Raw genomic sequence first — 144,179 nt, forward strand, 5'->3', positions numbered from 1 at the left:
AGAGTCTATGGGGATACCATTCCTTATGACGTGGTGTTTCTACAGTGTGATGATCGCTGGATAGTTTAGGATATTTTGATTTATTTTGATTTGAGGTCTTCTGTGTCTTCTGATTAGATATTGTATTCCACTGCTGTGCCATTGGCATATCCTTCTGTACAGAAGTAGAATTATTTGAAATTAATCTTAATTCTTTTAGCTAAATTCTTTTACAGATTTTAATCTGTAACCATGGGATTCAATAATGTTCTCTGTGCTGTAAGATAGACTTAAAACTTGTTTTACCATTTTCAGCAAAGGTCATAGATGGCATAAGCAAGCAGAGAAGATGAAAAGGTCACAGATACAGGATACTAGTCTTTAGTACCCACCAGATACAGAAGTAGTTGGTAAGTCAAAAAGCATTTTAAGACCTGAGATACTACACTCACACTGCAGCAGTTAAATTACCTAGATGACATATTATTAACTCAAACACAACATAAAGAGTGACCACAATTAATTTAAATATATTTCAAATTTGCATTTTTTTTAATAAAAGTGAATTTTAATAGAAGTCTTTTTTTTTATTTTTATTCCCAGAAACTTCAGAGACTGGACTACTGGACTATGAGGATAGTCCAGAATAGCATATGAGAATAGCAAGAGACTGCACTACATATCTTGCCTTGGAAAAAAAAAAATAGAGAGAGAGTGAGAAGGACCTTCTTAAGCATTGAATGCATCCTCTTATGGTAGTGACTTTTAGAAGAATGTATAATATCTGGTGGAAATAACAAAACTAATGCTGTATTTTGGTACAGCAGATGTCAAATTTTAGGGTTAATATAAGCAAATATGGACTCTATGTTTTCCTGTAGAATGTATTTCTTATAAATCTTTCTTATTTCTTATAAATCTTTACTTGCATTTATACATTCATGCTAGCATAGAGCGAAATACTGCTCAAGTATGAATAACAAGTTTCAGAACTACCATCAGAGGTCGTAAGGCATATTGGAGGAGGCTTGTGTGGGTTCTACCAGGTCTAGTAAAAATGGTGAAGATGACTTCTATAAGATACTTGTCATGATTATTACTCTTTTTATCACATTGTAAAGGACTCTTTTGCCATATTAAAAAATAAATAAATAAATAAAGTGGACTACATGCAAAAATATCTTGTGTTGATAATTTATTTCCATACCTCAAAGAAAAAAAAATAAAAAAAAAAAAGAAAAAAAAAAGAAAAAAAAAGAGAGAGAGAGAGAGAGAAGATAAAAAGATACAGGGTAGAAAAAGATTTTTTTTTAAAAAAAGGTAGAATTTTCAAAAATATTCCAGTTATCTAGATTCATAATTCTCATTTCTAAATGTATCATAGAAGCAGGTGTCCACTTCACTAATTCTATGTGTGTGAGAATTACTTAAGCCTAAAACAATCATACAGACTCTCTGTTAGTCTATGGAGTGAAATAGTGAAATATCCAGAGGTGAATGAGTTCCCAGTATCTTATATGCTTGCTTTACAATGAAAAGAATATATTTTTCTCTTCAAATTCTGTATAGATAGTCTAGGCAACTAGCTAAGATGTAAGCAAACAATTATCAGCTATCTAACTCTAGGTTAGGTGAGTTCTGTTTTCTGGGTTCCCCTTTCAGTTCACATTGAAATTAGTCACCTAAACATCTTTTTGTTCCTGTCTATGATGTATCTAAAATCCAAAATTTGAAAAAAAGGGGACTTGTGAAGGTAGGTGGCTGGTTGATTTCTATGGGAGAAAATGATTCTCTCCCTAGTTTAGTCTTGTCATGTTTGCAAAAAGGATAAAATCAGATCAGAAGGTTTGCTGGTTTAGAAGTGAAAAGAGATTTTACGGTCAACATGCAAGAACAGTGTAAATCATCCAATGTCAGCCCCAAGGAAATAAATTCAATACAGCACAGATAAAAACAAAGAAAACACCAATACTTTGCTCCAGCTCCAGCCAGACATACACACACAACATCCAGAACAGTGTTGTCATTTATATTTGTGAGTCTAAGCATCTAGTAGACTTTATATTGTAGTAAAAAAAGACTACTTTATGAAATTTAGGATCAAACACCTCTGTGCTTAAAGGAGATGCAAGTCTTCTATTGTTCTTGACAGCCTCAAAAAGCCCTCCAGTATTAAAAGAATAGCTGTCAGGTTTTGTGACTTTTTTTTTTTTTTTTTTTTTGACTAAAAATGTGTAATTTTGAATAAAAATGTTTAATTCAAACCGTACATGTTTTCTTGCCCATGTGACTACCCTTCAGTACCTTTATCAAACAGAACAAATACAACTGGAGATCCTAAAAGTAATATTGTGTTTAACATTTAAACATGTAACTAATTTTTCTGTATTTATCCTAGTGCTTTACTTCATATTTCTGGGATCTGAGACACTGAGACTCAGCTAGTCTATCTCATTTTTGCTTACTGCCACTTTCTAGTTAATGCTCTGTGTACAAAGGCATGTTATTCAAGTGTTCCTGTTGCAACTTAGAACTTTTTAACTCTTTATGTGGTTGGACTTGTGTTTTTGTATTCTTATAAAAACTACTTGGGGCTGGAAGTTTGGCAAAACAATGTGAGGAAGCATCATGGAAGGATATGCTAACAACTAAGTAGTAGTCCAGACTTGTGCTTATGAGCCTTGTGTGGAGCAACCCAGATACCTGCAGCAGTGCAAATCTCTTCTGCGGATAAACTGCAATTTTGCACCCTGATTCAGCCAAGATTATGAACTACTGAGATGAATACAGCATTGCATTTGGTGCCTGGGACTTCACTACTGCACCACTTACACTTAGTTGTCCGTCAAAAGATCAGAAGGATGGTACATCCCTGCTCAAGTCATGTGGCTGTATACACCTTTTATAGTGATGAACTCCGAGGTCTGGGATTTTCTTGTAGTTCTCCATATAGAGCTCTTTTCCACTTAGGTTGCTCTGTTGAACTTTTGCTGTATATATTTTCCACAACACTTTTCCCCATAGAAACCAGGAATAATAACTTTTTTTTAAAGCTGTGGAAAATATTTTAAATAATGCTAAGCTTCTGGTGCTTCTCCTCTCCAAGCTTAATCACAATAAATATTTAAAAGGGACAGAGAAGTTATTCAAAGAGCAGGCTGCATTTTCCATTACATTAAAAAAAATTAAAATAGAAAATTGACGTTTTGGTACTTCTTTAAAGTGTTCTTGGCAGATCCATTTTTTGAGATAAAATTAAAATGAATGCAGAAAACCTTTCTTTTATTTTAAATAGAACTGTAAGCATAAATATAATTAATCTTGAAGGTGTGTCACTCTGGTCTTTTTATATGATGGCAAGAGTCCTGACACAGCACTACTAAAGGACAGTTACTGTGACAAATTTAGAAGTAAGATAAAGGCTTGATATGCTTTAGCTTATATAATTTCCTCCTAGCATTGCCTATGTAGCTATATTAGTGTAAGACTCTGGTACACATAGGTTTAAAATAAGTCAAGTAATTTATCCATACTTATTCAGCTGAAGATCCGTGAGAGGTTTTGTCAAAAACAGCTGGTTCAGTGTCAACAGTTCAAACAAAACCTGTGTGTATATGTGAAACAATGGTGATTTCAGCTCTTTGCCTAAGGAATGGGAGAGACTGAGGGCTGGCATGCAGCTACCTGAGTTGGGCTAATGAGTAACAGTTCTTTAAAGGCCAATTATTTGATTACTAGTGTTCGTGGGCCGTGAAGTACGTGTTGAGGGAGGTCTATGGACTGGTCTGCAATGTGGGAGAGAGCTGTACTCAGCAGAGACTCCACATATTGCAAAACAGCTTGTTATGTGAACAGTGTCCAAAGCACAGGTACCCTCTGCCGTGTGGAGAGTTAAATAATCCAAGACAATTAGAGTGGAAAGTGCTCAGCTGGGACCTGTGGCAAATTAATCCACGGCTGCAATGGATTGTATTCACAAAGGTGAGTGCTATTTCATGAAAACCTTTTCCCACTCCCGCTATTCCTTCACCATTTCAATTCCTTTGGGTTGAGCCGGTCAAGCGTGATGCAAGCCTGCAAACAGCATGGAAACTATCGCCAGCATGTTAATGGGCTTTGGCACTTAATTTTGCCTGCCTGCGAGCCAGCAGCCAAAACTCAGTGGTTTCGTAAGATCTGCGCACTTTCCCCCCAGAGTCATCAGGTAATGTGGCTGGCGGCGCTGCGCTCTGCAGCCCTTCAGCCCTGATGGCTGCACACCCGCTCCCCGAGCAGGGACAGTGGCGAAAGACTGGGGCCTAGGCCAGGGCTGGGGCTGGGGTTGGGGCCAGGGGGCAGCGGCCCGCAGTGGGGGGCGTCCGGAGGCTTCTGAGCAGTGGCTACAGGCATTCGGGAGGCAGGCGTGGGAAACTGCATGGGAGGTTTTGGGCAGAGACACCTAAAAATCACCCAATTTTTCTCATTTAGTTACAGATCTGAACGTATCTTAAACCATTTTGAATTCCTTTTTATTTATTTATTTATCTGGCGAATCAAGAAGCCCAAACGCAAAAAAAATCATTCTGGATCAGAGCAGAATGTTTTCTGACATTTTAGAGCTTTCCGCTCTCCTTAATCCTTCTAAACATTCATTTACAAAGCATTTTAGATAAAACTTAAAGCATTCAATTGGAAAATAGAAAATGAAACATTCTGGTAGCTGCTATTTTATTTTCATATACTGTACCCTTTTTTTCCTTCCTTTTAAAACAGTTTGATGGAAATGGGTGAACCAAATTTTCATGTTTTAATTAAGAAAATCTTTCCATTACTTTTGTCCCCTTCTGTCTGAAATCACACCTTTTTTTTTTTTTTCCAAAACGCCACATGATGGGTTAAAGATTTTATTTTGTATCATCTTTAATGAAACATAGATATATAACAGAACTCAGATCCTTTCCCCTCAAAGTTACTTTTTCCTGAAACACTAAATATTAATATGTTAGAGGGAAGAAAAAAAAAAAAAAAAAAAAAAAAAGGGCAAGTAAAACATTTCAAGTGCTGTGGAGGATGGTCAAGGACTGTCTCAGTCGCTCAGTGTAATGGTGTGTTGATGTTTCAAGTCAATGGGATATATCAAAAGGCAGTATTCTTCTTTAGATCTGAGGTTTCCACTTTTTTTTTTCCTATAGTCATAAGGTAAAAAATAAAAAATAAAAATAAAAATCTCAGAAAAAGGAAAAGGCTGGATTTGCCAAGATTTTAATGATTCTGGCAATATTTGGCCCCAAGCATTCCCCTGCATATTCAGATCACAGTTTTCTGTAATCCCTTTCATAGCATGAAAACACATTTGACCACAATCTATTTGAGACAATCTGTTCCCCGCTGATCTCAGTGCAACCCCTGGATTCTGCTAGGTCTGAGCAAACTTTGTACCAGAGGCCTCTAGCTCTGGTACCCAACCCCAGAACCGCTGTGCTTGTAAATGCTCTGAGTATTTATGCCAAGCCCCAGGTCTAGCCCTAAGAACTTTGCCATTTTTGGCCTCAAGATGTATGGCTTGATAAAATGAAGCTATCATGACAGAAAAATCTGAACCTTGGCATATCTTGCTTCAATGGCACAGAAAGAAAATAGGCAACAAACCAGCCTGTAGGCTCTCGAGGACCTCTTTATTTTTAAATAAAGAAACATACGCAGTGTAGCAACTTCCAGTGCTGCCAAAAAATATTATCCCTTATAAATAAGGGCAATTGTATGGAAAATTATATCCCTGGAATAAACATAACATTTACTTTGAATTTTATTTCAAGATTATTTGTTTTCAATCTATTTCAAAAGAAAAGCTATCCAGTACTTTAAGTGATAAAAAAGTGGAATTTCTTCTGTATGTTAAGCGGGAGAGTCTGGAGGGATCTAGGGTAAAGTAAAATATCTGAGTAGACTTATGCTTTCTCTTTTGCTCAAGATGATGGACAATGTACAAAATTATGTTGTCAAATTCAAATTAACCAAGCTTAATTCAAAAGAATTCAAAAACTGAAGCTCCCATGCCTGCCAAAAGTTAGACTACCTTGTCCAAACCAATTATTTCAGGATAACCATCTGATAATAGCCTGCGCATTGCAATGCAGCCTCTTGGATTCTTACCACTCCAGCGAGTAAGAATGAAAACAAAAGCAAGCAGAAGAAATCCCAGGGGACTGTAGCTTCAGGCGGCGAAAAATTGGTGCTTCTTGCTTGCCTGTCTCTTCCCAGTTTCCTGCCCCCTTCGGCGTGTGAGAAAGACAAGCAGAGTTTGTGCGCTTTGGAAACTCGATAGGAGGCAGCAGCTGATCTTCCCATCACCAGCCTAAAAATAATCCACTACAGGGCTTGGAGCTGCTTCACTAAGTGGAGGAAAATCCTGCCACCGGGATGATATTGATCACATAGCACAACCGAGTGAAAATTTGGGTTGGTATTTTGTTTTTGTGTTTGCAAAGGTAAGCTACAGAGTTTGCTCTAACATTCAGCAAGCAAGCGGGGCATGCAGTGTTCCCCCCCCCCCCCGTCATCCCCCACTAACCGTCTCCTCCTCCTTCCCTTTATATCTGTGGGACAGGGCTGCTCCTTGTTCTTTCCTGGGATTACAACTCAGATCTGTTTTCCTTTTCCTTTTCCATTCTCAGGCATTCTCAGGCTTTACAGTACCCTACCGCTGATGTTTTCTTTGCTGCTGTGCACAGGGTTATGTTTCTTTTTTTAAACAGTCCTGTCTTAGCATGTGGAGTCATAGGTTTTGCAGCAGGCAGCGTAGCACGCCGATGGTTGAAATCGCATTGTGTTAAGGAGCTTACCAAAAAAGAAAAAGCAATGTCTTAGATGTGTGAGAGCACTGCAGATGTTTGTGTGAAATACTTTTTAGCGTCAGTATTGTGTTTAGCAGCCTTGCTGTTGTGATTTTCTCTGTGTTTGGGGCCTGATCCAAAACCTACTGAAGTCAATGAGATACTTTGCTTTGACTTCAGTGCAGTTTGGATCGGGCTGCTGGTATACACCAGTTAGTGATGAGAATGCTGACAAGTATCAGAAATTCATCACCTTAAGGCCCAAGGTAACTGGGACAGTGCTTAGCAAGGAAGCAGGGTATATCTAGGGTAGCTGGTCAAAGCCGAAATAGAAATGGAGAAATTTGGTACAGGATCATTTAGGGTAAAAGAGATTTTAAGTGGGCAGCACTTTTTTGCCATTGACTTAGCAGAACTCTTTGAAAATAGTGCATATCTATGGATTGCAGATTCCATTATATCAGGTGCTTTTAGGGAGGTAAGAAAAAAGAATTAATAGGTTTACACCTGGAAAGAAAAATGATTCAGAGCACTAACTGAAAATCCATGGCAAGTTAGGCCTTCCATACTGCTTATCCTACCTAAAAATAATTTGATCTTTGTTAAATTTTCTCTGTGAATTTCAGGAAAGAAGGAAAAAAAATCTTGCTTTTGTAATGACTCCATTACTGAGAAGTTAAAAGCCAACTACTTTCATAAGACTCGCAGTATTTTCTCCATCCTGCATCTGTGTACACATATGCATGTATATATATATGTATACATGTGTACTTGTATATATGCATATATGGGCATATAATGCAAATTCTAAGACCAAAAAAATATGAACTGAGACCCAAATATGCTCTGTAAGCTGATGTATTTTAATCAGGAAGTGCATCTATTGATTTTATTTTATTTTTTAAGGCAACTGAACTGCTGAAATAAATACTTTTTTAAAGTTCCATATTTCCCCCAAGCAAGGTCCACCTGAGAACTGTATTTATGCTGTTTTCTTTACAGTCATATCTTGCAGAGCGTGCAGAACAGTGATAATCCAGGTAAGATAAAACTCTTGAATATGAAGATTTTTAAGCCCAATTTTAAAGTCTTATTTTAAAGATAATTAAAATGTATTTATCTTATTTATTTATTTATTTACCTATTTATTTATTTATTTATTTATTTATCTTATTTTAAATATAATTAAAATCAATTTTAAAGATAATTAAAATGTCTGTAACTCTGTAACTCAAATTCTAAACAGTTTTGCACTCAGGCTGTTCTTATTGTTTTTATGGAAATTTACATTTTCTGCCATTTTCCTATTTTATTCTTTTCTATAGCTTATGTAAATTATCTCAGGAATTGACTCTATGCATTAAGGATAGCAATTTCAATTTGTTAAAATGAGATTTGTAAGTGTTTAGGTTAAATATTTCATCACATTCATGCTTAATTTGTTGTCCTTTTACTTTTTTCTTCCCAAAATGCTTTTCTTATTCACAATGAGTATACATGTATGTTCCTAAACTCTTTTGCACTGATTTCTGTTTATTATATTATGACAATGTCTGTACACCTTAACTCAGAGCCAGAAAGTCTCAGTTTGCCAGTGATGGAGATTTTTTGATGAAAATTTAAATGCTTAAAGGGCATAAACTTTTTTAGCTATTTCATTGCAGGGTGAGCTGCTGTTAGTTCACATCCTCATTAAAGTAAACCAACAAGGAATCAGATTGCCAAATGATGTCAAGGAGAGATGAAACTGTCCACTGGCACCATCATGGACTCATCCTCCTGACTGTTCTTTTCATTCCTCTACTCTGTGAAGTTCTGCTCATTGCTTTAGCTTGCAGCAGACTGTTTGCAAAGGGAGAAAGAAAAAGCACCACTGAAAATCTGTAACTAGTTCTACTCTTTGCAAAGACTGAAGTTAAACTGAACAATTTGTCATTAATTTTGAAGGACAAAGGCCTCTCATTGTACAAGTGATAAAACAAAAAATTACCAGGTATTTGGCAGCCTTACTGGGGCTGAATGTAGCTGCTACCCTCAAATAGTATGCACTTGTTAGCTGAAGATCTTTATCACATTACTGCATTTCTCCTGACTGAAATGCTAGGTTAAGCCTAGTGTGCTTGCCAATGTTATTATAAAGTATACCATTCCTACTATAATTAGTAGTAAAGCAAATATATAATGATATCCTCACTTTGGTGCAATCAGCCCTGCATAGCTTGGTGGCCTACTGTATTCAGCAGAAAGAGAAATTATCTCTGGGAAAGCCATTTTTGTAATAGCCATAATACTGTTTTCTGAAATGAGTGTTAGGATCTCAACAGGCATCCTGAAAGGCTACTGCTACTTGATGAGAAATAGTGGTCAATAACTTCAGATGTCCAAAAAATTTCAAAACAACTTGTTACCCTTTCATCTGTCCTCTCCTGAATATTTATGTCTAGGTTATGCATTCTGTTGTTTTGTAGTGGCAGTTGGACTGCTCCCATTTATTGCAGTCATTCCTGTACACTATACAAAGCCATCTGCCTGTAAATAAGCCTTCAGCTACAAACACTACAAACTGAGTAAGAACTTAGAAAAAAAGGTCTTGGTAATTCATGTGAGAAGAAGAGGTCTCTGTGCTTTCCAGAGGCTGTCCCTTCCTTTGGGACACATAGGTAAAGATTTGCTAAGAAACCAGTGGACATTTCCCTGCTGTGCTATTCCCCATGACTCATAGGTCCTTGAGTTTGTCCTAAATGAGCTAACATTGAAATTGAAGTATGGCAGCTGCAACAACTCAGCACTGATCTCGTCTCAGGCTTGCAGCGAGCAGAGCTTCTTGTCTTGGAAAGAGTACCGTGGTAATAGAACACCGTTAACTCTGAGACAGAGTTAATATATTCATGGTTCCCCATTGGACCTTGTAGAGTACAACAAAGCAGGCAGCTGCCTGGAGCAGCAGGCTGCTGGGGAAGATAAAGCAACCTGGCTTTGCTGCTCGATTCACCTACATACAATTCCAGGAATTAGAATCTCCATGCTGCTGCCAGTGTCACCAAGGATGGAGGCTTGGCACGTGTAGGAGGGCAACTGTGATAATGTCTCTGAGTTGCAACAACCTCTGCTGTTCTCTCTACCATCCCTTAACAACAGAAATCTCCTCAAATCTCTCCTCATGTGGCTCTGCAGCCCAGCTTTTCCTCTTCGACCCCTCACTGCATACATACTGCAGCCTGAAAAGTTTGTCTCCACATCTTTGGTAAGGAGAAAAGTTAGCTTTGGCTACACTGTGTGGAAAGCTTGAGTGAACTTTGTATTCTGACTTGCTTAGAGCTAACTCAAAGAGCTTCAACATGGCTATTCATTTCAGGCATAAACTGTTTTTCAGTGTGGCCAATATTCTATCTTTGGCAATGATAAAGAACTGGTGCTTGGGAAAAAACATAAGAAGTCTTTGGAGTATTTAATTATGTTATAGCATGATGCTTAGCACTGCGTGAAACAAGCAGCACTTCCTCATTTAGGCAATATACCTCTATCCATCTCTCTATAAGTCTAGTTCTAAATGAACCCTAGCATAACCTTACTAAAGCCAATGGAAGAAAAGTCTAATTATTAATGAGGAACCCAAATTTGGTCAGTGGTCATTCATAAATGTGTTTCATCTTCCTTTCTAAATCCAGCTGTAGTTTTGATGAGTTTTAGCATTAGGAAAAACTACAATTCTTGATATTATTTCAAAATTTGATGTTCTTCCATTTCACATTTTTGTTCTGTGAAAAGAAACTTTATGGTATTACAGAACAAGAGGGATTAGTGCTTTTTCATTCTGCCTTTTATTGGTTATATGCAGGTGAGATCTTCCAAGCTATCTTCATTTCCAGGATCAGTTTTTTGACTCAAAATTTTCAAATGTGCATCTGTGCATCTCCAAAGTCTATGTACATGAGTTTTCCAAAAGTCAGAGCTAGGTCTAGTGGTTTGGGCCACATGGGCAAAACTGGGGAGGTTGTATCTGATCTTATCTGATCTGATACCTTCTGCACCTGAAGTGGATGCGAAAGGAATGCTGAAGTGGTTTGTTGCTCCCTGTGAGGGACAATTATTTCTCTGCCTCTAATGTAATGCAGTGTATTTTCATACATCACTATTCAAGACACAAAGAACAGCTAGCAGCCTGTCTTCAAACACCAGAAAGCATCCATGAAAGCTGGCATGTACCAACAGATGCAGTACATCTCCTCTGTGGGTCCTCCATTCACAGCCATAGTTCAGGTCTAGCTCAATGACAGATGGACAGTTGGAAGGAAGGAAAGAAGGGCGGACGGACGGACGGATGGACAGGAGGGCAGACCACTGGAATATTAATGTTTCCTGATGATCAGAATACTTTAATAGATTTTAAGCCTTAGGAGCATTAATAATGGCGGTCACTGGATGTGCTGATTAAAAAAGAAGTGTTTTCTGATTTAGTAACTTGGGAATTAATGGTCAATTACTTTATTTCATTTCATTGACAATGCAATCTTTTTGATTGTGTTTTTGTTTGTTTGTTGGTTTATTTTAACAAACTAACCAACCTAGACTCTGATTTCTCTCATTTTAAGAGAAGAAAATTAAATTCTAGCTCTTTGAACCTGTAACAAAAATGTTGTTAATAGACAGCTTATACGTATCTTGAAAATGATCATCAGTATGACAGACACTGTCTCTCTGTATTGGTGTTAATGACAGAAACAGATTCTTTCCTCAGCTCTATCAATGTACAAAGGATGGTTGTTTTTAAGATAGTATATTGTTGGACATACTCCACCATAAAACTGAGCACAGCAAAGGTGCTATGCATCTTTCTTGACAGCTTCTAGGGACCACTGTTTGAGGTGTAATAAGAATCCTCTAGAAACTGATGGTTAGGTCCTAGCTAGCAGAGAGCACTCTCCATGCAGATAATGGCCTATTCTTGCATGGGGACATCTACTGCCTATATTCCATTTCACTTCCAGAAAAATGGGAAGAAAGAAAAAAAAAAGGCAAAACGGTTTCCCTTAGCTTCTCTTGGACACAGTTTTAATCCTTTCTCCCAGATTTATATTTGACCAGAAGCCAAAAGCTACACTTGAAGTCAGTGATTCAGTACTTGTTTGAACCCAGGATCCCCCTGCCCTTCAGTACCAATCCAACAACTAGACCACAATAGCATCTTATGCTGTCTCAGAAAAGAGCCCTATTTGTGGGAAAGGGAGGAAAATTCCCAGCAGAACTCCCTTGGACTTCTGACCTTTGATAAAAATGAGGAAACAACACTTCTGATTTTCAAGAGATTATCATTACCATTATGTTTCTCTTAAAGGAGACATGTCAAGCTTTTACAAATTAAAAACAATCTCCTTGTAGTTTTTTTTTTTAAGTTATTTGTTTGTTCTGTTAATAACTCTACAGACTATTTAGAAAGAATTCATGAATTCAAAGGAATACTTATTTTGGATTATTAAACATTTAGAATTTTGAATATATTTTATATTAAAGTATAATGTCAGATTGATAGTGGTCATATCATACTATTCATTTTGGAGATTGGGTCAAATTCTCCATCAAATTTTGTTCTACTGAAAATTGAGTGGGTTACCCATCATCTGTTGCACCACAGTAGGTACATGAATTCATGTTTGCAGAATGTGGTCCACCATATGACCCTTTGTTATGCTTCACTTCTGGTAAATCTCAATCCACGAATCCCTGATATGTTTGGAAAAGGGGTTGCATTTATCACATTCTTTTCAATTAAACTCCTTTACATGTTACAGTGATATATTTCAATATGGATTACGTTTTCTGGACCCAGCAAAATACTACTTAAAAGTAGTATTTTTAAAAAAAAAGAGGGGATTAGCAGAGGTTCAAAGTGCTTCTTTGATCTCTGAATTCTTTTGAAGATCTTTGTATTTGTGTTCTCTCCAAGGTAGTACTTGAGTAATTTATATTTACCTTGTCATATTTACCGTTTTTAAACAAGTAAACCGATAAAACTAGTCTGAACTATCTAAGGAAATAAGGAAAGCATTTTTCCTCATTGAACTAAACTTTTCTTTTTTAAATTGTATTCATGTATTTTTTGCATGTCTTTATTGTTCTGAGTATGCAAAACTCTTTAATGCCAATGTTATTACAGAAAGATGCATTCACCAAAACATACAATATACTTCGCTGAATTAAAGGCATTCTTTTTATTTAGCGTGTAAAATTTGAAAAACAATGTTGTAAGCAGATAAGTTTACACAAGCTATTCTACAGCACTACATTTCTGTGTATAGGTTTTGGGAAAAGAAACCAGCAATGAAACATTTTGGTGGCAATCTTCTTTGATCTTCCTATAAAGAAGAATAAATAAATAACTAATGCACAGGGTGATAAAAGCCAGAATCTGGCCATAACTCTGGGTCATATTGTAGCCCACACTCTGCAAGCATGAATGCGTGAGCTTATCTTGGTGTACAAAGATAATCTCATAAGAAAACATGGAAGCCAAATAGTGGCCTAGATGAGGCTAAGCATGTGCATAAGGATTTGCAGGATCAACAAGCATGAATGCTGATTTACTGCCCATGCAATCTTCAATACAACCTACTTTGATTAAGTAGGTTCACACTTTGTCTGGAATGACTAGTGTATATGATCACTGTTGTTCAATGGGACAATGAAAAAATGCAAAATATCAGGGAATTCAAAGCTGCTAAACAAAAGGTTCAATGTGCTTGCACTGAAAATGTGCAACAAATCTTATGAACAGAAAAGTTGCGCAGAGTGTTGTCTCATCAAAGAAAGAGTAACACACAAGATTCAGCTAATGTGAACTTGAGTTTTCTTACTAGAAGTGAAAGTATTTTTTCTCAAAAATTTCTTGTTCTTTTTCCACATCCTCTTATGAATATAGAGCACTTGCAGTCTAACTCTTGTGCATATAATGAACACTAGAAGACATTGCACAGTATATTTAATTAATGTATATTCGTTTAATATATTTAATATAAACACGGCCTTCTTTCCAATGTGCTTGTACTTGAACAGGCTCCAGAGCATTTTCAAAATACCAGAAATTTATTCTTTGTCAATTGCTCAGTGTGTTCCTCATGTATCTCTCTCTCTCTCTCTCTCTCTCTCTCTCTCTGTATGTAGCTGAAATAAATGTTAGCAGTCTTGGTAGTCAACTCTTGCTTCAACATGTCTCTTGTATTCTCTTTTTTGTAGTAGCCAGACCTTCTGGAAGCCATGAGGCTTGCATTTTGTGGTAACGACAATGCTTCAGCCTATAACATCAGTGCTGGTGTTCTTAGAAATGTCTGCTTTGTGGATGCCCTCAACTTGGTTCCCCATGTCTTCCTGCTTTTTATCACCTTTCCAATTTTGTTCATTGGTGAGTTATTCAGTGGAGCTGTGCAATCCTACAAACACTTGAGCATGTGTTTAAACTCAGACATGTTTACATGTGCCTAGAGGCCAGTGGTGCTAACTGCTGGATGCTTTGTATTTAATAATTTTTAAAAAGAAGAGAAAGAGTGGTTTGATCCAGAGGACCCGGAGCAAACTCACTTGACATATTGGGAATTTTAGATACAAATCTGAAGTAAGAAAAAAGAAAGATGGATGAGAACCAGAAAAAACAGTTTGAAATGCTTTGAAACTCCTCTCTGGAGAGGCTTTCTTCAGATTTGAAATTAGCAACTTGCAAACTTTGTTATTTATAGATGCTATAAGACTTAAGACAGTGGGTCTGAATTCCCTTGAAGTTATGCGAATTTTGGAGAATATCTTGGATCTAGCAGTAGGAGAAATGTAGGAAACTTTTAAAACAGAATAATTCTCTCTTTTGCCAATATTTGGAAGCAAAGGTAGAGCAAAGGTTACAATCTTTGCCTATGGGAATGAAAATAATAAATGATAAATATTTCTGGGCTAAGTGGGCTGGTGAGCTAAGACACTTAATAACTAGCAATCAAAGCTATCGTAAGGTCCAGAGACTGAAAGCTAATTGAATAATTAAATGGGGGAATAGGAAACAAATTTTAACAGAAGAGTAATTAAAGACTGGAGAAAAAAAAAAATCAACAACAAAGGTTATGGAGCACTGCATCCAACAGAAATCTTAATATCAGTGCTGGATCTTTCTCTGAGGTAAGATGTAAGCCATCCTTGAATTACAGGGCTTTCTGCAGAAGTGTTTGAAACCTAGTACAGGGTCTGAGGGCTGACATTATCTTTTACAACTTTCTGTGTTGTATCAACTTGTAGCAGGCTCCTTTAATATTTTTACAGGTATTAGCCAATTAATTTTGAAATAGTATTGTGACAACTAAGAATTCACTCTGTTTTCTAACAATGTTAGAAATAAAACATGGTAGCTTAAATTATATGGCATGCAATTATATATGTGTGTGTGTGTGTGTGTATACAATTCTTTCTTTTCTATTTTGTACCATGATAAACAGGAGAAGTAGGTGTTGGACAGAGCTTTAAGAGCCAGCTAGAGTCCACAACATTGACTGAATCTAAAATTGAAAACTGATGATGAAATGTGTGCAGATTTATGTGCAAAAGGAAATAAAAATGAAAAGCAGCTTGGAAGAGACAAAGATAAAAGCAAGGTCAAAGGAAGACATATTTGACTAGGAAAATCTTTGGAAACTCTGGAGAGTTCTTGAGTTAGACAGGGAGAAGAGAGGATATTTTGGTCCTGCAGTACTTTGCATATTAAAGGATGAAATGGTGATAGACTGATGGTTTCCAAAAATGAATAAACAAGGGTTCTTGTGTATGTCTTAGTCACCTGATGAGCCCTATGCATTATGAGACACTACCTCCATCCATGGCAGGGACTTAGAACTAGATGAGCCTTTCCAACCCAAACCTTTTTATGATTCTTTCATTCTGCGATCCTTGTGTATCAAAGGTATATCCTCAACTTTAAATTCAGTTCTGCACCATCTGAAAGAAAAAGATGGAAAGCTCATATCCTGGTTAAAAATGTTTTTTGTTTGTTGGTTTGGTTGGTTGGTTGTGTTTTTATTTTTTTACTTCCCCTAAAAATTTGTGTTCTTGAGTTTCTCTCTGTGAGTTCCAGAATTTGCCGTATAGTAAAAGGGACATGTACGGACCAGAGCATTTAGACTGAATGGTTCAGGACAGGCCTTTACCAGAATGGGAAAGGACAGAGGACAAGTTGCCTTACAAAGCAACATGCAAGAAAGAACTTGACACCATGAGAGACTAACCTCTGATCAAACTTCAGTTCCTCACAGCACTGACACGTCTGTCAGGTCCCTGGTGTCCAGCTTGTTTTCAGGTTACTGGCTTAGAGACAATCTTCTCTGAAGAGGATAGTTGATATCTGAGGTGATGAAACTGAAATAGGCTTCAAATTTAATTCATTGATTAAATCAGCTGAGTTCTGGTAGTGGGAGCTTTGAATGCACAAGGCCAGGCTGCGCCAGAGGAGACTGGGAAATGGCTGCCTGGTATCCCCTGAGATAGTGCTCCCAGCCAGGCCTGAGAGAGACATAATAAATTTTATTTGTTTGAAGTAAATATATCTCTTTGAGGCCTCATTGGAGGATGTATTTTTATATCAGTTGGCAGCTTTGCCTGCTCTTGATCTGTGGCTGGGAAAAACATGACGACACCACCATTTCAGTTCTGTCAGCCCCTGTCATGCGAGGGAGAGACCAAGATATTCCTATTGTCTTTTTCATCCTTGTTCTTGGCCAGGAACCTCTTCTCTTTGATTGCTATTTTGGAAAGTCTGTTGTCCTGTTGTCTGCAGGGTCAGATCTAAATTATGGAGGGCTACATGGCAACTCAGACACTCCTGGGTCACAAGGGTAGGTAACAACAGGTCTTGTAGCTCTTTTATGATGTTGATAGTTGATTTGCTTTTCAACTGATGAAGCATGACTACGGCTTAGAATGGATAACCAGATCTCTTGCTGGCTGAATGCTAACTTTCTTCCTTCATTAATATTATTTTCCAGGCTGGGGAAGCCAAAGCTCCAAAGTCCAGATTCACCACAATACATGGCTACACTTCCCTGGACACAACCTACGGTGGATCCTGACATTCACTCTCCTGTTTGTACATGTGTGTGAAATAGCAGAGGGCATAGTTTCTGATACGTAAGTGACAGTGATGGGTGGATAGCCAAGTTAATCAAATTTGTTAATGTACACTGTTAACATGTGACATGCTTGCTAATATGTTCTAAAGAGTTGCTTTTTTTCCCAAAAAAGATGGAGCATCAATTCAGAAACTCTTGATTTCAAAGGGGTAATGAAATGACTGTTCTTAGATAATTGTTATTCTCCTCTCAAGCTATAACAGTAAGTAAATATTGACAGAAATTAACACATACACATGGAGAAAAAAATGCTACTAGGAAAGTCATATTTGTCCTCTTAAGTAGTTTAACAGAATACCTAGCAATGTAATATTGGGGAATAAAGACACCAAATTCACTAACTTAAACCTCATTTATTTTCAGACAAATGAAATCTCGCCATCTCCATCTCTTTCTACCAGCTATAATGGGATTTGTGGCTGCTACTGTATCCATAGTCTATTATCATAACATTGAAACATCTAACTTTCCAAAGTTACTGTTAGGTAAGTCTGAGTCTGATATTTCTGTACTCTTACAAAAAGCAGTAGGTTAGCCAAAGTCAGCTTGCTTAGATTGAAAAGGAAGATGAAATCCAGAGGAATATTAAAAGTAATTTTCTGATCATAGAACTACTATTGCTGTAGGAGTTACTACACCTTTTATTAGGTACACAGAGAAAACTATTTTTAAAAATAATCACAAAAGGGAAAGCACAGTATGCTTATAGTATTTCTGGCATGAGCTTTTAGGTGTTCTTTTTTGACACTGCTCACTAATTTTGGGGAAAAACTTATTCAACTCAAAAGGGCTATTTTGAAAGGCCATTTTTAATAGTAATCTGTTCACAAGCCATCCTGTGCAGATGGCTGTTGTTTCTCAGCATCTATTGCAGCTTACTCTGCATTTATCCAGTCTAATGAATGCCATCCCTTGCTTTTTCCAAATACGCTTGGCAGGTAGGGGGTAAGGAAGGTATATCTTTGAGAAACACAGCTACCTTGTATTCATGACATCTATCTCAGTCAGCAGGTGGTCAGAAGAATTTGACTAGACAATGAAGGATAATGTTTCATGGAACTATACTGTCCAAATTACCTGTATCTCAACAACCTGAACTAGTAATTGTCAGATACAAACCAGGCTGCAGGATATAATTAAACTATGTATACTTTGTTTCAAAATAAACACATTTCCAAATGCACACCTATGATGAACCCTACTATTTCAAAGATGCAATAAGATATTTGTCATGTTAAGTGATTTTTACTTAATTTTATTAACATAGTTTCCCATCAGATTGTCTTTAATGGACTTTTTAACTGTGCAAAGACTCAACATAGTGGATCTCTTTGAAAGGTGGTAGCCAAGAAAAGTAAACAGTGACTTGTGAAAAGAAAATGCAAAGTAAATCTCATGATCCCCATCTCCTGACTTTGGCTGACATTACCCTTGGCCAGCCTGCAGGCTGGTGATACAGAAGATCACCATGCTTGCATCGAATTAAGCTTAAGAATATTTCTGCTTGAGAAAGCTACAGCTTCTGCAGCATTATTATAGCTAAACTATGTATTTTATAATGATGCATGTGCACCTGTTTTACAGCTCTCTTTCTTTATTGGGTAATGGCGTTTGTCACCAAAACAATCAAGCTTGTCAGATACTGCCAGGATGGTGTGCCTTTTTCTCAGCTGCGTTTCTGCATCACTGGAATTATGGTCATTCTCTATGGACTGCTGATGGCTGTGGAGATCAATGTTATTCGAGTTAGGGTATGTGATTTCGTGATCAGGTTCTGAAAAGATATCTGTAGTATCTCAGGGATGAAGATGGATCATTAGTCCCAGTAACTGTAACTTGTGTCAAGTTTACATCCAACTTTGTCTTATCTATGGATGTCTCATTAATTCTGTAGAAATCAATGGGACCTGGTGTCTTTTTTAAATATATCCTTGATTTAGGCCCTAGACTTGTTATTATGTGTGCATATGAATATATATACATACAGAGAATACATGTGTATATAGATATACAAGCATATTTGTGCATGTATAGGTATGTGTGTGTGTAATCTGTACAGTATATGCTATGTTAATGCAGATAAACTATATATGCATAAACAAGCATATGCTTTTACCCATTGTAATTTAAAACATATACCAAGAGTTCTTTTGTTGCTATTCAGACAGAGATAGGTGGTACTGGTAGGGTATAGTGGATTGTCTACATACCACAGTGGTCAATTATTTGACAGTTACATTGTCAAAATGGAAATACTCCTGCTTAAATGCAAATGTATATTTGATTGTAATGTATAATTGCTTTTACATGCAAATTTGTCACTGCAGTTATATTATACATATTTTTTACTAGAAATTGCGCTTAATAAGATAATTCCTGGGGACATGCTGTTTATTATCTTCTTTCCAGAGGTATGTATTTTTTATGAACCCTCAGAAAGTAAAGCCACCAGAGGATCTACAGGACCTGGGGGTGAGATTTCTTCAGCCATTTGTCAATTTGCTCTCAAAGGCGACTTACTGGTGGATGAATACTCTCATCATATCTGCTCACAAGAAACCTGTGGACTTGAAGGCAATTGGGAAACTCCCAATTGCAATGAGAGCACTGACAAATTATGTTTGCCTCAAAGAAGCATATGAGGAACAAAAGGTAACCAGAGATGTCCATGTCATTGTTTTGGCTTTCAGAACCGTAAAGTCACTGTGAATTTCTTCTGCTTCTATGAAATCCTGGTTTTAGGATTTTTAATTTAGGACTGTTTGTTCCAAGGTCAAACTTGGTATAGGAAGTTCTAATCCAATAGTTACTTTTTGGTTTTAAGTGAATTTACAGCAGGGGAGAGTTGCCAAATTGAGAGCAAGAGGATACTAGAACCATAACAGAATGATCACTTGCTAGATTCCTCTTTAAAAAGGAAAGCTTTGTTTAAATACTAGATATTCATGACAGCATGTTAATTTAGAAGTGTATTCTAATGATGAGTATTTTCAACTGGAAATACTCATCTTCACTTTCTCCTTAGAAATTCTGCCTTAGAAATGTTGCATGTTTAAGTAAATCACAGAATCACAGAATTTTCTAGGTTGGAAGAGACCTCAAGGTCATCGAGTCCAACCTCCAACCTAACGCTAACAGCCCTCCACTAAACCATATCCCTAAGCTCTACAACCATATCCCTAAGCTCTACATGTTGTCCTTTACCCTTGCAAGAGGGTACAAACTCATGGACAAACCTGTCTATATGATGTAAGGGCTCAGCTGTGGTTTTCCTCTAAGATGCACATTGGAAGGGGAGCAAACAATTAAGAATGTTAATGCAAGGGGAAGCTGGAAAGAGCAGCGCTCTCCACCCAGTAGCCGGTGGAGCTGCAGACTATTCTGTGGTCTCTGATATGAAGGCCTAATAAGTACAATTCTTTACATTTTAATAGATTGAGGTTGCTTCTTTTGCCTTTTGTAATGGATTTTTAGGCTATCAAAGAGTCAAAGACTCTACTTTAAGCAGAAAACTATGGAGTCATCAGAATTGGGCTTTTCACACCAGAGGAGAAGTGCATCTCTTAGACCAGCTCCTTAAAGAAGCATTTGGTGCCTAAATCTTACTTAAAGAGACCAATGAGCCTTAGACACATACATACCCCTGAAGAGCTCACTCTTGTTCTTTTCTTTATCACAAGCATACGACAGTGCAAGCATTTGTCTGTAGCTCATTTGTATCTTCAGATACACTGTGTGCCTGCACAAACACGTGATTCAGATTCCAAAAGGCAACTGAAGTGTGTTATTGCTCCTGTGCATGAATGCAAGCATTCAGTGCATAGCTTCCATCAATGTGCACCATGAACATATGAACACTTGCAGAATTTTGCCCATACATTTGCATGCACCTACATTTATAAAGATGACTTACATCAGATTTTTTTCTTCCTGTTGGTTTGCATAAATGTTTGAAGTCTCAAGATTATGATAGCCTCTATTTGTGCTAATATTCTAAAACAGGCTGTAACCCTTAACTGGTATTTTATAGACAGTGTGGAAGTAAACCGAAGTGCTAAAAGCAACATGTTGGTTTTGTACATGGCCAGGTTAGAAAATAGCCACAGAATTTGGAAGGTTGCACGGTCTGCAATCTGGAATAAATGCTATGTCACTGTCTCTGTTGACAGGGTGGATTTTACACTAACCTTCCACAGGTGGTGAGAGGAGCCCCCATATCCGCTGGATTAAGTTGGGTTACCCTTGCCTGCACCTGCAGAGATCTGATCTCATCTGTACTCCCTGGCCATGTGGGAAGGCTACTGTTCCTTTCCAAAACCTTTTTATCACACCTTGATGAAAGACATTGCGCATGAAAATGAATGTTTTGTATTGTAAAATGCCTTTGACACAGCTCACATGAAGTGTGGTTTGTTGCTATGTTGTTGTTGTTTTTCTGTCCCTTCTGTCTGAAATTTAATTTGAAGGCATACCAAAAGATAAAGCAAGAGAAATTAATTAGGTTAATGACCGTTTGCTCAAAATCATTGTTTTCCTGTTCTGTGTCCCACGCAGATCGGACTGTAGGCTTGTAGGGCTGAGACCAATGTTCTGTGGCTGCTATATTCTGCTAAAATAAAACGCCACTTGAGTAACGATGAAGTCTGTGAACACTGGGTGGAACCTTTTCTTCTTACCTTTGATGCCAGTAGGATCACTCCTGAAATCTGTATTCAACTCTTTTGACAGAATCCTTCTGGCTCCTACCAGATGAGGGTTTGCCCACTGACGCATGAGACACTTAGTTAACACACAGTTAACACTTCTTGGTGACAAATCTGAATTCACTATTCTTTTCTTACATTTACCAATCTGCATCAAGCAGTTCTTGGCATTGTTAATACAAACACTGCTCAAAATTATTGACTTATAACTATTTTTTTCAAAGCATCAAGTCATTTAATTTTAATATCACTTTCATGCTGCATTATATTTTATAGACTATTGAAGTCAGTTATCAGTAATGTTATCATAATATAAAGTACTTTAAAACAGTACAATAAAGGCTAAATAACTGGAGATCGACATTCTATTTGTCTCTTAGTCTAGTAGTCACTACTGCCAAAGGCATTCCAGCTCTTACAATAAGATATAGGTTGTTTGTTACAGGATTTGTAGATTGTTTGTAACAGGCAACATAAAATAGAATAATCATAAAATAGAATACAGCATGTGTTCTTTCAAAGTAGAAAATATTATAAACTAACAGGTAAAACATGCTCTTTTGATAACCAAGCTTACTTAAATATGTTGTTTGAGTTTTTTCCTAAACAATGTATTTGTTTTTTCTTAAGCAATGTTTTTTCCTAAAGGACGTATTTTCAGCAAAACACGCTGCAGTTGGATTTCCTTTACTTTTTTTTTCCATCAGTAAATATCCTAAAAGATAGACACAGTATATTTTCTTGCTTTTCTAGATAGTCTGCCCTAGAAACTGAAATACTTGATCACTGTATTTTAATCTCACCTTTCTAAGAACTGTAACAGTGGATAGGAAGGTTGCTTCTGCAAAATAAGCTGTGGTGCACACCATGTGCATAGGGTTAGACCTTTAATGCATGTTCCCAGTTCCCACTCTATAAAAGAACATTTTGGCTGAAGATAAATAATTCTTTATTAAGATTAAGATGATAAAAAAGTCCTTAATAATATCAAACTAATCTCTCACAGACAAATTTTTGGACCAATGTACTACATGTGAGTAGGACTTGTCATATAATCCTTAAAAGTATTTTGATTGTGTTTCTGCTGTTGCTTGGTGTTGTTTGTTTTTTTTGGTAACTGTACAAGTGGTCTAGATGTTTCAAACCACAAACTAATGCATATATCACATATCCAGGAGAGATTTGCACTGTACACCATACTATACTGAAGCTCATAACATTAGGCCTAGAGGACCATTCTGTAAAATCTCTTGTGATTATTAAAAAAAATCCACTATTCTTTCTCCTCCCTTCACATTAGATGCTTCAGTTATGTTGAAGTCCTGATTAAATACAAAGAGAACAAACATTGTTAAGCAGTAGAGATTAATAGTCTAACAACCCTGTGACAGATATTAAATGTCTAATGATGTTTCTATTTTTCTGTTTATAATTAATGTCTTTTTTTTTTTTTTTTTGGTAGAAAGTTCTTTGAAGGAATATGGAATGACTTCACAAATTGAAGTGGCAGATATCAGGGAAAGACAGTAACTTTAAGGCTTACATTTGATCTTATCTTTTTTTTTATTTTTTTTGTCTTTGATATACTTAGCTTGAATAGCAAGGAGGATGACAATTGCACTTGTAATTAGAATATTAATTTAATTTAATTAGTAGAATTTCAGTGAAGAGTAAATGCATTAAATGCAGTGATGACAATTATGTGAATTTTGTATAAGTAATGAAAACAGCAATTAAAATAGCAAAAAAATAATTAAAGAAATTAGAATTCATCATTACCATTTCCCAAATTTGCCATTGATGGAATGCCCAGAATAGCATGTGTTGTTGTTTCTAAAAGACGACATGCATTTTCCTAAGAAGGTAACTTAACTCCTATCAAACAGTTAAAGTGCAGGTCTCTGTAGCTGCCTGGTGAGATACAGATGTGTAGGAGTCCCTGGGTGCAGAGTTGTGCAGAGTTGCCCACCGTCTGCTGCTGTGGTCTGGATTGCCCCCAGCAGCAGTGAGGATGTGGGCACAATGCAGGGCAGAACATGCATAACACCCATTCAGACCAGGTCACTCTGTCAGTACCATGGTTTCAACAGGAAAGAAGAGGCTTGAGAAAATTGCACTCTAGCTCCTATTTCTAAATTAGTTCAATGGGATTTTTAGTCTGTCTGATTCCACCTGTATTCATTTATTTATTTATTAATCTGGTTGTTTCATCTTCAAGTGTCAAAACATCTTTAAAATTTGGTCTCTGCTACCTGAATAACCCAAAGTTTGTCTGTGACATACATTCTCCTTGCCTACAAGCAACAAAAAAAGAGAATTGCTTCTGTGAAGTGGAGAGCCTGAAAACAGCCTGTTAGGTCTAGTTTGTCCCCATGCTGCCTATTTCTCTCTACTACACTTCTTGCCATTGGTTATGACCAGCCTGGTCTAATCCCTAGAAGCCAGCAAACAGTTATCTGGCCCTCCAGTACATTTGTATATTTTTGGCACCATGGGAACATTCTACCTCACTGTTGAAGTGGCACAAAAGGAAAAAAAAATGAGAAAAGAGAAAAAAAAATGCATGAAGCAGACAGACAATACAGACATACTAGCTTTTTGTTGGTTAACTTGCTGGGTCAGGGGCCTGTTATTACTGGGCTTTACTTAAAATGTCTCTGTGAACACTCAAGAGTGCTTGGCTTAGGTTATAACTTGCAGGCATTTGTGCTACTTGAAAAATGACAGATGCTTTTTTACAGTGTCAAAAGCTGCTGCCCAAAGTGCAAGACAGCACTCTGCAGACCATGGATCTGTTAAATAAACCTCTTTCTTCTTAAGATTAAAAGGGCCTCAGCAATATCAGTACTCCTCTGACAAGGCTCAGAGATATCCATTGGCTGGTGTTTTAGTGCAAGAGTCAAGATATTGCACAGATTCACAGAACTGAAGGCTCAAAAGGACCATTAGATGATTTAACCTTACCTCCTAAAATAGCCCACCACTTTCACCTTTTTGAGTGCAGTAATTAGTGATTAGCTGAAGTATAATCTTCCTGAAAGGCATCCAAGAGAGAGAAGAAAATCCAGATAAATTAAATGATGTTCTTCTCGGTGTCTGACCATATTTTTTCCCTCTCATATCAGAAGTCTTTGGATCAAGTTGTTTCACACCTACTGTGAAAGTAAAGATTATCCATAGGAGCAAGGGCTTGAAAGGTCAGACCCTTTCCTGAGCACACATGACAAAGAGCAATATCTACATACCAGTATGCTCAATCTGTATTTGCATCCCTGTGTTCATGGGTTCAGAAAAGTTTTAGGATTTAGAGGTGAGGAACCACAGTTACCAAGAGTAGGCAGAATTTGAATTTGCTGTGAACAGTGTCTGAAATCTGCTGATACCTACATCATGTTTAGTGCTTTGTCTACCCTTAAAACACCCTGCAGGAACCATTTGGGCATCCAGACAGGAATGAAAGGGAAGATGCCACATACTGCCAAGGAGGCCTCTTGGTGCATTGACACCTTTCTTTCTGTTTTCCAGAAAAAGGTAGCAGACCAGCCCAACCGGAGTCCCTCAATATGGTTAGCAATGTACAGTGCTTTTGGACGACCAATTCTTCTCAGTAGCACCTTCCGTTACTTGGCTGACTTGCTGGGTTTTGCTGGGCCATTATGCATTTCTGGCATTGTCCAGGGCTTCCAGAACACAACCAATAACACAAATACAACAGAAAAGGTAACCCGACAACATGGATTAAAATATTTTGTTTGGCATAAGTTCTTGATTGATATCACATATTTAATACTGTATGTTCCTATATGCCTATGATCATCATTGTAATGTTTTATTATTACTTTCAGGCAAATTGGGTATTTTTGGTGAAAGACCATCAAGTTATAGACCTAAGTAGTGAAAGTCTTGGGTATGAATGCAGCACAGGTACAGAGGTAGTGCAGGCTTCCCCCAGCTGCCCAGCTGTCTGCCTCTCTGTGGAGTCTGTTCTGAACTTCTGGGGAGAAGGAACAGCTTCTGTGCCTCCTCATTTCAGGCAGGACACCTCACTGGTAGTGCCCCAAAGATGGATTCAGTAAGGAAGAGTCTGGGGATTCTGCCTAACTTCTGTCCATCTGTCTATTTGTCAGTCATTGACACTTGGAGCAATTTGCAATCTATTTTCCTCTGAGAGGCCAAGAGTAGTCACCCTCTATGACTGATTATTCTGCTTGTTGCTGTGATGAAATACACTGAGTATGTGCAAAGTTAAAGGCCATCCATTTTGTTCAATAGAATCCATTCTTCTAGAGATGCACAAAAGTTGCTGGTTTACATATTTCAAACTTCACTGAGACTGCACTTTCAGATTATCACCTCCCAAAGCATTGAGCAAACCTCTGATGCAAGACATTTTCTGTCATAAGAACAAGAATTTGTTAGTAACTAGTGAAAACATAAAGAAAACATTTATTTTACTAGCTGACATCATACAAAACACAAGAAAAATATTTTCCTTTGTCTTTTTTAGGGTATGGAAATACAGCCATACACTTTATATAGTGAATGTTTTATATTTGAATGAGCAGATAGGTATGTAATGGAATAAAATTTTCCTCTGCAGATAACAGATTTGACTGTCATTGTTATCCAAGCATCTTCTTGGCTGCTTGCTCCTGACATTCATTTTCTTGACTGATTCTCTCAATTTGGCTTTAGACTCTCATCCAGCCATTACACTGAAGAAGCAGAGTGTAACTGTGCAGCTTATCAAATAAAGCATTTTATCATCTTTGAACCTCCACATACTGGATTTGAGCCACAGAATTAAAAGGCAAAGTACATCTTTTGCCTCAAAAATAGGTGGTGTGTTTTGTTTTGTTTTGTTTTTGCTTGTTGAACAAACAAAACATTTTAGTTTGGGAATGATCATTTCTGGATCTCAAATGTAGTAACCTGTACCTTTTTCCCTTCCTTTATCTGTTGCACTCTTCAGTGAAGTGTATTCTTTTGTCGCATTTTAATCACCATTGCCTAAGAGGAAGATTAAAATCATCAGAGAACTTGAAAGTGCTCCAAGAGGCTGGCTTGGTGACAGACAGTTACTATTTCTGTTGGATATATTTCAGAATACATTTGCTTTTAATTTACAGATTTTGATAAACTTTCCCTTGGTTGTTCTTGCTATTATGTTTTTCTCCTTTAAATTCTTTCTAGCTTCGATTAATGTAAATTACTTGAATTTTATGGATATTCTGCCTTACTTCATGAGAACCCTATATATATTGATAAAGGTATCTACAAATGGTAGTTTGTTATTGTTATCCCTACTATGTACACATGGGGAAGTTAGATTTATCTGACCAATTATGCACTTAGGCAGCCCTCATTTCAAAAGGCCTTGAGCTAGTAACCAACTCAGTCCTATTATTTCAGCAGGATTTAGGTGTCTTACAGACTTTAGCTCTTTGGAAAACACCATTAGGTGCTTATAAATGTTTGCGTACATCTATGACTTTTGGAATTTTATGGTTTAATTTGTACAAAAGATGTCTGACTGGGGACGGGAAATGATTCCCCCCAGCCCCACAACGGGTTCAGCCCAAACCCAGGCTACCCATTCACTGTGTCTTTGACAGAGGGAGGAGAGTGGAGTGAGGTTAGAAGAGAATAGGATAGAACAGAGCAGAACCAGAACAGAACAGAAAGAACAGAACAGTTCAATAGGAAGGGACCTTCAAAGGTCATCTACTCCAATTGCATGACCACTTTAGGGTTAACCAAACGTTAAAGCATATTATTGATGGCATTATCCAAACATCTCTTGAACATTGACAGGCCTGTGGCATCAACCACCTCTCTAGGAAGCCTGTTCCAGTGTTTGACCACCCTCACAGTAAACAATTTTTTCCTAATGACCAGTCTGAACTTCTCCTGGCTGGGTGACCATGGTGAAGTGCACCTGCAAGCTCAGGGCACCTCTCTCCTCCCTGCAGTCCTCTGGGAGGTTACAGCAACCCAGAGTGATGAAAGACTCTGTAAGAGTGTAGATACGCAGCTTACCTTTCAGTATTTCTCAGACCTTTCATCTCAGCATCAGCCTGGGGATTTCAGAACAGGCTTTTCCTTTCTTTTTTTTTTGTAAGAATTCCAGTAAATCCTGCTTCCAGCTGGATCGGAAATGCCAAAGGAACAGCCTTCCTTGCAGTATTTTGGTACATTTATTTCCTTCTCTGGCTGAAACAGAGTAGCACAACGAACATAAAAAAGTAGAAAAGGAAAACAAATAAAGTGTTTTAAACAAGAATTGTTTTTCCGCGTAGAGGCATTTACATGTCATTTCATGGGAAATACTGGAAGCTAAAATATTTCTTTATTCAGAGTACAAAGGTAAAATAGACTATATTTCTGGAAGGAATTGCTTCCATATTGTACAAATGCAACATACTTAATATTGCAATATCAATGCAATAAACCAATAACCAATCACGTGTTATAGAAAATACTATTTTTTCAACTTCTTCATGTGCAGGTGGAATAAGCTTTATCTTCTGCTGAGTGGTATTTCTATCCTCCAAATCAGAATTCAATGGATAAACTAATGATAAACCAAGCATGGTAATCTCACTGTCCCTCTTCTGCTAAAAACAATTTATTTCAGAACTACTAGAAATTAGTGTCCTAAATCTTTGGAACAGGAACAGACAGTTTAAATTCTGCCTAAATGATTATGATATGTACAACAGTAAGAGTTATAATTCCTGTAACTTTCCCATATTACTATCAATATATTTTATTCTAATGCAGAACAGACAATCCCTCCTTTGCCACTGTTGTCATGTTTTTCCTTTTATTTTCAGTCAAAGGATCCGTCAAATTCATATCTCTCCTCAGAGGAATTCCTCAGGAATGTCTATGTTTTAGCAGTCCTCCTCTTCCTGGCCCTTATCCTTCAGAGGACATTCCTGCAGGCTTCCTACTATGTGACTACAGAAACGGGTATCAACCTACGAGGTGCTTTACTGGTGAGCAAAGATGTTCCCGTGATCTGCCAAGAAATTCACTGACATTAGCTCCCACTTTGTACTTTCATTTATCTTGTTTTTTGTTTTTTTTTTTTTTTTTTTTTTTTTGTTTTTGTTTTTGTTTTTGTTTAAAGACTCAGTTAATAATAATAGTTTGAGAGAAGATATGCACTGTATTTTTACACAGAAAACTAGAAAATGTAATATCACTGACACAGCCAAAGTCATGGCAGCAATTCCTTTCACTGAGAACTAGACATATCATAGTAATATGGAGAAGTTTAACATTCAGTCTGTGCATCTAAGAACATATCTCTGCAGGTAGTCATATGAAGATAAGCAGCATTGTTCAGCATATTGAAGTTTGAAGCTCTGTGTTTGCCTTGTTCATTTGCTTAGGAAGTTATTTTTGCTGACTGTGAACAGAGTCATCTGCCATATCATTGGCTGAGCTGTTTTACTGGAGAGCAAGTCCATGAATCATGAGTGGTGATTCTGAACAGTTATGCCCTTTTGCACAGAGCCCTGTGGGATGGGACAGGAATGATTCATCTCCAAAATTGTCTTTAAAGCCAGCATCCATTAACCCTTTGTGAAAGTCATGCTTATGAACTAAAACCAGCAACTCCAGCTCAAATTGTGGGCTGTAGCTGGAACATCCACAAACCAAACTCCCCAGAAAGTATCAGGACTTTGAGCAGAACAGAAGTTGCACTGATGTTCTCCCAGGTATAACTAACCACAGGATTATTGTGCCATTGTGGAGGCTTCTCTTTCTGTGTGCACAGTGACTGATGTAGCTGTTTTAAACATTTTCTCTCTTCTCTCAGGATTGAGGGTGTAGACTTGATGAAGAAAGAGTACCTGATTATTTGCTTATGTTTTTATGATTCCTGGTTGCCAAAATGGGGTTCTATAGGATTTACCTTGCTCACAGACAAAACAGGGCAGAGAGTACAAATTATTCTAAAAAATTCCCTAAAGCTGTACTGTGTGAAATTTAATCACAGCTGTGACTGGGCTCACAGCATTTGTCTTTAAAATTCTGGTAGGTAGAAGCCCTAATTAACCTTAAACCCTGTTAAGCTCCTACAGATTTTATGGAAATAGATGGCTAGGTACAGGAGAGAAATGCAAAGGAATATAAATCCACCTTGTTCAAAACTTCATAGCTTGAATTCAACTATTTCACTGGAAACAAGAATTTCTTTGACAGTGCCCAGAAAACCAGGCTCACCATGTGTTTATCAAAAAAAGATCTGCCCAGTCTCCTCAATGCTGATGTTTTCTTGTCATTTTGTTCTGTTTTAGGTCTGCATTAAACAGCAAAGCTTTTGGAGTTTTTAAAAGTCTGTTCTCTCTCTGGTTCTTTTTCTCATTCTGTCTCCATCTCTCTTTGTCTCAAGTGAGAGAGTGGGAGAAAGGCTGTGCTAGGTAATCACTGATACTGAAATGTGAAACATCCTGCTGCTGCTATTGCTTTATAATGACATAATTTTCATATATGCCATTTTATTCCTTTCCCACAGGCAATGATATACAATAAGATCCTGAGACTTTCCACATCCAACTTGTCCATGGGAGAGATGACACTGGGACAAATCAATAACTTGGTCGCCATAGAAACAAATCAATTAATGTGGTTCTTGTTCCTGTGCCCCAATCTGTGGGCTATGCCTGTTCAGGTAGAGCATCAAAGTAAGGGCCAAATGTCAGGATCCTCCAACCTGTTTGAAAAGAGTATATGTCTGCTGTGAGATTAACACCAAATTCAGAACCTCTAGCACTGCACTTCATGCTCATTTTCTTGGAAGAGGACTAACAAGCAGAAATGTGGTCCGTCATCTCCTCCAAGAACTGTGAGGCTGTGTCTTTAAGGGCCGATAAAGAGAGGATTTTTTTTTTTTGAGGATTTTGCTGTCATTGATAAGATCTGTGGCTTTAAAATTATGACCTGTCATCTTTTCCCTGCTCATCTCTCTTCGTCTACTGACACAAGTCATTGCTTTTCCTTCTGCCACATAGCAGCAGCATGGGCATCTCTCCAGAGCCAAGCGTTGCATTTGCAGTGCCCACTTGTAACTGCACTTTGTGGCAGGAATGAAAAGCAATTGAATTCTGCTCTGTGACTGATGGCAGCACCAACACTGTGCTGCGTGAAATGCTCAGAGGTGCTCTGATACAAACACCTGGTTGTTATCAAGGGTGGAAAAAAAAGAGCAGATGTGTAGGAAGGAAAGGTAATAATTACTGTCCTGAAATAAATCCTCAGAAGTACATATATAACTTAAGGTCCTAAGCCACACTGATTTTCCAAAAAGCTTGAAATCCTATACCACATTCAAAATTTTAGCTTCAGGTGGGATTGGCATGGTCCTCCATCAACACCAAACAAGTTAAAAATGGTATAGAAGCCATTCTTGTTGCCTGGAACTGCGTCAATAATTGATTACACTAGACAGCAGTATGACTACTGCTAATGGAAACAAATATTGTTTTTATGTGTATATTTTAGGATATGGTAGGGTTTAGATGGTCATAAAATAACTAATAGAGAAAAAGACATAAAAAAAGTTTGCGTGGTAACAGACGTTAGAAATAATGCAGAGGGTTCAGATTTAAGTTATAAATCAATAAAAAGAGGTTTCTGTTTCACATCCAGGTTTATTTGGAAGTGTTGCTGTTAATATCAGTGTTACTAAATGAACAGGTGGTCTGGTTCTACTGAAGGAATGTAATGGCCTTCCTCATCAGTATTTCACTTTCAGGGAGTCAGTAGGCAGTGAACACAAGAACAACTTGATCATATCTTTGTCCAAGAATGAGCATAACATCACCCAGGAATTTGCACCTGATGTTGAATTTAGTGAGCGTTTGTGGCCTGGGTTTTACTAGTCTCCTTCTGTGCTTAAAGCACTATAAATTGTAGTGAGTACTTTACAGCTCTGCTTCAACAATAAAATCGGAAGGAAAATACTATTTCCTTCTGAAAGTATTATGCAGTTGATGTCAGTGGCACTGTTATTGTGATAATGTGTCTTTATGCTTGTTCAGTTCAATTGGCAGCTCTTAGCTCTTTGAAAAGAAAAAAAGAAAGAAAAAAAAAAAAAAAAAGAGAGAATGAAATAACCCTTGGTAACTATGGACTCGATTAGAAACATACTGCTTTGGAAAAGATGATGGAACTATCCGGGAAAGAGATGAGCTAGAAGGGATGTCCCAAGAAACAGCAGTTGTAAAGGCTGCCCCTTTCTCAAGCAGAACAGCTTCTAGCAAATACTGAATTTATATCCGCCCAGTGTGATCAAATGTAGTATAACTGGCCATAGCTTGCTGAATACTGTTACTAACCTTAGGAAATGTATCGTGTATCTGATATATTTGGCCTACTATCAAAGGGCAAAAACTCATAATGGGATTGGGCCTGCAGTAAGGATTTTGGAGTTTACCCCAAATAGAAATTATTACCTGAAATCTTGTACTTTTCTGCTAAGAAAAAGGCATCTGTGTATGTTAACTTACATTACAGATGCCTAGAAATCTAAATAATGCTTTCAGAATGTTGAACTCCACTGATTCTTTATAATTCTTCATATTCTGTATAATAGGGCAGATTTAAAGAGAGAGCTGAGTCATGTAAGGGAGAGCAAAACAAAGTGGGGAACAAGTTCTACATGTCCTATTATCACTGAGGATCTCTCTGTACCATAAAGTGAAGCTTTATATTAAAATACTTATGTTATAGAGCTTGTATTAACTTTGGCACCAGAATCATGGTAACTGCATCAGTCATTCCCAAGTAAACCTGTGTGGGTACTGTTTCTAAACATTTTGTAGTGCTCAGCTAGCACCTTGGTACTTTCCTACAGAGCTATACAGTATTGATGCACAAGCTCATGCTTGTGTCACTCCCAGCACGTCTGCTTTGTGCTTCAGTGCCTGTCTTAGACATGCCTCTGTCTGCAGTTGGAAGAGGATCCATAGGACAGAATGCAAAAGTGATTCATGACAGTTCCATGACCTTTGAATGCTTCTAGCTTGATGTAAGGAGCTGTAGTGTAAATAAGACTTGAGGCCAGTGATTCTGTCAGATGCCTTGGGGCAAGCACCATCTTTTTTGGTGCTACTTCAGTTCTTTGGAATCATTATCTGGAGTTAGGACTACCAGGCACCAAAATAAACTGCAGTTAATGTCAGAAATAAAGGCATCTGGGTTCATTTCCCACACTTTCTAAACATGACCTTCTGAAATAAGGTCTCACTTAACTCCTAGGAAACATTTAGCTGTTTATTAGAAGAATAAAAATATAGATATATTTGCTATCATTCCAGTGTATTGAAATCTACTTTTCCTTCTACATATCTTTTTTTCTTCATAGATAATAATGGGTGTCATTCTACTCTATAATTTGCTTGGAGTAAGTGCCTTGGTTGGTGCAGCGGTTATTGTACTGTTAGCTCCAATACAGTACTTCATAGCTACAAAGTTGGCTGAGGCTCAGAAGAGCACACTGGTAAGTAATTTATATTTGGGGCAAGCCATCACTTAATTTCATCATTCTTCCCTTTCTGTTTCTCTGTGGCTCAGCAGCCCTTGCTGTCTGAGAAAACCACCTCAATGTTTGTCAGAAAGAATCCAAAAAAAGTGTGTGGGCCTTGGTTTGTCCTCTCCACAGAGAGTATTTTCACCCAAATGGCACAGTTTTCTTTGAATTCAATTCTATGAAAGGATGTTACTCCTAAATTCAAATGTTGTATTTCATGGGATGTTACCAAATAGTACAAGTGACTGATAAATTATGGCAGTATTTTATTAAAGAATGACAACCCCCCTCTATTAAAGAATACAACCCCCTTCTGAAATGGCTGGAGGTTACGCTTTCGCTCCAAGCCTTTGAATTCTCTAAAACTCAGCTGGCATTGCTGGATTAATATCTATTGTGCCCTCTTCAATGCTGCGAGTTTATTTTATCGTCTAATCTAGTTTACCAGTTGCAAGTGTTTTCTGATACTTTGTCTAATGTTTAACCTTATTCTCATGGCCCTTGAACTTTTTTGATCAGCCTTTGATGTGCGAGTCCTCAAATATTTAGAGATCATTGTTATCTTAATATTCAGTAAGCAAATTATATCTAAGTGTATCTACTCTTCAGCACACTTCAATCCTGTTGAGTTATTGCAGCTTATAACAATAGAGGATTTATCTTCTGCACTGTTTCAGAAATCTTTCTTTCACCATTTCTGAATCTTTCTTTTTGCTCTCTTCTGAATTTCTTCTGACTCATAAAATCTTTTGGATTATGATTTTACGTGCACATATGAGCAATGTTTTCTGGTGAGGAACAATTAGCTAAATACATGAATAAACATCTCACCTATTTTCATGATCATTCTGTATGAATCCCAAAATGAGTCCTGTATCAGCAATTACACGTGTAGTTTTCCATCTGTTCTTATGGACACTATCGACCTACTAATCCACCTTCCCAAGTTTCAACCTGTTTGAGGGATTCAGGTATTTTGTTTTATTTCTCTTCTCAGAACAGAGTCACTTAATTTTTCCTCGTGATTGTAAGTATTTTAATATCTCCAAAGAACCTGAAATTGTATGTTGCCTTACTCTGTTTGACAACCGAAATCCTATGCAAAATCACAAACAAAATTATAATTCTTTAATGAATTTTACAAGAGAATTAAAGGGAAGAAAAATTCTCATTAAAAATACAAAGCATTGTCAATTTCTTATCCTTGTTTTCTTTTGAAATAAAGGACTATTCTACTGAGAGATTAAAGAAAACAAACGAAATACTAAAAGGCATAAAGTTATTAAAGCTCTATGCCTGGGAGCACATATTTTGTACTAGCGTAGAAGAAACAAGAATGAAGGAACTCACCAGTCTCAAAACATTTGCTCTTCATACATCTCTTTCCAGTAAGTAACTGTTTTTAGCTCTTGGAAATGCATCCTGTTCCTCATGTCAACATTCCTTCTGACTTCAGCTACAGTTAGATACAGCTGTTTCTATGACATTTTTCTGTGTGGAATGTATTACAGTAAAAAGACATGACAAATACATAACACAGAAACTTGAGAAGATGTCTTGTTGGTTTTTGTAGTAAGTTTTCTGTCACCTTAATTATGACATTACAACTACAAGTTGTTTTATAGTAAGGAGTCTCCAGATAATATCAGAAGCTCTGATTACAGCAAAGATAAATTAGTGTCTAAAACAAATTGTATTTCTTGTACTGAGGAAGAGCTGAGGGGATAATGTTTTAGTTATGTTGCATAATAATTGTGCGCATAAAACGTTTCATCCAAGTTCACTAAAGTATACAAATGAGATAATTCTTTGGCTTATTCATTTGTATGTTTAAGATCTCTCTGTCACGGAAGGAAATTTCTTCCTGCAGAGGAATTTTCCCTTGGGACTTTTCAGTACTTGAATTGGAAATACCTGGATTATTCTACCTCCATATTGTAAGACTGTTTTTTATATATCATGTAATCTGATGCCTATTTTATCTCTCTTCCCCAGTTTTTATGAATGCAGCCATACCAATAGCAGCTGTTCTTGCAGTAAGAAATGCTTTTTTTCACTCTTTTTCTTAAAAAAGGGGAAAGAAAAAGACAGGAGGAGAAAGAGAAGAAGGACACTGGTGTTATTGCAGGACCATTGTTTACAGTCATAAAAACAGCACATGAGTTAATGCACATGTGCTGGCTGGAGCATAGCATGATGTTAGAAAAGCCCATTCCCAGTACTGGTATTTCACCAGCTGTAATTCAAAAATAAATAAATAAATAAATAAATAAATAATAAAAAATGAAAGGCCCATTTTATAGACACAGAAGCTCTCATTTTGAGAGCTCTCATTGTGAGTTCTCATTTAGGTGGCTTTGCTTTTCTGTTGTCTAGCAGTGAAAAATAATTCCTGTTACACAGTGCATTGTAAGCCTCCATTTCAGTATTCATGAAAGCATACTACAGAGTTTAAGGAGAAATAAATTTTGCTTGTCCTCTGGCCAGATATGAATCTTAGCCTTCACTACAGTAGTTATGGCCTGCTGGTCAGTAAGAATTCTGCAGAGACCAAATTCTGGCCTTACTCAGAGTATGATGATGGTGTGTACCAGAATTCAGTGAAATATAATAATAGTTTTGTGTCTGTGAAAAAAGTAAAAACATTTAGTAGATTTTTTTCTAAGTTGTCTGTTTTCTCTAAACATTGAAACTTTACAAAGTTTCTACAAAACTTTACAAAACTAAACGTTTTGATTTTACAAAGATTTTTATTTTTCATTCTTAATTGCTTGAGTCACTTGAAATTTCTCGCAAAGGTTTAGATTCTTTTTTACTTTAGCAGGACCCACCTTTCTCTTCAATTTTCTGGAATTCCCAGCAAACTGAGATATGTAGTTATCTGCCTTATTGAAGTAAAACATTTTGTTTGTTTTCTTTGTTTTCAAGAGCTTTTATACTAATATGCTCTGTTTTTCTGATGTGACAGACATTTGTGACTTATGCATATACCAATGACAAGCCACTGCAGCCTGCCCAGGCCTTTGCATCACTGTCATTGTTCCACATCCTTGTCACACCATTGTTTCTGCTCTCCACTGTGGTTCGTTTTGCAGTCAAGGCTATCGTAAGGTAAGCAGTCCTTGTAGTTTCTCCAGCTCTTAACATCTACATTCATTTATACAGCAGGAAAGGTGCTAGAGAAAAAGGTTGTTCCTACCTAGTCACCTGGAAGAAGATTTAGAGGTGGGACTCAGAATGTTTATAAGCCTGAGAGAAAACAGAGTAACCATTTCTCTTCACTGCATGATACAGAGACAGATAAGTGTTCTGTTCTTTTTTATAACTTCACTAAGTTTCTAAGTCTGGATTCAGAACCAGGCCGGTCTCTCTTGTGTTGAGGTTGCTTCTCTTCTCACAGTGTTGCCACCTGTCATTGCACTCACATAGTACTTTTCTGGGCTATAGCCAATGCAGAGGCTGATAAGAGAGGCTGGGTTGCAGTTATCTAGTAAGGCTTGCCTTGCTGGTACAAGGAGAGCAACAGGCTGAACTTGACCTCCACAAAGGATGCATTGTGCTTCAAGTGAGAAGTTAGTATAATTCTCTCTCATTGTCTAGTGATAGCATGGACTCTCTTTGGAAAGAGAGTGATTGGAGGAACATAAGGCACTGAAGAACTAATTATGCAAGAGCAACAGCACTACAGGACTTTTCTTATAGAGGAAATTCTAATTTTTTACTGTCATTCCCCTGAATGACATTAAAGAGGTGCAGGAGAGGAAGCAGAGCAAGGCAGAAATTTGGGAGTTTTGTCTTCAAGTCCAAGAGATGTTAATGTCAGGACAGCAAGGAAGCTGGCACAAAGTGGAAAAAAAAAAAAAAAAAAAAAAAAAAAAAAAGAAAAAGGAACTCATAAAATGCGTTACTTCATCAGAAGCATGTATGTGCCACGCATACACTTCTGCAAGTAACCTGACAAAACAGCTTCCTTTGTGCTGGGGTACAGAACACTTAATCTTAAGGAAGCTGGTTGGTAGTAAGTCAAATTTCAGATCTTCAGCTATTGCATCAGTGGTCTATATGGAAAGAGTCACAGTCATAGGGCAGTTATCTAGAGGTAGGCACTGCCAGGCTGCCCGAAGAGGAACAGATGGACACCTGATGGGCAGTAACATGTCAGAGGCCAAGCACTATCAGGACATGAAGATCAAACTAGCCTTCCCACCTGGAAGGCTTAAAATAAAAATCAGTGAGACTTCAGGCTACACAGCTGTAATTTACCAGCACTCATTAATAAACAAAAACAAATTAAACAAATAGCGTTTATTTTTATCAAAGCAGCATCAGAGCCACATGAGAGATTTTCCCTACGTTGAAAATGATTTCTGACTAGTGGGAAATATCAGGTCTGCCAAAACAAAATTTATCCTTTGGCGATCTTCTTTGCTATCATCTTTCTCCCATGAGCATTACATCCCCCAAATAAAGAATGAATTCCATCAGTTAAATATATGTATACAAGTATGCACTCATTTGTGTTAAGGTTAAAACACTAATACTTTGGTCAGAATCTCCATTTTATTTTAAAGAGTAGTTCTAGTAACACAAAAACTTTTGAGGGTACCTGTCCTCATTCAAACACAAAGTAATGATCGATGTCTTATTAGGCAGATGATCAGAGCAAGGTTTCTTATCTTCTACAAGATAAATTCTTGCCTGATGCAGATATACTTATGAAAGACTGAAATTCTGTTATGTGAGTGAGACATCTAAAGAACATGTATACCGACAAGAGGAAGCAATGACAATAGCAGTACATTCTTGCTAGCCACTACCTCTGTAGCTTGAACAGGTACTGGTTATTCCATACAAAATGCTCAGGCAGGTCTTGAAACAGGTCTACTTTCCCATTTGCAGGTTCATGTTCAAATCATTCCTCTAAAGGTATATACCCTCCTGCTATCTCCTGCACCTAGATCTTAGTTTTCACAAAGTGATGTAGCTCCATCGTGGCAGGTGGGAGTTTAGGTTCATCTCTTCCTCAGAATGATGGAGCCAGGTACTTATAGCAGTCTTACAGGAAGTGGGACAGAGGGAAGATAAAGCCTTTCTGAAGAATGAAGAATTAAATGAACCTTTGTGCTGTATTTCCCAGGAAGCAGTTTTACAAAGTAGGCATAGAGAACTCTTGCTGTATTTCTTCAAAGCTGGCCATGGCTATGCTGTTTTGTGTAGTGTTGGGTCCTGTTAGAATGTAGTTTATGCCAAAGCTGTGTTCAGGATGCACCTACTGCACTGATATTTTCAGAGGATGCAGGTAGGTGAATGACTCATTTATGCACCCTGACTGTGTGTAAACATGGCAGAGGCACAGAAGAGAGAAATCTGCTGAGACGGAAACCATATTCACAGAGTTCTAGCAGCAAGCACATGACTTCAGTTCTCCTCTTCATTTCCAGCTACCACTGCATTTATTTCATCTGTCCTCCTGATAGGTGAAAATTGCCCCAATGGCAAGTGAAAACTTGCAGACAGTTAATAGGAAGAGGAAAATATCCCGCAAACTTTTATTGAAATATTTTTGGTGTATCCTGCTGGCTGGACTGCAGATAACTGGAAAAGTACCCATGGAAACCTGGGCTTATTTAACTCACTGTCCTGTGGTTGTTTTGTTGTTGTTGTTTGTTTTGTTTGTTCGTTTGTTTAAGTGTACAGAAGCTGAATGAATTTCTCCTCAGTGATGAGATTGGAGATGACAGCTGGAGAGGTGGGGACAGCTCTGTGGCTTATGAATCCTGTAAGAAGCACACGGGACTTGTAAGTTCTGTTTCATGGCACTGAATTTCAAAGCAGAGAGCCCATACAGCCCAGGACAAGGCCAATGGCCTGGCTGATAGGGTTCAGGTTTTTTTGGCTTCTTACCTGACATTACTGATGACCAGTTTTATAACTGTCCCAGGTGCATTTTCTGTGTTTACAGGGATTGTTCTGTACATTGACAGAATAATGGTACATTGGGCATTTTTAGGTAGGACAACTCCCTGCTCTGGGAAATTCAGGACTGGAAGTGGAAAAAAACAACACTGAAGTTTGTGAAACAGGAATTAATTCCAAAGTGCTGTTGCTGGAGTGCTAAAAATCTAGTGAATTTGAGTAAAATTTGAGGAATAGTTCTAGCCAAGACATCAGTTACAACAATTAAGATGATTTGGGAAAATATATTTTTTCATTTCAAAATTTTTCTAAAGCTAGATAATTCAATTGTTTCAAACTGATGATTTCATTTAAAATGTGACTAGAACTCAAAGAAAGCAACAGAAAGAATAAGCACAAAACAAGCTTTATTTTCAGCTGAATTAACCTTTCCAAACCAAAACAGCATATTTTTTCTTCTGGCTTAACAATTATAATAAAGGAAATAAAAACAAAATTATTTCAGTGTTTACTTATTTTCTTTTGTCTACCTGCTATGCCTATTCAGCTCAATACAGTGCTGCTTACAAATATCCCAGGTAGCTCTAAACAAGCTCGTTCTACAATCAGAATTATGCATTAGTGGAGGATTCTGCACAAGCTAATATAATATGCTTTTCACTGTTGCATCTATTTTGCTTCCAAGAACCAAGCTGGTAACTCTGTGTGTCTTTAAGTCACTCTATGTGTTTGTTACTCAGTTTTACTGACACAGCTTTGTTTGGAGCTACCTCAGGTAGAGCAGACACACCTAATAGTTTGAGGAGGATGACAGAGCTGCAATTTGGGATAGTTACACATAGGAGACCAACATCAAAAAGATCAATTCCAGTTCTTCACTTAAGGATGATTAAAACATTGCAATATGTACAACACAGTATAGTGTTTTATCACACATATTGAAAAGCACTGTTTTCTTCTTGTGACCAAGAATGGTGGGAGGAAAGGGAATGGACTTTCTTTTTTCTATGGAACGAAATGCTTTCCTTTCTTGAGAATTCCAACTTTTCTCTTCTCTTCTCTTCACCTCACTGTTTAGCACACCAAGGCCATCAACAGGAGGCAGCCGTTGAGGTATCAGCTTGAAAGCTATGAACAGCCATCAAGGAGGCAAACACGTCCTGTGGAAACAGATGACATTGCAATCAAGGTGGTTAAAAAAAATCAACACATACTGTCTTCCTGCTAAGTACTACAATACTAGAAAGCACCTAATTGCTGTTCCTCTTCCAAAGGCAAATTGTCCATTGCAAGAACAAGAAAAAAAATAAAAATAAAAATAAAAAATAAGCACTTTACCCAAAAATAAAGTGTGAAGAATTGTCTTCAGACCAGTTCTTTACAATGTTTCCCTGTCTTTTTGGGAAACAAGAGGCATCATGAGTCTAAAGGAACAAAAACTAGATAATCTGATTCTCAGGATTAATACAGATTTTTTAGAGTTTCCCTTCATGCACTTCTTTTTCACTCTTTGAACCAGGATCAAAATTTTGTGTCATTTTTTGTCGTTTATTCTGCCACATTATTTTAAGTTATTTTGGACAACTTTTCCCCACATATGTCCTTGTTCTCTTTGCAAATAATGTTTCATTGGAGGTATGCACACAAAGGCCAGGTTCCACTGGGGAATATTTTTCTTATGGCCAGCATGAACCTTGAGAATATTTAATGTGTACATTGGGAATCCATTCACAATAGGCCATATATCACAATATGCAGAATTACTCGTTCCTTGATAAGCTATGGTATTTAGAATGTCACCTGTGAAATCTTGTGATCATTATATTCAGTGTTTAATCTTTTATTTGACAGAATGAAAGTATTTGGTACAGCTCAAGATCACAACTTTATCACCTTTCATGCTGTGTATATATTTGTGTATGTAACCTTTCTTATTCCCAAGCTTTTCTGAGTTTGACAATCTTTTCTAACCTAACTTGCATTTTTATGTGTCTGTGTGAGAATACCTCATCATTCCTCATAGTTTTTTTTTTTAGTAACATATTTTAAATACAAACTAGACATTCTAGATTTTGCTCCTCATGTTTCTATATCTGACATGATAATTGTTTTGTAGGTGACCAACGGATACTTTTCATGGGGAAGCGGTTTAGCTACATTGTCCAATATAAACATCAGAATCCCAACAGGTATGATAAATGCACATCTTAAAAACGAAGTATGTAATATCAGATTGCTAATAATTCCATTTCTTGATGTTGTGAAAGGCTTAAAAATACACATTTAGTGTTTTGTTTTTTTTTTTTAATAAAAAAATAGCATTAAAAATATACACAAAGTTATGAATTATATTGGGTATGGAACTTTGTCATCAACATGAAGTACTATATATACACAGAAAAAAAATGTAGTTTTTATATACCTGTATTGTTTATATTGCTTTTATAATAGCAGGAACAACACTAAGAATAAATGTAAAAAGGATGGTTGCAGAAAAATACAATTTTTATTATGAACAAAAAAAAAAAATGAGAACTCCAGGCTTCTTCAAACCACAGGTTCATCTAGACCAGGATTTTGTTTAAGCAGTGGCCACCAGTCGGTGCACAGGGACACAGCAGTCATATATTGTACTTCTCTCATTCTTTAATGTTACCGTCTCCCAGTACACAGCTGTTTTCATCTCAGTGTATTCCTTGACCTTCATGCAGTTTGTCTTTTAAGGAATCCTGAATGAATTTCTTTTTCAAGTAGTCGTTTGGTCTGCCTCCTCTACATTTCTTGCATCCACAGCATCTTTTGGCTATGAGGTGCACAGGTTTACAGAACATTGATTTGTTTTGGAAAACCTATGAAGCAAGTGCAAAAGCTATTTTTTACTTTGATAATGGTGAATACTATAAAATTCCTAATGCTGGTCTGGTGGTATTTCATGTTATTAAATAAGACTTTATATATATGAATATATATGTATTATATCCTACTGTTTACTTTCAAAATAGTTTGTTCCTTTAAGCTGACACATGTTGAATGTCACATAGCTGGTTAGTAATCCTGGAGTACATTATTCTACATAATCTTTCTCACAGTAGCATTAGGTGTCCTATACATGAGTGAACACTCCTTTGTGCTGGCCCAGTCCCACCTGTAACACCAGGAGCAGATCTTGGCTCCAGGGAGTTTACAAACTAAGGCCACAGGTTCACAAGTTTGGTCAGCCATTCTAAGAGCTTACATACTTTAGAAGGAATGAGTCCATTAACACATTATCTGGCAAGAAGCTCACCTGGCAAAAGCAACAAATAGCACACTTTGTGATTTCAAAAAGTTTGTGGCAAGATCTAACACCATTACCACCATAGGGTGCAGATGGAAAAGTGGGGGGAGGAGGAGGCAGGAGGAAGAGTACAGCAAAGGAGAAAAGAATAAAATGGATCTTCTTTCAGATGCAAACACTTCTGTGATTGGCCCAGATTTTCATGGAATCATGGACTGAATCCTTACTTCCCACCCAAATTATCATTTGACCCCAAATAATTTTCACAAAATAATACATTCTCATACAATGTATGATAAAGTATGTCAAAGCAATATTCTTGTGCTTATGGAACTTGGTGTGTACTTGTACTATCCATAAGTGTATTTCTATAATTGAACAGATGCAATGCTATCTAATTATATAGCGTATACTAACAAATCTAACCAACTATCTCAAGTGCTGTAGAATGGGATCTAGTTGGGCCTCGTGGACTTGAGTAGTTTGTTTGTTTGATTGTTTGTTTTAATGTGTTTATTGTTATTATCATAGGTCAGATGACAATGATTGTGGGTCAAGTTGGCTGTGGCAAGTCATCACTTCTCCTTGCTATATTGGGAGAGATGCAGACACTGGAGGGAAAAGTTCACTGGAGCAAGTATGTATCGTATAGCTATTAATTGTTTTAATTCAAGAAGGAGGTAGCTGGATTTTTTTGTGAGAAATGTAAACTTCATGTCTCATACTGCTTCTTAAATAATTACCCATGTGCATCACTCAGATTCTCTTTGAAAAGCATCAACTGAAAGCTTATGAGGGATTATTTTCATTTCTGATTTTTTCATGGTTCGTAGCAGGCAGAGCAGAGTGCCTCAGGAAGGGAAATGGGCCAGTATGGTGATTAGTATCTAATATATTAGCACTAGGAAATAACTGGAATAGAAAGAATAGAATACACTCTTCCTATTATCAAATGTCCTTCTGTGGTGGGAATCAGCTCTGGGTTTACGGTACTCATTATATTAGAAGAAAATCTTACAGCAAATAACATGTATTTCCCTGTTGTGGTAAGAACAATGAGGTTCAATTTATATCTGTTGTGTTTCGTCAGAGGCATTTGTTGTCTAGTAACACTGTGCATAGTATTTGCAACTCAGGTTGCGCAAATAACAAGATTCTTCAAGATGCATTGAAGGGATGGGATAGTTAGCCAATGTAAAAGGAAAAACAGTGTGGATTCCTACCCAGACTTAAATCAGCATTATTATGCTGCAACTGTTCACAAGTGAAGGCGTGACAGGCTGGAGCTTCTTCACTTGAGAAGTGGCATGTGTGGAGTACTAGCATGTGGGAAAGGCTGTCTTCGCCACTCAGTGATGTTGCTGCTAGCAGAGAAGAATGTTTTCTCCCTTCCCTGCTATCTGCCCAAGCTTCATCTGTGAGAGCCATATTCTTTCCCCTATGCCTACAGAAAGCAGACTGAGGATGCCAAATACTGAAGAGTGAATGCTCTGAAGAAGCTGTTATTGAGGAGGGGATTGCAGATGGGGTCAGACCTCTGGATCTACATGGATTCAGACCCAGTGAATGAAAACTTCCTATGGAAACTAAGTGGGACCTTTATTCCAGTGTAGGCAGGACAGAGGTTGTGGAAGTGGTGTGCTGTAACCCCAAGACTTGTTCTCTGGTTCTAAAGCTCAGTTCTGTTTCCTTAAATCTAACAAACGAAAATCTTCTTAAGTAACTTTTTGAGGAGAAAGGATGAATTTCATCAAATATACCAATATTTTTTTTTGCCCTGTCCTTGAATAGGAACCTGCTTTGTCATCTTTTTCTTACAGCAATGTTGCAAGATATTTTTACTTTTCCTGTGTTAGTACGCATGGCATTTTTTTGTTCCCTAGCCATATTTCACTGTCTGCTATTCTAAACGTATGATCTCACTAGAGTAGTAGGTACAGTTGGAGCCAAGGCAAGACTTACTTTAGTGTAATAATATGCAAGCTGAAGTTTTGATGGACAAATATGTGACTTGCCATGGTTAATTTTTTCAAGATATATAATGAAAATATTGAGGTCACAATGAGTTGGATTCTATTCTGAAGTAGTTTAAGAAAAGATGAGTCAGAATAGTGTACATAAAAATTATTCTCAAATATTTTCAAAGATATATTTGAGAAAGACTCAAATTGAGTCCTAGAGAAGGATATGAAATCTTAGAAAGATTAGAGAAATAGAGAAATCTAGACAAATGCAAGAAGTTACAGAAAGATTGTGAAATAACGTGAAACTTTATGTTGAACTTTCACAGTGTTTAAGGGATTGGAAACATATTGTCTGTTTACCAGCAATCTGTACATAACCAAACAGGTAACTCAGGTTTTTGCAAGCATCTCAGGCCTTACTGAGTGACTGTTTTCATTGCAAGGTATAATTTGGTTCCTTGCTATAGCTGATGCAAACATGGTTATGTTTTGCTGATAATTTCAGAGTGCCTGACAGAGAGATGAATACATGTACAGAAGGATACTTCAGGTATTTAACTGAATGGATTCTATACTTTACAAAATAGCAATAAAGGTCCTATTTACTTTCTTGAATCCCTTTCCATGTGGTTCCATATGCACGACTAACGTAGCTACTGATCCAAGGGTGATATGCAGGAAAGGTGAATTCTCCAACAAATTCAGGGGTAACAGCACAGTAAAGTAATGATGGATCAAACTTCAGCTATAGTATAATCCTGCAATACATCACTGTGAAAGCTCATCATGGGGCTTGAACGCCCTGTTGCAGTTGTGGTTGGCTCTACTGAGAGCTGTATGCTCTATTGCCAGGGTTGTCATCGTTTTGGTGTCTTAGGGAAAGCAAGAGCGTAACACCTCTTGGCAAGAATAAATTTGATGGGCCAGATCTCAGTTCTTCCCAGTTATATGAGACATGCTTCAGGTGCATTGCAAACCTTAGACAAGGAACTGTGGTTTTGTTTTCGCAGTGAACAATCAGCCAGACAGATGTCTTAAACACTGAAAAACGAGTCTATCAAGATTCAGTGATTCAGCTGAGCCTGTTTCGGATCTGAGTTACTGTTAATTGTATACTGGGAAAAATGTATATTTTCCTCATCCACATCAAACCAAGGAGTCAGAACCATCTTCTCAGACAGACAAGCAGAGAAGAGTAGCTAAGTGGAAGGCCCTTCACTGGGTATACAACTATCGAACAGGTTTCTGTGGAAACAGGCTGCCATGTACTAAGTGAGAAACAGGGGGAACTCAAGAGTTAATGCATTAGACTTTCTTCCTTTTTGTTTGGTTTGACCTAATTTCTGACCTCTTTCTAATCTCTCACTAGAGTCCATCTTTTGATTTCTTGAAAATTCTTTCCATGATAGAGAAGACTGGGAGCGTCTGCTCATAAAGGACAAACTCTGGTGAAGCAGTGTCTGTTCAAACTGAGCCTCGGTTTGTGGCTCTCTGACCCTTCTGAGATAACCAGCAGGGATCATTCACCTCTGATCTAACATGTTCTGCAGCAGTTGGTGCATGAAGAAAACACACTGATTGTGCACTTAAGGAGGCATTAATTATCAAAGTTCTTAGAAAGCTGATGCGTAGTGCAGAAAGCAGCATGTCTCAGTTCTAGCACTTTGGGAAGATGCTCAATATGTGAGTCTGGCACTATCAGGGCTCTGCTATTAGAATTTTTCTGTCCTTTGCCAGATTTGGATCCTCTGCTTTCAAGTGCAGCTGCAGTTACTGGTATCCTAGCAGGCAAACACATTTCTGTTTCAGCAGCAAAATACTTCAGTTGGAGTATTTGTAGACTTGGGAAGGGAGGATTTGGGGGATTTTTGTTGGTGGTTGCTTTGTTGTTATTTGTTTGTTTGTTTAAGTGAGGCAAATAACACATTAATATAATTTTCCTAGTCCTTTCTAATGTCTGTTTCCATTTACGTGGCATGAACTTACTTGTTAAGGTTTGGCAGTTTGGAGTGATGCATTGCTGTTCCTGGCAGCAAGCACCATTACTGGTCTAGAACCCCTTTGTATGGCATTCCATGGCCTTGGCACTGTTAATAAGTTAATTCATGGACAAAGAACACTGCAATATCATTACTGTCATTACTGACATTGTGTGTTCTACAAAGTGCATTTCATGAATATGATCCTTAGAAGTGGAGGCTGACAAGAAAAGTCTAGGCATTGCAGTGCCATACATAGCTTGATGCAGCCTCGCTGCTACAAACAGGTTCAAAATCTGTTCTGATTACACAGTAAAAGCGTGTCACCTGAACCTTGCAAAATTATATCTGCAAAGGTTGTCTTTGCCCCAATGAAATCTGATGGTAGGGTAGTTACCAGCTTCCATAGGTTGTTGGTGGAACAGTATAGAGAAGCTGACTTATTGATTGTCAATTTTTTATATTCACAGGCAATGTTAATAATTTCATTTTAACAGGTTTTACAATGCAGTTTTCATTTTTAATTCATTTTCTAACAAGATAGATTGCCTGTTTAGCCACTATGCACAATAGACACAAAACTGTTGTATTTAGAAAAGTTATATGCTTTTAATTAGTCCATGTTTATTTTCCCTTTAAGAGCAAAAAAAAAAAAAAAAACAAAAACCTAACCAGACAAAAAAAAAACTGATGTTGAGTTCGTAAAGTATGTACTTAACTACAGTTTTCCTGTATATAAAACTTGTATAACATGTTATTTTCTCTACTTCCTGCTTACTAAATGTCATTTACCATAACTTACAGTGTAAATGAGGCTGAACCTTCTTTTGAAGCATCCAGAAGGTATTATTTCTGTTTTTAGTGTATCATAATACACTAATTTTTTCAGAATTTCCTCAAACTTTCATCTTCATACCCTTCAGCCATCTCTGTGTTTCCTTACTCTGTCAATAATTATTTACTGTAGAATTAACTGACAGATTGCTCTAAATCCAGTGGATCCCAGTCTTTCCCAGCCATTGTACCACTACCTCAATCTGAGGGCTAGCATCCCAGAAAGGCCCACATCTTGCTTAAAAGAGGTTGAGTGCTCCTAGCTCCCATTTGACAACACTGTGAGTTTAGTGTGTTCCATATCTCTCAAGACAGGACGCCCAGATACAAGTCATCATCACATGTACCCTCCCATGAGCTTGCATGTTTTCTGATCGGCACTAGGTTTCATGCTTTTGGTAACCCAGCTGCTTGCTGCACGATGAAGCAGGGCCACGGCATGCAAAGGGAGCAGTCCAGCTCATGTCAACCGGTAATTCCAGCCCTGGCTTCCATGAAGGAGCCTGCAGGATTAAAAGATGGGCAAGCTAAACTAAAAAGGCACGCCATAAATGACAAACAAGTAGTGGCACCAATAGCAGTAGTTGGGAGCCACACCGTTATTTGACACCTGACAGTCCTGTAGACATATTTCATACTAGTGGATATCGAACTGCTGAAACTGCTAAAATTTTGGGAGTACTACTGACTGCTTCTAACCAGCTATTACTTATACCCTAGCACCCTCTCTCTCAAATGTAATAGATACTTACATTCAAAGCTAATTTGAATGCTTGGTTTGAAGCAATGCAATCAAAGAAACAGAAAGGAAAGATAACCGTTCAGATTTACAAGCCATTAACAATGCTTCCCACACGTCTCAGGCATTACAGAAAAAGGCCTGACATTATATGATCATTTTTGCCACAATACACAGACAAAACACCCAGAAGTAAAGAATTTTCTTACACTTACTGTACATATTTAATGAAGTATTTAGACACATTTAAAATTAAGCCTAATAAGTACTTGGGATACTGTAATGATTCTTTCCAAATCTGTATTGAATTGTCCTCTCCTCCCATATCATGTCTGTTCACTGAACATCTAATAGGCTTAAAGAAGAAAAAACTTTGACTGAGAAAAAGATATTTCATGTGCACAGGCTGGTAAAATAATTTAAGGCTTCAGAAAGCAGCAAGACAAGTATAGTGATGACATTTGAGCAGTGCCTTTTTACTACCTGTTTCAATGTTGGAGAAAAAAAAATCATTTTTGTCATAATTTCATCATTCTGAATATTTATAATCTACTTTTGGATTGAAATTACAGTTACTAAATTGAGGTAGGTACCAGTCATTTATAGCAGAATAGAGTACAACCTAGAATATAGATTGTGCCACCATGGGAGAGAGTGCGTGCTGTTCTAACAAAAGTATCTCATTTAAAGTTCTTCCCTTCACTTCAGTAACAATTTCTCTGTCTATGTGTTTCTCTGTATTTTTTTATGAATTTTTTCTGTATTTTTTTTCCCCTGATTCTCAGACATTTCATAATGCGGATGTGTTGCTTTTTACTAATGTTCTTTATTCATCTACAGTAGAAACAGATATTCAGTGGCTTATGCAGCTCAGAAACCATGGCTGTTGAATGCAACAGTGGAGGAGAACATTATATTTGGGAGCCCATTTAATAAACAAAGGTAAATATGAAACAACTTGCAAAAAATAAAAATTTAATAATAATAATAATAATAAATAATAAATAAACCTGACTGCTTCCCTTAAGGGGTTTTGTCTTCTCCTTCTGGCAGAAGCTTTCAGATTCTGAAAAATATCAATGCACATGAACCCTAGTGTGGGTTTAGCTAACCTGACTTTAGCCATTTTAAAAGGCTTTTGCTTTAAATTAGCCTTTCGAGGCTCTTTCTCTACCCTGAGTGCATGTCTAAAATTTATGTGAGGAATCACACAGCAGCAGCGATTCTCCATGGAATACAATGGAAGCCTTATGTGTATTTTTCAAGCAGCTAAAGTCAGGTGAGATGAATCCCATCTTTGGATGCTAGTGCCATATTTTTGTTTTGTTTAGTGGAGCTTGAGGTTGCCAGAGGACTATGGAAACAAAGATAGTAGGCATGTTTCCACTGAGTTTATGTCCTAATCCTGCTGTGATATAGTTGCTGGAGCACCCACTTTACAAAAACAATGCACATATGCAGATGGGGTACCTCAAGGAAATAACCTTAATTCTTCCTATAGAAATACAGGAGAAGGGAGTGTGAAAGCTGGAAGTGCATAGTTTCTGTTCTGCCTATCCAGCACTTGCTTATAACGTCTTTCCAAAAAGGCTAGCTAACAAATACAGTGGAAAAAATGACTTAAGTAAAATAAATTGCTGTTGTTTCAAAGGTCATACTCATTTTATTTTAAATTATAAAAAATACAACCCATTCCTCTTAGTGTGTACTTTGATAAGATGTATGATTCCATTCCCACTTAACAAAAGTTAACAAATAACTCAAAATCAAGCACCTACATTTTCAGGGACTAGGTTCTTCAGCTAGTACATCATCCTAAATTCATTCATATCAAAGGGGCAAAACTGAATTAACACCACTCAGATTTTCTGGTCCCAGCTGCTTATTAGCAGATCATCAGAGATACCCCACAGACCTAGAAATCTCATAACACATTTCGAGTTTTTGCAAGAGGTTTCCTGACGCAAGATCAGAAGCACTGTAAGGATCCTTTGCCCTGAAATATCACACTGAAGTAACTGAAGAGGCACCTAAAAGGGGAAGAAGAAAACTCATTGAAAAATGTCTTCAAATACTCCAGAGTCCAACAAAACTGCTCAGTGACAGGGAAGAACGTATCCAGCAATTTAAGTAACAGAATCTTCAAAAAATAGTCTTGCCAATGAAAATTTCTGATAAATATGTGATTTTTTACAACATTTGCCTTACTTATTTTTGCAATTATCATTTGCAAAACATCACAGGGCCATAATAACTTAGCTGTGAATTTGAGATATAGGGTTTTTTGTTTTGTTTTTGTTTTTGTGTTAATAAAGCATGTGGCTGGTTAAACAATTGCAATGACCGTGTTGGTTTTACAGGTACAAAGCTGTTACGGATGCATGCTCTCTGCAGCCTGACATTGACTTACTACCATTTGGTGATCAGACAGAAATTGGAGAAAGGGTAAATAACCTCAAGGCTTTCGTGTTTGCTTAGTCTATGTATTAAGAAGGGACTTTCTGATGTCACTCATCTAATCTGATTTGGGTTGCCAGCCTGATAAATAATTGTAATTCACTAGTGTTTACTGAAGTTATTTTGCATTAGCTGCTGCAGCATTCTAGGCAGTCATGACAATGAATAAATGCTATGACATTAAACAATATTGTTATGTGATCTCTAATCTGGAGAGCACAAGACAGATACAAATCTAAATAATGTATTTTGTTTCAGAGATCAGAATTTGCCCCTACGCATATATTGTTTCTTTGTATGCCATAGAATTACTACACTGGATGTTATGATACACAATGAAAAACAAAGATTCTCAAGGGATGAGTTTTGTGCAAATTTCCATAGAAAATTGGGAAAGATTCATACTGGAATTATTTCAGTGAGTTTGTTGTTCACTATGGGATAAAATTCAAAATGTAGTAGTCAGTAAAAGGATAAATAGGGTTTAAAGTGATGGGTGAAATGGCCCTTTTACAGTATATTCATATAGCAGAGTGATGTTGCTGTGAGCATACAGAAATTTAAACTGTGTATTTTGTCCTACAGGAAAATTGGGTTACTTGGCACTGATCTTAAGCCAGGAGAGCTTTATTCCCAAGCTCTTGTCAAGCACATCTCCATTTTGGTCTGAATGTGTGTGAATGAGTTAGTTTAAAAAAGCTAATTCTGTTTCCCAATAATGAATACATGGCCATATAAATCTTAATTGAACATCCTTGGATAAATACTTGGGCATCTAGACAGGACTGAGGCCTGTACAGCAACAGCACAGATCAGAAGGTCTCTGGTTTATTAAGACCTCAGGGATGTGAACGAGTGGCCTTAACTGTAGGATGGACATGCCTGGAAAAAGGCCGACACTTTAATGGTTGAAAAGGAAAGAAAATGAAAGAAAATATATAAATAAATAAAAAGTAATGTGCTCCTTTTGAACAGCTGCACCATGCTTTTTGTTGTATTGACATGTTAAAAATTGTTTTGAAAAAAAAAATCCTTCTTCAACTGTACCTCAAAAGGGATTTTTTGATAGCCAATATTTTGCTTGCAGAATTTTATGCTAGCATTGGTTGCATTTTTCAATCTAAGAAGCCTACTGTGCTTAGAGAAGCTCTTCATAATTCATACTTATCCATGATTCGTTGCTGAATAATAATTTTTCTTTGTAATGTAAGGATTATGCTTGTTTATCAACAGGATTAGCATTTTAACTAAGCAATTGATTTTTATTGGAACCTTGTATAACTGTAAAAATCATATTTCCCAAGACCTATCATAATGTTTATTCAAAGATGCATATTTCTGATCCATTATATTCATTAGGGGATTAATTTAAGTGGTGGCCAACGACAGAGAATCTGTGTAGCTCGAGCACTCTATCAGAACACCAACATTGTCTTCTTGGTAAGATTTTTCTTTTTCATATGGAGCACATAAAGTTAGTAATAAAACTGTCATTCCTTGTATATATCTTCAGAAAACTTTATATTATCTTCAGAGAACTATAGGGACTTGTATTCAACTACAAATTCAAGTTATGGAGTTAGGAAATAAAAAGCCACCAGAGGCGGTATCAAAACATACTGGGAGACTAAAGAAGGTGGGACCTACAGAGATTAATGCTGAAGGAGGCAAACAGATTGCCTTTTACTCACTCACAGTGGTACCTTGTATCAACATAATCCTGCTGAAATCAGCAAGACTTCAGGATAAGGAGAAGCACCATAATGCAATTAGATCTGAGCAATGAACAGACTGAGCATTCAGCAGTCTCCTGTAGAACGCTGTGGATTCAGACAGACTTTTCCTTCTCGGTTACTTCAGGGTATGTCAGGAATTTCAGGAGGCTACTGTTCATGAAAGGGCTGTCTGAGACCCTTCAAAATTAACCAGAGACTTAGCTCTGTTCTTAGAGAAGTGTTTGTACAGCTGAATGTTATCTTATTGCTAGCTGCAAGTTTAGTTTGGGTGAAATCAGTGTAGTTCCTGACTCTGCTTTATCTTAACTGTACCAGTTTCACATCAAAGTTAGACTCAAGTTTGGCTCTGGTTTCCAACATTTTCAATTTTGAATGTGAAATTTCAGACTTAGTGTTCCTTATCATGCTTACTTCATATTGTCAGTGTGGCACCAGCACTGCACACATCTAGACACAAAAAAATTAAATGAGTCTGTTACTATGAATTGAAGAATAATGGATTCTAGGTCACTGCTTTATAGTGCAGCCCTCTGACTAGGTCTTAGTCATTAGAGAGAGATGATTGGTCATGGAAGATGCTTTCTATTAAAAAAACAAAACAAAACAAACAAACAAACAAACAAACAAAAACTTTTTAAATTAAAAATATATACTTTTTAAACCCTGCTCTTTTTATTTATTTTATTTATTTTATTTAATTGCAGGATGACCCATTCTCTGCTCTGGACATTCACTTAAGTGATCATTTAATGCAGGAAGGGATTTTGAAGTTTCTCCAAGAAGACAAGAGGACTCTTGTTCTGGTGACACATAAGTTACAATATCTACCACATGCTGACTGGGTAAGAAAAGAGCTACTATGCTGCAGATCTGCTAACGATGAACATACGTTTGAAGTTAACACTGTAATGCTTGACAAATTCACTATTGCTTTCTGTAATAGAGTGATTAATTCTATATATCATGTGGCTAGCTACAACATTACATAACATGGATTTTATAATAGAAGAAAACATTTTATTTTTATATTATTTGTGTAGGATTTTTGATGGAAAGCCACTAAAGAATTGTGACTTAATTACAATTATGACTAACTTAATATGGCTTGTCCATGTGTTTTACAAGTACAGATGAGTTTGGCTTACAGAAATTTCAGTTTATGAGCTGTGCTAACAAAATTAAGAAATTATTTCTTAAATATTGAATACAGTGAACACAGAAATTTATATGAATGTAATCTCAACAATTCTAGGACATCTTGTAGGATCCAGGTCAGTGATTATACTACATATATTGCTGAGTAGACCTATTGGGTGCTTTCTCCCCTAGATCATAGCAATGAAGGATGGAATGGTGCTTAGGGAAGGGACACTAAAGGATATACAAAACAAGGATGTTGAGCTGTATGAACACTGGAAAACTTTGATGAATCGCCAGGATCAAGAATTGGAAAAGGTAAATAGGAACATGTGGGCAAGGATATCAAGGAAATATTTTTCAGTTAATTTCTAAAAAATCAAAACATGTCATGAAGCAAGTTTTAAACTAGACACTAAGGAATAACACATGAACAGTAGGAGATGTAAGGTCTAGAAGAGATTGTCTGAGAAGTCCATCCTAGGTGGTTTTTAAGGACACATTAGGCAAACATCCTTTTGGAATGATGTGCGCAATTGATCCATTCCTGGGGCAAGGGGTCTACTAAGGGACTTTCTATTTTAGCCTTATGTTCTGTTATTGCCATAAGGATTTAGGATTCTTTAAGAACTATTTTCAAAGTTTTTATCATTCTAGAAGAGAGGGAAAGAAAGAATACAAGGCAAAAAAGAGGAAGAAAGTGGACAAAGAAGGATTTTCTGAAAGAAAAATCCTAAAATACTGCGTTTTTGCATTCTGTGGCCTAACTGATCCAAATAAAGTCTCTTTGAGGTTAATGTTGGTGCCAACACAGTAGCAGACAACTGAGCTCTCAAATTAATGAATGGTTTCTTATCACAGGATATGGAAGCTGACCAGACTACTCTGGAGAGAAAAACTCTTAGAAGAGCCATGTACCCCAGAGAATCCAAATCACAACTGGAAGATGAAGATGAAGGTATGTTTTATCATTTCATTTTTTTATTCTATTGCTATCATTGCCATTTCACTTGAATATACAAAGCTGACAGCTAGCCGTGAAGTATGAAGATGTTGAGGGGAGGCTGGATACTGGCAGCTGGCAACAAGACCCATCAGGAACATCCCTAGGATGACAGACCAGGCCTAAAGGGATTAGTCAGTCCTGAGAAGCAATTCAGTGATGCCAGGGAAGAGAAGAGGTGAAGTGCAGGCTTCCTCTTACAGGGAGCACTAATCACAAAGATTCCAATGGTGCTGTTTGCTGTAATGATCACAGAATACAGACTAGCTATTTGCAGGCTCTTTATTAATGCCTTGTGTTTAATCTGGCAAAACTCATGGTGGATTGCTATTTAGGACATAGATCTGTTGGGCCTTGATTACTGCATTTTGAGGAGATTCCCAATCATTGTACAGTAGGCAGAGCTAGACACCAAAGTCCTTGAGATGGAAATACTACATTGTCTTCATACTTATTTGGTGAATGTGGGCAGAACAGCTCTTACTATGTGCAGTTATCACTACATTTTATCAGTTAATTTCTTGGAGGAGTTTAAACTGGGGTCACTCCCAAGCTCCTCCTTTTGATCTGTGCAGGAAAGCCTTGCCAACAACCTAATCCCAGAAATTGGAACCCATTATTTCTTTGTGGGGGTAATATAGAAAGTACAAAAAAAAAGATGTGTCCTTATAGTCCACAGAATGCTTACAAAAAACAGTCATCGTTAGGATTATAAACTATATATCAGTATCTTCAGGGCTGAAATATAACCTGAGAATGCATTCCAGGTCATCCACAACTCCTATGTAGCCTGGGAATGTACACGTCTCTGTGTCCCAAAATAGTATATAATTTTCAAAAGTGTATAATATTAACTTTAAAGAAAATGCTTCTTACTAATTCATTTTTAATGTTCAAAATCAGAAATAGGTTGCATACACTGTCAGTTTAGAGCTGTCAAGTAAGAGCAGGTCATCTTTTTTTTTTACCCAAGTGTATCATGCAAAGCTATCAGACATATATTCTTTTTACTTGGTGGAAAAATATTTTAATGTAATATTTATGCATATATGAAATACATATTTGCCATAGCAAAAGTCTGCCACCAATTGTATTTCAGTATGATGTGCAAATTATCAAATAGTCAATGGTAGGCCCAGAAGAAACACTAATCCAACATCTACATTCTTTTAAATAGACAAAACTTTAGTACCTCTAAATAAAGTGAGAGTAAAATTCACTTGTGCAACAAATGACAGAGCCTCTGAATGGAAAGCTTGGGAGAACATTTTGTAATCTTGCACATGACCCATAGTGCTGTGCTGACAGTACAAGAAAAACAGCTGAACACACTGGGAAAAGGCCTAGTCTCTACTATAAATACAGTCAATACTGAAGACTTAACATTAGTGAAACTTCAACTAGTCGAAGACTGACAGACTACAGAGTTACTCAAAGAACACAGGACAAAGAACAAGTCTTATGAAAATATGTCTGAAGTGTTTTCTGTTTTCAAATGATGAGTTGTATTTTGTCATTAAAACGTAAGGTTCAAAACAAAAGTCAACCACATACAGTAAAACCAGGTATGATTCTTAGGACTGCATCCAAGCTAACTTGATTAAATGTCTGAATCACAGAGGAAGAAGAGGAAGAAGATGAAGATGATAATATGTCAACTGTCTTGAGGCTCAGGACAAAGATGCCATGGAGAACCTGCTGGAGATATCTAACTTCTGGAGGATTTTTCTTGCTCTTTCTGATGATTTTCTCAAAGTTGTTGAAACACTCAGTTATAGTAGCCATAGATTATTGGCTTGCTACGTGGACATCCATGGACAATGAAAATGAACTCAGGAATGCTGATGATGCTAAGAGCACAAAGGTGGGCCATACCTTGGAACCTGACAGAAAATAAAAAAATAAATAATTTAAAAAAATAAAAAAGAGAGAAAATGTTTGCTGTTCATTTCAAAGCCAGCTAGACTGGAAAGATAGATAGACATAGTAAAATTAATCATTAGATAGGATGTATGAAAAAATTATGCTAAAAATACAAGGCAATTCAAATTTTATCAGTCTTTTCAAACATGTAAAACTGAAGCAGAAGCATGTTAAGGGTAGAAAAATGGTTGAGAAATGAGGAATCTCATAACAAACTTTTCCAGCTGGATTTTTTAACACCTAAGTCAATGACCCCATTTACTGGCTATCCAGTTATGTCCTGTCAGGAAAGAAAAGTACAAAAAAAAAAAAAAAAACAAACAAATAAACAAAAAGTCTTCAAATATTCAAGTGTACTGCTTAAATAGGATCTGTTTATTGTTGTAAATGTAACTAATATACAAATATCTTATCAGAATCCACTTAGCAAACTTTCAGAAGGCTTAAGAGTGTTATAGCCCTGGCAGATTAGTGTAGGATTTGCTCTAAGAATTTTAGTGGTGCTTGAACTTAATAATGTGGAAGTTTCCAACGTCTCTATAGTGCCTTAATTATTGAGATAATCTAGTCTGTTTGTCTGAATTCCCTGGCTAACAATTTGCCTACTTTCATGTTTACCCACCTCGTCTATCTTCATAGTTCTATAGTTCTATAGTTCTTCATAGTTCTTCAGCGTCTTGAAGGATACTTGTCAGTAGCTTGAGTAATCTTGGAGCAGTCAGATTTTCTAATTACATTAACTTCATGAATTTCAGTTCCATGACAGCTCTTTTATTTTCCAAAAAACCAAACAAAACAAAACAAAAAACAATCTAAAATGTAATATAATTATGTAGTATCTGCAATGTGACATAGCAGCTGTTTGTACCAGGTACTAGTTCTGAAGAGCAGTACCTTGAGAACTTCACAGTAGACAAAATAAATGTGTGTTTACTCCTAGGACTGATATATTTGTCATTTTATTAGACTTATCATGTAGCTGTCTTCAGCATCCTCTCTGGAGCAGGAATAGTCCTGTGCCTCATCACATCTCTAACTGTGGAGTGGATGGGTCTTACAGCAGCCAAGAACCTACATCATAATCTCCTCAATAAGATCATCCTTGGACCAATCAGGTACAGGAAAAATAATGTTCCTTCTGGAGAACTACACAGTCAAAATCTGCCCTCTTTTTAGCTGGAAATGTACTCCTGTGAAAAACTCTTGTAATGGCCCTGTTTCCTTCAAGACTTCAAAAAGTGAAAATAAGCAGTGAAGCAATGGGGGAAAAAATCCCATGTCAGCACATGTCAAATTTTGACCCCTTTTTTATCTGGCTGAAAGGTAGGTGTGTCAGATAGCTCCATGCAAGCTTCAAGGCTTGGATATCAAGGAAGGCTTTAAGTGTAGTTCTGGCTCCACAGTACCCAGAGCCAGCCCTGGGGTCAAATGATTTGAACACTAAGCTTCTTCTAATGCCTGTGGGGATAGATTCTGTACATGCCAAGAATGGTCTCTTGTAGGCAATGGTCTGGCCAGAAGGGTTCCTGCATAATGAATACAGCTATCACAGTTCTTTCACAAAACAATGAAGTCCTGGTGCCTGGACCTGTGCAGGAGGTCAAATAGCAGCCAGGGAGAGGATTTGATCCTTAAAATGGAATGTAAGCCTGGAGGGAGTGTAGAAGAAAGAGCAAAAGGTAAAATGATTTGGGAGCTTTTGGAAGAGATGAGTTAGCAGCTAAGTGGGAAAAACGCCAAGAGAAGCATTTGGATAGTTAGAATGCAGACATGATGGGCTGGTGTGATATTTATGTTTATTGCTTAGTTTTAGAAAATAGCTGGACACAGCCTTGTATTTTATCTGACTAGGATTTTTATCCAAAACTGGAATTCCATTTCAAATAACATTTTGCTTTTAATTTTTTCAACAGGTTCTTTGATATGACTCCACTGGGACTAATTCTAAATCGCTTCTCTGCTGATACCAATATCATTGATCAGGTATACATATCAATATATTCTGTTTTATTATATCTTAGCTTTGTAAATTTTCACTTAGCTGCTGAATAAGATGATGCATTAAAGTATTCACTAGAGAAAAGCATGGCAAAAAGAGGGTCTGGAAAGGATAATAGACAAATTCAAAATATAAATTAGTCATACATTTGTAGCAACAAGGGCATTAAACTATTAGATTAAATGTGATAGGAGATGGCAGCTCTTAATTTCTTCATATACAGATTAGTAACTTTTGTTGGAAAATCTGGGTTAGCAAAACACCAGATTTTGGATTCAAATCAGGAAAACAGAATTTAGAATATAATAACTTTTACTATATGGTAGTGCATGTGAGGTAAATAGGTGCTCCATCCTGGCTGTAGCACGTATGAATTTAGATCATTCAGGGAGAGAAAGGGATACTTTCATTATGTCTGTAAATCAAAAGGTTTGAATGAGTAATAATCCTGGATATAAGGATGATGGGAACATGGAAGAAAAATTAAGAAGTTCTGAGAAAGAGAGTGCTGTTTCTCTAAATATTTAGTATATCAAGAACAACATACTCTTTCTTCCCTCTTATATAAGTGAGGTGGAAATGGCCCCTACTTCATCATGATCTTTGGAACACTGACCTCTAGAATAAGAACTACTATGCTGTTTTTTAACCTCTGCACATTAGGGAAGTGGAACCACAGAAACATGCAGGCTCCCAGTGTAAGGGGGTATCAATGAGTGTACAGTAATATCATTCTACTTTCCCTAGGGTCCTCTACAGGAAAAGGCATATAGTTGTGCTATCAGTTGATTTTGTCTTATATATTCTGTTTTCTGTTTTTCTGTTTGCTTTAGCACATTCCCCCTACCCTGGAGTCTCTTACCCGGTCCACATTACTCTGCCTGTCAGCCATCGGGATGATCTCGTATGCCACTCCATGGTTCCTTGTTGCTCTTGTGCCCCTTGGCATAGCATTTTACTTCATCCAGAAATACTTCAGAGTTGCTTCCAAGTATGCATTTAAAATCTGCCCTGAAAATTTCTTTTAAAAAGTTGGTATATAGGACTGTATTGAAATGTGAGATTATTGAACTAGTATAAGGGGAAAATTGCCATAGTGACCATGGCATCCTGTATACAGTCCTGAGGTATGAGTTTGAGCCATGCATTAGAGGATGTTTCCAGCTGATCTGACCACAAATAAGGTATTTTGGGAAGTAACATTTGTTGCTGAAGTCTTGTACACTATTAGCTGTTGAGACTGATTAGTGTGAGTTTTGGTAAGTCACCTGAGCCAGCTCACATCTGGTCAAAGCTCCTCTTTGATCTTTTGAGGGTTAGTAGAGAATTGAAAATAACTTCCTGGATTAATGCCAGTCATGACTTTTTCTTCATATTGTGAAAAAATCCACAGAAAGTTATTTCTGCTGTACAGCAACATCTCATACTCAGAATGGTTTGGCTGGTTTTAAAGAGAACATTTTTTTCAGTAGAAAAGTGCCATGATTTCTCAGAGTTATGTTTTTAGTACTAATTATATGATTTAGTAACACATCTAAGCAAGTCATTCTAAGTTTTTTCTTAAGTTTACTCAGTCATGCTTCTTTTTTTTTCTTTTCTTTTTGTAATCAGACAGATGTCTGACTCGTTTTATTCCAATTCCTGATACTTAAAAATGCCCATCAAGGTACCTGCTGGTGGAACATGCATGGAGGCCAAAATAACCTTCTCATCAGCAACACTTCACTTCAGGCCCTGTCTCTGTAGTAGGCATGTTGCAAAGCATTAACTTCTGGTTTTTAGCATCCATCTAAAAGGCATGGTGCTTTTAAATCAAGTGCTCCAGTACAGTTAATTTCATGGATAATTATCTTATTTAGGTAGCCTGAGAAAGAATTATGCCAGTTATTCCCCTTAAATCAATGCAGCAGGTGGGGCACAGAGCAAAGTATCAGTAATTTATCTTCACTGTAGCCGGCTTTTCTTCAGCTTTCCTCAGAATTTCCAATGAATTTTTTTCATAAGAAAACTCCTTAAAGTCAGAATTGGCAAAATAAAAACTGTTTAATTCTAAAATAATTGCTTACATTTTCTAAGATTTTGCAAAAACCTTGTTATTTCTACACTGTGTTTCCAAACTGAATCTGTGCATGACAGTCCAGCAGAGTGTGACTCAAGGTGGCTAGGGAACCAAGGGACCTGTTTTTCATTCATAAATTCATTATGATCTTCTGTCACCCTGTTCTGCTATACACAGCAGTGCACATCATTTAAAATTCTTAAAAAACACAAGAGGAAGCAAAACCTGATATATTAGACCCCAAGGAAATACCGTGTTTTCTCTCTGTGATTTTATAAGGGAAATAAAAGTCTCCATCCATCTCCAAACCTGTTTTTCCCACGTGCTGAACTGATAGCCATAGCACACGAGCCAGCAAGAGGTTAGTCACTCCTGTAGGTCAGCACACACACATGTGTACCATTGGTTTTGCAGTCCCTGATATTCTGCAAGTCCATAACTACCTCATTTATTTTATTTCCTTACAGTTTTCTGGGAAAACATGCATCAGCAAGTGCTTTATTTTTTTTTTAACTTATTTAAATTAAATTATTTTAAATCACTCATGAGGCACACAGGATTGAATTGTGTTCTTCCACTTCATGGTAGAAAAGAATACATATAATAGTTATTCATAGAAAAAATATTCTTGGGAAATGTGTGATGAAGGAATAGCTTGAGCCAGTATTTATAACATATTTGCATGCAATACTTTCCAGCCATATAAGCTTCAACAATTTTTAGAAATGCAAATATTTACAGTATTTCTTGCAGCACTTTGATTCTTTATTGCATTTTCCATTACATCTCTCAAAAACTTCTGTGTATTTTCCATCATAAATTTGAAATAGAGCATATTTATCATCAAAACATAAGCAGCAAATTCAGTTCTGTATACTGTAACGTTCAGCATCATGGAGCAGCTATTTCTGCTGGCCTATCTAATACAGTGTGCAAACAGAGTAGTATTTTAATAAGGAGTTTAAATATCTAATGCTGTGGCCTCTGTTCTGTTTATACTTGTACAGCTGGCTGGTATGCCAATGGCAGTGTGTGACAGAAAGATGTATTTGTCTCTGTGCCTTGGAAAACATTCCCGTTTCAGAAGACTGGAACTTTTAGACTTAAATGTCATTGCTCCATACAGTTTTTGAAAATAAGAAAATTTCTCATTCATATTATTGCTCTATCAGTGATATCTCTATTTCAACCAGTGGGCAAATATTAATGCTACAAACAGGTGGTCTGCTATACTCTGCCATATTTTGTGTACAGCATGCTGTTGTACTTACAGATACTGAAAATGAAGAAAAGTTTTTATGCAAAGACATCAACTTTGTCAGGCCAGCTGAAACACTTGAACTAAAATAGACAAATTTACAGATACACAAGCTTTATTTTATAACTGGTGTAAGAGCCACAAATAACATGCTATGAAGTTTCAAATTAACTGCTCTGAGCTGATTGTATTAACTATATTAATAAATTAGAATGTTTAAGAGTAAAAGGTGATTAGTGATGGCTAAAATAGACAGCAGGGTTTTAGCCAGGAGAGAGGTGGTGATATCTTCACTGTGGGACCAAGAGAAGCTTGACTGTAACCAAAAATTGGCAGGGCGGAGGTGGCTGCACTGTGATTGTAGTCTTCTATGACAAAAATGAAATGTCAGATTTTTGTGCCAGTTTCTTTCTACACTATAGAAATTGTATTTTGCATGATCCTGAAAAGAATATGTTCAATACATAAAATACTGCTGTTGTCCATTAGGCAGTAACATTTCTACAGGAAAAGATGTAATAGCTTCCTGCTGTTTGTTTTCTCTGCTCCAGGGACCTCCAGGAACTTGACGACAGCACCCAGCTACCTTTACTCTGTCACTTCTCTGAAACAGCTGAAGGTCTTACCACCATCAGAGCATTCAGGTCTGTAAAACCAGTTATTAGAGGGAGGCTTGGGTTCTGGTCAGGCCCATGTAGCTTTCTTGGAGCATGTCAAATTACTTGATTTGGTGGACTTTAATTAAGCTATCTCATAAAAGGGAAGTGGTTTTTGTTTTCATGTTGCTTTTCCATACCTTTAAACTCTTGTGCATGTTTACAGTAACATACTAAACATGTATATTGGTTTTCCTCTGAATTAAAGATGGTGACAGTTTTAGGATATGCTTTTTAAACTTTGAAGATGTTTAGTTTAACTGTGCCTTACTTGGACAGCAGGGAGCTCGCCTTTGAGGGCAGGCACAGGAATCACTCCTTCAAAATCCCTGTGCTACAGCCTACAAGCTGTGTTATCCAAGTGCCTCTGAATCATTTCTGTATTTAGCCAATACCTCAGTCAGGGATGCATCACTGCTGTACTCACTAGCTGGGAGAGTATATAAGCAACTAGAGAGACTTTCCAAGAAAACTACGACAGGACAGAACCTGATCTTGATATTCTACAATGTAGCCTTGTCAGCCAAAACAAAAAATTATATTCCAGGTGAGAATTTTTTCACTTTTCCATGTTTTTCTTTTCTTTTCTACATGAAATATAAGCCAAATTAGCTTATTTTCACTGCATTACAGCTAGCATGCATAACTTTGTCAAAGTGCAAGCTTGATGTTGTCCCCAAGTATAACTTGCACTCATTCCACACACAGTAGAATTCCAAACCAGAGTAGATCACACTGTACTACTATTTACATATGTATTTGATCTGGTTCAGCTCTGCAGGAGACTTCTGATATTTTTTCCAGCTCTGCTGGTATTGGCCCATTTTAGCCAGCAGTGATCAGGCTGAGTTTAACAACAGTGCCTCTGCCTCTTTGCAGAGAGATGGACAGAGTGGGATAGAGTCTAAACCCTAGATGGCCAGTGTCTGGAAGAACTCTTTTCTCATCTTGTCAATGAATTACACATTCTCTGAGACTGTTCCATCACTTCAAGCTAGCTTTAGGACCCAGTTTATTAGTTCAGAGAGCTGCAGAAAGGACTGTGGCAAGACGAGCAAAAACGTATGCAGTGTGTTGAAGAGATATGAGCCAGTGGTTAACACAAAATATTTTGACAAGCTATGTCAATATGAATGAAGTATTAAACCGGTAATTCATAATTAAGTCCTGATACTGATGTATGCTGAGACATCTTCTTGAGACATTCAGCGTGGCCTTTCATCACATTATCTCCTGAGAAAGAAGAGGAGCTTAGCATTTCTTGGGAGTCATTCAACTCCTCCTTACTTAACAAAACAACTAAGTGAGCTTGGATGGCAGAGAGTAAAAGACAGCCCCAAAAAATGACGAGGCTTTGTAACCATCACTTGAATTTTCCCAGATCTCTGGTGCAAATCAAAGCCATTTCATTTCCCTTTTTTTGCTCCACTGTCAACCAAGAACCTGAAGTCTCCAGTGGTTTTTGTCAGCAAGCTCATATTTACTAATAATCCCGTTAGTCATTCTCTGTAGTTTGAGTTCAGTATGTTCCAGGATAAAATAGAGCAGCTCTCTGCATAACTTACCACAAAGTAGCACAGTTGGATAAGAAAGCAATTTCAGTGACCTTTGCTGTTTGTCATCTGACAGGATAAAAGTCTAAAAGAGCCCAGAAGATGAGCTGGATGTGGATGAAAAGATACAGATCGAGCAAGTCAGATTTTCCATTAGGAAAACAGGAGTTTTGCTGCCAGAATGGCAGATGAGCAGAATATTCAGTGAATCTTTGCTCCTCCCCATGTCATTGCTGTTGCCAGTTGCTGCCTTGGGGAGGTTGCTTGCCATGTTTACAAGCTGTTCAGAGGAAAATGAAGTATCACTGGGAAAAAGAACAAGAAGAAAAAAAAAGGAAAAAAAAAAAAGATAGGAAAGGTTTCTGGTAGAACAAGGATTACAGGAGCTTCATAGCAGGGCCCTGAAACTTTGAAATGTAGGAACTTGCCATGATAAAACAGACGATAAGCGGCAGTATGAAGTTTGGCTATTTCTTTCAAGTGATGGTATTGAACAGACAGCAGAATGTGGAATGAGAAAATGTCTTCCACCTGACTGCAGGCCAGACACTGAAGTACTGTAAGGCACCATGAATTTAGTGTATTTATACCAACAGACATTTTACTTATATCCCTCCTCTCCACTCAAGTGTACCTTCATTTTCAGGTGCTCTGATGTTCTTGCACTGGTTTTTAAAGGTGATGGGCATTAAATGGGAGAGGCAATTGACACTGGAGGTGATACAACTCATTTCTGTAATTCAGAAATGATCTATAGGGATCATTGACTACATGGGATCTACTCCCTCATTGTAGCTGTCTGAGCCTCTTAGGCAGTGTATAGCTGACTGAGAAAACAGCTGAGCTAAGCAGAGAGGTATCAATCTACAAATCAATCTACAACCTACTAATAAGCAATGAAACCTTAGAGATGCCACTCATTTTGAAGACTCACAAAGCTGTCCAGCTAACTTCTGCCTGGTCAGAAAGCTTTGGCAGCAGGCTTGGGGAAGGGCTTTTAATCCAAAGCTTGGCAAAGGCACAAGGGCAAAGAGTTTGAGGTTGAGGGAAGGGGAGGGAAAGAAGAATTTAATACTTCATCCTTTTGTGTATGAGTGTGTAATGTGTTGTAATATAACAACTTTGCTCTCGGCAGGCATGAAGCCAGGTTTAAACAACGTATGCTGGAACTAACGGATACGAACAACATTGCCTACTTATTTCTATCGGCTGCCAACAGATGGCTGGAGGTCAGGACGGTACGTTCAGTTTAGTCCCAGCCATGATTTTGAAACCTTGGAAGCAAACAGAGATTTTGCATGATGCAGAAGAGAAGATAACAAGAATAAATCTCGCGATGAGATTATACACACTGTTACTTAAAATAGATTGGGATTGTTTATGTTAAGCACATAGGGGTTTTTAAGCTTTCTTGGCCATGAATAAGAAAATATGAGTCTCCCTCATCTTTTGCTGTTGTGATGTCTACTGTCTGAAGAGACTGCAAGAACAAACATTTACATAACTTGAAATAAGGTTTCTCTACTACTGTCTGCAGACCTGTCCCTGCAGCAGCTATTTTCAAAGCATAGCATGGCTTTTAAGTAATTTTGTGAACTGTCATAAATCTGCCAGGGCTGTTTCAGGCATCGTGAAGCTCCCTGAGATGTCTCCCCAACAACAGGTTTAATCCCACAGCTGTAATTTAGAGCCCCTATTTGCACAGCCCTTACTGTGTGTAATGTACAGGACTGTTTAATATCACAAAACATAGCAGAGCTAGGCTTCAACTTAAAAACAGTAGGCCACAACACAGCCAGTACCAGTGAGACAGGCTTCTGGATTTTATAGGGGCTCTCCAGTGACAGCATGTGAGGAACTTCCCTGATGTGCATGAGGGGCAAGCAAAATCACTGTGATTTCCTTATTCATCTGACGTGAAAAGAGCAGAGAATGAACAGAGCTGTGACCTGATTTTGCTAGACACAAATAGTAACATACACAACTAATCCTCACATCAGGGGCATTATTCCAACCTTCACTTTGTGGTACACTGCTAAATTAACAAAGCTATGCTTCATTTCTTATGGTGGCATGTCTTTCCCTTGTGCATGAAGCGTTCAGCATGTGAGATCAAGCTGAACTTGCATTCACACCAAAGACAGAAAAATAACAGAGCCTCATCAAGTCCTGAAATAAGCTGTGGCAATGCCCATTAATGTCTCAGTCTCAGACTTGCTTACATGCAGAATGAATTTGATCCAAGAATATGCATTGCTTCATCATCACATTAGAAATAATGTGGTCTTGCCAAGGAATAGTTCATTTAGCTTTACCTAACAGTGCAGTGGTACTAATACCACTCAAAACTTAGGAGAGTTTAATAGCAGCTGTGAAGTCCTGTCCCAGCTGCTCATGGAGATCCAAGAGCACTGTGCTTCTGTTTCCCAGTAGTTAGGTTAGAGTCTGTCATCTGCTCATCAACACTTCTTACAGAGAGATGAACTAGGCAACCCTTGTTTCAAATCTCAGAGGGAAAGACTCCAGGAAGGACATTATCAAACAGGAGGGAAAAAAAATAGATGGAAAATGCTAACCCTGTAATCCAAAGTAAATATAATGCAGGGAACAGTAAGAGAGTGGGAACGCCAGCAGTCCCATGAATCAGGCACCTTGACAACTACAAGACCACACATATCTGGCATTCACTTCAAAACAGAGATACACATCAAGGAGATTGGTTCAAGCTCCTGCAGAGGATATGAGAAGTCAGATCTGTCCAATACAATCTCCACAGCAATTTCTGCAAGAGCAAGGCTTACTAGCCCAAATGCAGCCCTATAACTACATTGCTCTACTGCTTTCAGCTACTGCTACCAACATCAACATGGTGTTTCACTGCAATCTGTGAGTGTATAGCAGGCTTAGAGATGTCTTCCCCATGCACAGTGTTCCATTGCACAATGCTTTATGCATCATGCTTTATTGCAGACACTTTATGTCTGTCTGCCTACAAAATGTGTGCATTAACTGTAGAAGTCCTACTAGAATCTTTTCATGGACATTGTGAAGTCAGCATTACTTCTGTTTTGAAAGGTAAACCCATGTTTGAGAAGACATGGAAGTGGAGAGGAATAGACTTGATTTGTTTTAGTAGTAGTAAATAAGGGTGTCAATGTTATGCTATTCTTATGTTTTTCTTCACACACTTAATAGATTTTTTTATACCTCCACTTTTGGGTGTAGCTACACTGAGATGCCCCAGCCCAACTGTATTTGAAGAAAATACTGGACTGTTTCACTTGTGTCCAGCAAAGTCCAAGAGTATTTCAGTTTGGGCACCAAAAGTCCTGACCTTTTCCAGGAAAAACAACCCAGAAGTAAGGACTAGGTGCCATTATAGAAGTAACTCTCAGTAAACTGAATGTGCTGTGAGACTGAAGAAATTTTCTTGGTGCTGCATTTTAATGTTGTCTAGAATCTTTCTTTCTCCCTCTGTCTCATTTTAGGATTACCTCGGTGCCTGCATAGTTCTTACTGCAGCTGTCACTTCCATCACTGAAGGGCCTAACTCGGGGCTTGTGGGGCTAGGTCTCCTGTACGCTCTGACGGTATGTACCAAAGCAGAGGAACTTTCAGACCAATTATCAAGTTTATGGTAGTTTTAAAAATACATATACATGATTATCTTCCAGCTTTCTTAATCTTGAAGAAAAAAAAAAAAATCTTGCAAATAATGGATTCAAGCCAAAGTTGAGAGAGTTCAGGACAACTTGGACTTGCTTCAGGTTTTATGAGCCAATTAAAAAAACACAGCCATTCCCAGGCCCCGAGTGCTCCCAAGCAGAGCAGAAAAATTAAAAATGCGTAAGAGAACCTGCTGTGCACTCTGTTTTGAACAGCGCAGTGTTGGTTGCTCCTGTATACAGCAAAACCTGCCAGAAACTGCTATCCCACAGACTGTCATAACCTGGGTAATGTTTAACCAATGGCTGATAGAATCATTGCTGAAGAAGAACAAATGCCATTTCTGCTTTGGAGGGAATCTGCTCAAACACCCAATATTCTCCATCCAAATCTGGATGGATTTGGGGATTGAGACCTTTAAGGTTGGTAGGCGTGGCCCATCATGACAAGTAGCAACTGGAAATCAGAGAAGATGGGGTTAGGAAAGACAAGATTTTGATGGCACAATAGCCAATTAATTTTAACTCTTATCATTAACAGTGAGCTATTTGAGACGAGTCACAAAGGTGGAACGGTGTTTTAGTGTAGTAGGCTGTAAGACAGGATGAGAGAGCATCATGGGCATAGACTGAGTACTATCATCATTGAGAACAAAAATATTGCTAAATTCACCAAGAGAGTGGGGATAAAAGCACGATGAGGATAGTCGCAAGGAGAATTTTTGAAATCATGTCTGGAGTGGCACAAAGCTGGCTGCTTTAGGCACTGGTACAAGGAAGGTGGTGTCCTCTAGAGGATACGGGTATGGGTCTAACACTGAGATTTGGCTTTAAGCATAAATGCTGGTGAGCCTATGGTTGCAACAGAAGATTCTCAGCAGCTGTCTTAGGGTGGCCTTAGATCCCCTTCAAGCCACTGTTGCAGCACTTTGAGCATCTGCCAGCAACTGAGAATCAGTCCCAGACTTTCAGCTTCACTCTGAAAACATTCCTGGTAATCCTGCTTCATTAGCAGAGATCTGGAAGCGCCAAGATGTCTGCATCAGCTTTGGCTACTTTGTATTTAGTCTGCATTTGCAAACAGATCATTAGTGCAAGTTAGCTGTTCACTCAAGTCTGGTGTAGCAGATGAAGAGATGCTCCAGTTAAAAAGTGGTTACCTGTCTCTCCCCTCCCTCATAACAACATTAGTGAAACATTGGATGCAGTTGGATGATTGCCTGCATCTCCTGACAGGTTTTTGTGTCATTTCTCTTTGGAGCTAAGAGAAGGCTGATGTTTGGACCTGGATGAGAGCAAACTGTTTGCACCAACATGATGTTTACTATAGACATTCAGAAGCTTATTCTCTCCCCTTGTATAAACCCTCCCAATTCTGTTTCACAACTGAGATAAAGGCTGAAACAATGGGCAGAGCCTTTGGGATACCAGGCTCTTTTATCAAATCTGCTAGAGCTATGACTGCAGATAAATTTCTGAATCAAAAGCTGGACACAGAAGATGTGTATTTCTGACCAATAAAGAAAGTACTTCACACTACCCTGAGAATAACTCCTTATCATTAGGGCAAGCAACTAAATCATCTAAATCGACCAAAACAAATATTGTTGACTCTGAGTGAAAAATATTTACTGTATGCCTGTTGCATCTGTATTAGGTAAGTGGTAAAGAAGTGAATCTGAGTGATTTATTCATAATAAACATCTGTCAGATTCATCAATCTCTGGCAAATAAATGACAAAATCATTCTCTCGCTATGTTAGCATATAGAATGTTCTCCGTAAGTGAGGTTTATACACCCTTATTCAGGTTTCTAAAGCTGCTCAATTTCTAAAGGTGCTTGTCAATCAACAGTACCTAATAAGATTATTTTTGTTGTTGTTGTTGTTGTTTGTTTGTTTGTTTTTGTTTTTTAATTAGCACCTAAACAGACTTAGGAACATAAGTTTAGGAAATGGCTATACAGTTTTCAGCCTTAAATAGTCTTGACTAGGGATAAGCTTCCCTAAGTTACTGGGTATTGTTTGACAACTAGTTATCAGTAGTTACTTACTACAAGTAATACCTTTTTGATTACAAATGGGAATAAAAACTAAGAAGGAAATATCATTGAGCTGATAGTATATTTTTTCTCATATATTGCTATGATAAAGGAACACACATTTTCCACTGAGATAAATGGATTATGTAAATATGCACAGAAAGAAGCAGAATTGAAATGCCCATAAAATTCTTTTCAATGTATTTGCAAATAGTGAACTTTCTTAATCTTTAGTCTGTCTTTGAAAGATTATAAATTGCCATATTCCCAAATGGCATTACCAATTTTGATTTCTTCTGTGTTGTGTGTTTAAAGAAGGTGTCTTTCAGTACTGCTTACTTGGGAACAAGAGATTTCCCTAATCAATCACATCTACAGACTCTGGGTATAACCTCTTTCAAAAAAAAAAAAAAAAAAAAAAGAGTATACTGTGTGCTAAATTACTATGTCACAGTTGTTTGCATTGGAGTATGACAAGCCTGTTATGTGTTTGATGCTGTTCCACTGAGTTTAGGACTGTTGCAATGCCAGTAACAGATCCACGGTGCTGGGTCAGGCCAAAGACTTTCGCAAATTTATCTGAGTTTTATTCACAAACAGATAGATGCACAGACCTGAACCCTGTCCTTGTTTTCTTTTTGTAATGTAGATAACAAACTATTTGAACTGGGTGGTGAGAAATCTGGCTGATTTGGAGGTGCAGATGGGTGCAGTAAAAAAAGTACACAGCTTCCTGAACATGGAGTCGGAGAACTATGATGGCTACTTGGGTATTGCACTCTAAACTTTTTTGTTCGTTGATTTTTGTTGTTGTTGTTCTTCTAGAGGATTGTTAAAGCAAGGTAGACTTGGTCATGCAAAATTTATAGGTCTCCTTGTTATGTAGGAACTCCCACTGATTTGACTAACAAGGATAGCCAAAAGCAGCCATGAGATATGTAGCCTGTACTAGCCAACAGGAAAAAAAAAAAAAAAAAAGAGGAAGAGGAAGGAAGAGGAAGAAGAAGAAGAAGAAGAAGAAGAAGATGAAGGAGAAGAAGAGGAAGAGGAAGAGGAAGAAGAAGGAGAAGAAAAAGGAAGAGAAGGAGGAGGTGGAGGAGGAGGAGGAGAAGAAGAAACCTATCAAAATGTAGATAAGAATTAAAAATGCATTAACAGTCACATGCTTCAAATGTGGGATTTTTGTAGCCCCCATTTGCTGCAAGACAGAGGTATGATGGCAGTCAAACCTCAGTCAGACCTCAGCAACTCTTCCCTGAACTGTATGCTGCTCTTTGTACTGCTGCTGTTTTATTCAAATTAGCTTTGACTGGTATTTTGCAAGTGCTAGCAGTGCAGAGATGAAGAAGCTTACAGGTCAGAAAGCCTCCTTGGAAAGCCAGGCTCCTATTCTGAAGACAAAACCTGACTGCATATTTGTAAATCAGGATGACATATGAGCTGTGATAATGTCAACAGCTCAAGTTGTAAAGCAGTAACAACATCCTTCCTTGCACTGTCCTTCCTCTGCTGGTTACTGACTTCAGAAGATGTTAACACTCCGCTGACCTTTTCTGCCCTCTTTGCTTCTCCCCATTTCATTGCTAAGAGCCCCTTAGGCATTTACCCTCTCGTCTTATGTGTCAAGATCTGGCAGCTAAGTGCTAACGTGCTCTGAGACGGTTCTCAGCTCCCCTGCAAAACAATCTGAACGCCAACCTAGCAGAGGGCGCACCCTTAGCCTATGTCCTTTTGGCATGGCCTAGGTTTCTCAAGTGGCTTCATGAAGACTCCCAGGAAGGAGGGAGGGGAAAGGGAAATGTCATAAAAAGTGGCCCTTTGATAGCATGTTTTGTTTTATTGTGACTATTCCAGACTCTTCTCAAGTCCCAAAAGACTGGCCTCAAGAGGGGGAAATCAAGATTGAAAATTTGTGTGTGAGATATGAAAACAACTTGAAGCCTGTTCTCAAACATGTTAAGGCCTATATTAAACCAGGACAAAAGGTACTGTATAATTGCATATGGTCCTCATTCTGGAGCAGATCCTTCCTTATTGTGTTTTCTTTTCTAAGGTAGCAGAAGAACAAGAATAACAATTTGCAGTGACATCCGCATACATTGATGGTCCTCTCTGAGGTCCCTAGCCATGGGTCTAGAAACACCCTGATGATATCACTTTATTGGCTGGGATCAGTTTTTCTTCTGAGACTCCCATCTCTTTCCGTGTCCATCCCCCTTGCTTAGAGCGAGCATAGGTGGCAGATGAGATTAGATGAACATCAAAAAGGAGATGAGTGAACACTCAAGAACATCTCACATTTCAGCATGTAGTGTCATTGGAGTCCAGGACAAAAAAATTACAAAATTTTTAAAATCTTCCTGGAACAGATGTTTCTAAAGATTATTTAGCAAAAGGGAACTATTTTGTTCCAACATTTTTGACTGAATATCCCAACATTCCTGAAATTCTATTTTTTTTTTTATGTTAAATTTCAGCTACTGAAATCATTATAAAATGCTCAAATAAAAGTAATATTAAATTGCACATTACCCCACTGATCAATTCAATAAGATGAAATAAAATTCTACATGAACCAAAAAAATATATTTTTCCCTTGGTTAAAATTGCATTTATTGCAATATTAATATTGCAGAAATTTTGTTTTCCACTGTATGAATTGTGATGCATACATGCAAACTCATTGCATGTAAATGAGAAACACCATAAGGTCTCACTGTGAAGTAAATAATACTCTTTTTTATCAAGCTGTAAATAGCTAGCTTTTACGATGTGATTGCTAAGGTTGTTTCTTGGGACAGGTAGGAATCTCTATCACATGTTCCATGAGCTCTTCAGTGTACACGTGAAGCAGCTTCACCTTTCACTTAAGGTTTCCTCTCCAGGTCTCTGAAATTTCAGCACTGCACAAGCCATATGGAGAAATTAAGCAGGTTTTCTTTTTTCTTTTCTTTATTTTATTTTATTTTATTTTATTTTATTTTATTTTATTTTATTTTATTTTATTTTATTTTGAGATTAGATATCATCTGTAGCAGCTGAAATACCACTTTAAATAGGTTTTAAAATATGTTTGTTTGTTTGTTTGTTTCTGTTATTACCTTCTGCCTGGAGTTTGGAGCAGGGTAATGATCTCTTCCTAATACTTCTTAGCATCAGTGAAAGCCCAATGCTTTTGTTTTCATTTTACAAGTCTTTTCTGATGCACAGATCAAAAGGAGTCTGCCACTGGCCATTGGGAAGGACCTTTATTCTCACCAGTAGGGCAGTCCAGTCCAGCTTTCCTGAAGGACTGCAAGTCTGACTTACAGCTTCCTTTTATAAGGAACATCTTTACATGTTTTCTTTTGCAGGTTGGGATCTGTGGTCGCACTGGCAGTGGCAAGTCATCCCTATCTTTGGCGTTCTTCAGAATGGTGGACATATTTGATGGTTAGTTTTCACTGGAGTCTGTTGTCACTCCTGACCTGCTCCCCCTTATGTCTTCAGAAGACACTATATTGATAATTTATATCCTGGCTTGGAAGACACTTGGTTTGAATGGGGCTTGTTATACCTGATTCTTCAAAGTACAAAGTGTCCTATAGTGAGTAGCATTTGGTTCTTCCAGGAAATGTTGCACACAGATTATGCTTGTAAATTTTATTCATTTATTTATTTATTTGGCATTGACAAAACAATATACCATTTTTGAGGTAGGAGGAAAAAATATGCAAGTCTGGAGTCTCAAAATTTCTCACTAAAGAATGACTGTATTAACTTATGATAAGTGTCATAATATTAGCAGAATAGAAACTGGAACTTGACAAGCCCATTCTCTTGATAATTATTTTTATTTTATTGTGTTTTCCCACAACTACAGCAGAAACTGACTAAGGGTTTTGGATACCTTTTACTATGTTTTCACTCCTGCAGCATTTCACTCTCTTAGCTCATTGGAATGAACTAGTGTGCAGCAATACACACCCTGGCATTTATAATAAATATACATGTGAACTGTTGTACAAATATGGAAAACTACCGATCTTTTTGTTACAAAGATTTCTGTTTCTAGATTGGTTGTTGTGCATTAAATGTTTGCTAGGGAAACCCCAGTAGGATGTGCGAAGATAAGTAAATCTGATGCAGCTAATACTTGCTTTTGTTGTGGTTCTGTGCCTATATGTATATATGGTTTCTGATTCATGACTGAGGTTCCTGGATATGTAAGTAGTGCAAACAGTTTTATTTCTGCTCAGCTTTCGGTTTCCTTCTACTTTAATCTTCTTTCTATATCGTTTCTTTGTCTGTTCCTTCTGTATCCCTGATTTTTCCCTATGGGAATTCCTCAGCTTTTTCTAATTGAGCTTAGTTTATCCTTTGTGCATAACCATCTCTCTCTCAGCAAAAACCGTATTTGGACTGTAAGCTGATCCACTTCTGGGTGGGGTCCTGGCTCTAAAAAAAGATTATTTAACAAGATTACAAGTAACTTCAGTGAAGCCAAGAGTTCATTCAAGGTATCCATCTTGCTTCCTTATGTCTGTGTTACTTCTTAAAAATTTTATTTATTCCATATTCCATGTTCTCACTTTCTTCTTCAGTCTTTAATGTTTTCCCTTTCTTGTCCTCTCTTCAAACCATCTCTTTCTTTTGTCTTGCTTGAACGCCCTCATTACTTTCTTGGTTTCCCAACTCCTCTTTACTTAACTTTTTCCCGCAATGATATTATCTCATCTGCTCTTTTCTTTTCCTTGAGCACCCTGGCTTCTATCAAAAATATCTTACCTTGTTTCCAAGGCATGACATATTAATTTTTCTCTCATTAGTCCACCTCATATTCTTCTAACCTTCTCTTATGTCCTCATTCATGCTTGAGTTCATGCAACCACTGTTGTCTCATGCTGAAGTCTTATGAGCTGATTCAGCCTTTATGAAAGTCTGGAAATAATTGAGCTTTGCATTCCACAGATGAAATCTTGGTTCCTCTGAACTTCCGAGAAAAGCATGAGCATGTTAGTCTGGCTAGGTGGGAATTGGGTCTTTCATTGGAATAGGCCCTCATATTGTAACCTACAAAATGGAAAGTCATTAAAATTGGAAATGATTGAAGGGTCATGCACACAGAGCTTTGAATATCCATTTACTTGCCAGTTCATGGTTAGGTTCTCCCTGTTTGAGAACTAATGAACATTAAGTAGGTACTTTCCAGGACTGGGTGCAGTCACACCATGAAGTAATCCACAGGGAAAAGGCAGAGTTGAGCCTGATGAAAACACCTCTTATAATATCCTCATCCAGTTTACGCTGGCCCATCCCTTCCACATGTGAAGAGGGAAGCTTCTGTGTCCAGGGAAAGTCATTGGATTCACTAGTTCCTGGCTTTTCTTTGAGGATCGAAGGGAAGAGATTTCTGTTGCCCTTCCAGCTCTTCAACTTACAGAGTAGCCATCCATGGTTCCTCTTATACGTTTCCTCCACCTTCCTCAACTGGACATCTACAGTTCCAACAACTAGCACATCATGAATCAGATTTTCAGATGAGATCCATATGCTCATTAACCTGGAGTAGTGACTAGGAATGGAAAAATCTTCTTGCTTTACCAAGTATCCCAGCTGTACCAGCAACTTCTTGTACAGGAATGAACTACTAGTTTAAGGAATGATTAATGTGACCACTTCCAGTAATCTTATGCTAGAAGAACAGTATATGGCTAATTCACAACCAAATATTTAAATGAAATTGATATGTAAGAACTGCCATGAATAGTATTAAAATGCTTGCAGTATGACATCCTTTTTTTTTTTTTTCCTGATCTGCCTCTTGTTAAAAAGTTAGTGCTATCCCATTCCCTCTGGAGTTACAAGATTTTTGGCTCCTGATGCATTATTGATTGTAGAAACATATATTATGAAAAAGAAGTGAGCATATCTGAAATTAAAGATCTTCTGCTACTGTTAGAGTCAAGGGGAATAGAGAAAGGTACAGAACATGACCTAACTGCATAAGTTGCTCCCGTTCTTCTTGATCTGTTTGGCTGTAAACCTTAGGTTGCCCCAAAATAAATTATCTTTCAAGTGCTATTATTAATCATGTAGCATAGGAGCCACACATTTCCTTGGGGAGGTGTGTGGGTGGGGAGCAGACAGAAAGGCAACAACATCACTAATAAACTAGATTCCCTCTGGCTTGTGTTAATGCATACATGCACCTTCTCCATGTTTATATAACAATGCTGAGAGAATGCAGAAGCAAGCTGTTTCATCATCTGGAGTCCAGCACAAAGGATCTGCTTTATCTTTCTGCCTGCTATCTGCAAATCACATTTTGTGCAATTCTCTCACATCTTCTGTATGTTGTTTTAAACAGGGAGGATAGTGATCGACGGAATAGACATCAGCAAGTTGCCTCTTCATACTCTTCGTTCCCGACTCTCCATTATCCTCCAAGATCCAATACTGTTCAGCGGTTCCATCCGGTAGGTGTAAGCAGACTGGGGGTGAAGAAAAGCATTGCATGGCGTGTTTGTGATGGTTACTGTGGACAGGAAAGGATGGAAATGGGAATGAACATTCCCAGCTCACTCCAGTGTGTCCACACAGTCTGTCCAAGAGAAATCAATTGAGATACACTGTGCCAAATTGTTCCGTTACAGAAGACCTGAATGAACTGCAATTGTAGTGACAAGACTCCTGCTCTGTTTTTCTTTGCAGATTTAATTTGGATCCAGAATGCAAGTGCACTGATGATAGACTCTGGGAAGCTTTGGAGATTGCTCAGCTGAAGAACATGGTCAAATCATTGCCAGGAGGCCTTGGTATGTCCAAGTAGCCAGGAATGTAGGCCAATAAAGTCATTCTACATGAATGAGCATGGACTTATATAGATAGATACATGGGATCTTACACACTGAACCATCATGTTGACAGGCATCTTATGAATATACTGTCTCCATGACAGAGAAAATATTGTTAGTAAAAAGCTGGAGAGTAGTCTTGTTTTCCACTTATTTCAGAGAAAAATGTGGCACTTCAGCATCACAGAGGGGTGACCTATCATTTAAGAGTTTTAAAAGAGCAGATTTACCTCTGCTCCTTCAGCAGAACCTGGCTTGGCCAGCAGAGTTGTTGCTCTTGTTGAGAACACTGACAGAGCATTTACCTTATTGTTTGAGATTTGGTTCATGAAGGAAGCTCACCTAATTCCTACCATATTGTGTATTTCATATTACTAAGATACAATCCTGCAGCCTACCAGATTTAACTATTTTTGCCAGCTGTTTGCTTAATGATATGTTGATCCTTTCCCAAGATGTGCTCATTTTTCTTGGTATCTCTCTATGCCAGTGTTCAGTCAATATTATTCTTACTAGATTTTACAGGGATCTTGCTTGATGCAGGAACAGTGCACAAGCAGAGCTTTCATGATGACCACTCAAAATAACTGCATCCTGATTGTAAGAACATACATTCAACTTAATTGATTTTATTACAGATGCAATGGTAACAGAAGGAGGAGAGAACTTCAGTGTAGGGCAAAGACAGCTTTTCTGCCTGGCCCGAGCCTTTGTTCGCAAGAGTAGCATTCTCATCATGGATGAAGCCACAGCATCTATTGACATGGCCACAGTGAGTATAGCAATTTATACCATTGATGCATGGATCTACTAGGAGAAGAGGCGTCATTGTCCCCAAAATGTAAGCTATGAGATCTAGTTAGAAAAGAAAACTGACAGAATTTTTTCTTTTGTCTTGTGTTTAGTTTCAATTATTTATGTTGCATTTTGGGGGTCGATGCCTGCAGTGAGGGGCAAAAAAAACAACACAGATTAAATATTTTAGAGCATCCCTACATTTCACCTGTGTCATTTCATTACTAAGAGTCTGATGTGCGGATGGAAGATGGTGTGGAATATGACCCTGTCTTTTTGATGTTTGAAGATACATAACAAAGTAGAATAAAGAAGGATGAAATAACTGAAGTAAGTCTTTTACTTTGGTAGGAAAACATTTTGCAGAAAGTTGTGATGACTGCCTTTGCAGACCGTACAGTTGTAACAATAGCGGTAAGTATTGACACCCACAGATGCTCTGTCCTCATTTCTTAAGCAGTTATTCTTGCCTTTCAACATATAAACATCATAATGAAAACAACATAAAAGTAAAACCCAAGGTCAGAATATTCCCAAACTAAAACACTGAGATCTGAAGAAAGACTTTATAGGAAACTTCAGCATATAGATTGTCTCAAAAAAAAAAATTGCAGTTATTCTCATTAACAAATTTAAACTGAATCCATGGGTCAAACCATTATTGAAAGTTGCTTTAAAATCTAGATTTGAATTTTGCCTCTAAAGTTCATGCATGTATGGCATCTAAAACCATGGCACAAATTTATAAAAGGAGCTGAAATTCCAAAAGATTCAAAAGATCTCTCAGGTCAGATGGTCTTTTCTCTTTTAGAATAATAATTTTTTTAAAAGGTTGGTTTTAGAATAAAGATTTTAAAAATTAGAATCAGCAGGGATTGCTCAAAAATTAATATCTCTTCAACTAAATGTTTCTGACATTTTTTCCTGTTTTTTCCTGCCATTTCTAGTGACACAGAACATAACAAATATCTGTGCAAGTATGCACAGGTATGTGCATACATGTACATACATAAACACACACACAGAGGATACCTTTTAGATAAATTCTACCTTGTGATTGTAGGCTTACTCAGAAAGCAGACATTTTATCCAAGAGATAAATATGTTTCAACAGATGTTTCTTCACCGTGTCTAGAATCGAGTCCTGTGGTTAGAGATTAGAGTTATGATTCCTGGACTCTGGTTTCAAGTCTGTCAGTGGTAGTTGATGTCAGACAAATGACTTATCCCAGGGTACTTTACAACAGGCTCTAAGATTACTGGATAAATAAGTGCTGAAGATGCTAGCAGTAAGCATATTCCCCTCCAGTTAAATGTCATTCGATTTTTTAGTATTGTTCTTCACTCTGGAATCTCACTTTTCCCTTGCTTTTTGAAACTTCATGTCTCAAAATGGCACATATTAATATTTAGCTTTCCTCACACAGCTGGCTTCATTTCCTTCCTTTCTTTACTCATATATGATCTTTCCTTCACCCACCTGTTTTTCTTTTCTTTTTTCCAGCATCGTGTATCTCACATCTTGGATGCCAATATTGTCCTAGTCCTTTCTGAGGGCTCTCTAGTTGAATGTGACACTGCCTCAAACTTACTCCTCAAAGAGGATGGCCTGTTCACCACTTTGGTGAAGACTCACAAATAGACTCTCTCAGTCCACACTGTTCACAAGACTTCTGGCTCTATGGTAGTTATTTTTTACCTCTTTAGTTCCCTTTCATTCTGCTTCCTTTCTACTGCACAACATCTGAGATGACAGTGCAAGAAGGAGTTTATTGTGTGGTTCCTGGGTTTATTTAATTTTGTCAATATTTATACTAATTAGATTTATCTAAAGCCTAGACATGCAACTAACATTGATTCTATGACGTGAAAGAAATCCACCCCATAAAGTAATCCCTGACCTTCAGCCTATACAATGAAATGTCTCATTTTTAGAGCTAGTCATGTCTATATCTGACTGGCTATATTCACAAAGCATTGCAACCAAACTCTACCTGGTTTCATTCCTGTTATATAGGACTAAACTATTCCCTTCAGCAGACACCAATTTAATCACAGAGGGAGCTAAATGATTTGCAGAAGGAGACAATTTAGGAATTCCCTAAGATGTATGCAGTGTGTACAGACAATGTACGAAAACCGAGGATTGGAGCAGGACGATAAGCCACCTTGACTATACAGGCATACTCAGGATGTTTCTTCATATTTCCTTAAGGGGAAGACGTATTTCAGTGATGCCGTGGGATTTATTCCAACAGCTGTGTTGTCCATAAAGGCAATTAGCTGACTGAAAGTGAAGTGCGTGCATGCATAAGTATTTTCAGGCTTGGTGCCAGAGGCTGTAAAATATTTTGAGATCTCTTCAGATTAAAGATATAGTACAAGGACCTACTCCAAATACCACTGTAAACAAGGACAGCCATTCACCAACTTCATAGGCCTTGGATTAGGCCCATTAATGAACTGCAATGAAAACTATCAAAATGAAAACATCTGTATGTGTTTTTTGTTTCTTTTTATGGCAGCATCGGGTTCACACTATTCTAACTGCAGACCTGGTCATCGTCATGAAACGAGGGAACATTTTAGAATATGATACACCTGAGAACCTGCTTTCTCAAGAAGATGGCATCTTTGCTTCATTTGTCCGGGCAGACATGTGAAGAATCACACGATGTATGTTAATAGCTTATTTTTAAACAACTCAAATGCAAATACTTTATATTCAATGTAACATCACTTTAACCTTTTTTTCAGAGCTTTTTTTTTCTTTACACGTCCATCTTTCAAAATAATAAAACCCATTACAATACATGTATGCCTCAAAGAAATAAAAGTATCACTTAATTAAAAATCCATTAAACTTCACAAACACAAACACGCAGGCAGAAAGTTTTTATTTCCTGGAAATCCAACATTTTTCTTAGACATTTTAAGTGACCTTATTTTCTTTTATAGACAACAAAATAATGCACTGTTCTTACAAACTGCATATGTTATTCTGGAAGCAAGAATCAAATCGTGCAGTTTGTCAAGGAAGCTAGAGACTCCCAGAAGCATTCAGTCCCCAGAGAGGAAAATTAAAAAACAACAAATCCAAACCCATAACACTTGGGGCAATCTTCTGCATTCCAAAGGGATAAACTTTGCTCTTCAAGTTGTAGTAGAGGAGCAGTGAATGAGGGAAAGGAATTTCATCAGAAATAAGGAAATTCTTCCTGTCCTTCGTGTTAGTTCATACACCGTAGTTAGTACAGCACTATTTTTTCAGTGCAATGATGACTTATCCCTACAGCCAGTTCCTAAATCTGTATTCATTCTGCAGACTTTTTTGAATCGAAGACCCCTATTTTTGAATCAAATCACCCTATAATTATGCATGCTTTGATAGGTTTATAGAAGAATACATTTTGTACAGTATCATAAGACTTCATATTAAAATTAATCTGAATTTATCTGAACTTGCTATTAGTCAATCTTTTAAACATTTCCACTAAAATATTCTATTTAAAATGGCATTTAATTAGACAACCACTAAATGTGTTATATGTCTTTAGCCCTTCACATTATTTTTTATGCTAGAACAACCTGTCTTTTCCTTTGCACATTTCTGAATTATCCATAAATCAGATCTTGTCCAAGACGACGTGATTTTCAAATGATTCCTTCAAGATTTTAGGTGCACTTAGATATATATTTACCTCACACATGTTTGAAAAGGTTGCCTGCACTTGGCTAATGCATATGGCTAGATTCTGAACTGTGATAACTGCGCAATGAGCAATGAACCCCCTCTAGAAGGGGTTTAATAGACATATTTTCAAAGGCAGAGTTTGAGACATCAGTTTCACTAGTAGTATTCAATGTGATTCTTATTCATCTATTTTTATAGACAATTTTTATATTTTATATATAAATATATTTTGACTGGCTGAGGGAGTTGGGGTTGTTCAGCCTGGAAAAGAGAAGGATACAGGAAGACCTTGTAGTGGACATTCCAGTACCTAAAGGAGGCCTACAGGAAAGCTGGGGAAGGACTCTTTGTCAGGGTGTGTAGTGAGAGGACAAGGAGTAATGGCTTTGGACTAAAAGAAGGAAGGTTTAGATTAGATATTAGAAAGAAATTCATCACTCAGAGAGAGGGTGGTGAGGCACCGGAACAGGTTGCCAAGAGAAGCTGTGGACGCCCCGTCCCTGGAGGTGTTCAAGGCCAGGTTGGATGGGGTTTTGGGCAACCTGGTCTAGTGGAAAGCATCTCTGCACATGGCAGAGGGTTGGAATTAGATGATCTTTAAAGCCCCTCTCAATTTAACCCATTCTGTCATTCTATGGTTCTGTAAGATTGAGGATGAACAAGAAGTGCAGTTATGCCTATTTCTAGTGTAAAGAAAAGAACATGAGACAATAATTGCTCCCCTTGGCCTCCAAAACTAGGACTTGAAATTGGAATTGTATTTAGTCTACTATTGTAAAAATGATACAATGGTTTATGTTTTTTGTTTGTTTGTTTGTTTGTTTGTTTTTGTGTGCGTGTGTGTGTTTTGGTTGGTTGGTTTTTGTTTGTTTGTTTGTTTTGTTTTTGGTCAGTGATATGGGTCTTGGTTTGGTTTGGTTTGGTTTGGTTTTCCCATCTTAACTATTGGAAATACAAGCTTTGTGGCACAACTAAACAAAAAAAATCAGCCTTGAAAATTTTAATAAGGGAAGCATCGTGATTTCCCTGTCTACTGCTGTGAAAAGTTTTTGCTCTTTTCCCAATTAATACTCTCTGCTGAACCCTGTCATACAAAGAAAATAATAAAAAAAAATAAAGCAGATGTTTACAGCATGTTTTTATATAGATTTCAGAGCCAAAAGGCCAGAAATATTCTTGGTTTAATTTCATTGTATTCAGTGAAAAGCTAACTGGATTCATTGCTGTCAGACTCAGACAGTGTGAAGATGAAGTACAAATAACTTCACCTGTGTATCTTTGATGATGTCCTGATTTATGTTAAGAGGTACCGATGCTATCATTGAAATCCTGTTTCCTGTTAAGCCACATTAAGTGGCTGTAGAAGAACTAAGATTTGTTAGGCATCCTAAAGAACTTAAAAGGGGCCAACAGTTAGCACCTCTTTCCTCTTACATTTGTTCCAAACACATCACAGAAGTAAGAAGACTGTTCTTTGCTCATCCATTCCTCCAGAGGTATACAGTGTAATAAACACTGCTATTTCAATATGTAGAAAAGAAAATACGTTGTGGGCTGAGTATAGTCTACCAGCATGCTTGATTCATTTTGCTGAAGGAATGCAGGAGTACTGCATGGAGTTCAGGAGTTACGCAACTGTGGTCAAAGTGTTTGGTAATCATTGGAGCATATCCTCTAGCAAGTTTAAATGCACGGTTTGGTTTCTCAAGCAATTAATCCTGCTCAATACACACAGATTCCAAGAGACAAAGCACACAGATTGCCATAGATCTGTCAGATCTTGCATTTTAGTCACCATGCCTATGTTACATACTCAGCAATGGAATAGGTTGAACTTTTGCTTTGAAGAAGGGTGTTCCCAACAGTCTTTTGAAACAAAGTTCTCTTGATTATATGTAAAGGTCTTAACTGAGGCCCCTTTAGGAGCAGTTTTCTTAGGCTGTTGACCCTACATGTACAAGGAAGCATCAACCTAGAGATTTGGTTTCTTTGACTCTTGCCACACTCCCACCTCTGGTGTCACTCCTCAGCCCTTCCTCTCTTGCCACAGCCTCCTTGCTTTTTTTCCTCCCTCAGCACCTCTGTATATCATACCCTCTTTGAGGTTCATGTTTGTATTCCTGAGTGCTCCCTACTCTGCCTGTGGCCTCCCACTCCTTGATTTTACTCTGTGTTCTCTGCTGTATTCCCTCTCTGACACAGCTTTGCTCTCTCCTCCTTCCCCTGCTTTTCTCTAGTTTGCTATCCTTACACCCCTCCTCTTCAGGGGACACATACTCTAGTGTGATCATGATTTGGATTTTTTCCCCAAAAGCAGTAACTAAATAAGCCTTCATTATTGCAAAATTATACTCTAGAAATACCAAGTTCCTCCTTTTACAAAGGAGCTTTGAATGCAAACACTGGCCACATGTATATTTTTTTTACCTATGGATAGAGGAAAATCACCTCTTGTGAGACTTCTGAAATTAAGTTTCTCATCTCATCTGTCATTTTTTTTCTCTGTCAAGTATTTTTCTGGAATGTTTGAAGTAAAATAGAAGGAGTAAGGTCCCTTTTTGCCAATGCAGCTGTTTGTGGATCCACAACTGTGTTCCTCAACCTTTGAGCTGCAACCAGTGTATTGTCTTTCCTTTTCCCTGTATTGGCTGGCACAAATGGCTTTGTGCCCTTTTTGTATGTGACCTTTCACCATACTAGTAACAGCTAACCTCTCATTACTGCTTCACCAGCAATGCCCCATACAAATGTTGTGTTAATTTCTGAGCCAAAATGTTCATGTGCCATGAATCCCATTGCAGGGGTTTTAAGTTGTGTTTGAGCTCAGTATCCCCATTGTGATAGTGTCAGTAGAAATCCATTCTAAAATAGCTAGTGAAACCACATAGCTACTAGTTAAAATCTCTCTGGAGCAATGATTCTCCCATAAAATGTGTTAAAAAGCAAAAATGAATTAGTCAGATTTGCTATTTTATATCCTCAAGCAGTACCTTTTGAAAGCCTAATTTAAAACCACAATAAGTTTTGTAAACTCTCTGATATGAATTCAGTGATGTCATGTGAGGAGTTCTTTGGTTTCTTTGGAAATAAATCCTTTCAGAGGCAAAACAGAGTAATAATAATAAAAAAAAAAGGCGGAAAACAAAACTGTAAATCAAATTCTTCATTGCCATGCAAACATCCCAATCATTTCCACATTGTTTTTTTACTGCTCTGTTTTTTCTCCACCAGAACTGACCTCTGTGTAGAATTGTGGGGAAAGACTACCAGGTTCTCAAATTATCAAAAAATTATTATGAGGCAGAAGTTCCCTGACTTACAATTCAGTGATGTGCTGATGCTCTTTTGGCAGGACAGCTTAGAGTATTGGCTTATATGAAGCTATGAAGTTCAGAGAAGCTTCCAAATATAATTCTTCAAGAGAAGAGAGATTTCTAGAAAAGTCTTAAACAATTTCCTACACAGTTATTAATTATCCACCATTGATAGAATCTGTCTGGTGTTAGACACTACTCATGCAAACATAACAGACATTCCTGGCAGGAGTTTTTTATTCCTCTAATAAAACAAGCCACATTCTTAACAGACTATAAACAAACATTTATTGCAAAATAACTGTTTTATTAATAAGAAATAGTTTCTATTTAGTGTATTGACACTCACCATGTGCAAGAAGTCTTAATTCATTTTCATTGAATATGGAGATTTCCATCCTATGAATTACTCTATAATAATGTAGCATTCAGCTCAAATGTTACCATGTTGCAAATTTCACCACCTGGTGATTCTTGATTGAAGATTCCAATTCTTGAAATTCTTGGTGATTTCAATTCTTGAAAATTGATTCTTGTGTATGCGTATTAGTCATTTTTACAAATGAATACTTTGCATAGTTGCACATCCTCAGAATAGAAGGTATAAATAAGTAACAAACAGTGACAGCTAGAACTGCCCATGCGTGTCTCAGCTATTCCCATGACATTTCTTAACTCTCCCTTCAGGGTTTGCTGGCTGTACCAGCTTACATCTGAAAACATCACTTAAACATCCAGTAAAATATTTAACCATGTAACCAAGGAACTAATGCACCTCAGTGTAAATTACATGGTCCAGAACCACTGTCCTTCAGTATCACAGTTACAGATGCTCCAAAGCCGCATATTCTTTGAAATGCATAAAGTTATAGACTGATGGTTGACAGTTATGTGTGTTTATAGCATACTAGCTAGATTTGGCCCTTACTCTTTCAGCAATATCAGCTATGAGTATTAGACTACTCCATCAGAGGGGGGAGCCTTAAGTTGTGAGAGGCTCTTTGTACCACAGATTTTCACAGCTGAATCATTTGGGTTTGGGGCCATCTATTGGGGCCACTGTAGCATCTGAGACCAGAGGGTTCAGAGCTGCCAATTATTCCGTGATATGATCTGAAGATGAGAGGTAGTGTTTATCTTCCATCAATGGCATATGTTAATTTAACTCTCACTCTGCAGCCAGCAGAGAGAGCTGTTATATCAATCACTTGTAACCAAAGCGACCTGGAAGCACAGAGATGGAGATACAAAAAAAATCCATACCTCTATGGAATTTTATGGAGACGAAAATGAATTATGCTACTCTGATGCTGAAGACAGCCACAAACCTTCTGGCTCCAGCTACACAGGAGGAATAGGAGAATTTGGACAAGGACATCAATGAAAAAACCTTTGATACCTGGCTCTGTTTCTCCAGATCCCTCCAGAAGTAAAGGAGAAAAGAATTGTCCAAGCCCTAGCAACAGGGGTGTGTACCCTCTTCTAACTTCTGGTTCTCCAAAGTTCTGGCACAGAAAAAGGAGACAGAGGCTGTTCTGCCACAGTCAGCACTTTGCTACCTTAGGCATCTTTGCCTGTCCCTAGAGCCAACTAGGGACAAGCAACTGCCCTATCAAGGGATAGGGCATGAAGGTTTTGTGACAGTCTCTATAGTGCTGAGACTCAGCAATGTGCAGCCTTTGGTTTTCAACCTTCACTGTTGAGATTTGGAAAGAAACAAACACAATGCTAAAATAAAAGACAAAGGCAGGGAGATGGGTAAGTAATGTGGGGTGGCAAGAAGTCTCGGTGGGTTTTGCACACAGACATAGTACAATGTGGTTGCCTCTAGAGGGAAATGAGGCTGAGAGTGAGTATAAGGTAAATCCTGGAGCACAAGGCGTTTCTTTCATCTACCCCCTTCTTGGCTCAGGCATGTCTCTGGAGCAGAGGTGGAGTACAGGAAGCAGAGGCTAAAAGATGCTGGATTTCATAAATCAGATCACTCTAGGAATCACATGGTTTGGGCATGATAATCCCTCTCCTCTCCCTCCTCCTCCCCCCTCTCTGCTGACTCTGCAGGAGCCCCAGCCCAAAAGGGATCTCCCTGCACCATTTCCCTAAGACCATGCCCTCTGTCATGGATGCATGCTGGTGGCCTTCATGCTGATTCTCTGGAGCACCAGGGGGCAGCCCTCCAAGTATGGTAGCACTTCCTAGGAGAGGCCATGGGAGCCAGCAGGGCCAGGGGAGCTCATGTTGTTTTGCAAGCAGTGGTAGGGGCCCAGCTCTGGGCAGGTTTGGCTGGAGTACCACTGCCCATCCCAGGACACATTCCTACGCAAGCAGACTTGGCCCCTGTTTCCTTGGTGTAGGAAGAAGCATGAAAGAGGCATGTGCTATCACTTGTTCCATAAAATCTTGTGTCAAAACTCCCTGGAGCCTCTCTGCCACTGCAGTGACAAAGAAAGCCAAAAGAAATGACTATTTATCCAAAAAGTGGCTAAGATCTCAACAACGTGTATCATTTCCAAACCAGACAGTCTTAATGTAGATCAGTGCCTCTGCCAGCAAACCCACAGGACATATATAGACTCTACTATGTAACTTAGCAATAATGGATGAGGGGCATGAGTTACATGTATTTTGATGATAAAGACTATTTTTGTCCTGCTGCTCTTGCATGAAACAGAAAAGAAAAAAGAAAAATTGTTTCAGGGTAACAGGCGCCCTTAGTTTGCAGTTTCTGCTCTTTCATGTTTGATGGATCTACTGCCAGTTCAGCTGGGGAAGAGTTCATCCATGCTGTCCGTATAGGGCTTATCAGCTTTGTGTCTTTGTGGAAGCCTTGTGCTGAGTGCCTGACATCTCTGTCTGCCTGAAAAGTCATCCTATCTCTAAGCTAAGATTAGAATTTCAAACAAAACTTATTATGAAGCAGGATTTTCTGAAAGGACTGGGCACAGATATAATGTGGAAATTTAAGATTCATGCCTAAAAACATTATTTAATACTTTTTAGGTAGGCATAATTGTGAAGTGATATTTGCCATAATATCAGTAACTCTTGTGAGTGGAGAGCAAATGAATCAGCAAAAAGGGAGAAGCATAATGGGCTGGAATAAACCTGGACCCAAACCTGTCATCAATTCTGATTATTTTTTTTCTGCTGTACAGGATGTGTTCACAGTACTCAGACACTATGTTCTTAACAAAAAGGGCTAGGAGACATTTGGGGAGATTTTCCCAGCTATTACTTAAATCTCAGACTTTCATGTGCATGTGGCAACCAAGCAAGTATTTAAAAGGGCAAAGGGGAACATTTTTGGTAGCTGTCACTCTCTGGAACATATTCATGTACTGGAGCTTGGGGAAGTGTGTGCTGTGCTAAAAATCATGTCTCATATTATTGAACCAGGAATGGTTCTTGTTAGTAGTGCTCCTGACCTTCACATGCCAACAGTTGCAGCCCAGCAAGCTTCCTCAAAGCTGATCTCAGGTATAAGAGTGGAGGGAAGCATCCCTTTCTGTGAGGGGGAAGCTCTTCCAATATTGAGTAGGCAGAGATGGAAAGATGGGATTTACAAGCATTTTTCTTCCAGTGTATAATGATGGGGAAAATGATCGATAACTTCGGTGTAGTCACACTGGGGTTACACCAAGACTATCTGTGTTTGAAGGGACCCCTTCCTATCCCAGCTATGCACAGTGCTCCATACATGGTGAGGAAGTGGGGCACCCTCACGTGGTGCTCCACCATGGTGAGGAAGCCCCCAGCAGTTCATGGGAAACAAGAGGGGCTGGGAGGTAGCAGGGGACTCTGACTGCAAGGCAGTTCCTGTTCCACCTGACCAGCTTTTGGAAGGTTCCTCCTCAGAACCCCATCAGCAGATGGGGCAAGGGGCACACCAGCAGACAAAGTGGCTTGGCATGGTGAGAAAGATCGGAGACTAAACACAGAAGCAGTGGTGGGTTTTGCTTTAAGGTGGCAAGTAAATAAAAGCGGCATCACCTGGTATTTACATGTCTGCATTTATAAAGCTATGGATGTCAATAATAACCTTAGGGAAAACTAGAACTGGTTGCATGGCATGAGTTGTGTCAAAAGCAAAATAATAATATGCAAGGATCTTCTGCAAAAGGAGGGGGGTTTGCATGCAATTTCCTGCCAGCTCTGTATGTTTTTTGAAACACAGCTAGTGACCATACTGGGGAAACATCAGTCTTGTTTCTAGCCCTAGCATGGAACAAAAGCTTCATGGGGCTAGAAGGGGGAAAAGGGAAGGGAGAGGAAAAAGGAAAGGTGATTTTTTGCATGTGTACTAAATCAGCTGTTTCCAACAGTTACACCCAAGTGAGATGCTCTTTTGGAGGCTGCATCAAATGAATGAGTCAGACCCTCATGACCAGCCTCTGCCACTCCATCTGTAGCAGAATAACCTCCCAGGCTCTCCCATGCTAGCCCATCGATTTCCACAGTGGGCAGCAATGCCGATCCTGCAGATACACACAGAAGTGACTTGCTGGGCTTGTACTCAAGCCTGGTTACAATCCAAAGTAATTGATTTAGAACCTGATTTTTCACACTGAAGCAGGTCATCTGCCTGGAGTTAATTTCCTACAAAAATGTTTAGTTAGTTGCCTAATATGACCGTGGCTTTGAGTCTGTCTCTTTTCTGACTACTGGATACTTGGTATTAGAAAGGATACTGCTAGAAAAGTTTCCAGGAATCACTCATCTATTTAAACTTGAGCACATGCATGTGTTTGACAGGATGGATATCTTCAAGCTGAGGATTACATTGCCTTTCAAATGTGCCTTCTCAATTTTTCCAAGCCTGAATACACTTAAAAACTTCCTGACTGCAGCACGCCTGTGAAGCATTTCTTTCTGTCTCTAGTTTATAGAAAGAAGTAATGTATTATGTTCTGTGTAAATTCTATACTGTAAAGGTCATTCACTTGAGTGTTACTCAGAAAACTTTAGAAACCTCCTCACTGTACACACACATTCCTTGGGCATGGAGGAGTTAATCCGACACAATGAAATCTCTGCACTTTGCTTCATTAAAATCTAAATTTAGATCTTTTCGTAAAGTTGATGTACTGTTTATTCTTCCTACTACAAACCCTAAGACTTCGGAAAAAAAGCCGTAATTTCCAAGAATGCAAGTTTCCATTAAACACAAGAGCCAAAACTGTAAACCTTGACCTGTGGGAAAATGACTGAACTTCTATTATATCATTGTTTGTTTTTGGCATTGTCCGTAATTTCTCCTATACCCATCACATACATAAATACCAATCTGTCAATGCCTGTTCCACCAGCTGAAGATTATAATGGCCCTGACACTGCGCCCATCTAAGTTAACACGAGTTGTGAACCATATAAAGGAATGCCTCTTTTCCTCTTGCAGAAACAGGTAATTAAGTTTGTCAAAAGCAGCAAAGGCCGTGAGATTCTGGCGTTGCTCCTCCAGATACTTACGCATGCACTTCGCTTTCTGCCTGCAAGCTGTCTCACTGAGATCCGAGGTACGATAAAGCTAAAAAGGAAAAAACTCTGGGCTTGCCAGCCCTGCTACTGCCAGAGGTGGGCTTCACGCAGGGAGCCGCCTTGCCCCCTGCTACATTTGCAGGATCTGGCCCTAGGGGATGCATCCAGCATCCCTCTAGGCGCCTTTTCCAGCCTCACAGCACCGCTTCTGGGGCCACGGATGGGGGCCGGGGGGCCGGCCCGGCCGGCAGTGATGCTGGGAGCCCCGCTCGCTGCTGCTGAGCTTTGGCAGCCGGCTGGGGCCAGGGCTGGGGATAAAGGCAGGGCTGCCCCGCCTAGTCCCGGCACGGGAGGAGGGCTGCGAGGGGAAACGGGAACGCCTGCTCCGCCAGCCCTTTCTCCAGCTGCCAGCTCAGCTCCTTGTTGTGATGCTTTCTGGGGACCGGATGGGGGCTTTTTGGAAGGGTCGCGGCAGCTAAAGCCCTGCTGAGCGAGGCAAGCCTCGGTTCGAAGCAGAGGAGCCCAACTTTTCGAGTCCCAGAGGATGCAAACCAACGACCGCCCCACATTGCGGTACCCACCCGGGCACAGCTGCATCCCTGAGAAGCAGCCCGAGGATCCGTCCTGTCGTACGTCAGGTTACTTTACACCGAGTTTGCGAGACGGCTCTGCAGCCTGCCTTCCCGCAAGGAGCGTCGGAATAGTACCTTTCCTTTCTGTCGGGAGCTGATACCGACTGCTTGCATAAAAGTTATGGGCTGAAAAGGGGAGGGCGCTGTAGAATAAAGCCACACAGTGACATTTGATGTAAGGGTTGCTGATGTGGGGTTACCTAACCATAGTGCACGGGTGACAAATCTGATCGGCTTTTCTCTCTTCTCAGGGTAGGCAGTGATTCCTCCGGAGTCGTGCTAGAGGGACTGGCCCCTGTTTCACATCTTGCTGGGTGGACTATGGTGGCAGGAAGATGCTGGCTCGAAAGAGTATTATCCCTGAAGAGTATGTGCTGGCACGGATCGCTGCTGAGAACCTGCGCAAGCCCCGCATCCGAGACCGGCCACGCAAAGCCCGCTTCATCGCCAAGAATGGGGCATGCAACCTGGCGCACAAGAACATCCGTGAGCAGGGGCGATTCCTGCAAGATATTTTCACCACCTTGGTGGACCTGAAGTGGCGTCACACACTAGTCATCTTTACCATGTCCTTCCTGTGCAGCTGGTTGCTCTTCGCCATGATGTGGTGGCTGGTGGCTTTTGCCCACGGTGACATGGACCCAAGCACAGAGAGCACCACGAACAGCACAAAGTGGACACCTTGCGTGACATGTGTCAGGTAAAGTACAATTGGTGGGACAAAGAAAGGGGGGAAAAGAGCTGCCTGCTGTCCTGCCGATACCTGAAATGCAGCTTTTGGGTTACATGAACCATGATGTTTGGTTGAGACAATTGAAAAGTGTGGTGTTTTCCTCTTGAGTACATAAATTCAGCAAGCCTTCTGGGCTTGGAAAATACTGTACTGTAGATTTCTTTGATTCCTTACAGGATCTGAGAGAGGGAGACCTGCTGCTTTTCATGTGTCTCCACACTCTGTGGGTAACATACCCTGCCTGTCGAGATAAGAGCCTGCTACAAGAGTGGGTATGTGTTACACGTATTGTAATGTTGTCTATGGCAGCGGTAGCATCCTGAGCATGGTGCAAGCTGCTTGCCATGCTGGTAAAAGGTTGCCCACCGCAAAAGCGCTGCCTGAGAAGCAGGGCACTGGCTATGGGTGTCAGCTAGCAAGAAAAGTGCTGCTTAGGGCAAAGCTAGATGTCTTTTGAGAAAGCTCCCTTGAGACAGCTCCAAAATGCCTGTCCCTTGCTGAAGCCACAGGCCAGCGGTTTGACAGATGAACTGTTTCCATGACGTGCATGATGTATCAGACAGTGAAAGCTTAAGGGACTACTGGGTTAAATGTCAGCTGTTAAAGAAAAGTATTTTCCTCTCCGTCCCCAAAGCCATGGCAATTTTCAAGGCTCTGACAAACTGGCACATACTTACACAGGCTAGAAGAAGTGTTTGTTGCTTGGAAGTGGGGGTAAGCAACAAGATTGCTCTGCCATCAGTAACATCTCTTTTTACAGCACAAGGTTTTAAAGCAGAAAGCTCCGGATTCAGAATGGTCAGAGCAACTGCCTTTACATGGTGCAGTGTGGTAGGGACCATGAGGGGGCTGCAGAGCTGGCTGAGGGTATCCACTCCTCTTTCCTCCTCTTGGAGGAAAACTCCAACATGGAGTTGCATGTAGGTTTTGAGGCACCTCAGCAAGTGTGAAGGTACATCAGATCTGGCTCATAAGGGAGCAGTGATTTCATTCTACTTTCATTTTGACACTTTTTTTGCTAGATTAGTTTTTTCAAACTGAAAGGAAATGGGGATTTTCCAAGCCAACCTTCCTCAATTTTGGGGGCTAGGGAAGGGGGAGGCTGCTCTTATTTCTTTTCCATTAAGTGGCCACAGTTGCCTCTGAAGTGAGATGTCATGGCCCAGCTTGTGACCACTGGGGAAGTCTTTCAGGATGTCACCCCCAGCATTTCTGGTGTATTGGTCCTAGAGAGAAGGATGTATGTGGTTTTTTCAATCCAAACTAGCAGGTAGCTGCACCCAGCAGCTCTCTGGCATCAGCTGGGAGGACACACCCCTGTTTGCCTGGAGGCCCCCTTGGGACTCCCAGACCACCCCACAAAGCCTGTTCTGGGTGCTGAGGGCTTCATGCCACCAGGACAAAGGAGAGCCATGTTACCTCACTAACTCCCCAGCAAGCCTGCTGCTGCAAGAACAGCCTGGAAGGATGGGGATAAACAGAGCCAATGAACTGGTGTGGCTGCATGGCTTAGCCCATGACAAACAGCACACATGGTGCTCTGCTGTGAGTGCCTAAGGAGTTTCAGCAAACAGCTGCTCAGGTATCCATCTTCAAGCCATGGAAAATCTTTTAGCTTCATCTTCTTAAACCTGGCTACCACTTTGGACACAGCCATGCAACAGCAGTATGACTGCTGATATTTTTAAGAGCAGTAAATTACTGGATGTAAAATATTTCATGCTGAGATGATCTGCCAAAACAATAGCAAATACTTTGTAACTTACTTTTTCTGAGATTTAGGCCTAAAGATATTTCAGAAGAGTTTTTTGAGTAGGTGCCATTCCAGATTTATGGGAAACCTGGGTTTGGAAATTTTAATCATTGGATGGAACTTGCACAACACTTCAATTTCTCAAAGTACTGCAGAATTTCTAAGGCTAGAACGACTTTGCCACGCAAGAGGAAAACTTGCAGAGCTCTGAAGAGAGGGAGCTGGGAATAGTGTAATTTGGCATTTATGGCTCCCTCTCCACATGTTCAAAATGCTGTACAAGCTTGCTGCTTCTGTTACTTCTGCTGTAAAAAGGTAGATCTCCTCCCCTTTCCTCCTCCCCCCTCGTTAAGGGAAATCAGAATGTTTCACTGCACAGAGCCTTAAGTTGAATAAAATTGAATTAAGTTTCAGCCAGAAGTTTAATTCTGCATGTCGATGAATATTTATGAATATAAAAATCATTCCATGAATTACATTAATAAAATCCCTCATCACTGATTTCTCTAGAATGAACTGCAGAAATAAAACCCTCTATACATGGAGATCTGCCAAAGAATAAGGGGATGGGGGAGAGAGAACTAAATGACAAAGTTCTTTCAAAGTTATCTATGTGGAGGCTGGCTGGTTTTCTGAAAGATGAGCTTTCTTGTTTTACAGAAAATTATCCCTGGTATTACCTATGCTATTGTAATGTCTCTTCCTGGTCCCAACGACTCCAGGCTCACTGCAAATATGGTTAGGAAAAACAAGCAACAACAACAATAAGAAGTTATTTTAAAATGAATTCATTGGAAAGCAAACCAAAACCAATGAATGTCCATCTTTATGGACAGGATACATATTTTCTATAGTTAAAGCCACAATGAGCATGAGGATGGTTCAAGTGTTTGTGTGTTGCACTGTGTTAGAAGGGTCACTATAATGTTAGCTCATGAGATCCCATGTCTACCAAATAAATCCCAAGGTACAAGTTTTGGATATAAGAGACTTTGGTGAAGGACATATCTGTGTTATAAACAGAAATGAAAGAGCCTGGTGTATACAGGGGAGGTGACATTGTTCAATATTATAAACCATGTGTTTTGGAAAGCTTGTGGACAGCCCACTCTGATGTCCAGCACTGTAGCTTACCAGGGACATTTAACTTAACTCACACTTCTACAGTACACTTCTGTGTTGAAATTTTCCAGCTAGCCTTTACACAACAGTGAGCTAAACCCAAGCCCAGGGTCACAGTACTATCCTCCTTCAGGGATGTGCAAAGAGGACCATGGAGGCCACTGTCTTCCCTCTGCAGCCTGATCCAGCAGTCTCAGTCATGAAGCAAGCGTAGGTTTGGGAGGTGTGAGAAATGTGGGAATGTCCCCTTTCCCTCCAGGGAATCCTGTTAAAGGGGCTCAGGACAGACGGGCAGGTAGCATGAGTGAAATGCTGCCATTTTCTCAGTTTCCTTTCCAGGTGCAGGGTGGTGGGAGAATGTCAGTGTGCAGCCAGTTGCTCACCTGTCTCCTAAACCACAGCTCCACCAAGATCTCCATGGGAAGGAGAAGGTGGAAAATCATGCTGTGAGTTAAAGCACTGTCGGCTAACATGGCATGGGACGTGTCTTCTGGAACAGAGGTTTTAGTGAGCTTCTCAGGTTCACCTCCTATTAGAGACGGTCTTATAGGATCTCAGGCTCTCAGGTCTTCCTTCTCCTCTCACCATTAGATGCTGCTCTGATCAAGCAAACACTGAATCACCAAGAGTGCAGTCTTTCCACTGATGTTAACAGAAGGCTTAACTGTACAAAGACTGCAAAAATAGGCCTCTAAGGCCATTTGTTTCTAGAAAGTACATGCTAATAGCTTATCAGTTAATGTTTGATATACTTTGAGTTAACTTTGTGCAATCTTCCCCTCCAGGTCTTTCACCTCTGCTTTCCTCTTCTCCATTGAAGTTCAGGTGACCATTGGTTTTGGGGGCAGGATGATGACAGAGGAATGTCCCTTGGCCATCACAGTCTTGATCCTACAGAACATTGTGGGTCTGATTATCAATGCTGTCATGCTGGGCTGCATATTCATGAAAACTGCACAAGCTCACAGGCGGGCAGAAACCTTGATTTTCAGCAGGCAGGCAGTCATTGCAGTTCGAAATGGCAAACTTTGCTTCATGTTTCGAGTAGGAGACCTGAGGAAGAGCATGATCATCAGTGCCTCAGTGAGAATTCAGGTTGTGAGGAAGACTACGACCCCTGAAGGAGAAGTCATACCCATTCACCAAGTAGATATCCCTGTGGATAACCCCATTGAAAGTAACAATATTTTCCTGGTGGCTCCTTTAATCATTTGTCATGTCATAGACAAGAGGAGTCCTCTTTATGATATCTCCGCTGCTGACCTGGCACTCCAGGATCTGGAGCTCATAGTGATACTTGAAGGTGTTGTAGAAACGACTGGCATCACGACACAGGCAAGAACCTCCTACATAGCAGAGGAGATCCTGTGGGGTCACCGCTTCGTGCCCATTGTCACTGAAGAGGAAGGCGTGTATGCTGTTGACTACTCCAAATTCGGCAACACCGTCAAAGTGGCAGCACCACGTTGCAGCGCTCGAGAGCTTGATGAGAAGCCATCAATTCTCATCCAGACCCTGCAGAAGAGTGAGCTGTCCCACCAAAACTCCCTACGGAAACGCAACTCCATGAGGAGAAATAACTCCATACGGAGGAGCAACTCCATGCGGAGAACCAATCCCTCCCTCATCGTGCCCAAAGTGCAGTTTATCACACCCGAGGGGAGCCAGAGTGCCTCAGAAACGTGATACACAGCCTTGCGTGAGGTCGAGGAGTTCAAAAGGAGGAGGCACTGTCGAGTTTGATTTAAATTTTATTCTACTGAAGAAAAAGAAAACATGATGCAGAAAAGGACTGTTTAAGAACTATTTATTATATTACTTACTGAAAGCACCACCTAATGGCATTAGGAAACACATTAGCACTTAGTGTATGAATTAATAAAAATGGCATGTACACTAAAGAAAACACAGTCCACTCATGTAATATAAAGTGTATTTATACTTCCTTTAATGGCATGCTATTTTTTTTTTAATTATATTTTTCCTATCAAAGGTCTCTTTCTTATCTGTTTCTGCTGGCTGTCACAAAATGTGTTTTTTCCTGTAGAAATGGGTTACCCACCTGCAGGCAGAAGTTCAAAACTACTGCATATCAACAGCTTGCACATACATTGTGAGGAATATTTGGATATCAGTCTTCTTGGGGTGAATTCTCTGTTCTCTTGAAGAGTAGCCAAATTCCTCAGTGATTTCACTGGAGAATAGCCAGGATTTTCCCTTCAATTTTCTAAGTCTTTTCTTTCCATTGTTTTATGGTAAAGTCATTTTGAGAGCAATGCCAGTCAGCCAAAGTGACCTGGCCACCTCAGAAGAAACCTGGTGCCACTCTGGGCAGAGCCAGGACAGAAAAAAAATAGTTCAGCAGGCCCATGAAATGGCATGGCCTCTTGCAGGACGCTGCTCTTGTTCTGTGGGTGAGATACCTGACTATGGGACAGCAGGCGTTTCTTATGTAGCTGTAACCCAAGACTCAAGTCTTCCCAGACACCACTTGAGCATACATGTCACTGAAATTATTCAAGTTGGAAACAGCACACGTCCTTAGTGTTCTCCTTGTACTGGTGGAAGACCAAATCCTTTTTTTTTTTTTTTTTTTTTTTTTTTTTTCTCTTACAGATTAATATATTGAAGGCAGGAAGTCTATTTCATTCACTTACATTACTTTTGTAGGATTAAGTATGTTTGCTTCAGCAGGTTACTTTTTTTTGCCAGTGGGAATTTGTAAATGGGAATGAGAGGGAATCATGGCAATAATATTAATGATAGTATTTTCAAAACCAGATGACTAATTTTCAGTTAGGGGGAGTAGGGCACTGCTGCTGAAGTACTTTTCAGCAGTGTCTCTCTTGTGTTTTTACATAAAATGGCAGTGAAATTTGGTGGTAAGCAGCTTTTCTCTTCAAATTAAAATGGGCATTTGTTACCAACATCCTTCTCCAAAATGTCACCACAAGTTTTTTTTTACAAGAATATATACATATATAACAATTAATTGTGTCACCTTTGGTAATGTTAAATTGATGCATGCTTCTTTCCCTGTGAATATTAATTATGGACAAATTTCTGTTCATGTTTCTTCCAGGAGTTGCCTTTTCATGTTTCTTCCAGGAGTTGCCTTATTAAGTCTCTGGCTTGAGGGAAGTAGTGACTTCCCTCCCCTGTACTGACTCTGTAAACCACCCAACTACATAAATACTCCTGTAATTTTAAATATCTGCTTACTCCTATCAGGTAAAACAGTCAAGAAAAATGCCAGAGTCTCATTCTCTTTGCAAGTCAATTCATCAGCACTTGCATGGACAGTTTACAGCTACATTTGATGTTGGTTGTGACATGGAAGAGCATTTCTGTGTAGCATAGGCTCTGTATATTTGGAGCAGGTGCTCCCCACAAAATGCTTTATCTGAAGCAGTAGCAGAAACTCAAGTTTCTGCTAAAAGCATTTATTGCCTGTCCTGCCTGTCATTGTTCTGGGAGGATGGCTGGTGAATATCTGGAGATATTAATCTGCCCATTGTGTGTCCAAACAATGAACAGCTGTAGCTTCCAAGAAAAGTCAGAGTGAATATATACAATTTGTCTCTGGCCTCCGTTTCCAGGGCTACAAATTTCTTTGAGGAAGTCTGTTTGAAATATGGTTAAGCCAAATGCTGTACAAAAGCAAATTTTCTAAAAAAATAAAAAGTGACAACAATGATTTATTCCGTCTCTGATTTTCTCCTCATTTCTTTTCTTTTTTTTTTTTTTTTTTTTCTTTCTATTCTCCATTCATTTTTCTATACTCTTAGTCCTTCTTCTCTCCCAGCCTTTTCTATGGTCTCTGTGAGTAATAATTTATTATTATTTCAATATTTTCTTATTATTTCAGCTGAGATATTTTTAACCACAACCTTTTTTTTTTTTTTTTTTTTTCCTAATTTTAATTTTGCCCTTGCCTTTCTCTCTGCTTTAGACCTGGTGTACTCTCTCTTTCCCACACTGATATTACTGGGGTATTGGTACTGTGGGGATAATGCTAAGGCACCTTGGTCATATGCTAGGGTGCTGCACAGATACACAAAGCAGACCCTTCCCAGATAGCTTTATCATGAATTTCATCTTCATTTCTTCTGAGCTCCTGCTCCTTGCAGAAATCCTCTTAGAGGAAAAACCATTCCTTGAAGGAGCACTGCAGTCCTGGATGAGGCAGGCTGGCAGAAGCAGCCCAGTTGAGCCACCTGGCTGGCTGCAGAGAGCAGCAGGGAAGTTTTGGGGCCTGGAGCTGTGTTCCTCATTGAAGGATGGCTCTCAGACCTGTCTTCACAGCAGCAAGACTGCTGAAAGGGGGTGAGCTGGTAGTACTGCCATTTGAAATGTTTAATGACTTATTCTCCCTGGTAACTTTATTAGGGGAGGTTATTTTAAATTTGAAGATTTCTGTATTTAAAGTACACTGTCAAGTTAAGTTACAAATGACATTTCTACCAAACACTGCTGATGGTTTCACACTGGCATCCATGCCAGGATGAGAATAAACAAGATGCTCAAAAAGCTGAGCACCCAAAAGTTCCATCTGACGCCCGTGCTTTTATCAGTCTCTGGTTCATCAATCATAATTCAGAACAATTAGAAACAATCATTTATAAGTGTTGTTTGTCTGCCCTCTCTTCACACTTCACTGATTTATGTGTGTCCCTACCATTACGATCCCCCAGTAACACAGTGTAACTGGAAGGGCATTATTCAGCATCACCTCTTCTGCACACTTACTATGTTTGGCTCTGTAAACAACACACCAGGAAAGTGTCCCTGTCACTGCTGCAGCCTTCTGTGGGGAACGAAACTACTTCCTGAGAGCAGAAAAGTCCTTCCAGGATTTTAAAAATCATAAAGTCCTTCCAGAACAGACATAATTTTAAATAGAAAAATGGCAGGGAGAGCCTTTGTTCTCTCAGTGGATAGCCAGAAGATTCAGAGTTACTGTGGTAGGGACACAGAGAGCAAATAAACACAGAGAGCACTTAGAGGGGATATGAAGCTTAATGCTATGGGGTGGAAGCCAACCTCTGAGTAATGGGATTTTGAGGGAACTTCTCCCACTGGCAGGTCATTCTGTAGCTGTCACCTTCAGGTTTCCTTGGACTCTCTTCCAAAACATCTGGTGTGAGCCAGGGTCAGGGCAGGATCTGGGGTGGGAGGACCTCGAGCCAGCAGGGTGAGTGATGTGCCTGCAGGAGGGGTGGCAGACCACAGACATCCCTGTCTGCCTCAAGCACCATCCGATGCACCCTGCTCTGCACACCAAACCTGCCCGAAGCCTTCCCTCAGTCACACTTCCAGCCCCTCCAAAAGTGATCCACTCCTGAGTGCTACCTTGTGGGAACATGCTGCACCATGGCAGTTCACCCTTGCAAGTGCAGCTGTGTGGCTCCATCTGTAGAAGGGTTATCCCAAGCTTTCTGGGACCCTCAAGACATCATATGGCATGGGAGCAAAGGGCTTATTAAGATTTAGCTAATAGCTCGAGTACACAATAGGCCTTTGCTGTAATGCCATGTCTTACTGTAGTCCCTCAGCTCATTTCAGAGGCATGGGACTTGACTTACCTCACAACCATCTTGAACACATTTCACACACCTTCTATTTTGCATAACATTCAGACAAGGCATTATGCTTTTTCTTTGCTGTCTGGAAAGCAGTATGCACACCCCATTCTGCTGACTGAAAAAACATTCCTAATTTTGCATATCTTTTCTTCCTTCACAAACTAAGATTGAGGACATTTTGTGAAATCAGTTTCCAAGTTCTACAGTGATTATTCTTAGCAAATGCTTGTTGATGCAAGCTGGAAAATATAGTTGGTGCAAGACCAGAAAGGAACTTTGTCTGAAGAAAAACATGAGACATTATATGATGAAAGGAATAAAGCTTTCATTATTTTTGATAAATGATATTCTTTGCAGAGCATGATATTTTCAAAACACTGGTGAAGGTTTGGAAGGCACTGTCTAACAATAAATCACATCCCACTAGCCTTTGATTTTGTGCTCTGCTGCTATTAGCAACGGGGTTTTGCAGCCACAGAGCAGCGTCCTACCAGTGTGTGTCAGCTCTTTCTCCAGATGCCTGCAATCACCAAACCCGTGATGCTGGGGATTCATGGTGAGCTGGGTGGTGGCTGGCTCCAGGAGCTGTGGTCACCAGTTTCTATGGGTATCTATGCCAAGGGTTGTGGACATGGAGTTAGGTATGGAAATGGCAAGGACCTGGTGTCTTTATGATATCCAGGCCCATGGGCAGGAGGTGGACAGCTCTTGCTGTCCAGGCATTTTCTTTCAGTATCCTTCATAGGCAGACATCATTATTCATGCCAAGGTGATGGGGGAAACTCTTCCTGTCCATAACAGAAGGCAGTGAAATATGAATTGATAAAGTAAAACCCTGTTTCTCTACGTCTGATTTCCTGCTCTGGGTTGCTTGCAAAGTCAGGTGAGTGATACTTCCTGCCTGTTCCTCCCTTCCCCACTTCCTCCTTAACAAATCCTTATGTTAAAATATATTTTCCATATATTTGTGCTTACATCATATCCAGGCTAATCTAAGCTGATAGGCAAGAATTTCTAATACCCTAACATATTAATAATGTTTCTTCTCCCTATCTCTCTGAATTATGTTTTCTACTTCCCTTTAAGACTTCTTTAAACTTGAAGAAAATAAAAAATAAAATAAAATAAAATAAAATAAAATAAAATAAAATAAAATAAAATAAAATAAAATAAAATAAAATAAATAATAAAATATTTCTCATGTGATAACTAGACAGCAAAGATAAAATATGTTCCCACATTCCTCCATTTGACAGTGTAGAGAGATTTACCCTATGGAGACAAGATCGGTGCTGTCCAAGAGAAACAGCCACTGAAATTGAGGTACTTGCAGTTAGGACACGTCACCAAGGGGCCTGGATTAAAAGAAACCTTTAAAAATACTAAGTGTATTTACAGGACTCAGGACTCTCCTTCCAGGCCACTAATGAGTTAAAAGTTAACAGAATATGCTGGAAACATCAAGCCATACTACAACATAAAGACAAAAAATATTTGTTCAGGGAAAATATTGTCCATACTTTAGATAATGCTACCAATAATTTTAACATTTGTGTTAAATAGTCAAAGAGGAAGACCTAAAAAATGATGGATTCTCTATTCATATCTAACAAATGCTTAACATCTTTTTTTTTTTCTCTTTTTTTTTTTTTTTCCTATTTTTTTCTCTACTCTAAAAAAAGAGTTGATCCAACTGAACACGTTACTTCTACCATGAACCTGGTCTATGTTTCTGGAGGATATGCATTAGCCTCAACACACATTTCTGGGTTCAGTGCAGGCGTATTTGCACATGATGTCAGGGCCTGTGTTACTCAGGAAACAAGATGGGAAGATCTAATCGTCCCTTCCGGACTGCAGATTTATGAATAGGGAGAGTTAATGAATTTTGGTCAAGAGAAAGGTTCCTCTGATTCAGAAGTTTTAAATTAAGCTCCCACTGAGGAAACAAACAAATGTGCAAAATAAAAAACAGTGTTAGGCATCACCAAATTGTTGATTTATTTTGACAAATGCATTTCAGTGTTAATTATGGACCCTTCAAACATTGCTGACAAATGTCCCTGAAGATAATCTGTAAAAATTAGGGTATTTTATCATTACAGGAGTTTAGTTTGCTACCTACTGCTGTTAAATTTTGGCTTACTAGCAAGAATGAGAAAGCCAGCTTCTGTGTGGGCCAAAGTGAAGCTATATTTCTTGGTTTTATGGTCTGAGGTCTACTGCAAAGGCCATTAAATTGAGGAACAGCACTGGAGTGACTGAAAGGGCAGTTGTGGTTTGGGTCTCAGTGTCTTCCTCATCCAGGGAGCACCACTATTCTCCTCAAGGGCTATTTTTGTAACCACAATAGCGATGACAATTAATTGCATCCTTCCATGGCCCAGCCTCATTGTTCTTCAGGGTATATTTTATGATGTTAGGTCTTTGATTCTGGGTGATCTGGGTTGGTCTGTCAAAACGTGGTTGCTTCTGCTGATTGTCACGATTTTTATATTCAGTCAAGGCCAGGATTTAAAGGAAAACTGAAGGGTTGCAACACTGGATAAATGAAACACCACTGAGTTTGAGGGAGAGCAAGTAATGATTGTTAGCCCCTTGGGTGGCCAGTTTTGTGTCTCACAGCATTTTAAAAATATATCAAATAATAAAAGACATTCTATGCTCACTCTTAGCCAGTGTTTCTAAAGTATGTTATAAACAGATACTATTCCTGGTGGATCAGATTAAATTGTGATGTGCTACATTTTCCATATACGAAATCTCAACTTATTCTCTAAATTTTATGTATTAAATTAAGAGAATAATAAGGCTTCTGAACTAAAGGTCTCCTTATAGTTAACCCCTTTGTAATGCCTATATACTAACATGAAAAATGGAATGCAAGTAAGGATGTGATTTTTGAAATATTTAATATAAGCTGATTTTAAAGACACAAGTATTCTTCAGTTTATGTTGGTACTAAGTATGCCTTTATCAGCCATGTTTTCTTCTTCCTTTCAGGGACAAGAGTATGTTCAAATATCAATTCAGATATTCTGGTTAAAGATAAACAGTAACAGACAATAAGCAAAGTGTAAGTTCACATTTTGCTTGAGTACAGCAGAATTGCTTATGATACAGCATCAGGTTTCTTCAAAGGTTTGTAGTAAATTGTGTAACTGAGGCCATGGTTTTCATCGTGTCCTTTCTCAGAGATTAAAAAAGAAGCAAAAACCCCATCCATAATCCAATTTATTGTGGTATTTCTTGAGGAACGACCCCAAGAAAATATATAGCTGGGCATGACTACAAGGCCCAGGTCAGTGCTGTACTTAAGTATGTTCTCAATTTTGAAGCACAGCTGTCCTATCATGGAAAGAATAAGACTATGTCCAGCACTAAAACTGGGTTTATTCGTTGCCTGTATAACAAAGTTATTTTGTTAAAACCTTGCAAAAGCATTACTGTGGTGTAAGAGTCATAAGAGGTTGCTGTCCTTCCCTTTGGGCCATGGTCCCCTTGCCCCAGTACATCAGATGTGCCCATCCTGGCTCAGCCTGCAAGTAGGCATGGGATAAACACCCTTCACTGCCTTCAAGTGGAACAAGTTGGGCCCACTTAGAGCATTTTCAGTCAAAAGTGGATCACCTTGCAGCAAAGCAGATGAAGGACAAGCACAGGGATGGGGAGCATTTGCCTGTGGCACCAATGGGTCCATGCAGTGGTTCCATGCATGGTCAGCAATCTATCGTTGCCTAAGTTAGCTAAAAAACAACCTGTGGAAACCTGGCCTAATCCTCCAACTCAGATCAATTAAATCAACTGCACTCATGGACATGGTAACACTGACCCAACTGCATGCTGTACGTGTACATCCTCACTGTCTGTTGGCTGGGGTTAATTCCTGCAGGTTTTCAAGTTAAAGCTCTACTTTGCTCAGTCACAGCCTAAATTATGATCATCAGGTTGACAAAGAAAACCTACATATGTCACCCATGAGATACTCTTGGGATTAAACCGGTAGTAGTAAGATGATCACATAAGGCCACAAAGCTGATGCTGATAGTGGAGCCACCTGACCCTTATTTGTGCTCCTTCTGTCAATGGATACTCCAGGAAAAATGGGCCACCTTTTAGGCTGTTTTTGTTTGGTTGGTTGGTTGGTTGGTTTGGTTTGGTTTGATTTGGTGTTTTTTTTTGGTTGTTTGTTTGTTTGTTTGTTTTTCCCCAACAAATGTTCCACCCTGATTTAAACTTGGAAACGGTGCAACACAAATCATGCACAACACCCTGAAACATTTTGTCACTATAGTTTTAAATTGATAATTAATGGAAAATCTTACATCTAAAATGTGAGTATCTATGCTGTACATTGCTTCCAGGGGAGGTTGGAGGAGGTGCAGGGCTAATATCCTTCAATCATATTAATTACTAGATTAAAAGCTTGAAACCAAAGAAACGAGGATTTAAGATAACTAAAAGAGGGATTTCCTGACCTTGCACTGAGTGGTATGTAGAACAATCTTCAAAGCAAAAGTGGCAGAAACTTCACTGATGGCAATGCTAAAATGAGACCATACACAGGCATGTACGAGCCGTAATAACTTAGCAGGAAGACATGTAGACCAAGTTCACTATATCTTTCTCATTTCAAAGGTCAAGATCTGAACATAGATTTACTGAGAGCCTACTAATGATGTTCACAAAAAAGAAAGACCATCTCAGGGTCATAGGGGCACCTTGCACAATGCTTACAATTCTCTGCAAATAACACAGCTAGCAGCTAGTGATAACTTCTCAGGGTCTTTCCGCATGATACATCTGCGTATATTATTACATTCTTTGCTATTCCACTTCAAGCATATGGCTGTTAACTCCTCACTGAATTCCTTAAATTCTTCTTGTATACATTAGCAAATCAAAGGATAAAAGCTTGTTTAACTTGCTATTTATAGAAATAGAGGAGGTAAGTGTTTGCACAGCCAGATTTGACGATAGGGATTCTCCAGGTTATAGTTAATTTGGTTTTCCAGCCAACAGATTCCACAAAAAGCTTGGTCTTCGTCTCTGGCCACACAGACACACAAGTTATTTATACATCAGGAATTCTCATGTCTCAGAGACCTTCTCATGTGTTTTAGCAAGGAAAAGAATATCACTGTGATTATCATGCCTTTGGACTGCTCTCCCACCCAGGGCCTCAAATAACCTCATTGACCTTTGAACAAAGCTACCAGCTCCATCTGTTCTGGCAAACATTAAGGAAGGTCCGACACAGAAGATGTGTTTTTTTTTTTTTTTTTTTTTTTTTTTTTGCTTAGGAGAACAGGCTGTGAAGGGGGAATTTTCATCCTTATTAGGGCAACCTAGCAGTGATTAATGTGACATCATGTCACAGGAGAAGCACTGTTTCTGGGAGTGATTGTTGTTTGTAACTCTTTGAAATGTGTTGGTTTAGATTTCTGTCAAGTGTTTCAGAGAGCTTCACCACTTTCCTCTTTAAAGTTTTCAAATTGACTTGCATGGGGATGCAGTGGCAGAGAAAGGCTGGTACATGCCAGTGTGCCATCTGGCAGGGTAGTTAAAGTGAGGCTTCTTTTTCTTCCCTCATCAGGATTTCCAGGCATTTCATATTGGCACTTCAGAAATGTCATTTTGAGTATTAAACAGGGGAAATAAACAGTAGTGTAATATGTGCACATATAACTGTGCAAGCACACGCATGCAAAGACCATTTATGTTTTATTCCTGACCTTTTTTTGTGAAAAAGTAAGAGTTGTTTTAGTAGAAACATATTTCAAACTCCCTTTGAGAAAATTGTGTGTAGTAATTTGGTGCATGAAATCATGAAGAAGCTGTGGCAGTTCAACATGGGGAAATTGCCTTACTCATGGACCCATCCACCCAACAGCTAAGTGATGGTGCACACACACACACAAAAGAAGGTACAAATAGACATTCCAAGGGGTCACATATTTATTAACAAAGATATGGTAGGCTAACCAAAAGATTTCTTTCAAAGGTCTGAACTTTTTAAGGTTAACGCTCAATGCCAGTACATGCTCATGGCACCAGGGAGGTCCACTAGTGCAGATGATGGTGTACGGGAAGATGCATACAATGTGCAAGACATGTTCTTCCAGTCATGAAAAGGAATGGTGACCACACAGTTACGTGCCTAACCATTCACATCAGGCAGGGACTCACTTCCAACTTGGTTGCATGCCATGACCATGCAAACATCACAGCAATGGCGAGGATCAGCCCCAGATCTTCCAGCTCTCTAAACCAGATGTGCCCAATGTCCCCCAAGGAAGACTCTCTCTGAGCTGCCAGAAGCAGTTCAAAAGACTGTGAAAGACAAATCAGAGTCCCGATTCCCTTCCACAGCTTTTGCTTTTACTCTTGCTAAACAATTGTTTGTTGCATAGAAGGGTTTCGCACACACTGAACCAGAATATTGCTTTGTGCCTTCTGGCTGACCTTGATTCTCTGTACTAAACTGTGGACAATGAATGCTGATCCAGTTCCTAGCATGCTGCTATGGTTAATCAGCTAAATAAAAGTCTGCTGGGCAAAAGAAGCAAAAAAGTCAAGAAAAGTAGGACAAACCATCCTTCAGCACACATGGAGTATTATACAGAAAGAAATTCAGGGCAAGGTGGAGCCTGAGGATAACAGAGATTAAACTACTGTGTCAGACTTGAAGGAAGACATCATCTACAGGAGGATGGCTCCTCCAGGGATCCAGGCTAATGTGGAAATGTACCAAAGAAGTCAAGGTATGGCTGGCTTTTAAGGAAAGCGTAAGTGAATGTCAGCTGTTCACAGTTTTAAAAGCATTTATTGCTAAATGTCTTATTTTTTTGGTAATGTAAAAGTGATTTTGATTTCAGATACAACTGATTAAAAACTTCTGAAAGGGAGATCTGCAGGTGATGGATTCCAGCTGCTGTGCTGGGTAGGGAATGATAACACATGGGTACCTAATAAAGTATGGCCTATAGAGTACTATCTGATAACATGAGTAAATGTGAACATTATTAAAACACCAAGGCAAGGATACTGTTACCTAGTGAGACAGAAACACCTCTGCACTGTTGAAATCCTGAGCAGTTCAGTGATCTCTACATGCTTGCTTTAAGTTCTCTCTAATTTAGGAGGTACCTCAGTGAAGCCTCTGAAGTTAAATACATGCTTAAGTGCCCAGAGTCCAGGCAGGAGGAGTACTTAGTATGAAAAGTGACAGGGTCTCCAGAGCATAACTCTGCCTAGATGGGGCCTTTTCCTAATCCTGATTCAGACCTTCCCAGGCAGCGTGGGTGTGTGCTTTCCAGCCCCAGGGAGTTATTTAACCCTCAACTTACATAAAAACACAAGCATATTGGTTTAGACATCTCGGCACAATCTCTGCAGGAAACGAAAATGGCAGGAAGGTTCCTGTTGTCCTTTCTGCACGAATGCACTGTGCGCTTGTTTCATACTTAGGCACATTAAGAAAGAATTTTGTCTTCATTGTTATTATGACATTATGTTAATTTCCAGAGCTATGGGCTGCTCCAACCCTTCCATATACAAAGCACATTCATAACATCTTGGTAATAAAAACTATAATCTCAGTTCATAGCCTTGTAGAGTTAGAGATAAAATACTGTATAGTTCAGATGAACTTTCTTCGATTAAATTGTTAGGCTAGGTAGGAACAGTCTGTGGGATCCATCTCTGTCTGGAGAAAACTGTCTCTGGCCTTTGCTATAACATAAGGAGCAGCTATATCCATTATGATATTCCAAACTGACAGAAAGAGAAGGGATTTCATGAAAAAAAATAAAAATAAAAAAATAGAAAGGTACAGAAAAATCAGCTGCGGTGAGCTTTCAAGTAGATTGTGACCAAGGACTGTGTTCTTTCAGCAGTACTTTTAGAATTTATTTATTTTTTTTTAATTAAAAAAGGAAGATTATGCAGCATTGAAGAAGAAGAAGAAGGAGAAGGAGAAGGAGAAGGAGAAGGAGAAGGAGAAGGAGAAGGAGAAGGAGAAGGAGAAGGAGAAGGAGAAGGAGAAGGAGAAGGAGAAGATAATTAATAACTTTGAATGAAATCCAACTAACTAAAACCAGAAATTCTTAATTCCATAATTCCATTTAATAATGTTCAAAACATTCATGTCAGAAAGAAGGACTTCACAAAGTAGTGATATTAAAAATACTTTAAATGATGCAATTTCTCTGAAATTATACAGGTTGGAGATTTTTCATGCAGAGTTCATTTATTTATTTTTTTAATTGTTCTTTTATTAAACTCTTTTTAAATGCACAGTTTTTGATTACTTTAACACTTAGCTTGTCTGAAATAATTTGACTATGATCAAAACTTACCATTAGTGTCTATCTGCCATATCTTGAAACTGATATTAATAGAGCCTTTTACCGCATTTTGCTGAATATATACCTACAGGAACCATTACTGAGTGGAAGTATTGCAAGTGCCGTCAGCTCTAGTCATCACCTGCATGATGTATGCTTTGCCTCACAGAAACCTGACAAGAAGCATCAAGAGAGGTGTTAACAACCACACCCATTCTGGCTTTACATCAGCAAAACCTCTCAGAATATGAATGTGAAGAGTTACTGTAAAGCTGTACAATGAAAATAAATTTAGGTACACGGTTTGGATTACCTGTGTGCATTTATTAACTTTGCCCTTCATGTGAGTCTCCAAAAAGCCTTCAAAATGCTATGATTGCTGGCAGTTCATAACAGAAAACAGTATCAGGCAGAAAACAGATGTCCCAATTAGCTAAAATTTATAATTAGTTCAGCCATAATCTGAAATTCTGCTTCTAATCCTAACTCCTAATTGGCACAATGTGGTTTTCCAGATGCAGTCCCTGCCTATTTTGCAAGCATTATTCACACTAACTATGCCACATTTCTAGAAGATAGGACAAATATGTGTTTTAATTTTATAAACAAAGCAGAGTTTGTTTCTGGTTCAATGACATAATGTGCACACCAAAGCTACAACTGGCACAATCATCACTGGCCCCTTATGCCAAGGATGCTTCCCTGGTTTGCACTCAGGTCTGTAGGCTCTGGCCCCCCAAATTCCCCATGAGAGAATGTATGACAGCAAGCATGGACAACAGCCCAGTACTAACTGGAATTTCCAGACATCCTTGCAATACCTGCTACCAAAACATAGCTGAAGCTACCCAATCCAGTCTTCCTCAATAGGCACCAGGAGGACAAATCCATGTATATTTACTATTATAAGCCAGTTTAGCCTGAAGTATAAAGGAAAGAGCCCTGCAATTACATAATTACATGTACTACTTGACGTCAGGGAAAGAAAAATTATTTCTCTCATCTGAGCAAAGGCCCAGTAATCACTTGAAAAACAAAATGTCAAAAAAGAAGCATCTCCAGGGTACTGAGCATTCCCAGAGGAGACACACTGCTCCTTGGGATAATTTCCCACCAGCAGAAAGCAAGGCCATCATGCAGATTACATAACAAAAAATTGAACTGATCCTGGTATAATAGATCAGTTAAACTTTTTTTGGGGGTGGTTTTGTTTTGTTTTGTTTTGTTTTGTTTTTTAATCATGAAGTGAATTATCTACAACCATTATTTTATATTATTTTCAGGGTGATGTGACTTCCTACTTGTCATTTAAAACAGAAGGGCCCAGTCTCAGGATTGAAATACAAAATTCCACTGGTATCAAAACAAGACCATGGTTCACACATGACCTTCTAACATACACTATTCTATTCTATGAAAAGAATTGAAAACATTACAAGGTTTTAATAACTGAAATCATAGGAGTTAGTTTACTGTTGAATTCTATAGAATATGTCTCAGAGAATAGGAAAGGGAGGATCTGTCCAGTCCTCTGTGCATCAGACAAAGTTGGATTTGTCTCAAAAATGGAGAAACACCTAGACACCCAAAAGAGGTGCCCTATTCTGATATAACTGTTTCTTACTCACTATACCCCTCACATGCTAAGGAGAAGGATAGTTCTTGCTTTCCCTGTATAATAAAATAAAGTTCTGGAAAATGACTGAATTCTTAAATGTATTTTTTTCTTTCCACAGCCTAGTGCTCAGTTTTGGTTACCTCAGATGCATAAGCACATCCCTTCTTTTCCTCTGACTATAGTTGGCTCTGTCCTCTCTCACTTCTTGTCCCTAAGCAGACAACTTAGGAACCACAGCCCTGTTCAGGCCACCCCTTCTCCTGGGGGCAACGTGACTGTGGTACCACATGGTGAACCTGTAGCACTGGCAATCTCCTCTGAAGATCAGCTAAAAATATTCAGAGATGTAACTGAATTCCAAGAAACAGTTAAAAAAAAAATATATTGAAAACCCAGAGACTGTGAGAAGATAGGCGAGGTAAAGTTTAAATTTCATGCCTAATCTCTTTTACTGTTCAGGTTTCCAAGGTCAGGATTTTTTGAGTTTATTTCTTTCTGGGATAGGAATGTCTAACCACACTCAGAACACATGCATTCTTAAACTTTTATGGCCTCAAATTTGACTGAAGAAGGCAGATATTTTTTATTTATTGTTTTTTAAATCTGAAGACTTAATGCAGATCACAATGTCATGGTAAGACAATACTGTGGTATTTGTCATACTTTTGTATGACATCAAGGAATAACAGAGGTTGAGACAGATATTTTAGATGTGACTTTTTCCTAATGGTGTTTTTCATTGGATTCATAACAAATCCTGCTATAAATATATTTATCATACCAACTGAAACAGTCAAATTATTGCCGACAGAATATAAAAAGATATGAAATTTTAGGAATAGGAATCTATTCTTGTTACTGATCAAGGCTGGAGGCTGCTTATCAGACTGGCTTTACAAGAAACAAAACCATATAAATCCACAGACATTCATTCCTGTCCACAAAATACAAAACTCCAGGAGAATGGAAAATTAGAATAAACATTCTTTACTCAGTGTGTATATATCTATACAAACACATGCATATATGTAGCTAAGCAACAATTTAAGCAGTGAAGATTAACAGATATGCTACATTAGTCCTGAATGTTGATCTTCTAAAAACTACAGTTTATTTCTTCTGAAAGCCTTTAAAGGTTTTTAAAAGATGTATCCTGATCTCTGCTGCACTGTTGCCTGGATGGAAGAGGATGCATAGCAGATCAAGATTCATGTCAGATATACGGCATTCTCTCTTCCCTAGGACAATATTAAGAAATAAGCCACTGAGACAGTATGTCATCCTTCAATGATAAAGAGCTATTAGATCATGCTTCATTCAGATGAGAAGGCATATTACAGCGTATTTCTTGCTGTATTCATCAGTAAGAAGGGACAATTACTCACCAAATATTTTTTGGAATCCATTCTCTGAATTTCCAGCAAATGTACTGTTCCGTAAGTTAGTAATGTCCTATACCTACAGTCATTTCTCTTACTGAAAGAGAAATGACTGTAGGTATATGTATTGGGCTGGGGCAGACAAATAAAAATGAGTCAGGGGCAAATAAAAATATTCATTAAACATGCCCATCATTCTGTTTGATGAAGAGGAAAACAATGGATAGATGAACAAACTTCCCCAGCTATTACGTGAGGCTGGGAGCACTGCATTCTTCAGTGTCACTGGTCTGTCACTTTGGGGAGTACATTTCCACATAAATCAAATGTTAACCAGACAGGGTAAAACTGTTCTCACTGTTACAAAGGAGGCAGCTGGCCAGCTCAAAAGGACTAAAACTCTGTTCCTCTGGGACATATGGAAATGGTCATTACAAGACAATATTTATTTATAAACACACTTGGCCCCATCAACTGGGCTTGAATATATAGAGGAATGGAGCTTATTAGTAAGATAAAGCTTTCCCATGACCTATAGAGGACACTGCATAGGGACCACAGATGTTCCATATTAGAAAAGCTGGAAAATTTATGTCAATGGCCATGAAAAGCTCAGTTTGAAAATAAGTAAATAAATAAATAAGGAGGTCACCAGCAAAGACAAGGTTAAGGACACTGGAAAATGAATCTTCCAGGATATTTAACCTTTATTTATTTATTTAAGTGGAGCCAATCCTGGCCTTGACTACACATGTCTCTCCTGACGAACTCTGCTGAAGTTACCAGATTGCTGAAGTCCATTTGATTTGCAGAGCACAACATCTGTGGTGGCTGTGTTTGTCATGCGGGTGAACATACACACACACACTGATTTGCCTTTGCAATGGGATTCACATAAGTAATGAAAAGAGCCAGGGAAGAACAGTACTTCAGAAGACAATCCATACCACCTTCTATATGCAAGTACAAAGAACTGTATCTATCAGTTAAGCACATAAGGACTCAGCTTCTGCTGTACATGTTAGGTAATGGAGCAAACAACATGTAACACAAAATTTGTAGCCTAATCTCAAAATTGAAGGCCAGAAAAAGCTAAATGAAAATGTCACAAGAGGTAATTAAATTCTTATTTACAAGGGACTAGTTATTCAGAAGTTGAAATCTAGACTGTCTAAGCCAAGGATTACCTCCTTACACCAGCTCTAAATCTGGCCCTGACTAAATGTGAACTGTATCACGTCCTGTGTGGGTCTGAAGCCTTGAATAAAAGGTTTTGTGTATCTATGACTTAAGTCTGATATCGTTTGCACAGCTGCAGATTCACTGTACACCTTTGGTCTGGCTCACAGCCTCCTTCTGCCACCCAGCTGCTTCTTCCTTCACCATGACATGGAGCAAACAGTCCAGCATTTCCTCACCTACCCATGTGGCATGAGACCTTTCTGTCACACACTAGCTCCTTGGTCAGTCTTGGGCCTCCTGTTGTCTAGAGGGTGCTGGTTAGCTGCCTTCTAGTAGAGCCCTCTGAGAGACAATCAACGTGGACTACTGACTTTTCCAACTATCTAAAGGGCCTTCCTGCATCCAGGTGTGCCAGGCCAGGCACTGATGTGGCAGAACCAGGAAAAAAAAAAAGAAAGTTTTGTTGTTGTTGTTGTTTTGTTTTGTTTTGTTTTGTTTGTTTTGTTTTGTTTTGCTTTTCTATCTAGGACTGAAAAAAAGTCACATTAACTGAGAGGAACAGGAGTGAGGCCACAAAATGCCTGAGGTCCTAAGAAATGCTCCCTACCACAGTTTTGCAATAAAAATGCTACAGCAGTCCTATGCCTGAGAGCACCACAGGTGTGGCACCAGGTGATCCCAATCAGGTAACAGAAGGCTAATTTTTTCTAAACCACTATGATGCTACAGGAGGTTTCCAGCTTTTCATGACTTCAGAAGGCCAGATAAGCATTCCTACAACTACAGAAGTACAGCTGCACCTGTTTGTCTCAGTTTGTTTCACTTCATATGTTTCCACAGGCATCTGGTCTCACTGATACCCTCACCTTTTAGTTCACTATTGTCTGGAGCTACCCAGCTTTCTGCCAGGCACAGAAAAGGGAACACTTCTTCAGCCAGCCACCTACAGAGGCATGGGCCCAGAACAACATGCTCCCCTTTTGCTTTTTTTTTTTTTTTTTTTTTTTTTTTTTAAGAGTAGTTAAGAAACAAAACAGTTGAAGTATGTACAACTCTCTAGCTTATAAGAATGGAGACACTTTCCACTACTTTTCAGCATCAAGGAGAAAGATTTCATCTGGAATATATTCGTATCTGTAATATGGTCTTTGTTGGATATCACGTTTGGTTCACTCTTTGATTCTTTGAATCTGCATAGGGATTTTTACGAGTGAAAGTAAATCAGGATCCATGATCTTTTATTACTTCCAATAAGAATATAAGAAAGAAAGAAAATGATCAGCAGTCTTATAGCACTTTACACCTGAGGATTACCATGTGTGTCTGAAACAGGAACTGAATGTTTCTGTAAACAAATGATACTTTCATCAGTCCTTTGACTCTCCTTTGCTATCCTTCCTCCCCTCAAATTTATTTGGCATTTTTTCACTGGTTAACAGAAACAGAACACTTGAAGTGTATCATGGCCCTCTCAAAATCCTTCAGTATAAGGCTACAGAATCACAGAAGGCACCTCTGGTCCAAACCAACCCCCTTTTTAAAGCAAGGTTAACTACAACAGGTCTTTCAAAGCCAATTCCAACTGTATTTTCACTTACACTTGTTAGAGCCTGTTTGAGCCTGAGCTGTATTTCATCAGCTTGTCTATGAGGATATTATGGGAGACTGTCAAATCTTTTGCTGAAGTCAAGATAAATAAGATCCACCGATCTTCCCTCAACTATCAAGATGATCATTTCATCACAAAAGGTTATCTAGTTCATCAGACGTGATTTCCCCATCATAAATCCATGTTGACTAGTACTAATCACCTCCTTTTTCTTATTATGTTTGGAACTGTTTTCCAGGATTAGTTGCTTCATCACCTCCCCAGGGATCAAGGTGAGATGGGCTGGCCTGTAGTTTCTTTGTTGTCTTTCCTGAAGATAGTGGTGACATTTGTTGTCTTCCGGACCTCAAGAACCTCCCCCATACACAAATCTTGACATTACATTTCAAAGACGGGCAAGAGTGGTCTTGAAATAACATTGGCTAGCTTCCCCAGCTCTCGTGGGAGAAACCCATCAGGTCCTGTGAACTTCTGTACATCCAGTTTGTTTAAATGCATTTCTCCTTAGGGAAGGAACATAATGACAATTACCCATTTGCTTTCATTGTTTTTGTTATTGTTATTATCCTCACTATTTTGCTTCTAGCAACACTGGTGCTGAATTTGTCATCCCACAGTTTGCAAGTTTTTAATTCCACCCATCGTCCCATCAATGGAGAGAGAAGTTAAAGACTTCAGTTCTTCCTCACTGCAGTCTTCACTCACTGTTTCATACCTTAAGGTACTCTAGTTTCTAGAACAAGAAGAGCAAGAAATTGAAAAGTTTTTTGGCTTTTATTTGTAACAAGAGCCCTGAGACTGTCTGTATGTGTGCAATATTTACTCTCACTCTCCTTGAAATGACCAGCTATGTTTCTACCACAAGCACTTGCTCTTTTGATCTGAACCTCTCCAGTTCTCACAGAGGCTATTCTGTGTAGAATTAGAGACTGATTCATTCCAAGTAGTCTATGCTCAGAACTGTTCCTCATCTTCCCATGCAAGATTCTGAGTAACCCACAAAGGGAAAAATACCACCACAATACAACTTTTCTTTCCAAATCCTCTTCTGTCCCTGGATACCACAAGAATACATTTCAGCTGCAGTAGGGACAAAGATATTTATTTTGATTTATGGTTTTCTATCTGCTTCCCCTTAGCCACAATGCTGATCTCCAAGCAGACACATCATCTCTGCATATCTCTGCTCCCCAGCCAGACAGTGACCTATTTCAGAAGTCAAACTGAGATCAAATGTTACTTTCTGGTTCATGGGTTTAAAAAAAAATGAATCACAAGAGGTCTAGAGGAAAGACATGTTCATCCTGCACACTGCTGTGTCCACAGTGAGTACGGTTGGTTCCTTTCCCACACATCTTTATTGTTTATTTGTTTTGTTGTGTTTGTTTTTTTTTTGTTGTTGTTGTTGTTGTTTTCTTTTTTGTTTTTTTCTGATTAAGCTAGCATGCATTTCATCAGATGGATCCTTGAGAGTTTTAAAACATACTGAGGAGCAGGCTAACCCATTAATGAGAAAATAGTACTGAGAGAAAGAAGAATTGTAACCTGGCAGATACTGAGCTTGTTTTTCTCCTAGTGGCTCCATGTATTCAAGGAAGTGCTGAGATAATAGTGTGTGGGAAGATTTTTCAAAGCACACAAATGACAACATCAGTGTGAAGGGTCGGGTTAAAAAAAAAATACCATTAGGTTGAAAAAGAAAAAGGAAACGGAAAAGAAAATGAAAAGGAAAAAGAAAGGGAAAAGGGAAAAAGAAAAGGAAAAGGGGAAAGGAAAAAGAAAAAAGGAAAATAAAAGAAGAAAAAAGAGACAAAAATCCGCAGCCAATAGTCCTTATATCAGGAAATTAAAGCTGGATCTATTGACCATGCACAAGCCAGTTATACTGTTGGATCTGAGTCCCAGAGTTTATTTCTTAAAGGTGTCTCATGGTCAGACTGAGGCTCTTAAACCAAGGTAATGAAATAACACAGCATTAGAGCTTCCCTGTATTTAAAGGTATTTAGACTTGAACTCTATAAATTCAGCTTCTTGCCACATCTCCCTTTCTCTTTCTGGTTGCCCAATAAAGCTTCAAGTCTTTTATGGGTTTTGCTGTGTACAACATGTATGAAGAAAAATGATTCACTGCACTCTAAAGCTACTGGCTGAAGTGATCAAGCTGTAAATTTGGCTTAGTTCAATATGTCATCAAAGCACGAAATTAAATAAATTTTCTGTTTCTTTTTAAGATTCTTATAGAAATAATGCAGAACTTTGCCTTAACAAGGACAGTTTAAATGCATCATGCCTGTAGTTTGCTGTTTGGATCACTTGTCATTCTAAACCAGGTCCTCCAGTTACTTTGTTTTAGATGAAAAGCAGAGAAATTTTAAAAAATGGGTAAAAAGAAGGAAGAATCAGGATGAGAATAAAGCAACTTCTTAGTATCTGCCCTAAGCTTGATCAGTGCAAATCTGGGTTATTTTATATGACTATCCACATTCCTGGTACTGGAGGTATGAAGTCACTTGGTAATAGGGGCTCAATCTGATTCCAACAGAAATAAAATGAGAGGAATGATTTCTCACATGTATTGCCCTAGAAATAGCCAACACCATGTGAAAGGTTCTACTTTGTTATGAAACACTGCACTAGCACAATCATTTGGCCACAGTTTGTTTAAAGAGCAGTGGAGACAGAGAACTTAAAAGAAAACATGGCTTTACATCTATTTGGGATGGAGGGACAGTTTTTTCCAAACAACAAAAAAGATAACGTTGCTAAGTACAGTTTCAAAAATTGACTTGCTTTTTAAATACATCCAGGTTAAGAAAGAAAGAGAGAGAGAAAGAGAGAGCAAAAGAAAGAGAGAAAGAGAAAAAAAAAAAGAGAGAGAGAGAGAAAGAGAGATGGAAGGAAGGAAGGAAGGAAGGAAGGAAGGAAGGAAGGAAGGAAGGAAGGAAGGAAGGAAGGAAGGAAGGAAGGAAGGAAGGAAGGAAGAAAGAAAGAAAGAAAGAAAGAAAGAAAGAAAGAAAGAAAGAAAGAAAGAAAGAAAGAAAGAAAGAAAGAAAGAAAGAAAGAGAAAGAGAGAAAGAGTAAGGAAGGAAGGTTTAATAATTTAGAAAGCAACAGTAGTCACAAGCTAATATTTCAAAAGCAATTCATGTGCCAACTTCATTTTATATACACACACAAATATAGTATTATTACAGGATGTACCGAGTTAGAGGAGTGTCTCTGAAAATGGGATCTGCTGAGTACGTGGTGGATGGGGCCAAGGGAGGAGGCACTCTGAGCTGTCCTGAGGGACCAGCTCTTGTATGTTCTATAATCCCAGGAAAACAGAGGTTGGAGGGGGAAAAAACACTCAGTCAAAACCGATGGCATTGGTGGGACAGATATTGGTGGACAGTCTGCAGTGGAGCAGCCCAGGGTAGGAGAGAAACTTGCTTAAAGAAATAATCATTCAGCCTGATAATGAGAGGTTGTTGTGGCATGTTTCAACTGCCTCATTCAGATCCTATAAAAAGGACTAAGACTGCATAGCCAAGTCCATTTCTTCTGCCTTGTAAATGCAGATTTCCTTATGAAGAAAAAAACACTCAGTTTATCCTAAACTGTGCAAGGGCACAGTATCTGCACTTCTCATAGACACAGGGTGCTGAGCTGGTTCAACTGGCAAGCCATACACAATGTAAGAGTCTGTTATCCATGCCTCCTGCACCAAATAAAACCCAGCACAGCTTGATGTGGGGCTTTGAGAATATTTTCACATTGCTCAAGTCCTGTTCCACAATGAAAAAGGACTGGAAAGTCTATTCTTCTGGTTGAGTAGCAGAAAACATAATAGAGGATCTGTTAAACAACTCCTTATAAAAGCTTAGAGTTTAGAATAAAGTATGCAAAATTTCACTCAATCAGAAAGCCATTATCTCTACCATTTCACAAAACAGCTATTTTGTTACATACATCAAACAAAAATAAGGACATAAAAAGAGACTTCTTGACATGATCAGAGTTTGTAATAATAATCTAGATTATTGGTATCTTTGAGAGACAAGATTCCAAAGAGAAACATGCTCTGAGCTGCTGAACTAGTGACACCTCCTTTTATACAGATTTTCTATTTTCAGTTGTCTAGCTTTGGTTCCCAATGATGTAAAAATTCCAAGTGATATTGCACATAACTGAGCATTTATTTATAAAGACACTCTCTTACACAGATTCTCTAATGACTAATAAGATGTGGTCTTTTCTCTCTCTTCTACGTCCACATTTATTGTGGTTGATGGTAGCCAAAGTATTTAAAGATTACTAACGAGAGAGGAGGAACACATAAACACATTGGGTGCATACATTTTGTTTCCAAGTGTAACATAATTTCAGGGCATGAAGAACAATAAAATTTGGACTATATTAGGGTCTTAGAAGAATGGCAATGTAAAGGATAACAATCGGTCTTATCTTTGCGAAGATCCAGTTGTCTTGGTCTAAGGTAACACAAAAAAAAAAAAGTACAAGCTACAAGTAATAGATACAATATACCTAGGAAGAGGTGAATGTGTCAGACCATAGTAAGGCAGAGGGTTTCTTTAGCCTGTTTCCCCAAGCCTAGAAAGAAAGAATACAGATAGTGACAAGGTGGACGAATATTTGAACCTAATCCCCCTGCCTGTGTCTCCAGTATACAAGCGTGAATACCATGACTATTGAGGCAGTTTTCTTCTGCAGGTAATCACATTCAAGCATCCATCCCAGTTTTATTTCTCAATTGAATGTGTGTTTCTTTAATGGTAACTGTTGTCCTGACTCTCTCTGTCAGATTAAGGATCACTTTAATGTAATGTTTGGCTATTTTTCTCTAGGAAGTTACTTGTACATGTTGCAAAGTCACACACCAATAAAATGAACAGATTAAGTTTTCTTTAGGGTTCCCATTTTTTTTAGCACTGCATCAGCTTCGGTGTCATTTGTTTAATTTACCCCAATTTTTCAGCTTTCTTTTTAAAGGGCAAACAGTACAAATCTCTTATTCCCATGTTGGGCTCCCAACTGTCACATATCAATACAATCATCTCACTGCTACTTACTGTACCCATACTCACACATCTGTGGGTAATGATTGTCCTTTTACCATGGTATCAAATGGCATTCAGGCTTGGTCCCAACTCACCTCAGGGTTTGGTAAGGGCTTGCAGTGTCTCTTCAATCTGCTTTTCTGTTTATTCTTTTATGACATAAATTTTGGTGTAGCTTTAGCATTCACGAGTTTTGAGTAAGACACAAGGATGCCATGTAAGAATATAAGGGCAGACACAGTTGGAAAGACCAAATGTTCCCCTTACATGGCATAGTCTCTTGAGGTTAGTTATTAAATGTGATAGCTCCTCTTAATGGCTTAATATGGCAGTTGCTCACTATGATGACTCGCAATTTAATGGCTTTGTTCAGCTAGAAGATGGATCCGTACTCTTTGCATATTTATTACCCAGTAGTACACTGGCCATTTTCCACAGAAAAATTCCCCCAAGTGGCCAATAAAGCATTACAAGAGCAGATGGTGGCACCTTCTCCCAGGAACCTCTCCCAGCATCTGCATTATGCTGCCCAACAGCATTCTGAGGCAGAGCTGTGGTCTCACAACAAACAACCCTTGTGGATTTTTGTTCCCTGAAGATGTAAGGTCATTTTTTGAAGATGTGCATACATTGATAACACCCAGCAGCTGCTGCACCAAAGAATGACAGATTAAATGTATTTGGGGTTAAGGATCACATCTTTATATATGTTCTGTACCTTTTCTGGCAATTTGAAGTGATTCCCATTAGCTTGCATTACAGAGACAGTGAGGAACAGTTTCTTATATATCTTCCCCAGGCAGCACGTATCTTCTAAATGTCTGTCACAAGCTACTTCTTGTGTCATCAGGGGTCCTACCTAATTTAGTCCTTCCACTTTATTCATCATCCTTGCTGTGTTCCTGACACTTTCTGTTCTACCATGCTTTTTCTGAAGGGAGAGAAATGTATACAGCACTCAGGATACGCCACGGACCCATTATCAGTTATTTGAGTGGCAGCTGTCTGTGTTGATTAACACTAATTTCAAGCTCTCTTTTATCTTTAAAAACTCAAGTTCAGTTTCAGATTCCCTGTAAATCAATGACACATTTGGGGTTTTCAAACCCTTTCTACTTGCCTACCAACTTTGTTACACACTCCAAGAGTTAAAGCCTGGATCTGCAAATTTGGAATAAGATCTACAGAGATGAGATAATTAAGACACAATTTTTACTTCACACTTGCTAATTGGAGGCAAGGCAAAACTACACTTGATGGTTTCAGCTGAGTGATCCACTTTCTGCACGATTTGTCCAGCAGCACAATGAGCTGGGGTGAGTGGCTAATGCAGTGGCAGAAAGGGGGACTTTTCTGGCTGGTTTATCAGGCAGTAAACCATGAGAAGCCCCACAACAGCCACAGCAGAGAAGAATCAGCATGGGCAAGCTGGCACCAGCCCTGCTGCACAGTCTGACTTCACCGCTAAGGAGGCTTTGGGTCTCCAAGGGTTGTAGGGACTCTGCTGAGGGGTCGCAGGCTGCCCGGCCATAGCCAGGTGCTGTGTCCGAACAACTGCTTGTCTCTAGCAGATTTGCAGCACAGGGATGGCCCTACACTGTTGTTGAACCCACAAACACTCTGGCAGATTGTAGAGCTGCTGTTGTTGAGCAGAATTCTAATTAACATGGCAAATGCAATGACAAATGATAAAGCTTCACTGTCCTCTGGCTTATTTGCTACTAGCTGTGTTGTAAATGCTCTAGGAAACCAATGTTTAATGCTGCCATCAGCTAATAAAATGGCTTTTTCAGTGGCATTTATGGGAAGGTCTTGTTTCCTTTGAGTATCCTTGCTTTGACGTTATTGGGAGAACTTTTGTGGCAGATATTTACACTCAGCTGAATTCCTGTGGCATCCTCCAAATGCGTTTGACAAAGGGTTGGGGCCCAGTCTGCCAGAAGATGAAAGAGCACTTTGCACAGCACCTTATCAATTTGTTGTGCTGACTGAGTAGCCTGATGACTTTTCCATGGCTGGGAAGGCTGGCTAACCCTCCTGGAACCATTAATCTCAGGACAGCTTGAACTAAAGGGCTGCTTCAGAGGTTTCTGTAAAAATAGAGCACGAAGAATGCATCTGAGAGGAGAGACTGTGTTGCTTTTTTTGCAGCTTCTTGACCTCTTCTGTGTGGATTTTATACAAATGGGAAGGATTAGATGTAATGTCCTGGTGCCTCAGTGCAACACGGTGACCAACTTGCACAGCTGTTCTTAGTCATGTCTCCAAACACATTGCAACTTGGGCTGTGCTGTCGAGCACATGAAATAAGGGCCTGACTCACTGCTACTTCAACTTGTTTTTGAAGCTTGGTTCCACTGCAACCAGACTGGAGGAAAAAAAATGGAGGAAAAGAGCAGGAGGAAGTCACCTAAGAAAACTTCTATTTCCCTAGCATTAACTTTTGTTTAGTTGGTGATAAATTGTGGTGGCGGGACACCTGGGTCAAATAAACAACGCAGTAATCATTGCACATACAGTAATATGAGATTCATGTTATTAAGATGTCTGAATGCTAATACAACATGTTCTATGATTAAAAAAAAAAAGGGGGGGGGGGGGGGCAGGAGGAATGCCTGAGGCATGGAACAATTTGACTCAAAGCTTTTGAGTCAAAGTTTGACATAAGCAAATTTTTTGGAAAAAACAAAATCTCCTCATTTTAAAAATTGTATTCAGTGTATAAGGCTATTTCTTTTGTCAGATATTTTACCTGATACCATAATAGAATATAGCTTTTATTCTGTGGGAGAAGTACACTCACTTTACCAGCTGAATCTCAAAATGCACTATAAACGTAAGAACTAGAGTGATAGTTGTGTATTAGGATTCCAGAACATGGAAGTGGTTCTATAAGTAGGATTCGTTATGTAAAAACGATAATCAAGTAACTCTTCTTTGCAGATTACAATTAAACATATCTCAGTGTAATGCCCTTTATTTTCCTGCTACAACATCAAATTCATTAAATAAAATGATCATGTAAGTACTTACACTGCTGAAGTGCTTATGCCAGCAGATATATATGCTAATCTAGATGCAGAAGGAATTGAACTTTTACATGCTAGTGTAAGTTTTTTGTACATTATAACCTCAGTTACACTGTGTACAAAACATGTACCTATGCAAGGACTTTGCTGCAAGGGTTAAGGAAATAAATCTGCAGTGCAATGTTTGGACAGTGGTCCAATGAACACAGAATCATTTTCTTGATTGGATGAAAATTCTATTTGAGCAACTTTAACTACTGAAGAATAAAAGAACAGGGGATTGGCCAAGACACATTTGAACAATAATTAGTTTAAATTTGGTTCCACTGTAACCAAATCAATGCCTAGCAGCAGTCATATGGCCCAAAGCTGCAGACAAAGACATACACAAGCAAAGAGTAAGAGAAATTCCCACCTTATCCTTCATTTAATAAATAAATTCATTAAGAAAAAAAGAAAAAAGTTTGTTTTTTTGTTTGTTTGTTTGTTTGTTTTCAGGCTTTAAATCATACACCACGCAAAGTTGATGCACTGTGAATCTTACAGCATAGAAACCCACTATTAATGCAAATGTGGGTACTAGTTGCAGAAGTGGGAATTTAATGATGGATCCAAATATTACAGCATATAAATACAGAAGGCATTTAAAAGCAAATCTATAGAGAGTAAGGAAAATAAGCCCCTCCCTTTGCACTCAGTGACTCCATAATTAGCATTATCAACTTTATCTCTAGTTTTTACAATCATGCTGTCTTTAGCTCCAATTCTGGGGGAGCCCATGTTCTTTCCCACTGTTGCACTATGAGCCTGTGGTTTCCATTTGACATCTGACGTTTGCTGGGTATTTCATCATAATCTAACAAACTTTTCACTCAGAGTCATGAACAGGAAAAAAAAAAATCAAACTTAAATATATATATATATATCAAGAAATTGCGTTGTTACTACCACCTAGTGGTGGCTGTAACAAATTTGCAGAGAGCACTTTTATTGTACACACACAAAAAAATACTTCATAAAAAGGCTATGTGCACATGATTTATTTAATGTTATTTCACTTATCTTATTTTTTCCATTTAAGATACTCCTAACTTGTTCTTAATACTGAAAATTCCTCAGTAAATAATGGGCAAGCATCTTCTGAACAATTTGAAGTGGAAGTTAACAAATTGACAGATGCCCAAGATTCCCCAGCTCTCAGCACCTATTTTAATGCTTGTGCTTTCATGGTGGTGTAAAGCAGACAGTGCACCCTTAATGAAATGGATCAGATCTCAAAGACTGAGAGCTGGATCATTCATAAGCCCCAGCAAACAACAATCTTTTCCTCTATATGGAGGAAACTGGCCACTGTCATGACTCTTCTAGAAACTGTCCTGACCTCATTTACCATCAGCCTCCTCCCAATATTTCCAGTAACTCCTTGGAGAGCAAACACAGCTGAACATAGGCTGAACTATCTGCCAGACTGGGATGCAGTGGAACTCCAGAAAAAGAGTAAAAGACCAGTGAATAGGTTTATAGGAAATGTTTATTTGTTGGTTTTCCAACAGCCTCCTCAGATCCTTTCCAGGCAGATGGTCAGTCTATACTTTCCTCACACAGTTTCTAACACAGTGCAATGAATAACACAGGGAGGTAAAGCTGCAAACAGCTTCACTGAAGGTTAATGGGAATTTTGAGAAAAAGGTATAACAAATAACAAAGTCCATTAAATAAGCATGGTCAGTGGTCATAACATCATGGTCAGCTTTCAGCAGCACAGAAACTACCATCCTTCCTAGGCTCCAAGATCTTAAGACCTGTAGGAACAACACTGGCACATGTCTCACCAGCATAACTAAAGCCAACAGGAGCAAGCTACTAGAGGAACCATCAGAGGAACAACAATACCAATGGACAGTGGCTTTAAGAAGTGCCTGTGGACTGAAACGTCTTCCCATCATTTGCATCAAGGAACAGGTGAGGCCACTCTACTGCCTGGAAGCAGGAAAATCCCATGGCACTGACAACATCTTACAGGAAGTGTTGTGACCTTAGCAAGAAATTTGTAAGAGCTGATGTATCTGTGGACTGAATGGATAGACTATGGCTAATATATACACGCCAGACAATGATTCACCTCATTAAATGCTATTCAGGATCATTCTGGAGCTGAATTAGCCATTCTGAAGTAATCGTTTCTGCACAGACTTGCGCAGATTTGTGGCAGAGCAGGCACTGATCATCGACTGAAGCAGACCAGACCTAACAGGACTGCTGCTGCAGAAGCTCCCACACCTCTGCCCAGAAAGTGAGGGGCTATTGTGTCCAGTGCAGAAAAGTGATCTTGTGTCAAGGGCTCCAAATTGATGGCATTTGATACTACTGTCACATACTGGTAAAATCTGGTCACAGTTGTCACCTAGACCACAGCTGGGACAGACAGCCCACCTAGTCCCTGGTTTAGACAGTCTATTGACTCTGACCCCTACGTGTGGGCTCAGCCTGTCCAACACAGTTGTACTGTAATGTTGTTGATATCATAATACATTGCTACCGCCATAAGGACAAGAAAATTAAAGGTTTGGTAAAAGAATTACTAAATATAGAAACGTTCATTCCATTTTTCTCAATACTTGCTGGCCAGCTTTCCACAAAAACAAACAAACAAACAAACAAACAAAAACAAACAAACAAACAAAAGCTGGTCCATTTTTTAGCTATTATTTGGATTAAAAAAAAAAAAAAAATCTTCCCTCTGTTTCCTGTCCTGCCAGTTTGTGGTCACCTGTGTGTAAGAGAAAAACTTAGGTTTCTTACTTTTAGTGAAGTATATGTGGGATTACGTTGGTTGGTGTTGGTTGTTTTGTTTTGCCACCAGATGTCAGTCTACTCTTCATTAAATAGCAGCTATTCCTAGCTACTAAATTCTAAATCAAGTGGAAAGTTCTGTGTGTACCCAGACCCCAATCAGCCACCCCTCAAGGTAGCAAGCAAATCAGTCATGGTGAGCACAGACAGAGCTGAAATCCTTTCCCTGAAATCCTATTCCCTTTCCCACTGACAGAATGGCATGGAGAATGCAAACTATATTGTACAATTTAAATGAGAAACAGAGATCCGCACTTTAAGATTGGTCTGTGTCTTCTAAGAAAGCATAACAAACACCATTGATCTGGACTTCACTGGAACAGGAGGGTTTCTCATCCTTGCCTGGACACATTTTCATAGAAACAGTACTCTTGTCCCTGGAAACCATGTTCAAAATGATATCACCTGTCCTTCAATCCTTTCCACCTCTTCCACAAGAAGACCTGAAACCCAGCTTCAAGCCACTGTGCAATAACATTCATAACAAGCAGAATAAATGGATAAATGGTATCACTTAAAAAGACTGTGACTGGAAATAGTTTTGAAAATATGATGCCTAATAATGGCACAAGCCATGTCCTCATCTTTCCAGATGTTTGTGGTCTGACGATCTTATATTAACTATTAAAGGTAGTCAGTGTGATTGGAGTTGTTCTTTCATTGGGGTAGTCTGACAGTGTAGAATGGAGTGTTTGTTCTTTGACATACATGTAAACTTATCATTTGAAAATAGGTATATGAAAGTCTCTTTATTCTATATTGAGGAATATCTCCCATATCAATTCCAAGCTTAAGGCCCAAGGGCTTTTTTTATGTGCATGGCTGTTACACCGTGCTTCACCAGGGCTTCACCAGCACAAGCTGCAGAGCAGCCCCACACCTTAGTAGCAGAGAAATCCCACAGCAAACAGGACTTGGTTCTTCTGAGCTGTACACCTTGGGATGGGTCTTTATTGCTTGCAGCCTTTGTGCTTTGGAAGGTGCCTTGACTGAACCTGGCATAAACATCTCCACCCATTGATTTTGACAAGGACTGATTCCTTTTTTCTATTGTTTTTGGCTCCAGGACTCACCTTGAAGGAAATAGAAGTAATAAATGAACAGTGAGTGTTCTGAATGGAGAAGGGTCTTACAAATTTGACAAAGATTTATCAGAGGAACCCATCTATTCAAAATAATAAGTGATATACCAGAAGTGGGTTGGATGCTTTTTCTTTTTTTTTTTCTTTTTCTTTTTTTTCTTTTTTTTTTTTTTTTTCTTAAAGCACAATTAAATGAGAGTCAGTAGACTTCAAAAAGGAAAAAGGTGCTCACTCAGCAGATAGTTAAACAAGGTATTAGACATCTGTGGGAACATTCACAGAAAGGCAAAAGCTGAGATTTTTGCTTTGGAACAGATGAGAATTATTAACTGGTGGACACAGAGAGGAGCTATAGGTCCACCAGTTTGCTACAGGATTTCTTTTCTGCTGAAATATTTGGTACATTCTACAGTCAGAGAAGGGTTAATGGGCTTTGATGAACAATGTAGCGATATTATTGATGTTCACAGGTCACTAACCAGGGAAATTAGGAGAGTTTTGTTTGAACTTCCTCCACAACCTATGTATTTACCAGCACACAAGACTAGGAGAAGTGTATCTGGCTAAAACTGGATCAGCTAGTTAACCCACTGACAGCAGCTTGTGCAAGGTTTGCTCATGCAGTCTTTGCCAGTGAGACCTTGGGACTGAGTGCCCTCTCAGGTCATACTTGCTTGAGTGCAGCTCCACAAGGGTATATCACAGCTTTTCATGCAATCCTTGGCCCTGTGGGCAGGCACCCTGCAGAGACCTTTAGCCAGAGGGGTCTGGAAAATAAAGTGGTGCAGATGCAAATTAAAACATTCCTCACCAGCCATTCACAGGGACAGTCACACCTATAGCAGTGATAGGTATAGCAGTGTTACTGAGGGAACTGGCAGAGGAGCTGGCCCAGCCACTGTCCATCATTTATCAACAGTCCTGGCTATCGGGGGAGGTCCCAATCTACTGGCGGCTAGCAAACGTGACGCCCATCTACAAGAAGGGCCGGAGGGCAGACCTGGGAAACTACAGGCCTGTCAGTTTGACCTCAGTGCCAGGAAAGCTCATGGAGCAGATCCTCCTGAGAGTCATCATGCAGCACTTGCAGGGGAAGCAGGCGATCAGGCCCAGTCAGCATGGCTTTATGAAAGGCAGGTCATGCCTGACGAACCTGATCTCCTTCTATGACAGAGTGACGCGCTGGGTGGATGAGGGAAAGGCTGTGGATGTGGTCTACCTTGACTTCAGCAAGGCTTTTGACACCGTCTCCCACAGCATTCTCCTCAAGAAACTGGCTGCTCTTGGCTTGGACTGGCGCACGCTTCGTTGGGTTAGAAACTGGCTGGATAGCCGGGCCCAAAGAGTCGTGGTGAATGGAGCCAAGTCCAGTTGGAGGCCAGTCACTAGTGGCGTCCCCCAGGGCTCGGTGCTGGGGCCAGTCCTCTTTAATATCTTCATCGATGATCTGGACGAGGGCATCGAGTGCACCCTCAGTAAGTTCGCAGATGACACCAAGTTAGGTGCGTGTGTCGATCTGCTTGAGGGTAGGAAAGCTCTGCAGGAGGATCTGGATAGGCTGCACCGATGGGCTGAGGTCAACTGCATGAAGTTCAACAAGGCCAAGTGCCCGGTCCTGCACCTGGGGCACAATAACCCCAAGCAGAGCTACAGGCTGGGAGAGGAATGGTTGGAAAGCTGCCAGGCAGAGAAGGACCTGGGAGTGATGGTGGATAGTCGGCTGAATATGAGCCAGCAGTGTGCTCAGGTGGCCAAGAAGGCCAACGGCATCCTGGCTTGTATCAGGAACAGCGTGACCAGCAGGGCTAGGGAGGTGATCGTCCCCCTGTACTCAGCTCTGGTGAGGCCGCACCTCGAGTACTGTGTTGAGTTTTGGGCCCCTCGCTACAAGAAGGACATCGAGGTGCTTGAGCGGGTGCAGAGAAGGGCGACAAAGCTGGTGAGGGGCCTGGAGAACAAGTCCTACGAGGAGCGGCTGAGGGAGCTGGGCTTGTTCAGCCTGGAGAAGAGGAGGCTCAGGGGTGACCTTATCGCTCTTTTTAGGTACCTCAAGGGAGGCTGTAGCGAGGTGGGGGTTGGCCTGTTCTCCCACGTGCCTGGTGACAGGACGAGGGGGAATGGGCTTAAGTTGCGCCAGGGGAGTTTTAGGTTAGATGTTAGGAAGAACTTCTTCACTGAAAGGGTTGTGAGGCATTGGAACAGGCTGCCCAGGGAAGTGGTGGAGTCACCATCCCTGGAAGTCTTCAAAAGACGCTTAGATGTAGAGCTTAGTGATATGGTTTAGTGGAGGGCTGTTAGCGTTAGGTTGGAGGTTGGACTCGATGACCTTGAGGTCTCTTCCAACCTAGAAAATTCTGTGATTCTGTGATTCTGTGATAATTTTACTATCAACTGTTGTGTGTAGCATTCTAACATACAACTCAACGCAGTCCCCATCTGGCAAAGCTGTGTTTTTTTAACTTGGTCAGTAGATGTCAGTGACACACGACTTCTCACACAGGGACATATTGTTGAAAAAAAAAAAAAAGAAAAAAGAAAAAAGAAAAAAGAAAAAAGAAAAAAAAAAAAAAAAGGAAAAAAAAAAGCATTCTGTTTCCTCTTTGGTGTCAATTTGCAGTGGGTGGAAAAGGGGAGAAGTTAATGTGTTTCAGAGGAAAAATGTTCTCAAGATACTTGAGATTCCTGTGTTCCAGTGGCAAATATCATGAAACAGCAAAACTGGGCAATGCCAATTTGGGGACTGACATACCTCATTCCAGTCCAAATTCTGGAAAACTTTCATTCATTCTTTATGAAAACATGCATTATCACTATCCCTTTTCAGAATAGTGTCTCACACACTGCTATAGCAGTTAAATGTATTTAACGTTTAAGCTGTTAGGCTAATACTAACCTTTTTTCTAATGAAAACTCTTCAAGAGGACTGATTCATTACATTTCAGACCAGTTTATAGTAGAGTTTATTAACTGTGTGGTTTGTTTTGCTAGCATATAAACCAAGCAGGCAAAACTGAACATCTCTTTCAGGCATAAAAACACCATGAGTTTTTAACAGACTCTTCATAGCTTCGTAGCTTGCTGAATTGTTACACAGTACTTCAAAACTTTCCAGAAATCATCAGGCAAGCCCAGAGAGTCCTAGATGAATCATTGCACATCCTCTTTTTTTTGCAGAGCTAAGTCCCAGATACCAATGAATGTGCCAAATGCTAAAACATAACATCTTGACAAACTGCTGAGAACATTTACCTACTTCCCTTCTGACCATGGCTACAAGTCCATCAGCTCTGAATGCCTCCCTTCACCCAAATGTTCTTCTCTCTTGAACATCCAAAAATGCTAGTAGAAGCATTTTGAGCTAAAACTGTGAGATGCACGAGTCCAAGATTGGGAACTCTTGGGCAAGGGTTTCCAATAAAGATAAGAGGAGAAGTATGTATTACAAATAAAAGTATAAGAGTATAGACCAAAGAGGGACTTACAGAGATATATATATATATTTTAATTAAGTCAACACAATGGAAATTTCTGAGACAATCACCATATAAATCATCTGTGGCCTAAAACTCTGTTGTAGGTTCCCAATTTTAGATGAGGACATGAATACCACACTTCTAACCACACTGTATGTGGTGCACATAACAGAGGCATAAATTAAAATCAGTTTAGACCTTGTGCCCTGAAGTGACCATACAACTCTCTTAGCAGGTCTGTGTGAATGCAGTGAGATGGGTACAGCACCTCAACAGCTGTTGCAGGGAATGACACTCTATGAATTGTTGCAGGGAAGTGAGAAGTGCTTAGTCCTGCACCATAATGCCTCCTTCCTTGGCTGCATTTCATTATGTGTTAGGCTGTCCGTATGTAGCCTGCATGTATTTTTTTTAATGTAATACCTCAGATCTGTGGCCAGGTTTGCACTCCTCCTGTTTGACATGAATGGATTTAGAAGCCATTGACTTTGGATTGACATTGACATTGGATAAAGACTAGTGGAGGAATGCTGAGGTGGTTAGGGGCCTGTAGTACACCATACAGGAGAACAAGCTGGGGGAGCTGGGTTTATTCAGCCTGGAGACATATCTTCATGGGAGAGGATGCAGGGTCAGACTATTAGAAGTCCACAGTGAAGAGACAAAAGGCAACTACCACAACCTCTAGCAAGAGAAATTTTAATCAGATTTAAGAAAAAAATCTCCATTATGAGGGCAGTCAAGCCACTGCGTGAACAGATACCCAAAGAGGCTGTGAAATCTCTGTCCTTGGAGCTGCTCAAAATTTAGCTGAACATGGCCATAAGCAACCCACTTTAACTCCAAAAGTCACTCTGTGTTAGGCAGGAGGCTGGAGTAGAGGAACTCCAGGAGTCCCTTCCAACACAAAGTACTCTTTGAATCTATATTTCACAGAAACCTTTGGGGAATAGCTGCTGCTTCTAAAAACACTGTCGTTCACACTCAGCTATAGCTGTATAAAGCAAAGGAACTTAGCATTGCTTGTTTATTATTTCTCACTTGCTTTTGTTATTCATAGCCTCCTTGGGCAAAGCCAGTAATTCAAAGAGGAAAAACATTCCTCGTAACACCAGCTGCCACTCATCTCCCATGAATATCAAGCAGTGGAAATGAATATTTTACTATTAGCAATTGTAAATTAATATTTACTTTTAGTAACTGCTTTACATCTTTTCTCCATGCATGTTCATATGACCACAATGTCCACCTGTGTTCCAAGTAACCACACTGCCAATTATATAAAACACACAAACCCCAAAGGGATACACATTTATACCTGCAATTGTTGAAGCCTTTGTGCTTGAAAACTATTCCTTTTTTTTTTTTTTTTTTTTTTTTTTCCCCAAAAAATAATTTAATAAAAGAGAGTAACACTGCAGACCTCATGTATAAAATGGTGTTCCACAGAGTAATTTTCAGTGTCGGTATTAAATTATACAAAAGGCCTCCCATTGTACTCAGGGGATTGATTCCCCTTATTGATTCATATGCATAGTTTGTGCACTGAATACTTCCAAGCTCTGAATACACTGTTCAAGAAGAATGAAAATGTTAGTGCAAAGTTTTTCTATAAGTGCAGTACTCTTTTGTTGCCCTTCCCTTCCCTTCCCTTCCCTTCCCTTCCCTTCCCTTCCCTTCCCTTCCCTTCCCTTCCCTTCCCTTCCCTTCCCTTCCCTTCCCTTCCCTTCCCTTCCCTTCCCTTCCCTTCCCTTCCCTTCCCTTCCCTTCCCTTCTGTTGTTGTTGTTGTTTGTTTGTTTGTTTTATCCTTGCCTTTCACACATGCTTCTTCCTGAAGTTCCTCAACAGTCTGAGTAACCCTTGTGGGAAAAATGTGTGACTATGTACTAGCACCATGGAAGAAATTGGCATCAGATGAAAACTTGATCATGAATTGGCATCATGCCCTCCTCAGATGCCTGGCTAGGAATAAAGGGTACTTTAAAACCCTTGAGCTCAGCACTGAACATCTGACAATTGTCTTGATAGGCAGAATATGAAGGCACTCTGTGGCCAGTTATCTGTATACATCTCCATTAGCTTTTCCTGCCCTGGCTGTATTCCTAGGGGACCTTTCCCACAAATGAATTGTCTTTCTGATTTTTTAAAACCCTGGTCCACCTGAAAACACTAAGGGAAGATTAGATGTCTTACAGCATTTGCAACTTCCAGAATTTTTCAATATGCAAGCCAGTAAAAAGAGTCAGTGAAAATACTGACTTTTTAAAAAATGAATAAACCAACAAAACCTCCTTCCTTTGTTTGCTTATGTTGTTGTTGACATACCCACATACATATGTGCACAGCCAGATTCTGATCCACTGATCAGTTTGAAAACTGATTTTCCTGAAAGCGTGCTCTGATAGCCATCCTTGCCAAACATCTCAAAAGTACTACAAAAAAAAAAAAAAAAAGTTAATTTGAAGATAAACATGATAAACATCAATCAATTTCTTAATAATCTGAGGCAGTCAGAAAAAGACTTGTTCTTATGAATAATAGCATGTATTTCTCATAAATCTTTATCCCATGTCATGCATGTTAGATACCATCAGCCATGTATGTCAAGTGCTTTTCAACCTCCTTTTGCATCCTGACTTGTTTAAAGGTTGCAGTACCAAAAAACAGCATCCCAGAGGCTGACTGTGCACAGCACAGAAGGGTATTCCTTCTTCTGTGTTTTTGTTTTCCTGCTTCTTCATTTGTGCACCTGATGTGGAAACACCTTGGAAATTGTTGTATTATTATTATTATTGTTTAGAAGAAGGAAAATAAACCTTTTCAACAGTGAAAGGAGTATACAGAGATAGACAATATGTGAGATCTTAGAAGAAAGATTTGGCAGTCCTTGCCACATTCATGCTGCAAGCTCTTGACAGTGGTGTTCTGAAAAATAGTGTTCACACCTCCTCTTCATGCTATTTTTAAGAGCCAGCAGCTCTAAAACCCTTTTACTTCTTTTCTCACTATAGCACAGACCAATAAGGTGAAGTGCATATGAGTCAGACATTTATACCCACCCTTGCATTTTTTCTAACAACCTTCTTTGTGGGAATGTTTTCTTTTTAAAGAAATGGCACCCATGTTTAACCAGCAGTCTTGCAGGGCTGCAGACAGCTGAGTCATCCTGGAGGATGCACAAGCTTGATATAAGAGGAGAGTAGCAGAGCTCAGGTTTTGCTTTTAAGGAAAATATGTTTGGGGAGTTTTTTTCAGTAAGGTTATGGAACAACTAGTATATGAGCTGGGAAATGCTCTAAATCAGGGTATAGCAACCCAGCAGGACACTTCGTTTTTAATCTTCTTGATAGTGTTATCATCTCCTGGTATTTGAAGTCACTAAGAAGTCTGAAAAAAGTGCAATTTTGCTAAACCTACTTGTTTTCTCGTCTCCCCTGGTTTGACTCCCAATACGATTTATCTGGGCATTTGTTAATTTTGTTTCCTTTCCTCTGCAGAGGGAGGGAGTCACTCTGAGATTAGAAACTGCCTCTTCAAAATGAGAGCTGGGCTGTCTTGTGTATTTAAATAATTCAAAAGAAAAAAAAAAAGAAAAAAAAAAAAAAGGTTCTGTAATAATCTTTACTATCTTGTGTATTGGCAATGGCTTCATTCTAAGTGGATTCCTTTTTTTCCTCCTTATCTATCATTTTATAACTACAAGACAGTAACCTGACTTTCTTGTCAGCAGTATATTTTTTCTATGCAGGTGTTGTTTTTTGGGGTTCTTCTGGCCAAAATGATTGCTTGCTGTTTTCTATTTAAAATACAGGATTGAATTACTGCTGCTCTTTCCCTTCAGTATATTACATGATAAGTTGAAGTGTTCAGAGAGCATTTTCACATTGTTGTTTCTGAGTAACTCCTATGCAACTGAGGATGCAAAAAGAATGCAAAGCAGAAAAACAAACAACAAATAGAACTAGAAACCTCTTCTGAAATTGCTTATTCCACTACTGTACATTTTCTGCCTCTTGGATGTTTTTTGCAAATTTTGCATATCAATTGTATACTGCTGAACAGAAGATCCATAAGGGATCAAGATCTTTGCTGCTTGTAAAGTATGTCCATCAATTTGAAAGGCCTGGCTTTTTTTTTTTTTTTTTTTTTTTTTGATTCCTGCAGTACTTTACCTTTATGATAAATGTTGTATTTGCCTGATGCAGCTAATTGTAGCTGCAATTAATCCAAACCTTTTGTCCCTAATGCTGTTTGTAAGCTACCTAACTTTGTAAGGATTTCTGTGCTGATAGTACCATACCCATGGTATATATACTTCAGCATTTTTTTTTACAACATTTGCCCTTTGTTATTTATGCTGTGCAATCAGCCATGTGAGTAATTAATTTTGTTTTCTTTCTACACATGGGTGACTGGATTGTTATAAAGCATGTGCGCTCCTCAGGCTTGAGCAGCTAAATTTGCTGAGAATGCCCCAGTCCATTTGTGATTATGGCATTCAGACGAAGCAGAGCTGTTCCCCATGTTCACAAGAACAGTTTGTTACCCGATTTTGCAAAGGGCTGACACAAGGGGGACTGAACATAGGCCAACCCAAAGCAGTTTAGAAACACTATGTTATCTGCTGTGTTTTTTCCCAAAATGCAGGATGAGTAAGCAGAGACAAAAATCTGCATTTATCTATCTTTTCAGTAGGTAAAGATCTTGCCACCTGGGAGATGGATGGATTGTGACAGTGAGAACAGTGCTTTGCCAAACCATCATCTGAATATTGTATAGCAAAGCTTTATGCCTTCTTCCAAAATAACTACCATTTAAGTCAACTTGTAGCAGTCTCAACTAATGATTGTTTTTTTTTTTTTTTTTTTCTTGTGTTTGCTACAGAGGTGATAGGGCTGCAAAGTGCTTTTCTGAACCACCCCTCCACTCTCCAGCACACAGCAGGACATCCTTCAGGCACTGTTGTGAGCTAAAAGCATCTAGGGGCTGGGTGAGGCCAAACCGGTTCCAGCCTTTCTAGGGAACGGGTATTGCTCAACAGGGTTGCTGAACCCTTCTTGCAATGTGTGCATAGCTGTAGGAGGAAGGATACTACCTGATAGGGCATGGAGAGGAGGATGCTGAAGGGAGAGGAGCCTCCAGCATGACCATGGGTGAGGTTATCCTCCCTGGGGGAGTATGTTTTCCTGCTCCATCCAGGCCCACAAAACCTCCTTGAAACATGGCTCTTCCAGACACTAACCCAAATATCAAATAGTATCAAGGGATAGTGACCCTGCTGGAGCCCAGGTAGATGGAAGCATCAGGTCCTGCTGCAAATATCATGAGAAGAAGACTGTCCAAATTTGGTTTACACATAGTTCTCTGTGTAAGTACAGAAATAATCTTCTGTTCACTCACCTCATTGTTCATACAATTTTCTGAACAAATTTACAGCCCATTTTCTTTCTCACCTGAAATGACCCATTACCTTTCTGTCAACTGAAATCTTAACACCAATTTTCCTGTAAAAGGATGTAACTGAATATTTTATTCTCTTTTGACTGTCATCCTAAAAGTTTAAACAAGAGATTTATTGCCCCCTTTTGCTTGTTTGCTGGAAATTGCCCTAGCTTTGTTGCTACAGAAATAAATTGTAACAGATGTCTCAGCACCCTCATGGAGCTACGAGAACATCGCATCCAGGCACAATCCATGAGCTTGGTGGAGGCTTGGAGCTGAGAGAGGGCCTGAGAATCAGCAGCTTTGGGCTCTTTTTTTTCAGTGGATGGTCAGGTTTAGTTGAACAAGGTGAGATCCCTAGCTCTTGCTGAAAGTGCTGCTCATTTGTGGTGCCTTGGTTTGGGGACACCATGGATGTAGTGAGCAGGCCCCAGTCCAAACAAATTCAGTGCAGTAGAGAAAACAGACTTTCCCTACTCTGAGCTGGGCAGCTACAGCTAAGAGCACCAGGTAATTTTTTTTCCTGTTTGTGTCATTGCTTATCTGACCATCAGTAATATGAGGTGATTCAAGAAGTGCTGTGAGGCACAAGTAATCTCTGTTTGTAAAGCACCTGAAGGTACTCAGCTGAAAGTGTAACCCATGGCCACCAGTGTGGGCCTACACAACAGCTTGCCTCTGGAAGTGGCAATATCTGTCTAATGACACAGCAATAGTCACCTATTGTGTCTGAGAGCAACCAACTCCATAAGGAACATGCTCCAATAGTAGCAACATGACACGTATTTGAGCACTCTGGCCTTATCGGTGTTAATAGGCCATACATAGCTGCAGTTGTCTAAATGAAACAGCAACCTTCCAGCTGAACCATCAACCTTTCTGATGGCTCACCTGACCCTGAGCAGATCTTAAACATCTCTGCTGTTATTTTCAGGTGTGCCCAGAGCACCTATAGGCTCCTATAGGACCCTCTTGCATCAGGAACCAATCGATGGCACAGCAAAGAAGCCCAGGCAGCTTGTTATCTCTGACAGGAGGCAACTGACGGGTGCAGGTCAGGTGGAAAGCTGAAGGAATTAACTGTGACAGCATCAGGCAGTGTAAGGCATGTCACCCTGTGGTCTTAACCATTTTCCAAGGTTTGGCTGGCATCACTGAAAATAACTACTGCTGAGGCAAACTACAACAGGAGAATGGGGAAAGGGGAAAGATTTGTTTCCCTGGATGCTATTCAGTGAGTTCAGCATCTTGCATTGAAGCTGGGGACTGTAAAACATTACCCATCCAGGGTGAAGGAAGATACAAGCAGCTGGATGGTATTTGAACAGCAGAGGGAAAACATCAGAAATGCCACAAAAAACAGCAAAAATACTAGGCAGACACCTGTTGGATGACCCTGAGAGACTTAAAGTTCAAAACTGAGGGGGAAAATAGTATCTTTCTGCCCAGTTTCTCCTGCGCCCAAGGCAAAAAGCACTTTGCTGTACAGTCTCTGTAAATGAACTGAACTAGAGAAATGAGAAATACATATCATCTATTTTTTTTCCTCAAAAGGAGATAGCTTGCAGCTCCTGAATACTGTCTGCTGTTTGAGCCACAGCTGGGCAGAGCAGTTCTGGTGTTAAGTTTTACTTGTGCTTGACGCTTTCTGTGAGGATTTAAAAGATCTGCTTTCTTACTCTTAGTCTGAGCTCCTGTCCTCTCCTCTCCTCTCCTCTCCTCTCCTCTCCTCTCCTCTCCTCTCCTCTCCTCTCCTCTCCTCTTTTCTTTTTTAAGCAGATGCAAAATTAAGTTTGTTTAAGTTTTGAATGAAAATGTCATTGCATCTTGTTGAGTAGTCCCTGGGAACAGCAGCATCCTTTTAAATATTACTATATATTGCATCAGAATTACTAATCAGAATGAGCTCTTCAGGCTATTCCAGCACTGAGAGACTCTCTTATTTTTCTTCAGACCCACAAATGAGCTCTTAAAGTAGGCACAAAGTCCACTCAAACCCACATCAAGGCTCTTCAAGTAAGCAAACTTGCTGCTCTTGGCCTTACTTTGAGTGCCCAGCCAACTGGCTCACCCCTGCCCTGTGTGGGCCTAATGACAGAAATCAGGACTGTGCCTCATAGGGTAGCTGGCAAACTCTGAATCAGAATTATACTTTCTTTGTGTGATAAAATTCATGAGGTCTGTGTGTCTACAGTGGAGTAAACCACAAAATGAGTTAATATGCCACATTCCTGTATATACACCGCTCTCTGTACTCTGTAAATTGTTTTAAGTGTATAAACATTTAGTAATTTGAAAGGAAATATATATATAGTGATGTGTGGGGGAAGTAAACTCTTCAAATTTCACAAAACACTCTTTTTATGTAATTATGCAAAGCTCTTCACTGTTTAGTAGGATGGTTTCATAACAGGCCAGCTCTACTTTAGTGGGTTAGAACATGCCAAATAAGAAGACAAAGAAACATAATTCTGCTTCATAAATTGGCTAATTACCATGAATACTTTGCAATTTGGAAAGTACTGAAAGTTTCTCAACTGTTTTGCAATGGACAGTACATAAGAAAAGCAGGATTTTGATTTAAAAGTTGAAGCCTCCTACACCCCTGGCAGGAAAGTTTCTATGTTAACTGCTTTGAGGTTGTTGCAAATGCCAGCAATAAATTTACCAATGTTTTTGAAGTAGTAAGCACAAGTTTGTGTTCAGAGAGTTTGAAAGAAATTCAAATCATGCTGTGTCTCTTGAATTTTAGAGGGATAAAGAATGGAGAGAAGGACACAGACCAGTCTCCTTGAATGTTTACTTGAGCACAAACTGCATATGGAAGGAGGCAAGAGTCTGGTGTCTGCACCAACACACATGCAAGCATTGTACCTTAAAATTTCACTGGAAAAATATTTGGCATCTTTGTATTCCACAATCTACAGAGGAATTTTAACTCTCGTACTGGCTTTTGGAAGACAAAAATTTGCAGGACAGCTGAGAGCCCTGGATGAAAGCACAGGTTGCTAATGAGGGGCAGGGGGATTTGGAACATGTTTCTGAAAATGTCACACTCTTGTCTTTAACCACATTCCTCTCTATCTAGCTTGTAATATTTCTCCTGCAGCCTGCAACTCTTCTGCAATGTTACCCTCCCTCATTTCCCATCTTATCCACAAATTCAGGCAGAGCTGAATTTACTCAACATGATGAAGACACCCAAAGACCCAAGAGGCAGAGCTGGAAATCCCCTACTGTGTAAACAAGAGCTCCTTGAGGACCGAAAATATACTGCTGTAGCATTTTCTTTTCATTATGTCATGCCTGCACATGAAGAAGATGTAGTTTCCATTTTGGCAAGCAGGAGAGAACCGCTGCAAGGTACACAGCGCAAGGTGTTTCTGCCAGCCTAAGGGACACATGGGGCAAATTGGAGCTAAAGCAGCAGCTCCCTTACAGGAGTGGCAACTACTTCCACTATTTCTTCCCGAGATTAAAGTTTGGGTGGGATGCTCCATTCTCATTCTGTCATGAAAATATCTTCACAAGTCTTTGCCCCTCAATTTTAAACATTTAAACATTCACCCTTCAGCTTAGTTTCTTTAAAGAACAGTTGGATTGTTTTCTTTCCTTAAGCTAAGTTAGAAGAGGTTATTTTCTTATGCAGTCAATCCTAGGTGCCATGGACTTTAAGAAAAAATCTATGTATACATATTTTTCTTTAAATCCTGAAACTCACGGTAAAATTACAGAAGTTTACATCTTTGTCTTGCAGTACTTGGACTATTTTTTATGTAAGGAAAAAGCTGCATACACATTGTCTTTGATTTCACTCCAAAAACAATTAATCATTTGTTGCTTATGGAGGTGAATAATCATTGCTCTGCCGAGCTTAGCATGTCCTTTATTTTCATTGAATGGATCTGAGCCAGTTAATAAATGAGATCTCAGCTCCTAAAAGCATTTCACCAAAAGCTTGAGCTTATAAATGCAGTCTGTGCCATGGGGAAAAACAAAAAAAAAAAAAAAAAAAAACAAAAAAAAAAACAAAACAAACAAACAACAACAACAAAACAAAACAAAACAAAACAAAACAAAACAAAACAAACAAACAAACAAACAAAAAAAAAAAAAAAAAAAAAAAAACAGAAAAGATTGGAGACCTCTGCTCTGGTGATATCTAGACACCTGCTGTCAGATTTCATCAGCCTTGGGATACCAGCAAAACAGGAAGGCTAAGCATCTGTTTTCCACCACAAATACCATTAGAAGCATGAGAACAGAGCCTTTGATAAGAAACTCGATAGCAATAGCTCACAAGTCACAAACCAGCCAAAAAGAAAAAAACTACTGGAGAAAGTTATTCAGAAGAGCTAAAAGTGGCTACTGTTCCCTTAGGAGAATCAAAAGCACCTTGCTGGAAGCAGGACATTACAGAAAGCTCACGGTGCATCAAGGATTAGAAGAGAGGTGTTTGTTTGGCACAGAAAGACACAGATTTGTGTCCCCAAACTTGAGGTGCCCAATTAGGAACACAGGCAATGGAGAGAGAAACTTCTTCCAAGGAACAAACCATAACTTGGGTGGGACAAGCTGAGGCCAACATAAGGGAATCTGTGTCCTGCTAGTGTATGAACTTCATGCACGTCCCTGCTAAATTTGTTTTATTAAAGATGCCACTCAGTCTGTCCTTGTAGTCACGCCTGTAAAGTGGTGCTTGGCTGGGTATGTTTCTGTCTTCTTTACATCTTCCAAATGTAAGGCAGTTTTATATTACGTCTGCTCACCCACTTTGAGTAGTACCATTGGAATTTTATATCTATACATACATCGCCTCATTTCACTTTACTGGCATGGACACTGCTGAGCTGATATTTTGATAACAACTCTTGAAGCACATCTTTCGTGGAGTTGATATCATAGCTCACTACTAGAGCTACAGTAGTTTATGGGGAAAAAAATGCTTTGCTGAGTGCTTCTAAAACTCCTGCAAAAGCAACAATGTTCAACAACATCCAAAACAGTTCTCACTGAGTCAGAAAGACAAAGCTTGCACCTGCCCCACTCCAGCAGTTCATGGGAGGAGATGAAGGCATCCCCACACTAGCCAGCAGCTGCAGAAACACGGTCGACGTTTCCCCTGATACTGCTTGCAAAGTGATGATAAAAAAACTCACAGCACCCTGGCAGAAAGCCAAGGCTGGATTAACTTTCAGAGGCACTACAGAGTGACTTCCTTGCAAATTATACCCTCAAGACCCGGAGGAGGAAACACAAAAACAAGTTTCCAAGGACAAGGTCACAGTACTTGCCAGTAGCAAAAGCAGAAATGGGAACAACACTGAACAACACTGGTGGGCAAAAATGATGAAAAAATAAAAATAAAAATTTAAAAGACGTAAACTAGTGGAATATAAAGTGGAGAAATTATGGAACATAGTTTTCAGAAAATGACACAGATATTACAAGGTGATTTAAATGTGGGTGAAACAGAGTCCAGGACAGGAACTGATCATACTTCTGAGATCAGCATCAACATGAAAGCAAAATCTGCAAGAAAGGAAATTTTAAATGAATGACTCATTTGGTACTCATTTCAGGCAGGGGAAATTACGATCTTCAGTGAGCACTGGTCAGTCATGTCTCTGGCTTCACAGCAGCCTGAAACATGGATGCCACAACTTCAGTTCTTAAGGAGAGCTCAGGCTATTGCCCACCAGATGTGGTTGTCCTGAAGTTTTGGAGGTGTAACTCCAGCACTTGGTGGCCCCTGAATGAAGGATTTGCTGCTGCTAGGGTCCAAAACAGTCAGCGTAATCTATGGCATCTTGTCTGGGTACTGTGAAGTGAAAGACAAAGTCAAGAGTGATTAGTGTGCACAGCTGAAACGAGGCAGCCAGTGGCAGTAATTCTGCTGTAAAAAAATGCAACAGACCCAAGAGACAAGGTGAAGGGGTACCCCTCTCCTCCCCCTCCCTCAGTGAGAGGCCAAACGCCAGCCCAAGTCTGTTTGAAGTAAATATAGCAGCAGCTGTGTCACATTAGCGAGCCGCTCTGACTCCTTTATTTCTAATTTAGATCTTAATAAAATAGTACCAGGACAATTTAAGGAAGAACAGAAAGTATTTAAGGAAACCAAAGGAGGACATTTCAGGGGCTGCTTTTTTTTTTTTTTTTTAAAGTTATCTATGATGCTCCCTAGGCTGCTGATATGTATGCAGAAGGCAGACTCTCAAGGAGAATTAAAATGCTAATGACAGCAGAAAGTACCATTTTAAAGAATGCAAAGAATGTGACTGGGAAGCCCTTAAGTGTAAAATAGTTAGCAATTAGTGACAAAAGACAAATAGGCAATAAGAAAAAAAACCTTTTCTGGAGTGTTCAGCTCTCTCCATTCATCATCCTTCACATATTTAAAACTAAATTGGCCTGTTGCTGTTTCATCTGTTAGAAAACTGGGAGTAAGGGAAGAGGCGGGAAAGGGCATAACCCTTCAAGTCAGTGGAAGATAAACCCAGACAGGCACTAGACATCTGATCTTCAACCCGTGTCATGTTACAGACCCTGGGATTTGAAGTCTTACAGAATAAGCTATCAAAAAATAATGTACATGTTTTCTGTTGGAAGAATCCCCTCAATGTACCAGATCAGCTCTCTTCTGACTTACACCCAGCAGTCTCCCCACATAGGAGCAGCTCCAGGTGACAACCCACAAACCTTCCCATGGTTTCTTTCCTTGATGCTAGCCAGGGGGATGGTGGCGCGGAATGCTCACCAGATTTTCCTTGGCTGCCTGGGGAGAGCAGGAAGATTCAAGGAGGACAAGAGATTGGACCAAGGATTGCTGGTCTAGACAGTGATTACTTCCTATCTATAGCTGAGCTAATATTCAACCATTGAATAAACAAAGCCATGCGACTGGTACATATTTTTGTTTAAGGAGAGAATCATTAGCAAGTTTATGTCTTTCCAAGGCCTCCCTTACCTGCAAAGACAGTTTGAGGTAGTGTGAAGGGTGCATTTATGTATCTTGGTGAAGCTCTCATACTTCATGGGTGGTCAAGGTTATTAAACAGGCCTCTGTTTAGCAGTGCTTTAATGATCTGCTTCTGAAGGGCAAAACAATCTACTGCTGGCAGATAAGCAAGATTTTGATAAACAGACTGTTTCCCTTCCTTCTAACCTTTGCAGGAGGACAAACAGAAAGACATTGGATTCCTGTTTGGTGCAGTGATAGAAAAATACAGTCTGTTTTTGTAAGGGCTTCACTCACTGGCATGCTCCCTATTGCTCTGCTAATACCCATTTTGCTTCAAAAAGCAGGAAAGGGAGCTTCACCACCAGTATTGTACAAAAGAGCTGGGGTTAACAGGCATTAATACAGGTCACAAACAACGATTGAATTGCCTTTGTGTGGCATCAGACAGCTTATATGAGATAGAACTCTCTTTATTTTCTTTAAAATCCCCATTATGCCACATGTGCACACAGTATGATCTAAATTCTAGTTCATGAATAACACACAAAACCCATCCTAAATTACAAACAAAACATAAAACTTCCTCCCTGCAGTAATGGGAGATATTGTCCAACAGAATAAAGGACATCTGAGGCTCTTCACCTTCGCAGTTCTTATCTATCCCCTTAATTACTGCTTCTTCTCCTTTCAAATCAAGTTAGTATGTTTGTATGTGGTAGCTGAAAAATAGGTAGGCATGTGGTTTTATGTTCATTGCCATTGCCACTGCCTGCCTCTGTTGAGGTGTGTAGCTCACACCAAAGAAAGAGTTAAGGATGCTAGCCCAGAAAGCAGCACACTCACTGTTAATTGAGAATAGATAGGAGAGGGGTCACTGGGGCAAGAGATCATGCAGATTCCTGCCTGGAGATGCTGACCCCCCAGGAGCAGAGAGTGAGAGACTGCATGAGGCTGTGGGCTAAAAGCATTTCTGACCAGGGCTATCCCACCCTGGAATTGAATTTGCAATTCGATGGCCATAGGCTGGCAAAATTTCCTTTCTTGCTGTTTTCTTGTCTTAGAATATAGAAGCTAAAAACACATTCAGTCTTCACTAAGGTAAAAAAGATCCCCAATAACAGTTGGGTTATTTTGCAGCTTGCAAAGGAAGCAGGAAGTTTTCCAGGAACACTAAGTTAAACACAGGGGCATGTTTATCACTCCCTAATGGCATGTAAGCTGTTCAAGGCGACACAGCACTATATAGAAGTCAGCAAATGTTGCTAATGTCTTCTGTGGGACTTTAAGCAGGAGGTTCCCATGGATTTTCTCTCACTTCAGAGAATTCCTAGTAGTTCCACCAAAAAACACTGACTATTAAAATCACCAGAGAAATAACTTAGTCTGCATTTCACTGCCTGCACTTTGAGTAAAGGTCCTGTGTAGTCTATAACCAAAATAAGCTTCATCCTCTATTTAATACTTATGATCAGAAGCAGAATTTTCAGGAATATTTGCTAAGAAGATATCTTTAAAGGAGAGTAAAATAGATGGTCATTATACAGATAACCAATTTATAATGGCACAATTAGAAATTTATAACAATGGGAATCAAAATACACTACAAACACAAATGCTAAGAATCTTCAACAGGAGGAGGTGTGAAAATAGTTATGCTATAAGCAAGGACTGTCTTTATAGTTTACTTTCCACTTGGGTCCTTGAACCATTACATCACAGCACATTACCCACATTCAATTTTATAAATAATCTTCCCAATTAGAAAATAGAAATAGTATGCTAATGTGTTCCTGTGATAGGAAACTAATTCTGCGCTGTATGCTCAGTGTACAAATATTCCAAGAACATAGTCCAAAACCCACTTAAATCAAAATACAGGATTTCCATGGTCATTTATCAAGGTCTTAGTGTAAGATGCTACATGGTGTGAACAACAATGACAGAGTAAGATCTTAAATTAAGGCTATAGAAATACAAGACTTTTTTGATGTGAAAGAATAAAAAGGTCTTTGTTTTTGGAACCTGAAAGTTTAAAAAGACTCCAAAAAGATTAAAAACAGATGGAAAAAACACTAGCACTATGCACCATGCTCTAACATGCAGTTTTTTCCTGAAATAACAAAGTAAATGGAGTGTTTTCAGTAAAGAGTAAAAACCACTCATGATCTCCTACAATTCCTTTTTGTACCATCTGTGGTTACAGCCTTTATAATGCATGAATAGGAAACACATTGAAGTGCTAAACTAATTCTTTACCGAGAAAAAAGAAGCATGTTATCATAAACAAGGCTCTTTCCCTATTGAATATATACATCCCAATTATCACTAAAATTGGACTTTCACTCAGTTAATTACATGTTCAATGCAATGTTCAGATTATTGACATGAAAGAGGATATAACAATCGCATACTAAACACAAGTCATGCTTTCCCTAATCTTCTCCCTAAAAAGTTACGGATTTCTAAACTTTACACACCTCTGTTGTGAGAGGTAATGTTTCCATTACAAACAGATGTCTGCATTTTTCCATTTTGCTTGCCTGGTGTGTGCACCTCAGCACAGAAACATTACATTTCTCAGACAATCTTGCAAAATGCAAGCACTGCTTCTGCCTCTCAGAACAGCCTGCTTTTGTTCCCAGATAATGGTGCTGCCCTTTCTTAGCCCAGATCCTAGCTGTCGGAGGGTGAGAGAAGAACTTCCCAGGCATCTTACAAAAGATGCTACAATGCTTTGATTCGGCATAGTACCAGAGCACGAAAACATGTAGGAGAATGAGCACCCCAAGGTTCAGCCAACTCGTGATTTGCAGATTT

General features: G+C 39.0%; 2 protein-coding genes across 11 annotated transcripts; both read left to right on the top strand.

Annotated features, from left to right (window-relative positions):
* The first annotated feature begins 3,771 nt into the window (after positions 1-3,771).
* On the top strand, positions 3,772-81,790 carry ABCC9 (ATP binding cassette subfamily C member 9). Of its 8 annotated transcripts, XM_082754827.1 has the most exons (43): positions 3,772-3,960; positions 6,058-6,446; positions 7,794-7,831; positions 14,022-14,187; positions 16,799-16,940; positions 17,306-17,427; positions 18,527-18,693; positions 19,352-19,594; positions 25,171-25,365; positions 28,482-28,646; positions 30,176-30,331; positions 33,026-33,160; positions 34,416-34,578; positions 35,186-35,226; positions 36,159-36,301; positions 38,881-38,989; positions 40,185-40,295; positions 41,223-41,295; positions 42,915-43,020; positions 44,853-44,897; positions 47,131-47,169; positions 48,740-48,841; positions 50,260-50,344; positions 51,716-51,796; positions 52,797-52,934; positions 53,422-53,547; positions 54,091-54,187; positions 55,852-56,096; positions 57,122-57,270; positions 58,069-58,138; positions 58,988-59,145; positions 62,023-62,115; positions 64,816-64,918; positions 67,169-67,270; positions 70,036-70,156; positions 71,241-71,371; positions 72,740-72,818; positions 75,736-75,844; positions 76,080-76,183; positions 76,861-76,994; positions 77,369-77,431; positions 78,522-78,701; positions 79,543-79,681. In XM_082754827.1, exons 4-42 carry the CDS (start codon positions 14,043-14,045, stop codon positions 78,657-78,659), a joined length of 4,728 nt encoding a protein of 1,575 aa, XP_082610953.1. In that variant the 5' UTR covers positions 3,772-3,960; positions 6,058-6,446; positions 7,794-7,831; positions 14,022-14,042; the 3' UTR covers positions 78,660-78,701; positions 79,543-79,681. The 8 variants fall into 8 exon arrangements, with proteins under 8 accessions (XP_082610953.1, XP_082610951.1, XP_082610954.1 ...); XM_082754825.1 differs by lacking the exon at positions 78,522-78,701 and having other exon boundaries at positions 79,543-81,790; XM_082754828.1 differs by lacking the exon at positions 78,522-78,701 and having other exon boundaries at positions 6,058-6,417; positions 79,543-81,790.
* An 8,087-nt stretch (positions 81,791-89,877) lies between these two features.
* KCNJ8 (potassium inwardly rectifying channel subfamily J member 8) lies at positions 89,878-97,437 on the top strand. 3 transcript variants are annotated; one of them, XM_082782191.1, is made up of 3 exons: positions 89,878-90,138; positions 90,384-90,832; positions 94,526-97,437. In XM_082782191.1, the coding sequence occupies exons 2-3, from the start codon at positions 90,468-90,470 to the stop codon at positions 95,424-95,426; spliced, it is 1,266 nt and encodes a 421-aa protein (XP_082638317.1). In that variant the 5' UTR covers positions 89,878-90,138; positions 90,384-90,467; the 3' UTR covers positions 95,427-97,437. The 3 variants fall into 3 exon arrangements, with proteins under 3 accessions (XP_082638317.1, XP_082638316.1, XP_082638318.1); XM_082782190.1 differs by having other exon boundaries at positions 89,878-90,129; XM_082782192.1 differs by lacking the exon at positions 89,878-90,138 and adding an exon at positions 90,145-90,307.
* The last annotated feature ends 46,742 nt before the right edge of the window (positions 97,438-144,179 follow it).

This window comes from Aythya marila (genome assembly GCF_965140915.1).
Source record: "Aythya marila genome assembly, chromosome: 1".
NCBI lineage: Eukaryota > Metazoa > Chordata > Aves > Anseriformes > Anatidae > Aythya > Aythya marila.

Bases quoted from the DNA above. Each gene is read 5' to 3' on its own strand.
- ABCC9 (XM_082754825.1), top strand. From the start codon at position 14,043: ATGAGGCTTGCATTTTGTGGTAACGACAATGCTTCAGCCTATAACATC. The intron at 19,595-25,170 runs GTAACCAGAGAT...TCTGTTTTCCAG, and splicing joins AAGCATATGAGGAACAAAAG to AAAAAGGTAGCAGACCAGCC. The intron at 41,296-42,914 runs GTATGATAAATG...TTATTATCATAG, and splicing joins AAACATCAGAATCCCAACAG to GTCAGATGACAATGATTGTG.
- KCNJ8 (XM_082782191.1), top strand. From the start codon at position 90,468: ATGCTGGCTCGAAAGAGTATTATCCCTGAAGAGTATGTGCTGGCACGG. The intron at 90,833-94,525 runs GTAAAGTACAAT...CTTCCCCTCCAG, and splicing joins CCTTGCGTGACATGTGTCAG to GTCTTTCACCTCTGCTTTCC.